This window comes from Pollicipes pollicipes, unplaced genomic scaffold (assembly GCF_011947565.3).
Source record: "Pollicipes pollicipes isolate AB1234 unplaced genomic scaffold, Ppol_2.1 Scaffold_5724;HRSCAF=6776_pilon_pilon_pilon, whole genome shotgun sequence".
NCBI classification, from domain to species: Eukaryota; Metazoa; Arthropoda; class Thecostraca; order Pollicipedomorpha; family Pollicipedidae; genus Pollicipes; species Pollicipes pollicipes.
Window position 1 is genome coordinate 15,989,338 of NW_023596746.1, and position 123,533 is coordinate 16,112,870.

The 123,533-nt window shown below is 50.0% G+C and overlaps 6 protein-coding genes across 16 annotated transcripts in view; 1 reads left to right on the forward strand and 5 right to left on the reverse strand.

The window, feature by feature from the left end:
* The window catches only part of LOC119103873 (5' exonuclease Apollo), a 12,897-nt gene extending 1,947 nt beyond the window's left edge, over positions 1-10,950 (reverse strand). Inside the window, exons 1-7 of one of the 5 annotated variants that reach the window (XM_037227550.1) lie at positions 10,659-10,950; positions 9,604-9,680; positions 9,161-9,277; positions 8,322-8,451; positions 5,570-5,759; positions 2,705-2,789; positions 2,166-2,393 (exon numbers count right to left, since the gene is read on the reverse strand). In XM_037227550.1, coding sequence (XP_037083445.1) covers positions 2,166-2,393; positions 2,705-2,789; positions 5,570-5,759; positions 8,322-8,451; positions 9,161-9,277; positions 9,604-9,680; positions 10,659-10,776 — 945 coding nt within the window. In that variant the 5' untranslated portion in view covers positions 10,777-10,950. Of the gene's footprint in view, positions 1-2,165; positions 2,394-2,704; positions 2,790-5,569; positions 5,760-8,321; positions 8,452-9,160; positions 9,278-9,596; positions 9,681-10,172 lie in introns of all 5 variants that reach the window. The other 4 variants (XM_037227553.1, XM_037227552.1, XM_037227551.1 and 1 more) reach the window with 4 other exon arrangements.
* Positions 10,951-21,113: 10,163 nt separating this feature from the next.
* Positions 21,114-29,094, reverse strand: LOC119102515 (uncharacterized). Of its 3 annotated transcripts, none has more exons than XM_037225897.1 (5): positions 28,986-29,094; positions 27,534-27,570; positions 26,165-27,306; positions 25,641-25,856; positions 21,114-25,378 (listed from the first exon to the last, which is right to left on the reverse strand). In XM_037225897.1, the coding sequence occupies exons 2-5, from the start codon at positions 27,562-27,564 to the stop codon at positions 25,139-25,141; spliced, it is 1,629 nt and encodes a 542-aa protein (XP_037081792.1). In that variant the 5' UTR covers positions 27,565-27,570; positions 28,986-29,094; the 3' UTR covers positions 21,114-25,138. The 3 variants fall into 3 exon arrangements, with proteins under 3 accessions (XP_037081792.1, XP_037081793.1, XP_037081794.1); XM_037225898.1 differs by lacking the exon at positions 28,986-29,094 and adding an exon at positions 27,968-28,387; XM_037225899.1 differs by having other exon boundaries at positions 25,235-25,856.
* A 30,185-nt stretch (positions 29,095-59,279) lies between these two features.
* LOC119102723 (usherin-like) lies at positions 59,280-60,842 on the reverse strand. The gene is made up of 2 exons (XM_037226180.1): positions 60,795-60,842; positions 59,280-59,684 (listed from the first exon to the last, which is right to left on the reverse strand). Exons 1-2 carry the CDS (start codon positions 60,840-60,842, stop codon positions 59,280-59,282), a joined length of 453 nt encoding a protein of 150 aa, XP_037082075.1.
* Positions 60,843-66,911: 6,069 nt separating this feature from the next.
* Positions 66,912-82,381, reverse strand: LOC119103311 (uncharacterized). The gene is made up of 9 exons (XM_037226782.1): positions 82,260-82,381; positions 76,486-76,680; positions 74,069-74,232; positions 72,880-73,079; positions 71,350-71,383; positions 69,639-69,917; positions 68,396-68,546; positions 67,362-67,569; positions 66,912-67,080 (listed from the first exon to the last, which is right to left on the reverse strand). Exons 2-9 carry the CDS (start codon positions 76,676-76,678, stop codon positions 67,032-67,034), a joined length of 1,278 nt encoding a protein of 425 aa, XP_037082677.1. The 5' UTR covers positions 76,679-76,680; positions 82,260-82,381; the 3' UTR covers positions 66,912-67,031.
* A 6,578-nt stretch (positions 82,382-88,959) lies between these two features.
* LOC119102724 (zinc finger protein 497) lies at positions 88,960-95,778 on the reverse strand. Its single transcript, XM_037226182.1, has 6 exons — positions 95,741-95,778; positions 93,624-94,195; positions 91,075-92,374; positions 89,892-90,075; positions 89,314-89,508; positions 88,960-89,110 (listed from the first exon to the last, which is right to left on the reverse strand). The coding sequence occupies exons 2-6, from the start codon at positions 94,188-94,190 to the stop codon at positions 88,960-88,962; spliced, it is 2,397 nt and encodes a 798-aa protein (XP_037082077.1). The 5' UTR covers positions 94,191-94,195; positions 95,741-95,778.
* A 3,055-nt stretch (positions 95,779-98,833) lies between these two features.
* On the forward strand, positions 98,834-105,108 carry DCTN3-p24 (Dynactin 3, p24 subunit). 5 transcript variants are annotated; one of them, XM_037227625.1, is made up of 5 exons: positions 98,834-98,855; positions 101,454-101,573; positions 102,573-102,657; positions 102,970-103,140; positions 104,536-105,108. In XM_037227625.1, exons 2-5 carry the CDS (start codon positions 101,487-101,489, stop codon positions 104,724-104,726), a joined length of 534 nt encoding a protein of 177 aa, XP_037083520.1. In that variant the 5' UTR covers positions 98,834-98,855; positions 101,454-101,486; the 3' UTR covers positions 104,727-105,108. The 5 variants fall into 5 exon arrangements, with proteins under 5 accessions (XP_037083520.1, XP_037083519.1, XP_037083518.1 ...); XM_037227624.1 differs by lacking the exon at positions 98,834-98,855 and adding an exon at positions 99,105-99,174; XM_037227623.1 differs by lacking the exon at positions 98,834-98,855 and adding an exon at positions 99,291-99,404.
* The last annotated feature ends 18,425 nt before the right edge of the window (positions 105,109-123,533 follow it).

A 123,533-nucleotide genomic window follows, 5' to 3' on the forward strand; every position in this document is an offset into this window, starting at 1 on the left:
TGCGATTTGATTGCTTGCGAGGTGTCAGATGCAGCTCGAGGTCACGCCACGTGAAGCCATATTTTCAAAACCACCCAAAATAGTATTCGTAGATTTCTCAGTGCGCCAGCATCATCATTATCGCACGTAACCGGACCACACTAGGTTGATACTGGCGCACTGAAAACCCCACAAACACTATTTTGGGTGGTTTTGAAAATATGGCTTGGCGTGGTGTGACCCCGGACTGCATCTGGCACCTCGCAATCAATCGGTTCATGGCATGTTCGGTAACCCATGCACTTTAAAATCGACCAGGCGTGACCTTGGTCTTGGTGAACACAGGGAAGGATACGAACGCTGTCGACGTAATCTGGTACGCAAAATTATATCGCCGTTTTCAATTTGTCATACAGCATTCTGAGAACGAGGCCATAGAGCACTCATATGCCCTGTTGTCAGCTTGAAACGTGCAGGTTAAGCGCAAAGGCGCATCCGCCTTGTCCAAATTTCCATAAAAAGGAGGGAACGTTGTAAAAGCGGACTGACCCCTAAAAAATAAACTGTCATAAGTCGTTTCATCCGGTGCTCATCAGTTTGACGCCTTTCTTCCTGCTGGTTTCTCCCAATGCTGTGGCCATTTCCATTACGCGGCGTTTTTCCCTTACCACGGGCCCAATGAAAGTCGACTGTCACTTTCACGCAGTGATAACTTCACTACGGCACATAGCTTTCCCGCGGTGTTCGCTCGGGCTTCGAAGATAAAAAACATTTGAAGTAAGAAATATTCACCCCTTTCATGCAAGAGTTTGGAAGTCCGCTTGAATAAGGCGGATTCAGCGTAGCTACAGGTAATGGTAACCAGCCTGTCGTGTGCTGGATGGGCGACGAAGTCCTGTCGCTCGGGGATGAGGGGCATGCGTCGGGATGAACACAACCGAGGCGCCTGCTGAATACTGACCTGACCACTGAAGCCATCCTGCTGAGGTGCCTACTGAATATGACCTGACCACTGAATATGTTCAGCTAAGGTACCTGCTGAACACTGACCTGACCACTGAATCTGTTCAGCTGAGGTGCCTGCTGAATATTGACCTGACCACTGAAGCTGTCCAGCTGAGGTGCCTACTGAATATGACCTGACCACTGAATCTGTTCAGCTGAGGTGCCTGCTGAACACTGACCTGACCACCGACTTTGTTCAGCTGAGGTGCCTGCTGAATACTAACCTGACCACTGAATCTGTTCAGCTGAGGCGCCTGCTGAATACTAACCTGACCACTGAATCTGTTCAGCTGAGGTGCCTACTGAATATGACCTGACCACTGAATCTGTTCAGCTGACGTGCCTGCTGAATACTGACCTGACCACTGAATCTGTTCAGCTAAGGCGCCTGCTGAATACTGACTCGACCACTGAATCTGTTCAGCTGAGGCGCCTGCTGAATACTGACCTGACCACTGAATCTGTTCAGCCGAGGCGCCTGCTGAATACTGACCTGACCACTGAATCTGTTCAGCTGAGGCGCCTGCTGAATACTGACCTAACCACTGAATCTGTTCAGCTGAGGTGCCTGCTGAATACTGACCTGACCACTGAATCTGTTCAGCTGAGGTGCCTGCTGAATACTGACCTGACCACTGAATCTGTTCAGCTAAGGCGCCTGCTGAATACTGACCTGACCACTGAATCCCTTCAGCTGAGGTGCCTACTGAATACTGACCTGACCACTGAGGCTATTCAGCTGAGGTGCCTGCTGAATACTGAGATGACCACTGAATCTGTTCAGCTAAGGCGCCTGCTGAATACTGACCTGACCACTGAATCCCTTCAGTTGAGGTGCCTACTGAATACTGACCTGACCACTGAGGCTATTCAGCTGAGGTGCCTGCTGAATACTGACATAACCACTGAATCTGTTCAGCTAAGGCACCTGCTGAACACTGACCTGACCACTGAAGCTGTCCAGCTGAGGTCCTTGATGAATATGGACCCAGTCACTAAAGCTGTTCAGTGATGACTTCAAGAAATTCGAAAACCGTCGGCCGTGTCGCCACTAATCGCGCTCCGTCGCACTGCCTGCAGAGACCACTTCCCACACCCGCAGCCTGACACCGCTGCCGAGGAAGAGCCGTGGTCTTACCTGCACCTTCCCGCCGCTGCAGGGGAGGGGCCGCGCGTCTTACCTGCACCTTCCCGCCGCTGTAAGGCGCTGGGCCGGGCCAGCCCACGAAGAGCGCTGTCAGCAGCAGCGCCACGGTCGGCCGCCCGTCGCTAGCGGGCTCAGCGTACCGCGTGATGTTCCTGAACGGCACGACGTGCAGTCGCGCTTCCGACGGCTGAGTGGTGAACACGTCCGAGTCGGTGAACAGACGCAGCAGCCGGAGCCGCGACGCGCTCACGTGCACCTTCACCTGGCGGCCAAGAGCACGGTTACAGTTGCCATCCCTCCCACAAGGTGGCAGCGGTGTCGTGCGGTAAAGGCAGCCGAGGGCAGATGCAGCAGCGACGCGAATAGCTACAATAGTACGCAAACCACTGCACACCCTGTGTGATGATCATGACCGAACTAAGCCCATATGCCAACAGAAACCCAGTCGGAAACGTCACAGGTGACTGGGGAGTAGCTTACGCACTCGGTCCACGGAGAAGCTACCTAAAGCAATCATTGCAACATCCACTGCCACGCCCCTAGACTTTCTAAAAGCACCAAAGGCGGACTTACATTCAGTGCGTCGGCAATGCTGATAAGGGCATCCTCCTTCCCAAGCTCTCGGATTCCTACATAGATGACGCGATCGTCGAAATGGCTGCAAAATATGACGCAGATATAGCGTGCACAGTATGGTGTCGCAGAATAACCCTTTTTGGAACAGCTTGGTTGCTCAAGGCTACCTGTGGTTCGAGGCGTTTCAGTAATGGCATTTCAATCAAAATGTAGGCATGTGCAGGGGTGCGCACAAATAAAAGTCCGGTACTTTTATGCAACTTCCGCTCATTTCTGGGCGGCTGGTGGCTGGTTAGTGGAAGGTGGCTCAATGGTTCATAATAAATGCGATGTGAGCACATTTGAACCCTCTTTAACCCAATCCGACCTTGCTTCCAACTTGCTATCGTCTGCTTGCCCTCGGCCAGGAGAAAAGAGTTAGGATATGTGGAATAACCTTATAGTTTCTAATCGATCTTCACTGTCCACCGTTACTCCATCAACGCATTGTTGTGAGCGCCAATTGTACGTCGTGACACATCGAAGTGCGTCCGTTGCACGCAAATTAAACACGCTGTTCTTCTACCGGAAGGCTCCCACCTCCCGCAGCCACTGCAGCTGATCCTTGTCGCAGTCTGCAGTGCTTGTGACGATCTTAATCACTGACGTACCCTCCTACGCAACATCATTAAAAACTTGTGCACGTCGCTCAAAATGACTACATAACGGAAAGCTACCACTGGTCGAACACCATTCAGCATCATTCGGTAGCGACTAAACAGCGTCGGAGCCATGGCTGCCTTCTCATTACCGCTGAAAACCAGACCCGAAACCGGGCAGAACAAGTCACGCGGCGACACATGACAGCCAACATATTACAGCTAACACATGACCACGGCCTCGTCAACCGTCCAACAGCCTCATGTCTCTCCTAGGGGCGTCAGCGAACAGTGTATCCGCTTGGCTGTCTACACCGATGTCCGCTGACGCCCCATGGATGACCTGAAACCATACCAGGATCTGCTGCGCTGCCGGACGGTTGACAGCCCCGTGGTCGGGGCGGCGCTGGTCATGATGCATCGCCATTCGAGGGGCGAGACGGTGTGTTCTGTCTGTTTTGGGTGACGTAAGCGGTTATGAAAAACAACATGACGAATGATTTTGAAAACGCTACACCATTCGTCAACTCGGAGTGGGAAGTGATGAATATGGTAGATCAATTCTCTTGGCTGGTTTTCCAGCTTTTTCATATTGATACTAGCAGCTGGCTAAGCAAGCCAACCACTGAATGGGAAACCAACAACGCTATATGTTTAATCGAGCCCTTGAGCGGTGCGCAAATAATACAATGATTTACCAGAGAGCGGTATGTAAGCGCTTGAGATCTTCGCTGGCATTGTAGTTAGTGACAGTTATCAGTTGGGACTTCTGCAACAGGTGGAAGCCCACAGGTAGAATATATGCGCAGTTAATAAGCATGCACCGAATACACTTAGATGTGTAAACAGGCATGCGTGTTTATAACAATCATTTGATGAAGCAGCTTTGCATCATGAAGGTCTGTTTCGCGAAACTAATTGTATTTAACATTACTTAACGCTTTCTGTTCTTTTGGTCGACGTCCAACCTAGGACGGAAAGGTCAGAGGAAGGCCAGGTGGAGTAAAAGAGGAATGCGCTGTGCTTACCTCACATATCTAGGCACAAACCATCCAACCACTTTTGTCGCAACGATGTTTGATGCCCATTTTAACGCAGTTTCCAATCTTTTCCATTTTCAGCACTGCTGGGCTACCTCTCCCTCCTTATTCGTATTCCTTGTCGCTTAAGTGACCCATCAGCTAGACATTGCAGTCGAAAATGTGTGCGAGAGCGCTAAACACTGTTTCAAGCGTTCAAGTCGATGCTCATGACCACTCTTATAACGTCATACTGGCCGGCCCGGGGCATTAAGAACTTACAACTATCGAGCTTTTAAGGGAATGCTCCACATTCAAGGATATTGAAGCAAGCATCGGATATGATAAAATAAGCTCACTTATAAACATTGGTGAGTTTATTTCTAACAGCCTTTTCACTTTAAAGTGGAAAACGCTGCTCTGGACAACACAGTTTATCCATCTACTAAACATACGTCTGAATACACAACTGTTTGAACGTCATCGTGCCTTGCACAACATGACTGAGAGCCAATTGACGCCGTTATATCTGAAAATCGTGCTCATAAACGCCAAAATGATCTACTAGACGACTGTATTTTCCGTGGCCTTGATCGCCGCGTGGCTAATGGAATGGCAGGATTTGAATGACGTTATTATGGTGACATGGATGCCTGGGTGACCCCGAAACAGTCTCCCCGAAAGTCTGCACATCTTTGCAAGCGTTTAGCTCAGGAACCAGAGGTTTAGGTCTTAAGAAGGGCAGGGCTGTAAACTGATGATCTTCAAGGTGGCTATTGCGGTCCAAAACCCCATTCAAATGAAAGCCACTACTCCCTTCAAGCTCTTCTTTGTGCATCCGTTAACAAGTGCAAAATTGAGAAAGCGACCTGACTAAACTCGCCTTGAACCGAAAAACCCGACTAGCCTCGAGCATCCCTGTTTTTCGAAAAAGGGTTACTCCAGGACACGCTAACGCACGGGGCAATCCATCACGCAAGGCATACAGTTCGACGGTTGGGAGGAGAAAGGGGGGGGGGGGGGGGCTAAAGAGAACGCATACTGGTCGCAGCGTAACCCAATCACTTTAAGTGTTTAACATTATTACGGTTGGAATACAAGAAGCTCGAAAAAGAGAGTAAATGCAGCCGGCCACTGTGGACCTCATGGCATGCTACATCACCTGCTCCCTTCTTTCCCTTCCAATCCAAAGTAGTCTTGCCTACCGCAGATACTTGATGACGTCTTGGATGACAGCTTGTCGTGGCGGGAAGACACACTCGGATGAGCAGTACGTGTTGTCCAGGTACAGCTGGTCTATGCCGCCGTTTGTGATGGCATAGCGCAGCGCCGGCTCATCCAGCAGACTCGGCCCGCGCCGGAAATCGCCCGTGTACAGAATGGTGCCGAAGCGACCTGCCGAAGAATGCCCTCGTTTACGACACTTTCAGCGACGCATGCTAAAATACTGAAGTGGTATCGCGAGAACGGCCACTGAGAAGACGAATGGCCATGCTAAAATTACGTTCATAACCCGACGGCCAGCTGGGAACAGGGACCCATTGACAACATAACAGTTAGCACTGTGGGTAAACGAATGTTGTTTTCCCATAATTTTTGTTCGCGTCTCGTGCACATAGGTGACCGGAGTGTCACAACATTACCTGCTGCGTATAAAACCAAGAGGACTAAACTTGATACTAACTACCTGAGTTGCAATCCTGCCAAAGGATGCTGAAAGACAATAAACTAAAACAAATACAAAGCAGCGTTGATGACCGAAGATGGAGCAGGGGTTGAGAATGTGAGCAGGGGCCTGGGTGAGCGGCCAACTGTCCCACTTCGATATCCCTCGAGCACTGGCGCGGCGGGCCCTTCGAAAAGGTCAGGCCGCCGCCACGAGGCATCTGGACAGCAGGCCGGCGTCGTCCGGGCGGGGCCGGCGTCGGTGACGGAGATGTATCGGACAGATCAAGGGAAATACAGCATACACGATTCCGGCAGGCGTGAGAGAAACAGATAGCCAAAGACATAAATACTAGTTAGGAAGCACTAAATAAGGAGAAAGGTCACCCTAAAACGACAGGCGAAACGATACACATATGGTCGAAGTGAGCCGCTGAAATAAAAAGATATGCGATGGGCTGTTATTTCGTCCGTAACACATCAACTATCCCAAGGGACGAGGATCGAGAACGCAATCCACCTCAAAGAAAAGTTACCAACAGCACATAACCGTGTCATTATGCAAATACACGGTGAGAGAGCACAGAGCTGTGGAGCATTAATGCGCAGCGTAAGGGAGGCAACACACTGGCGCTTTGTCATGCGGCGCAGCGTGACACCAATGTCGCACGGCTGTCGTACGGCTGCCGCACGGCCGTCGTACGGCTGTCGTGCGCGCGACTGTGGCGCGACAGCCGCGTGACTCGAAACGGCGACATGCGGCTCTGTCCGGCTCAATGCTGGAAAATGGTAACAGGTAAGAAAACAGTCTGCGCAGCCTCTGAGAGGTGTCTTCGTCACTTAAACTTCCCACATCTTTCTTTCCATTCAAACAAGAACAACTTGGCGCATGCAAATGCAAAAATTTTTCGGTATCCCGTGACAGATGCGGCCACTTTTGGCAAGTCACCAAAAGTGGCTTGAAGTCTGCTTTTCGCGTCGTGCCGCGCGACTCACCGTTTTGATATCAAAACTGATTCCAAGCCACTTTGTAAAAAGCAGTGAGACGGTCCGAAACCGATTTGGAAGGGGGATGATCTCCTTCAGCACCCCCTGGTCTGATTCACGTCAATGGTAAAGACCTTGACGTTAATCTGTTATTGAAGGAAGGGGGGGGGGGGGGCGGTGACTCAACAACGGGAGCAGATGGCATGGACCCTTCATGGAGATCTGATAGGGAAACATGCCTACATATTCGGTCCGTCCTCATCTGGGTTCATGTGGGTGACAGTTGAGTTCATCCTCATGCAAGTGAAAAACGTATCTGAGTAGCTCGCTTTCATCTCTAGCATTCATCTAAAAACGAATATTTTCCCGTGCGCCTGTCCTTGCTCATACAATGGACAAAGCATCGAGGCTTGCGCTCCTTCCTTTGAAGCAGGAACTGCAAGTTTGATGATGATCATTTGGGCCTAAGGACGCGTCCCCTTCCCCGGTCATATGCTGCCAATCAACTGTATGTTTAATACACGCCCGAGTGGCCGGTGGGATACCCTTCGCTCAGGTGGCGTTCAATTTACCCCCCCCCCCCCCCCCGCCAGATCTCAGAAACTAAGAGAGCTAGAGACACCAAACTCAAAGGGTGCATTGGCCTGTACGTGAACTTACTTCGGTCAAACACTGAGGTTCCCAGGTCAAACTGACCCCCACCCGAGCGCTTGTTAAGCGCCTGTGATCATTGAATGTTGAAAGTATTTATAAGTACTTGTAGGATGGAATTAACAATAAAGTGGTCAACAGAGGAAATGTTATTCGCCCTCCCAATCCTGAAAAAACCGAAAGACGAAAAGCGATGTTAGTTACATGGCGTCCATGGCAACCAACCGTATGAGTGACGCCGTTCAGTTATCACACGGCAGCCAGACAACAGTCGCATCGGGCCGCATCGGTCCACGTCGGTCCGCATAAATCACAGCGGTCCGCGTCGGTCTGTGTCCAGCCGCATCGGGACGCGTCGACCGGATGGGTTCGCGTTAAGCCGCATCGGTCCGTCGGTCCGCGTCCAGCCGCATGGAGTCGCATCCCGTCGTGTCGCGCCGCGCCGCGGCGCGTAACAAACGCACAGTGTGGGGCGGCACTAAGGTACTATAAAAGCGCGCTTCCGAGGACTACCATTTCACAGACGGACATTACACGCCGGCCCAGCAGGCACGGCGTAATGCAGTCCGACGGCTTGGCACACCAGTGGCGGTGACGGGGCGGCGGGAGTCACGGCGGTGACCGGCCGTACGGACCGGGTAGTCAGTCACTGACCTTGAAAGAGCAGCACCACGCTGCCAGGGCAGTGGTCGGCGTCCATAGCCGTGACCTGGAAGGCGTCGGCGCCGACCCCCAGGCCAACCGTCTCACCCAGCGGCAGCGTCACCAGCAGGTGTTCCGGCACCTGGACGGCGTGGCACGGACGTCACGGCAACCCGGTGCCTCATGACGGAGCGGCACAAACCACATTATGACAGAGCAGCACAGACCATGTCACGACAGAGTGGCACAGACTATTTCACGATAGAGTGGCACAGACTGCGTCTTAAGAGTGGCACAGATCATGTCACAGCACCAGATGCCTCACATAAGAGCGGTACAAACCACGTCACGACAGAGCAGCGCGGGCTACGTCATGACAGGGCAGCACAGACAATGTCACGACAGAGCGGCACAGAGGCAGCTAGAACTGGGTCTCTCATCCATTGATTGTTTGTACTACAGCATGACTCTAACGCACAGTGATACTTGCCATGGCAGATCATGAACTTCCAGGTAACATTCATGTTATCTCTCTGATGCTTTCTCTCTCCACACAGATCCCCTTATCATCAACCAATAAAAGATGTGCCAGCAATATCAAACAACTGCATCTCATCATGCTTAGGTGTTTCCAATACATACCTTGTTGAAATGCACATCAAACAACAATGATGTACGCATTCATTGGAACAGTAAATGGCAATTCAGAATGGCCTTCAGGTAAAAGGCATTTGACATCAAGCAAACATGAGGATTGCTTGAGAACACTGAAATGCCAAAAACATGACAATGTCAAAAATATAGGTGTGTTGCAGGAGCACACAATGCATTCATACTAGCTAGTTACTCACATGATATAGCATATGAATTATTTGACCATTCAGCTCTGATGTGTAGATTTTCTGTTGCCACCTTTGCAGTCTGGGACTGACATGATCTGAGTGGCAATGTGTCAGGAAGAAGTACTTCTGCAAAATACAAATACACATTATATAGCAGGTAAAAGGCAGGCAGTGAGTGTCTCTGCTCTCTGTGCAGCCATTGTGAAAGGCACATCAAGAAATCCCCAGTACAAGATTGAGTGAAAAACATCATCAATGTAGTTAGTTTTACATATAACAGGAGCAAGGCAATTACATTCTTACATATGCTGGAAAGCCATGAGCATGCAAAAAAGCCCTTATTTATCCATTTCTGAAAAAGGAAAGCATAGGGCAGAAATGTAAACTATTGTCAACTAAGGTATTCCACAAAAATTCAGACAGCAAAGCACTTATATATGATTACTTCTTACAGCAGCATCTTCCTTCCAAAAGTCCACAGCAATTTCACCTGGCACTACAATATGCCCATTCATCTCTCCAGCTTTGTCTGAAAAAGATATCTGTTAATTTCTACACAACACATGCACACAAATCTTTTTAACTTAAGCAGGTAATGTAAAATACAGAAGCTGGTATGGATTACATTCACTGCCTACACACAAAATTGCGCAAAGAGAACGTGCTCCATGCATGCCAAGCTGAATGCTTTAATATCAAATTAATTGAGTGAACCAACATGAAGTACCACTGATGACTCACTGGGAATGTTCCACTTCATGGCCCCAGAACAAAGTAAGCTTATGCATTTGGCAAAATACTGTTCAAGTTTTTTACCAGTTGAACATCTTTATGCTTCATGATGCCAGGCAAGCTCACATCCACAGTATATTGCGGGAGCAGGCCCTGCAAGTTCCTAAATGAGAACCAAACAAATCTAACAAGAAACACTTATTACCAATTGATGCACACAACAATTTTTCAATGCTTCTAGTTCACACATTCAGGTCAACATGCCATATGACAATAAATCACGTTTTACCTCACACGTGTCGTTAGGCATCTCACCGGAATTCACCGGCCGACAGAACCTATTGTTGACAGCCCCGATTCAAAGCCTATGGGACTGAATGGCTTGGAAGATTCTCCATTTGATGCAGCTTTGCAAATATCTACCCTTACCACGGCATGAGTGACCTTGAACACTTCATGGAGCACCAAAAACGTCAACAATCGAGAAACCAGCTTGCATGCAGCCCCACGCTGCGAACCACGGCTGCAAGCCACAAAACATCGCCACAAAACCTTCGCGGGTCGACGCGTCAGTCAGTACACTGCACTTCCCAGAACATGGCAATCTTGGGCGATATCAAAGGCCACCGAAATTGCCCACAATCCACACAAACTGGATGCAGACAACCTGATACAACCGCCCTGACCCCATCCAGTTCCCATCAACTGGCATTTGAAAATTGCGGTGCAGATGCTGGTTGATCGCATGCGCGCTGGAATGCATCTATTGCCCTACCCCACTCGTTCAAACCCCACTCGTTCGTCACTCTACAGCATTTGGAATAGCTCTCAAAGACGACATTAGAAAGAATGCTGACATGAGGAAGACTTGCTTGGTCAACCCTCTGTCCCATGGCCTTGGTTAACCCTTTCTTAATTGCCGCGTGATTTGCCGCGGCCGCGTTCTAGACTTGCTCCGAATCAATTAATTTTTTGTTGTGGGGCATGTGGCGGTGTTCTTGTAACTGGAATTCCATCACACGTTGCCCTGGTAGCATTCATTGTATTTTTTGCTTGTCCCAACTTTGTAATAGGTATCAACGCCCCCATCTCCCATCACGCGCGCCATTCATGATCTGGGATCCGCCTTCTCCCGTCGCCATGAAGTGCTGCCACCTTGTCATCTGCGTGGACTAACAGCAAAAAAAACGCAACAAAACGGGGTGTTTGAACCTCCAGGCGACCAAAAACAGTTATAAGCGAAAGTGAAAGGCCTATGAGAAGTCAAACAAATTATTCAATCATTGGAAAAGTTGTGAATTGAACATGTTAAGCCTCGTTGCACTGTCTGGAGGCCCCGTGTTGTTTCCGGGGGAACTATATGCCCACTTGCGGGATCATTACGATCGTTAAGGAGCATCGCCCGTTGCCCTTCATTTCTTTGCATTTGCTCGGAGGGTCCTGTGCTAATGTTGGGTTCATTCCTGTTAGCGTGCCGGACACTCTTGTCAATCATGGACCCTCCCACGGATTCCTTCCATCCACCAGAAAGGCTCTGTGAGCTGTAGCCGGGGTCCCATATCGTAACTTGCCGGGGTATTCTCGGTTTTTCGGGGGCCCTTTACGTGGGTGTCAGTTAACCTACCCACACACTTGTGATATGCTCATTGGCCTTATATATTGGTCTAGGGCGTTTCCAATTATCTGTCTCTTGCTTAGGGCCCTATGCTTTTGTGGGGCCTATCTGATAACCTACTTGGGCATATTTGATCGTTTGGGGCCCTGGGCCTTGGGTACTTCCTATTTTAATGGAGGGCCCTATGCACTTGTCAGGGGCTCCTTCTGTTCGCATCCTCGGCCGCACTAGATTGCTCGGGGGGGGGGGGAAGGGGCCCTGCATATTGGTTCTTAGTGTTTGAATTTAGGGCCCTCTGCTGCAATCGGAGTCATCTGATAACCTGTTCAGGTACACTCCATCTTTCGGGGGCCCTCCGCACCGGGTTTTGGGTACTTCTTGTTTGAATGCAGGGCATTACGCTCCTGTCGGGCCCCTTCTCATAAAATGCTCGGGCCCATTTGATCGTGGGGTACCTCTACATCTTATTTTTGGGTACTTTCTTTTTGAATGGAGGTCTCTCTGCTTTTTTCGGGGTTCCTATCTGCTAAGCTGTTTTGGCGCACTCGATTATTCGGGGACCTCTACATCGTGTCTTGGGTACTTCCTTTCTGAGTGGAGGGCCATACGCACTTGCCGGGGACCCCATCTTTTCGCCGTTTCGGCCACACTGGATTGGTCGGGGCCCTATATATTGGGTCTTGGTGTTTGAATTTAGGGCTCTGTCCGGGCCACCTGATCTGCTCGGGTATGAATCTGAATCCTGAATTTGAATCTGGAAGCTCAATCTTTTCAGAAGGGACCCCGACGGGAATGTAATGCCCTCGATTCAAACAAGAAGTACCCAAAACCCGGTGCGGAGGGCCCCCGAAAGATGGAGTGTACCCGAACAGGAATCTGCTCTGGTATGCCCCATCATTCGGGGGCCCTCCTCACTGGGTTTTGGCTACTTCCCATTTCAATGGAGGGCCCCGCGCTCTTGTCGGGCCGCTTCTAACAAGCTGCTCGGGCACATTTTATCATTTTACATGGGGTTTTCGGTGATTCCCATTCGAATGGAGGATCCTACGCTCTTGTTAGGAGCCCTATTGTTAACCAGCTCAGAAACATTTCATTATTCGAGGACTCTCTGCATTGGGTCTTGGGTGCTTCCTATTGCAATGGAAGGTCCTACGTTCTTGACGAGGGCCCTATTTGCTAACCTGCTCTGACGCACTGGATCATCCGGGGGGCCCTCTATATTGGGTCTTGGGTACTTCCTATTTGAATGGAGGGCCCCACACTCCTGACGGGGGCCCTATACGTTATCCTGCTTGGACGCGCTCGATCTTTCGGAGCGCTGCACCTTGCGTCGTGAATATTTCTTATTTAAATGGATGACCCTGTGTTCTTGGTGGGCCCATCTGCTCAGCTACTCGGGCCGGTGGCGGATGCAGAGAGGGAGGGGAGTTACAGGACCATGTCCCATGGACCATGCCGAGGGGACCTTAAGGCTCCGAAGGGGCCCATAACCGGCCGGACGGACGCAGTTTTCTTACAACAAAACCACAACAACATTGGATGCCTTTGGGCCTACAGACGACTTAGAGCCATTAAAAGCAAAAGTCAAGAGTTCACAAGTAAACGATGTTTATTCTTCGCTGACTGAGAAAGTGTTGCTTGGGAAAAATTTGCGAGCTCATTACGCCGTCTAGAGGCATTGCGCTGTTGCTTGCCTGTCCCCATATGCCCACTTGCCGGGTCAATCTGATCGCTAAGAAGCTTTCCACGCTGACCTTGATCTCTCTGCATTTTCTGGAAGGGCCCAATGTGCTGCTAGGACGCTATCTGCCTCTATGCCTGAGCACTGTTGATCGATCAGGTTTTCCTCCACGGATGCTTCTTATTCGCCCGAAAGGCTCTTCACATTTTTTCCAGGGTTCCATACGCCAGGGTACATTCAGTTGCTGAGGGGCCCTCCCAATAAGTCTCGGGTTCTTTCTACTTGCTTGGAGGGCCTTGTGCTGTTGTTAGGGCTCTTATAAGGAAAGGCACGGAGACGCTTGGTGCTCAGGGGCTTTCAACTTTGATCTAGGGCTCTCTCCCTTTGGTCTCATTTGCGGAGGGCTCTTCACTCCAATCGAAGCACGTGTTGTTAACCTGCCCGTGCACTCTTGATCGCACAGGTGTGCTCATTCATGGTCTTGGATGTTTCTACTTTGATCGGAAGGTCCTGTGCTACGGCGGGGGATTTTATATGTCAGCCTGCCGAGGCACTACCGATCGTTCAGGGGCCCACCATGTTAGTCTTGGGCTCGTTTTGCTTGCTCTGAGGGCCCTATTCTTGTTGACGGGAGCCACTTTTTGCCCTCCTGCGGCACCCATGATCGCTGAGGTTCCGTCGCTATTGGTCTCGGTGCTTTCGCCTTAGAGCAGCAGTCGAATATGTGCCAATGAATTTTTAAGCACGCCTGCCGAACGTAATTTTACATGCCGCTGTCGTCGTATGTGTCATTTCCATCGGCTATTGAGTGTGTGACACTTATTATGCTAGTGCATCATGTTCTTAACATATTTTGAATGCTTGGATATGTTGTGCTCCTTTAAAACAAAATAAAAATTATGCTTTAGTCATCAGTCATCAGCTGATTACACCACCCAGCCGGCTAGCCGTAAATATATAAGCTAGGAGTCAAGTCCATGCTTGGTTTTGATGTTCGTCAGCGGCTAACTCAAGCTTGTTTTGCCTGTTGTTCCGAAAAACTTGGCCTCAAAATCACAGCACTTAAGATGATCTGTGGAGAATGAGTGAGCCCGATGTGCATGCATGCGTAGCACGTCTATGCTTTAAAGGGCTGTGCACAGTAAGCTGGGTTTCCGCGTTTGTTAAATAAATGAAGAAGTAGAGAAAGAGAGAGAGAGAGAGAGAGAGAGAGAGAGAGAGAGAGAGAGAGAGAGAGAGAGAGAGATATGTGTGTGTGTGTGTATATATATGCATATATATATATATATATATATATATATATATATATATATATATATATATATATGTATGTGTATATATACGCATATATATATGTTTATATATATATATATATATATATATATATATATATATATATACCTACCTATACCTACGACTTGTCTTAAATGTAATGACCGAAATGCAAGGATATTTTTTGGAGGGGCCCCAAACTCCAGGGGCCCCACAATGTTGCGTGCCCCCCTCCCCCCGTCTTTAAGACATCCTTGCTTCGCCCCTATCGAGTCCAACCCATTACGCGCTCCCGCCGTCGCCACCCTGAGGAGTTGTCAGAGGGAAAAAGCGAGGGTATGCCTCCTGCGACGTGGGAATTCCTGAGATTGGAGCTCTCGTTGGTGCGAGGGCCGATGCCGCCGCCTGGCACTGGCCAAGCCAAGCCAAGCCAAGTCAAGCGGCACAGGCGCGGCGGTCTCAAGCTCCGTGCGGGGTCTTGGATGAGGTGCAGCGCGGGTTTTCCGCGTCACACTCCCGCGTGTGGTGGGGATTGACGCAGCGGCCGCAGGTCGAGCGCGTGACCTGGCAGGTCCGATCAGTGTGGCCGAACCGTTGGGACGCACGGCACTGCTGGGGAGGAGGGACCCAGGCCTGTACTGGGACCGTGAGGTATCCGCAGTGGATGGCACGTGGGAGCTTTAGCCCTCTAAATCGCAGGCGGACCAGGGGCTGGGACTCAGGCCGGGACGGCGAGAGAGTAGGCGCATGACCTCGCACACACCCCGGTCGGTCAGCTCCTCCAGCGGCTCCTCGTCCGACAGCTCGGTGAGGTCCGGGCTGTACATGACCGCCTGGATGGTGTTTGGGTGGCCCGATCGGACAATGGTAACCACCCGGCCCAGAAAACTGTTCAATTTGAGCAAGACTTCGACCTGATGTTACGAAAAAGCCCTCACTAGGGAGGCTCCTGGGCGGGGCGGTTTGGCAGCATCCACCTTGCCGACGTGGAGCTCAGGTTCTCGACGGATGGCAAAGGGGTTGATGGTGCGAAAATATTCGCTCTCGACTTGTCAAACGAGCACGAAGCTCCGCCCCGTCGTGGAGGAGGAGGCGAACAAGCTCCTCGCCGAGGGAAGATGTTGATGACATCCCTAGCTTTTAAAAACTTAACCCCATTTGAACCTAACTTAGCTTATGAACTAGCTATTACAACGACTTAAAACTGACCAACACAACTCCGACACACCTCAGGTTTTCGTGAGCGAAAATCCCGACCAGATAGTCAGTCAGTCGTGACAGCAGCTGACAGGTGGCGGCACTTCCTGCTGACGAGGAAAAGGTGGGCGGAACCTAAATTATTGCTGACGTGTGTGCTGGGCGCCGGAGGCGTTGATACTTTTTTGAAGTCAAGGCAAGGAAGAAAAAATACGACAAATGCTGCCAGGGCAATGTGTGATGGAATTCTAATAATAAAACCACCATTGCATTGCCCCAAAGCGACAAAAAAACTAACACGGAATCGGAGCAATGCTAGAACGCGGCCGCGACGAACCATGGCGCTATCCGGAAACGTTTTAGTCTGTCTTCGATGAATGACATCAATGTTGCGCTAGAACTGAGCAATTATCAATCATTTTTCATGTTAACATTCTTTCTAATGTCGTATTTGAAAGCTATTACAAATGCTTTATTGTGACGAACAAATGAGGGTTTAAGCGCCGGTTAATAGATACTGTTTAAGCGCACCTATAATCAACTGGCATCTGCATCGCAACTTTCAAATGGCAGTTGATGCGAACTGGAGAGGGCGTGGGCGGTTGTATCAGGTTGTCTGCATCGAATTTGTGTGGATTGTGGGCAATCTCGGTGCCCTTTGATATCACCCAAGCTTACCATGTTCTGGGAAGTGTAGTATGTTGATTGACTCGTCGACCCGCGAAGGTCTTGTGATGTTTTGTGGCTTGCAGCCGTGGTTTGCAGCGTGGGGCTGCATGCAGACTGGTTTCCCGCTTGTTGACATTTTTGGTGCTCTCGGAAGTGTTCTAAGGCCACTCATGCCGTGGTAAGGATATATATTTGCAAAGCTGCATCAAATGGAGAATCTCCCAAGCCAATCGGTCCCATGGGCTTGGAATCGGGGCTGTCAACGAGAGGTTCTGTCGCCCGGTGGATTCCGGCGAGATGGCCGATGACATGTGTGGGGTAAAATATGATTTATTGTCATATGGCATGTAAATCTGAATGGGTGTACTAGAAGCTTTCAAAGATTGTCATGTGCTTCAAGTGGTAATACTACAGTATGTTTTTCTTGCTAGATTTATTTGGTTCCCATTAGTTGGGAAGTTGCGGGCCTGCTCCCGCAATACTGTGAATACGCACTCGCCTGGCATCATGAGCTTAAAAGATGTTTAGCTGAAAAAAGCCTGGACTGGTCTCTTCTGATCTTGCCTGGCCCTATCTGGGTTCATCGCGCTCCATCCGGCGGCATACGGTCCCGACTGATCCTGTTCCGTCCCGCGCGGTTTCTATCGGCCGCGGTCGATGTCGTCCGCTTTCGTCTGATCCCGGTCTGGTGTTCAGTCCCCGAGCAAGAACAACGCGATCCGCAGTTTACATCGGTGGAGGTACCTAAAGCAGAGAGCGGCTCCTGTGTCGGTCGGGACCTCAAGTGTCTTACACGGGCCTCGTGTCGGGAAGTGACCAGAGTCGGCCAAAGACCGTGTTTGAGGAGGCCCAAATCGGGCTTAAAGAGAGACACCAAAGACCAAGTGTCCAACTGGAAACTAGGGTCCCAAAGGTCTCAAGGCCCTGACTCTATGTCACATTAAGGACCTCCGCCCGGAAGACCCGGACCTCAGATATCAATTAGAGTGTCTCTCAAGCCGATTGGGGACCTCTGGGACAATGTGGGTCTTTATTTCGGCCAGCTAGTGTCAGCCAGGGCCTCCCGGTACCGAACGGAGTGCCCTGCATCCCATCTCAATCAAGGACGCAGAGACCACCTTACTATAGTGTCTGCGGCAAGTATTGGATCACCTGCGACGATAAGGAATGTTGCTGTATCAACGAGGGCTCCAGTGTCGATTTGGGATCACCTGCCGAGGTGCTCTTGCGTCAGGAAAGGGAGCAGCGTGTGATATGTCTCTGTAGGGACCTCCGGATCGGCCAGGGGACTCCTATCGGTGGGCAAACGGTGCTTCGGTCATTGATATTAAACCATACTTAAGCCGGTCATACCACAAAATCCACTTTGGAAATGTTACAAGAATACCGCTTCTTTTTTAAAGCGCTATGCTAGCGATCGATGTGTAACGCTTCGAGCGAATTCATTTCATGTATCCATGGTATGACAAACGCGGAAGCAGAGGAGCTGGAAGGGCCTCCTACAGAACAAGAACTGTGTGCAACTCTGGCTTCCATGGAAAGCTCGACTAGTCCTAGCCCGGATGGTTACACGATGTATTAAAAAAAAACATTGGCAGGAACTGGGCAACATAGTCTGAGGCGCTGTTAGAGCATTGCACGAGTATGCCCACATTTCACAAGACCTGCAGAAGAGCGAACAATTGTCATCCCGAAGAAAGACAAAAATCAGGCGCTGGTGGAATCATTGCGATCATATAGGCCTCCATAATGTGGTCTTTAAAATTTTGACAAACACACTAGCCAGGCGCATTGGGAAAGTGATTCGTGGACTAATCAACGAATACCAGACAGGATTCATAAAAAGGAGATGCATCGGAAAAATATTCGAATTATGCTACAATTACTAGGAGCCATACAGGAAACCAAGATGCCGGAACTGCTTTCGGTTTGTGACTGGCAAAAAGCACATGAATCAGTGGATTGGGATACTCAGAAGCCGTTGTTGAATAATTTGGCATTTGGTTTCCTCTATGAATGGATTGATATAATTTATCAGGAAAATAGCTCCTTGAACTATGCGTAAATACAAATTAATGGTGAGATGTCAAAACCGTATCAAACTATGAGAGGCCTGAGACAGGGATGCCTATCAAGTTGCAGCCGTTTCCTGTTGTGCATAGAGCCTATGCTGCAGCAAATCCGCGGTAACGTTCGGACAAATGGTTTGACCTTCGGAGAAGCAGAAATTAAAGTATCTGCGTACGCGGATGACACATTGACTAATTAATGACCAAACAGAGCCGCTCAGAGTGTTCATTAGTCTGGTAATTCATTTTTACAGTGTGTCTGACCTAAAATCAAATGCGCAAAAAATGGGAGCCACGTGGATTGGAAGCAGTCGGCGTAACCGGTTTGGCCGGTTTGGCATATGTCCAGATATAGGTCTTGCGTGGGAATTCGGTTCAGTACGGAATCTGGGTCTTAAAATTGATCCAAAAAGTGAAAAATTGTCTGAAATAAACTAAGATGTCAAAATAGATTACTTGAGGGATAAACTTAACCCTGGCTCTCCGCGGGCTCACGCCGTACGGAAAGGCCCACGTCTTGAAGTCTGAGGCACTGTCGCAGCTTATCCACGTCATGTCAGCTTTCGAAAAGCATCGCAGCAAATAAAACAAATATAATCGTTGATGTTCCATTTTCTCTGGGCAAGGCAGATAAGGAATCACGATCTGCAGTTAAAAACGCATGGCGGCACGGAGAGCTTAAGCTTCCAGACATGAACGTTCAGGCCGACAGCCTTAAGATAGCGTGGACAAGAAAAGTGCTCGATAGGAGACATAGAAACAAACGGAAGGCTACAGTGCGGACAAACTAATTTCTCGATAACGATGTCGCAATCTTTCACCGCGATGGGGACCTCTATATGATGCGCGAGTTGCGCAAGGACAACTTTTGGTTCGAGGTGGTAGCTGCCAGGTACAAAATAAGCCACGTAGAGAAACCATCGGGTAGAGAAGGCATTGTCCGAACCGCTTTGGTTCAACAAACATATGCGCCTTGAGGGAAACAATGTTTCAAAAACAGACCCTGATCGGACACAGTATTGTTATGGTGGCTGACTCATCGACATTAAACGACGCAGGCTTAAGGTGCGAATTGAGCTACGGCGCTAACATCACTCAGGAAGCCTTCTTCTATGGCATACACTGCTATCAAAGCTGCCTGGAGAGGAAAGCAATGCTCTTACGAGACAGACCGCAAACATCAAAGCTGCCGGTTTGTTTTGAGCAGATTTTGAAGACACCCAGAAGCGCGAAGTGGTCTTACAGTATCTTGCAAAAACAGACTAAGTTGACTTATCCCAGAAAGGCGCAAAGAAAATGGGGAGGTGAGCTAAATCTCCCAGAGAAGTTTAACTGTAGCCAAACGTTTTCATGTGTATACAAAAAACACAAAGGACTTGAAGCTGAGGTGGCTTTATTTTCGCGTTCTGCACCACATACTGCCAACGAACAGACGCCTTGCATTCTACGGAATACGTGGTTCAGACGAATGTGGGAAATATCCAGAATGGTGCGAGACCATTTCGTTCATATTTTGACACTGTCCTGAGGTTAGAAGGCTTTGGGTCGACCTACAGCGCGCCTTGCAAATGCAACTTCCCATAGAGTCCGTGATCCTGGGTCACCACCAGGGTAATCACTTCCTGCGCTCGGGAGCGGTGTTTATGAGCATTATCTTAGGCAAATCATGCACATGGCTTTGTAAGATCACTGGTTCTCGCAGCTGTAGGGTTTTGTTAAGTCCGAACTACACTGCATCAGAATTGAAAATTATGTAACTACCGTCACAAACAAGATGAACATATTTTGCGATGAGTGGACCCGCTTGACTGAGCTGTTGAAGAACAGCGAGAGGCCGCCTTAAACTGTCCAGTGTCTCACAAGGCGCACAGCATGCAACGGACCGGCTGATGCTATCTCACTTATTTTGGCTGTGAATCGCCCCTGAACATCTTGTTGATGTAATTATCTGCCTCCTCTCGGTTCTTGGGGAGGCGGAGCAACTGAACGTCGTGGGGAAAGGGAGGGTAGGATGGTAGGATGGGGGTGAGTGGGAAGGGTTGGTGAGAGGAGAGAAGCTGAGAAGGGGTTGTCATAGTGAGATAACCAGCGTGCGTTAAGACCAGGTTGCCGCAGACCCTAGGGCAATTCGCGTCATTAACCACCTGTGCGATTGTATCGTGTACCTTTAAGAGGTACATCGAAGATGTCTGATATGGTCCCTGTTGTAAATGAATTCGAAATGAGCACTATAAACGATCCCACTCAGCAAGCTCTAAGGAGCAAAAAGGCAAATCGTTTTAGAATTTGGTATCGCCTCCACACTAGTCTCCATGTCAATAGATTGCGTTGCAGTTCTAAACTCTTGTGTGTTATTGCCTTAAAAAGATTTACCTCAGAAATGTATGACTTCATCTACCACTCCGTTTGCCGCAAAAGACTTAACAATTCCCTGGAAACTGCTTTTGCTGACAGCCATGGCCTGACTTTGACCTGCAACACGTCAGCGACCTTATACAATACACCACATTTTGTATACCAAAGGCTTCGCCATTCAATTGTCTACAGCTATGTAAAGTTTTGCACGGCTACACCGCACCGTCCGGATATCATTCCATCACAAACCTTGAGGGGAGTCAAATTGACCCCCCAGGGCGCGTGCCCCCGCCCCCTCCCCCCCCCACGCACCCTGATCAGAGGGAAGGGACAATTTGCATCAGTTGTGATAGCAGAAGTGAAAACACCATCTCACAACAACATTTTATTGCATCAACACAACTGGCACGTGTATCAGACACTCTGAGTATCTCGATCAACACAACAGGCGACACTCATAATATCAGTAATCATCAACAATTTTAACAAACAATTGACATACACACACACTGGGTTACAACGTTCTAGGATTACCATGCTGTGAGCTTGCACAGGCGGACTGGATAAGAGGCACGTTCTAGGATTGAGGAGACCGACATCGGCACGGTAGAGATTATTCAAACTTTAGTGCGTGCCGTACAAGGAAAGCTGAGGGTCCTCGCCGAGAGCATTATCAAAGAAAACTTGAATCTTGGTCTGGGTACGATGTAAGGCTGCTGGAATCAAGGCGCAGCCTCATATCGTTGTTTCTTTTATCTTTGTCGGCGGGGGCTTCGTCAAGAAGGCCATCTATTTCGGAATCAAGAGTGTCTTTCGGGCCGCCAAGAATTTGCATTAGGTTGGCCCGAGCGCTTTGGAACATTTTCTGAACTCTGGGCACGGCTAGTCCTCGTTTCGTGTCCTTTGGATTAGGGTGATGAACGTAGCTGACCTTGCGAACAGATCGCAATGGGTTATGAGGTATGTGTGGTCTCCTCTGAATTACGGACAGTTCTTCAGGTGCAGCTTGATCTGAATATGCCACGCTGGGAAGCGATTCCACGCTTCGCTTGGAGGCCCTTTGCATCCATGACGGAAGCTGAGCAAAATCATAGTCGTATCCATCGTTGGCTAGCTGCTCAGCTGCAACGTCCATAACGGAATCGACGCTTCTTAACGATGTTATTTTGCGACGTTTTTTGGCAGATAGAGGTGCTTGTTCATCTGCGTGTGATGTGACAGAGATTCCCTTCTCATGAGCCGACGTGTTCATTGGTGGCTGGTTGATAAATACCTTAAGGTTAATTCCCAGGGGTTTGTGAAGGGAATTTCCCGAATTTGTGTCATATTTCTTGTCAATGTGCGACATCGAAGAATCGAAATTTTGCGTCGGAAGTGTCAAGTCATGTTCAGAGGCCCTGGAAGTTTGCCCCAGGGTCTCATCGACAGCATGCATGGTCCCAGCCAGCTTTGAAGCAAAGTCGGATTTGGACAAAGGCTCTACGCTTCCAGTTATCCTAACTTCCGGGTAGCTCTGATCAGCCGAGTCCTCCCCCGCATCTAAGGAGCTTTGATCGTGAGAATCTGCATCATCAACTTCCTGCGATATTTGTACGTCACTTACAAGCGACGAACTCTTCTCTGACGCTCCTCGTGACGTGACTATTTTTTGCCTTCCTTCAGAAGCCTTCTGTGCGTGTTTGGACATTGCGTTCCTCCTCAAAGACGACCGATTATCCCCTAATTTTTTACCTTTGGCAGAAGACGGCTGTAGACCGGAGGGATCCCGAATGCCACTTCCCCGTCTGGAAGGTTTTGCGATAAATTTGCTGACAGACTCGGAAGTGATCTGGATTTGTTTCCCAGATTGCGTGACGTTCTCGCCGGCGGCGGAGTCCATTTTACGAAGAGTCCCATCGGGCGGGTCTTTTTCAGACGGCATGTCCTTGCGGAGTGCAGATGGGTCCCGCACGACTTCTGGATGATCGGTGCTTCGCCTAGCAGGATCACATGGAGAACTGTGCACATCATCAGTGCTGCCACTTCCAGTGTGCGAATTGAGGGACGATTGCGCGTGTGCGCATGCGTCTCTAATATTAGGAGAGGATATTGAAGAATTTGGATTATTGCTGCCTGCTTGAGGAGGGTTTGGCTCGGGAGGGAAATGTAATTTTTCTTCCTCTGGAGGGGAGGAGTCACCGTTTTCAACTTTGACATCTTCATCAATCACCACGTCTCCTGCGTTTGGTCCAAGGCTATTTGATGCTGTGTTTGCGGAGACTGACCCTGGGATGCTCCCATTATTGGTTCCTGGCCCCTGTGGAAAATGTAGATCTTCCTCCACTGGGCCAGAAGGACTGCCATCATCGACTTTCACATCTTCATCAATTATTATACCTTCTTTGTTATCTTGTGAGCTATTTGGCGCCAAGCTTCCAAAGTTCGCATTCTGTTTGCTTGCGGGAGTCGGTACAGGCCCGGGGGTGAAATGCGAATCGTCCTGTGTTGTGCCAGAACTATTGCTACTGTCAACTTTCCCATTTTCAGCGGTGATAACATCCCCACCAGCTTCTTGTGAAGTCGCAGGTTCCGGAGGCAAGGAGTCACCGCTTTCAACCTTGATATCCTCATCAATCACCACGCCCCCTGCGTTTGGTCCAAGGCTATTTGATGCCGCATTTGTGGAGACTGACCCTGGAATGCTCTCATTATTGGTCCCAGGCCCCGGTGGAAAATGTACATCTTCCTCCACTGGGCCAGAAGAGCTGCCCTCATCGACAATTACATCTTCATCAATTACTATGCCTTCTTTGCTATCTTGTGGGCTATTTGGCGCCAAACTTCCGAAGTTCGCACCCTGTTTGCTCGCGGGAGTCGGTGCAGACCCGGGGGGAAAATGCGAATCTTCCTGTATTGGGCCAGAATGATTGTCATTGTCAGCTTGCCCATTTTCAGCGGTGACTGCACCTCCACCAGGTTTTTGTGATTTTGCATATCCTGAATTTTGAACATTTTGTTGAGTACCTAGAGGGGAATGAACTGGTCCTGTGCTCTTATTTGCAGCAGCATTGCTGCCTGGTGGTAAGAAGTTTGAACTACTTGACTGAGAACCCACTGAGACATTGCCACCCACTGCGTGCGCATATGCTGGGGATAGGGATGTCACGAACTGTTTGTTAACGGAGCTTGCCCTATAATTTATCGAGGGACTTGGCGTGGAGGCATGAACGCTGGCATTGAGCCTAAATGCATCTTGCACGACTGAAGTTTGTATGGGTGCCTGACTTGGCCTCGACAGCTCCAGCGGGCTTTTGGATGCTTGGGACTGCAGCGGACTGGGTGGGGGCTGATCTTGAGGTGGGACCGGACGTTTCTCTGTTATCATTTCAGGAGACAGTGATCCTGAAGGCTGGCCCAGGTAGTGGGGTTGCTGTGTGCTAGCCATGGCCTGCTGTGTGGCAGCAGCGTTTCCCCCCGGATAAGCTTGGTGTTCTGCTGATGTTCCAGACGGCTTCCCCTGAGGCGGGGGCTGCTTTAATTCCACCTGGGGCTGGTGAAGAGCCTGACCTTGTGATTGAACTGTAGGGGACCATAGTGATGGCTTAGGGGGTGGATATGGCGTTGGAAACGTTGGAGCATGTCCTTGGGTCTGGGCTGGTTGGGCATGATCTTGAGGAGACACGCCTGGGGGCAGTCCTGCTGATGGCGGCTGTGAATTGTGCCGTTGCTGTCCTGGAGGTTGTCCCCGGGACGAAGAAAGCCCTGATGGTTGCCCGTTCAGGTATTGCTCTGGAGGCTGCCCCTGGGTTCGTGCAGGCAGTGTCCGTCCCTGATACATCTGTGGTGATGGGGACGCAGCAGGGAGACGTTCATTAAATTTTGCTGGTTCGGAATGTCCTTGGTGTGACAGTGGAGATGGCTGAGTTGTGGGCATAAGAGGCGGATTTCCGGATCTTGGTGAATTTCCCATCGGCATGGTTATCTGAATGGCAGACGGAATTTGGTTTGCAGATGGCAAGGCCGTCTGAAAGCCACCACGCAAGTTGGTCCGTGGTGGTGAGGTTTCGTTACCCGCCTTTTCAACAATGCGTATATCTTCCTCCAGCTTTTGGGTGTTCGATAAGTTAGATGCCGTGGGAAACCTAATTTTTTCTACGGTTTCGATAACTGTCTCGGGCTCAGACGACAGTGGGTTGGTTCGAGCGGGGGTTGAATTGACCGAATGTTGAATATCTTGTTGCATTGGACTCGGTCTATCCTGAGACTGTGGTGCACCGGGGGTTTCTGGCAACGACATTGCCAATGGATCCGCGAAATGTTTATCCTTGGTGAGGTGCCGTTGAGACCTCATACCACCAAGCCTCTCTCCCACGAGATAGCGTTCATCCAAAGCGAGCCTTTTTGATCCGGAGTAAAGGTTACGTTGCTTGCGATGTTGCACTGCCAGGGGACCATTGCATATCGGCATCTGCGTTCCTCGATTGCATAGAATTTGCACGCGCATTTGATATCGGACGTTCTTGCACCTTCTCCGTGATCTCAATGGAGGTTTGATGCTGTGGAGTGGCATTTGGTTTGCTTGATGGTTGGGTCTTATTGTGAGGAAGCACGGGAGGAACTCGAGGAAAGTGCAGTATCTCACTTAGCAAGGTGAATACCTAAAACGGAAACAAACACGTTAAGACTGCTCAGACAAGTGCATATAACAAGAACAAGGTCTGAAACATCTAACCGTACGTGAAAGACACATGCGCTTGCGGTGATGCCTACCGCGCTTCCCGCCGCATCACGCTTGACCGCTGAATACGTCAACTACTCGGGGACATCCGAGTGAAGCTGGGCATTGTCGGCGTGATCAGGTGCCGGCTCATAGACGTCAGGACTCCCATACTGGAAGTCGTCGTCCGGAAGCACACTTACTGGATGGACTCTGGACGCCGCTGCCACCACTCCGGCCGGAAGAGTATCGATGCGCGTTCCAACCACGCCGATGTTTCTGTTCAGCTCGTAGTAGTCAGGCGACTCCTCACAGCGCACGTTGAACCACCAGTCGCAGGTGAAATACCGTTGGTTGAACAGGGTCCCGTTTGGGCAGAGGAATCCGTCCTGCTGCTTGTTGTGGCAGACCCAAAACGCCTGGAAGGGGATTTGGTAAGATTCAGTAAGATGGGCCTGCTTTGCAACTTGCTGTGCTTATTTCACGGGTATAATCGATGAACAGCATGACTCTTGCCGGTTAATGTCACTGTATGATGGACGCCCCACCGGCCATGGCGGGCCAGCAAGAGAGTTGTTTGATCCAAGGCATAACTCAGAACTCGTTCATGTGAAAACACTGACAAAATCACCCGGTGCTTAAGTCACCATCACGTTAAAGAAGAGCCTGAATAGATGAGATTAATCGCGAATTCATATTCTATCACCCTACATGCAGCTTTGCATACCTGGCAGCGGGCCTCCTCAGACGTGTCCGCGTAGAAGCCATCAACGTCTTGGTTAGCGCAGTCGAAGCCCGACTCTGGAAGCCTCACGAGCACTGGGTAGTCGATAAGAGGCTGGCCGGGGATCGATTCAGGCAACCACTCAATTCCCCCCATGTGATGACCCTCTCCATCATTTGGCCTCTCAGGAGTCACAGGAGCAGCCGTTCTTGGACGTGCGGGCTGCTGGCTGATTGCTCTATCCGTGCTGACCTCATTGTTGCCAATCGGTCGCGGTCCTGGGGCAACGAATGCATTGCCTGCTCGTGGCTCGGTGGGCACCTCATCGTCATCCGGCAGGGCAGGCTGCGACAGGATGCCTTCCCTGGTCTGCGGCTGTTCAGGCTGGATGTTCAGGTCACCGCCTACCTCCGGAACTGGAGCTGATGTTGGCACTTCGATGCCCCGCCCAGCACCATAAGTGTTACCACCGCGGGCTACTAGCGGCTGCTGCTGAAGAGAGCTGCCGGAGCCTGGGGACAAGGGGATGCCGTCGGCCTCTCCACCCACTTGTGCACTATTCCGCTCAAAGCCCAGAACAACCTCCGGGTTTCCGCCGACAGCTCCGACCCCAATAACGCCTCCATCGTTGGACGTCGGCGGCGGCAGGCTAGTGAGGATGTTGTTAAGACCTGGCCCTCGCCCTTGGAGGGGTTGGCCGGCACTTCCGATCACTTGCGGCTGAGGCGGGCTGTTTGCAACAGAGGGGCCACTGCCAAGGCTGTTAGTGCCCAAGGGTGGCTCCTGTCCGCCAGTAGTGAAGTCGGTGATCCGCAAATCCACTTCGTCAAGGCCGATAGCCGGCCGTTGGCCGTCTGGTTGCCGATTGCCGAGGCTCGGCTGGTCACTGGGAGCCAGATCCGACAGAGGCCTGGGCCCGGACTGGGGAGCCAGCCCGGCCACTGGACTGGGGCGGGACTCCGCCTGACGCGCCCGAGGCAGTCCCTGCTGCTGCTGCCGCGCGTCGAAGATGGGCTGATTCAGCGGAACCAGGGAGTCGTCGTTGAAGCCAACTCCGGCGCCGTAAGCGTTGGATCCCCGGGCAATGATTGGTTGACCGTACTGGGGATTGCCGCTGACGAGTGTGCTAGGTGACAGGAACACGCCTGCAGCAAAACGCCAAGCACGAAAAATATAAACATCAATTTCTCAATGCCTACTTGGACGTCAACTGGTTGTCGTGCACAACATAGTAAAGTTGCGAATGCTTGTTTATTGTTATTACGGCCTGACACAGCTGGCAGCTGTCATTTCAACGGCAATAAACTACTTTTCATTCCAGACCATCTATTGTTTCCTTATCTACGACGATGTTTGGTAAGTGGTACCTTACCTGCTAAAACGATGATAGCGTGCAGTTTCATACCGTTCTGAAAATGAAATCGGTGATGTCATGTTTTGGTTGAAGAAGCACACAACACGCAGCTGTGGAATAATTCAACCTTTTCTATAATAGTCACATTTCTTTCAAGGAATGCTATAACTAATGTAACTAACAACCTACAGCTATAACTAACTATAACTAACAACCTCTGCTATCGGATCAAAGAATGCACATGCGTGCGGTGATGAATATACTTGTTGGTTTCGGATACGAAGGATATAAGTTACAGCACGAATTGTAGATAAAGTTTCCTGTGGTAAATATAGCAACGACGTGGGCTGTGCTTGGGGTAAAATGAAAAGAATGTTCTGCGCCTCGATTTACGGCCAAATTTGGATGCACATAACGACGGAGCCATGGACTGAATGAAACTCGCACTCTACCGAAACGGTTTCTAATTATCTTCATCTTGAAACAGATATGTCTTGAAGGCAGCCAATGGCATTACAGCTGCTGGCTTGCTGTTATGAACAAGACCGTGTGGAAGCTTGTTAAAATCTTGAACATCATCGTCATTGGATTAAACTAGTGCGAACCAACCAAAGGTTAAGGCAAATATAACGCAGACCGTAAAGCAACACTGTAAACCACAGAGAACTGCAATTGCTATAAACAAAGGGCTGTTGTATCCTGCTCTGTTTGATTTTGTCTCTGATCGGTCGTCGCCGCTTCCTGTTATAGCTTGCATTTGCGAAGTTAAAAACGTGTTCAATTCATCGTCATATAGGCTGCGTTCTTGCGCACAGTAACACTGCGAGGTCGTTCGTTGCAAATATGCGACAAAAGTAAGCTCCGACGCGACCATAGCCACGTTTTCACAGTGTCTGTCGCCGCGGATTTTTTTTTTAAACCGCGTCGGCTTAACTACACGTGCGCAGTTACTTTGGGCATCTGCGTAATGCTTGTCTTATCACAACAAGCAGTGATGGGCAACAAGAACATTACGCATAAAATCCATGACCAAAACTTTGATGAGCTGGGTTTTGGCATGTACTGCTTTATGACTCAAATGTGAACGGAGAATAGGTCGCATAATGGCAAAATTTACCACAATTACTTGATTTTAGGTCACGCATAATGACAATCTGCTGTACAAATTAATAAAGCAAACATTCATCTAAACCGCTAGCGTAGACAAACGTCACCAACATCTGACACAGGATATATTCTAGTCATACGTCCATCAGTATTATACGTAGAACTAACTACACGTATGGTATTTAATACAACCACAAATGTTCGACAGCACTGAACGCTATAGAGAAACCTTGGTGAGCGTTAAGAAATAACACTGTTGATGATTGGTTGACTTCATGCAACACACTTGATCATTGTGCTTTCCTAAACAAAAACAAAGACAGCATACCTTATACCAGCACGCAGCAAGGAACATTTTCTTACCGTCTGAAATATCCAATGGCTTCGCTTCAGAAACCCACGGTGTCAAAACCGTGCGGATACAGCAGACACGTATCACTCGCCTCCCTAGTCGTTCTCAGTCGCTACCCACAGACCAGAATGACGTCCATACTTCCGCGCAAACTTATATACTCATACTTTCTCTGCAGTTTTGGGTGTCGCGTGGCACGGGCGCATCCCTTTTACTTTCGGCGCGAATCGTGGGGCGGCGCGAGCGCCTGGCAGTTCAGCAGGGCCGGTCGGCCGTTCTCCCGCACCGGCCGCCGATGGCGCGAACCGGACTGGCGCGTCGCCCTGATGGCGTGGCCCCATCAGATTACGGCCGTTTGAACTATACTTGCGATAGGAGAATTAGACAGGGCAGTGCATATTGCGCACTCGCAGTTTGCCTTATTCATTGATTACAGCTCGGTTGCAAAAGTTTAAAACAGAGCTGTGGCTGTTCCAGCGGTGGTATGAATATGACGGTTTTAGCCTGTCCCGTGGCAGAAGATGTGGTGTTTTAGGCCGAGCTGGTGTCATGTGTAGATAAAAATATGTACCCTGAATTGCTGTCACAAAAAATCTCCTAGCTCCTAACCAAACTGAGATATAGGCGTTTCGGGTGTGAGACGCATCGATTTCACAGGATGTACATGATGCTCTTGGTCACATTCCTTCTACATTCAACGAGTTTATCTTGAGGCTTCAGAGCGTCCCGCGATGATTGCCTTAAAACCCTAAGTATGCAAATTTGCAACGCATGCGTGGGGTTAAACATTTCAAGGCTTAAAACATAACGCTTTGCGAAATATTTTCCAGCCATGTTTTGTGTAACAACGCGCCGAACAATCACGCTTTTGAATGGTGGAGGCAACCATCATATCATGCATAATCACAAGCAAAAATGGATACTAAACAATAGGGTAGTAGATAAATATACAACATAGAATACATTAAACGATATGAATATAACTACGACTTACATCAATTCTACAATGTACGTACACAGAATCAATTCTACAATGTACGTATACATAATCAATTACAATTATCATAGAAAACTTATTTGTTTTCACCGTGACTGCGCAATGTGCCGATTGGTTGATGGAGAGAGCACAGGTCGGAAACTTATATATTTTGCATTGGTAAACCTGGGCAGGGGCACCGCATTGCACGGCCGGGCTGCAGGCAGCATCGCATCGCAATGCGTCACTTCTTTTGGGAAAGGGAATATATCAAAGACGATGAACGTGTTCCGAAGTATCTAGGTCACGGCAAAATTACGTAAGTTCGTGTTGTAAAGATTTGCTCCTTGTTGGATATAGTTGCTAAAACCAACGCGAGCTGAAAGAACGAAAGCTTTATTTCGAATGAACCAAATCTGGCTAGCCTACCGGGCTCGCATCTCCGGTGGATAGGCTCATTGAAGAGAGCACCTGCAGCTTGGTGACGAGCTGTGCTGTGACGGTAGGGTGCACTGGCACAGCCCAATCCGATCACCGGTCCCAGCTGCGGACTTCCAGCCTGGGGTGCGGCTGCGAGGATGCGGTTTTGCTGTGAGGCGACTGACGGATGTCTCCCCGCACCGCGCTAGCAGCCGCGGTCAGCTGTCGGCTGCTGCCGTTCTTGTCGGTTTCATCGATTTTTGTTTGATTATTTTAAACCATTCTTTTGATTTAATCGGCTGTGGCTGGGAGATGGCGTGAGCCCTGAATCGGGTTAAGATCTGGCACGACTCTGCGCTCGGAAATTTTTGAAGCTCAGTCAGGCCAAGCGATTTGTATCACAGTTGAATGGTACTCGGATTTGGACCCACTGATAAGAAAGAAATACGATGTCATACGACTTGGAGACAGCACCCCCCTTAGGTCGGGTGCTTTTTATGCTAGCAGCACGATTCCTGACAAAAGAAAGGAAAATTAGTGCATGCCCTAGATTAAACAATGGAAAAGACATTTGTCACCATTAAGCGGACACACCCAAACAAAAGGAATTTGTGGTCTTCTTTCGCTTTTCGTATGGGTTCGCACCAAGTCATTTTTCTTAAGAAAATCGTGGTTGCATCGTGGTGGGTTTGGACATGCTGTTTGCGCTGGCTCCGCTAGATTTATCATCTTAACTCTTAAAAATCTTTAACTTTGCATGAAGACAGATTTGCCACCTTGCAGACATCGATTTAAATTCGCAAATCAACAGAGCATTACTAGGCTATCAGTCCACATTCTCGTAATATTTAAATGCTGCCTCAGCGAGACATCGTGTAAGGCACGTGCAGGCATTTTTCGCTTGTCAATAGGTCATGCCGTGCTGCGATTGTAAGCGGAAACTCATGGTTTCCGGACTGACGTTTCAGGACCATGCTCGTGATCAAACGATCAAGTATGAACAATCGATCGCTTGAAAACAAATCCATGAACTCCGGAAACCCTACACACAGGCTGCACGTATAGGGAGCGGCCTGTGTGTCAGGTAACAGCTCAATGTTTTACTGCACTTAACTAGCTGCCGGCCACTGGCCGAATTAAAACGCAGCACGTGCAACGCCTCGAATGAAAATCGCACTCGGAAGCCGCGTGAGAGCGAGGCCTTGGCTGGTCGCCGTGTCCGGACAGCGCAGAGCCGCTCTGAAGCAGGCGCGGCCAAGCGGCGCGTTCCTCCACGTGAAAGGGGACCGGGCAGATCAGAGGTCACCCGGCAGTGATCGATCGCGTTGCGAGGCGATCACTGTGTCGGCCGCCTCGGCAGAAATCCTCCGGCGCGGCGCGCGTAGCCACTGCACGGACCACTCAGTGTCAGAGCGGCGGCTGCACGTGACCCCGCTGTGACGCCGTGCACGGAGCTCGCCGCCGAGCCGTGCTGCAGGATTGCGCGCCAGCTCCGCGTGCCAGATTAGCGGCGCAGGCGGAATCGATCAGCCGCGTGCAGGCGCCGAGAGCGGCGACCACACGACGCCTGCCAGCTGGGCTCAAGGCCGAGACGCCGCCACTTTCATCCTTGGGCAATGTCGGCCGTTAGAACACGAGTGACCTAGCGGAGGACCTCGGGGACGGGCCGCGGACAGTCGGCAGCACACGAGTGACCTTAGGGGGGATCTCCGGGGACGGGTCGCGGACAGCCGGCAGCACACGAGTGACCTGAGGATCTCCGGGAACGGGTCCGCGGAAAGCCGGAGTGCATGAGTGACCAAAAGGCATATCTCTGTGGGTGGAATGCGGCGCTCGCAGGCACTGCTCAATAACCACGCCTGACGTGCATACCGTTCTTACTTAAGTGGATATAAAGATGATGCCTCTCGTTCGGAAGTAAATGAGCTGGCTTGGCACCCAGCCTTGGCAGGGCTGGCACCACGCCAGTGATTTCAGGCGAAGAGAGTGCTTCCTCTCGGAGTTGAGAAAGATACATAATGACTGACGTAAACGAATGGAACTGCATAGGTGAGCATGTCAATGTTTCTGACATCGGGGTTATTGGCTGCTGCTGGATGAATCCTTTAAGAGCACCATTACCGAATTATTAAATCCTCCGTCGGAGCCCGTCTGCTTTCGGGACGTGAGCCCTTTGGGCTCAAAATAGGTACTTCAAAAGCCTAATCTTGTCGTTGCAAAACCTCGACACCGAACCTGTTTTGGTGAGATGAGTGCCGGCAAAGAGATGAATCGGTTCGGTAGATACAAACAGTGACACAAACTTTCAATGTGGTAAACAGGCCGACTTTTTAGCTACCGCTCGTAACGATTTGCTCGGACTGCAGGCACTGTGGTGCCCAAATCATCCATCATCAATGCATGCTATGTATATCATCATTATGTAATTGTGATCATCAGCACTCAATGTGTGCATCACTAATGTATACACACACACACACACACACACACACACACACATATATATATAATATATATATATATATATATATATATATATATATATATAGCTTCTCTTCCATCTCTCTTTCTCTCCCGCCCTCTCTCTCTCTCTCTCTCTCTCTCTCTCTCTCTCTCTCTCTCTCTCTCTCTCTCTCTCTCTCTCTCTCCTCTCTCTCTCTCTCTCTCTCTCTCTCTCTCTCGCTTTCTTACAGCACATGGTTCTGCATTTTTCCTATGCCCGACACGCGCACCGTGTGATCGTCTGTCCCCGACACACGCACACGCACACGTATGCACACAGACACACAGGCACACACAGACATACACCACACACACACACACACACACACACACACACACACACACACACACACACACACACACACACACCACACACACACACACACACACACACACACACACACACATCCACGCACAAAAACACACACACACGCGCGCGCGCGCGCGCGTGTGTGTGTGTGATATCAATCAGTCAAAATCAATATCAATCGCGTGTGCGACCCGCATTTTTCCAAAGGTATGTCGTCTTTACGATGATTGCATGAGAAATCCGACATACAACGGTGTGGATAAACTATACATATTATGTATAGATATAATATATATATATATATATATATATATATATATATATATCCACATACATGGTTTGGGAACACACATGCTATCTAGTCACATCTCTGCCGGAACCTGCCAAAAGCGTGGGCTATGTGAGCAGTGTCCTCGTCGCTGACCCGTTCAGGGATGACGCCACTGGCACAGGCCACGTCAGTGGCCGCCTCTCGGGCGTCCCCGCCGGCATCCGATGATGACTTAGCTCTGGCATTGGTCAATGCCAGTACTGATATGCCATTGCAGCGTGCTCGTAGTCACCGGGAACCTGCTGTAATCGGATGCTTGCTGAATATAGCGACGGGCCGGGCCAAGATTTCAGAGACCTGCCGTTTTTAAAATAAGCTTTGAGCACACCTCCAGCTGGCACAAGTCAGATACTTACCGAGTGATGCAATGGAGCTCACGAAGCTGGTGCCCGTTGGGGTCACGTTGTTGAACATTTGGCAGGTGTACACGGGCTGACATCGAACCACCTGCCTCAGAATGGCACGCGCGTCATCTGTACCACGCCGATACGGATCCACGTGTCGAAGGCTGACACCGAACCAAGCGTGTAATCTTGCGAAATCGGTCGGGGATGAGGTTCAACCACAGGGTGGGTGCCGCACGAACCATGAGTCCCGAATCTGCAAAATGACTTAAGCACGAATCTTGCGAATCAGGTAAGCGCCTACAAAGTGACAAGTGTTGAAGGTCTCGCCAAAATGTGCACTCGCAAAGGCCAGATGATGCTATGGTTGCAACGTATGTGCAACATGAAAGACAAGAAAGAAAAATCATCGTAGAAATCAGTGATGGCTTACCCCGATGTAGATATGAGACTCATGTGATTAGGACGGCAGTAAGAAAAACTTGTGGGTAGGCTGGCATTGCGTATGAGGCAATGGAATAGTGGGATCTTCCGCGATCGGATCAAAAATGCTCGAAAGTTACCTGAAGTTGTATATAGGCAGGTGCCCGCCTTCCCCCAGGCTCCTACTGACTTAACAAAGGCGGGAAGCTGGGATGAGCTGTGCGTTCAACTTAGGCCGGTATTACGGCGCTGTTTATCTTCGCAGCATGCCTCCAAACAGCTCTCACAAGCATAATAGCACCGTTTCTTTTTTTGGAAATTGATTGGTGAAATAACATAGCATATTTACCTGTGTTTAAATAAAATCTCGTAAGTTGTTAAGTACATATGTGAGGAGCATTATGTATATACATAAGATAGTAGTGATAGGTTTATTCCTCCCAGAAAAACCAGGAGAACGGAGATTTAGATGCGTTGATATTTGGACGACATGCATTTATTAAAGCAAAGAGCAGAAGTAAATACTATTGCATTTTTGCTAACTTAAATATTTGCTGCTAGTTTTTCATTTCGATAAAAACATGCTGCCGAAATATCAAGCTGTCTGCATCTCCCTTCTCCTGGATGTTCTACCAGGAATAAAGCTATCACTACTTGCTTAATTAAAATCTTTCAAACTCCGCCTTACACCACGCCCTACACAGGACACAAATCCCAAGGTTCTTCCGAAATCATTTCCGAATGGTACTGAACACAGTATTTCAATTCTGGGAGCTACGTTTCAGTTAATGTTGCACATGTGTAAGTCTGAGGCTTCTGACCTCGCCGGCTCATGGCCTTTGGCCCCTTTGCCAAGGTCTTACAGGATGCGTTTTACTTAAAGGAAAAAACATCGAATATTTTTAATGAAATGAGCCCTAAAGGGGCACACCCGACCCTATTTATTAACTTCAAAATTCGAAATGTATTTTAGTAAGTTCCTTCCTTTCAGGAGCTATCACAAAGTTTGGTCATCTAGTACCAAGCAAGGACAACTCTGAAGTTTTGTAATCAGATTTGACCCGTTTATCCGCGCCCGTCCGGGGCTGAATCAACAGTGGCCGGGGGAGTTGACTTCCCTCACCTCTGGGATCTCCAACTTCCAGACGTGGTACGAGAAAACAACAATGGTAATGTTGTGAATGTCTGGTCAAATCTTAACAATGGAAAGCAAATTTTGGACCATATCTCAAATGTGAGGTCACCAGAGGCTGCGAAAGGTAAAAAACGGTTGTTATGGTAAGTGTAGTTAAAACATATGTTAGCACGTCAACACTTACAATGCGGCTTAGAAGCAAGCATTAAGACGACGTCGCCGCTTAAAATCCGGCTTCAAGAACGATTTTTTCTTTCACATGTGCTTTTGAATAAGTTTATATTATTGGATGCAGCTGTGGAACCAAGTTTTCCCAGACACAAAAAACGCCGTTGATGCTGTCCTAGAGGTCAGCTGAGGTCAGCTTCTAGAAAAAGTTAGGTAAATATTCATGAACCGTTCTATTATCGCTTTCAGTTGAACTGCTAACCGGATACAAGTGACCAGCATAATACTTTTTTAGTATGAAATAGCGTGATGTACATCTACAGGTGGTCAAGATCATGTAGCTGTTGAAAACATCATACATACACCCTTCGTCGCTTGATAATGTGTGTGTGAGAAACTGAGAACGGGCGCATTGGGTACATGAAATTATACGTCATCAGCTTCACAAGCAAGATGCACAGGCAGTTCCATGCGCCGCACTCATTCATCTAATCTCTCCTCTTCGGTTAACATAAGTCATTGACCCCAGCTGTTCTCATATAATCGTGAAATTTTTTGTATGACCTATTGTGACCCCTATGGTGCATTAGAATGATATCACAATATATATTTACTAGAGTATTCGAATTTTTCGCCCAAAACTGCTTAATGTAACTGCGTATTTTGAGTTCAACATACGTTTTGAAAAAGGCACCCACGGAGGTAGGTCATGACCTGGGCCAAGGTTATGTGCTCTGTGGTGTTATGATGGTTGTGCATGTAAGTTCGCACGTTTGTTTTTTTTTCGCACGGTTCTCACGGTTGTTTAATTCACTATAAAGGTGCATTGGCCATTAGAAAACGTTTTCATATCTTTCAGCTTGACGTGCTATGTCTTATATACTTGAAGCTCAAGTTGTTGATATCCACTAGCGCCCATCTGATAGAGTTTTCCAATACCTGTTCAACGCCTTCTTTGGCATTGGCGCACCATGCTTAATTCTTGAGATAATAGGCAGACTATAAAGCGCTAACTTGGCCGTTATGACCTATCAATGATGATATTCACTATAGTTCATTCACATCTTTCTGATGTTTTACGAGAGCTATTCATTGCCGTCTTCCAAGTGGTTACTCACAGCTTGTTTAGTTTTGAGATATGATGGGATGTCTACGGTCTCGGATCATAGGCGCGGACGTGAAAATAGGACAAGAGTCGATGAGCAATGAGCGCTGCTGGATGATTGTCACGTCTCGTCGCATTTATTGTTAAATAACCGAAAAGATCCAAGCGCCTTAAGTTCTAAAGCTTGGGGACTGCTTGTCAGGTTGACAGTCTCAGCTGTGTATTGGGGACTGACGCCCTGCCCCCACTGAGTACACGGTCCTAAATCACGGCGTGAAACCAACTTTGCCATCCTGACATATGGTCTCCTGTGGCATGCTGACACGGGTCTGCCTGTCGCAAGCTGACACGGAGTTTCCTGTGGTATGCTGACGTGGAGCCGCCTGCCGCAAGCTGACACAGAACTTCCGTTGTCATACTGACATGGAGCCGCCTGTCGCAAGCTGACACAGAGATTCCTGCGTCATACTGACATGGAGCCGCCTGTCGCAAGCTGACACGGAGCTTCCTGTGGTATGCTGACGTGGAGCCGCCTGTCGCAAGCTGACGCAGAGTTTCTTGTGTCATACCGGCACGGAACCGTCTCTCGTAAGCTGACGCGAGCGCGCCTGTTGTTGTATGCTGAAACAGCGCTGCCTACATCATGACATCCGGCTGTCGCCTGGCCTGGTCGGCAGACGCCACCGCCTGGCAGTAGCTGCGCGGGTCGGGCGCCACGCCCCCATGAGTGATGGCGGCTCGAGCGGCGGCGATGACGCCGCAGCGCTCGGCGGCGAGCTGGGGGCACGTCCGCGGGCCGCTGGGAGGCGCAGGAGAGACACTGGACGGTCAGGGAGGACGGAGAAGCGGCCGGCTGGACTGATGCGACTGCCAGATGACACCCTGCCTGTGTCAGACACCTCCGGAGACAGGCCCCGTCGGTCAGTGCTGAAGTCGGCGACAGAGCCCGGCAGACGGCCCAATAGGCACCAGAGACGGCAGAGACAGGTTGACGGCCCTGGGGACGGGGAGGGTGACAGGATACGGGGGATGGGGCCTGATAGGGCGTGGGGCACACGTGCCGCCGACAATCAGGGAGGGGAGTAGTTAGTTGGCATTACTTGGGCAGCGTCCTCGCACCCATAGCACGGGAAATGCCCAACATACGTCCTGCCTAGCAGTTGGGGCGAAACCGTGAGGACATCACACGCAGCTGCTCATATCTGAAGCAGGTGGCACAAAAATGCGTCAAGTGTTTGAGAGGACTAGCGTCTCTGAGCATCGGACGGCTGTGGTGCGGCTGGTGTCGCACAGGACTGGTGAAGCCGTGAGGCTGCCACCGAAGCGTAGAATCTACCGCCACAGGTGAGCCCGCACCAGCCCATTGCATCGATTTGCAGTTTACACCTTCCGAACCCCATTGCCTTGAGAGGAGCTCTTTTGATGAACGTCGTTAAATTAATGGTGCCTGCAACAGTACCCGCAAATGAGCATTGCAAAAGGAAACGGCAGATGAATGTCCACTCATTAAGCACAGCGGACTCCGTGTAAGTGCTCGGGGCCTCTGCAGAGCGATGACACACCTGAACGGCCACTCTGCCTTTTCATCCCTTTTCTGCCAGTCACTAGGCCGATGCCTTCTTGGCACGAACGGCACAGTGTAGCGAGCGAACATGCATGTCCTGGTCTACCACGTGTGGCTCGGTGCAAATACGGTCCGACGTGTTCGAAGCACTCAGCTAGATTTCATCGTTCTAACAATAAACCGTATATCAGAGCCTTGCCGCGCAGGAGGCGTTTGTGAGCGCAGCAGTGGCTACAAAACAGTGACTCTGTTTTCATGTGAGGTTAGTTAATAACGCGATGCACTCATACGTTCCGCAAACACACACGACATTGTTCTCTAAGTATATGTACCAGCACTCGGAAGAAGTCATAAGCATTACATGTTCGGTGCCTTCCACACCCACGCCTTTGCCAGCTTGGAGCATTTCCGCGTCAGCTGCTGGCCTTCGCCTCAGCCGCCCCTGATATAATGTGTTGTAATGAGCGGCAGTGAATGGATGCAACAGCTCGTAAACAGCGCCGGCTGTGGGGCAGGGAGGCCGCGCCGGCGCCTGCGCGGCGCTCTCGCGGAAGACGCGGCTGGAATGCGCCGGGACCGGTCTGGTGCCGGGCTGCCGACGAACGGCACGTGCCTCCCCCCCCCCCCCCGTCATCCCGGGGACAGGTCACCAGTCTCCGCCCATGCCGAAACACCGACTGGCATAATCAGCATATGCATCACGTCCGGCAGCACCCGGCGGCACGTGGCGCGGGCCGGCCGTGCCGTACGGCTGGGCAGCAGCGGCCGAGATCTGCTGCGAGCTCTCGGGCTGGCGGACTGACTGGCATCTCGCGCGGCCGCGCTGCGCCGCCCGGTGTCAGCGGGGTAATGTGGAGCCATAGGGGGCCAAACGGCCAGTACAGTAGCTTTGCCTGCAGCTTGAATTTTTCCGTCTACTCTTTACAGGTTTCCGACTTTTCTTTTGTCTTTCTTCGCCTTTTTGTGAAACTATCGTTCGTCTTTTCGACAGTTTTATCAAAATTTTCTTTCACTTAACGGATGTGATACATGTCATAGGGTTGCATGCTCAGGAAATGAACAAGTGCGACGTCAGTGATAAGCTCTCCACGTTTGTTGTGTGGAATCAGCGGCATTTGCGGATGACATTGTATGTGCGCCAGACGAATTCTCTTTTGACAAAAGTCGTGCAACTGATTGATCATTCAAATTGGACTGTCATGCAACGACACGTCATGATTCTCCACTAACGGACTCGCACGACTGGCCTGCGCAAGCACACAGCCACATGTCACCTGACACCCCGCTGCCTGGAAGGCAGAGAGGTGTCAGGTGGGAGAGGCGCTGGGAGCAGGCTGGTATTTCCGCTCGCTTCTAACCAGCTGCATTCATTTTTGCGCGACCTGAAGTTGTCGCATTATCGATGCAGGCTCCTTTCGCCTGCACCCACGCGGGGGGCGCCGAACTCACACAAACGCGTGGAAGGCAGGAGGCGCAGGACGGGCTGGCGCCAGCCCTGCGCCGTGGGTCGCGCCAAGTGATAAGTTTTGCGAGCATTACCAATAAGTAGGGGCTTCTCTGCACGGTGTCATTACCACATTGCTTTGTTACCTAAAAATAAAAACAGCAGCTAAATTTTGGATGGTCGTAGGGCATATTTGCTATTTCTTTTGTGTGTGTTCGTTATCACCTGAAATTTCAATATGAAGGAATTCCAACTTTTTGCTAGAGTATTATTTTTCAGACACTCCATATGTTGTTGGATTATCAAAGAGATCTACAACATTTCATTCACATCGCGTTGCGGTGAGTCAATGCGCAGAATGTCTTGCACGAGCCTGAAACACCCTATGTCAGTAGAAACACCGTCAATGTTTCTGAACGTTACAGCATAGATTTTCGGTTAAGTGCATGCGGTGCATGACATGCTATGTGGTTGCATGACCTTCCAGTCATTATCTACCTGTTAGCGCTGCCTGGATGGTTATCTCTCCCGGCTTCGACATAATTTACTGCATCGCAATTCCCCACTGCAAATTCGGATTCCCTTCCCCTCCCCAGGTGGGAACGTTTGCATTGGTCTTTTAAGAAGTAAGTTGGATTCACCGGTACTCTTGCACAACGTGCAGCTTGAGCAAGCTGGCTTGGTAATCATGGTGTGCACGCTTCACCTCCAGATGACCCTTTTCGTAAGACGGCAGTCATCGTCCACTCGCTGTCCTTACCCAACGCCTCATCCTGAAGTCCCCTTCGAAGCGCATTGTAGCATTCAACTTTGAGCTGACGAAAATGGCTGGAGCCCTGGCACGAGCCCCGCTCGAGCGCCCACACAAGTTACGAAGAATGATTCCAGTGTGGGGTAAGGCTCGTTAGTGAGGGTCTTCCGAGATGACCTCAGTGATGTCCCATCAATCCCGATGTCTGTTTTCCCATAGCCATAAAAACAGGCAGTACTGGGCAAAAGAGCTCTTAGCCCAATCAAGACCAGAAAGATGACAGCATTGAAAACGAAAAAGTTGTATGAGAACCAGTAAGAAATCTAAACGGCCTCCCGCGCATGTGTCACAGGTGACAACCATGTGATTCTAACAAGGCAACATATGCAACGTCGGTAACGATTAAATGTTATAGCTGGCGTCTCCCTAGACGGATGCTCATCAATCGCAGAGCAAACCCGCTTTGTCTATAACGTGGGAATGCTTCGCTTGAGCCGCATCTTTGGACATATGCGCCCATGTCTTTCTTGCCTTCCCACCACCGCAGACGCCGCCCGCGCGACGAGCTGCACTCCGGACTCCACGACCTGTGTGCCCAATGGGTGCGGGTTATTGTTTGACCCGCGGTCAGCAGCTCTGTCATACTCAGTGTCACGCGGTGAGTGGCAACTCGATAATAATATCTTTTGGTTAGTTGATAACATCGATATATTTAGTGGCATGATAGGTTATATCGGGTAACTGCCCTGGTACCTCGCCACGTTTCTCATCTCGGCATCAAACATTCCTATCCACGACTTCTCGAAGGATCATGTCGAGGAGATTACCGAGCATGGCCTGTGGAATGTCTGCCGGATGTGTCCGGGATCCATTGCACTGAGTGACTGGTCCGACTATGCATTGGGTCGACGGAGTATCTGGTCTCCGAGTAGCTGGATGCTGCCGAGTACATTTCTGGAGTCGTTCTTGCAATGCGGGTGACCCTTAATATCGAGCCATGCAGGTAAATAGAGACTCACGAAATATTTCACAAGAAACCTAGTTTGAACCCATCTAGAAACCTTTCACCTAGTTTGTGACTCAGTGCCACCCGAATTGCAAGAGCGGCTGACAAGGTCTGTCCCGCTGCGTCCAGCCACGCGCACGATCTGGCTTTGTCAGCCCAGGCAGCCAACGCTCGGTCAGACCAAGAATCCAGCGAAATGGGTACTGGCCTCACCCGGAAGCCATTCTTCTGCGCATGCTCGCTGATCCTGACAGGGAAATCCGCAAGGAAGCGGTGGCTGGGGTGGCTCGATAGCGAGATCAGGAATGTGACGAGGTGCGGTCTCGCCAGTTACACAGCACCGACTCTGACGCCACCAACCACACCGATCTAATCGATCGATCGAAAGAGTTGTCAATCGAGCCACCACTCTCTGTGACAGTGAGCGGCACAGGGCTGCTGGATGGGGGTCACACAATATGCATACAATGTACCCGCAGCATCCCTCACCCAGTGGGCACGCAGGCCGTGGAGCGCGGAGTGCAGCTCGTCACGCAGACGGTGCCTGCAGTGGTGGGACGGGACGCGCGGCAAGGGTGCATTTGAGCAAGAATGCCGCACCGACGGAGTGTGCCTGTGTGTGTTTCGGAGAATTTGGTTTCCTTTTGATGTGTACTGTTTTGTGGAAAACACAACCATCATCGTCTGTTAATATCGACATTACCGATGCTTTAGTGTGGGATTCATATACGTGTCACTTTAAATTGGCTGTCACAGGCCTTTAAGGCCGTTATACATGCATAGGCTTTCTTTCGTTGACAATATTTTTACCTTTAGTAAAGGATGCCGGTTGGAGGTGGGACCAACACACTGTAGTCATAGGCCGGTTTGCTGAGACTATCCATTTTTTAAAAAATTAACAAGACTTATGTCAAGCTACTAACTTAATCTGCTATGTGTTTGCGAGAACAAAACCAGATCAAATTCTGCTCAGCTTGTCCATCCACTTCCTTAGGTGAAACATATTTCAGTGTACATCCAACTTCACTCTAAGATACAATAAAACGTCTGCCGGGCAGCGCCTTTTCGAAACAAACTCAGCAGTTGTTGGAAGGACTGATCAAGCCGATGCTGTAAATTTGTGGGGCAAGGACCTTTTCTCAACTACAGGGTGTTTCGTTTGAAGTATAAACTTAAAAATGGTTGTGCCGTGCATAACGAATGTTTAAGTACAAATGAATTTATATTAGAGATATTTGAAAATTTTACGCTTTTTTGTTTTCAAAGTCCTTGTTTATCTAGGTGGCAAAAGATCTCCGGGACAGTCCCTGGACTCGAGCGCATTTCTCCCAATGCCAGGACGACCCACACCTGCGTATTGTCTCGCAAATTTCGTTTTCAGTCGCTGAGGGTGGGGACGGAGGCGCTCCTAAGTACAAGGCCTACATTTCTGGTACCCAAATGGCACTGATGGCACGAAAGACAGCAATGCCAATTTCCAGCAATTTTCATCAATACCTGCCGGAGCGCTTGCCTGACCTCCCTCAGTATGCCTGCCTACACTTTGAAAATTACAACTCCGAATCAAACCGTGTAGTTATTATAAACTATTCATGAATTTAGCGCGCTCAAATTCCGTATAAGCATTTAAGAATAATCTGCAGGCCTCAGAAGCCAAGCAAATGCTTGCACATTACAAAAACATCCACATGCACGATGAATGCATTCTATTTTAGATATCAGTGCACTTCAAAAGCTCGCATGAAATTATTTAGGGTCAGGGTTATAAGCAAAGGGTAAGCTATGAAAATGGGTCTATAGGTTAATCACTGGATATAATGGATCTACTTGGGCTCAGGGCTATCAGCATATAGTAAGCCATAATCGTGGGTTCACAGGTTAATCACGGAATATCATGGGTCTATTTGGGTTCAGGGTTTACGTATAAGCAAGTAAGCATAGTTATACCTTGACCCTATCATCAAAGTGGTGTCATTCAGTTCAAATGGATAAGTTTGCCTCTGCCCTTGCGCCAAACCGGACTATGGAGGGGTTTACTAACCCGAACATGGTGCGGCAGGGTCGCCTGGGCATTGATTGACCCTCGTTGGCCAGCTGTAAGCTGACATTTCGATTTCAGTCGGGCCAAATAATGCACCTGCTTTGTGCCTCGTTCCCAGTGCCGCTGGATTCTAAGTACAGCAGGCCAAGGATACGGCTGGTAGGATTTGATGGATCCGTTTCCTTGTTTGCTGCTCTTCTGCTTAATATATGACATTGGAAGAGACCGTCTGAAATTCGTACGATTGATTTAGAGAAGCAGCATTGTCATGTACGATATAGTACAAAAATAACTAATGTGCCCAAACAGCACACGAAGATCATGAGCACAGCACAGCAATCAAAGATTGTCACACTCAAATCAAGTTAAGCTAAAGCTAAGTTAACTTAAGGTACAGTTAAGCAAATTTCTAACGAAAAAACGCAGATGTGTCCACAAACTAGATGAATTTCGTCGCAAACTTTGATTAAATGTTCTCGAAAAACGCATGCGAGGCTATAGTGATATGGCGTCGTTTAACGACTTCTCGTCACAAATCTGTTGGCCTGTTGCGCAGATCGCCCTGCGCAGACCGCGGTCCGCTCCAGGACGAGTGGTCTGTTGGTTCCACGAGGGGACCCGCTCGGCGAGCACCCCGACACTCGCCGCAGTCCGGTGACCAACAGCCGGCGTTGGTATGAGGAAGATGCGGCCGTTTCGCAAACGGGCGGAGGCGCAGCGCGTGTCGAAACAGCCGGCCGGGCGGCGTCACACTCGGGCTGGACGGCGCGGCCGAGCGGGGCGATCGGATCAGCAGAGGGGTGCGCCGGCACGAGAACGAGCCGGCCGTCAGTGGCGCCAGGGAACCGTCGGAGCACGGGGTGCTCTCGGCGGAGACGCCGCTCCCACCGGGCGGCACCGGCAAAACGTCACAGAGCAGGACAGGTGGCGCAGCAGGGAGCAGACAGACAGCGAGTCGGCGGACTCCACTGAAACCACAGACAGCGAGTCGGCAACCTCTACTGAAACCACAGACAGCGGGCCGGCGGCCTCTACTGACACCACAGACAGCGGGCCGGCGGCCTTTACTGACACCACATACAGTTTCGGCGGTGTCTGCTGACACCACAGACAGCGGGCTGGTGGCCTCTCATGACACCACAGACAGCGGGCTGGTGACCTCTACTGACACCACAGACAGCGACCCCGTGACCTCTACTGACACCACAGACAGTTGCGGCAGTCTCTACTGACACCATAGACAGCGGGCCGGCGGCCTCTACTGACCACCCAGACAGCGGGCCGGTGGCCTCTACTGACACCGCGCTGTCAGCGGAGGAGCGATTCGCTGCCACCCCGGCGGCGTCCACAAACAGCTCAAGATGGCTGCCATTCCCACTCTGATGAGGACAGAGAAGCGGATTTTTGACGCTGAAGCAATGAACGTGTCTACTGCATCCGAGCTGCTGCCAGCGCAGCACGGTGGTCTGCCTGGCGCAGACAGCGCTCTCCGAGCGCTGTCGTGCTGCGGGTGTACAAACGGCACCGGCTACACGGTCGAGGGGCTGGAGCAGCCTATGGCTGGATCGCGCTGACCTCTGGGACGAATGTCGAAACCGTGCTGACCCTCGGGGCGCAGTGCCTGAACCGTGCGGAAGTGCTAACTCCTTTGGGTTCCGGTCAGCGCACATCTCCACATGAGCAGGCGGCGCCGTTTATTTTGGTGGACACTACAAAATTCATCTGCGAGGCAGCTTGACTCAATGGAGTTCATACATGCATGCCAGCAGCCAGAGGCACACTTGGCAGGCCACGTGTGTAACGTAACTCAGCGCAGGCGCCCAAGCTTACACGAACGCGCCGTCTTCTTGCATCCCACCAGCCACGAGCTATGTGCCAAGTTGTGACGCAGTGTTGTAGCTGCGGAGCGTCAGCGCCCCCGCTTCGACGGCCAGGCTGGCGAACCGCCGCTCAGTGTCCGGCCGGCGGCAGCGGAGCTGGCCAGCGCGCCCGACTCCTGCAGCCGCCCGTGTCGTAACCCGGACGCGATTTATTGCCGGCTTACGGCGCTGGCCTCCGAAGACTGTGTGGGCAAGGCGCTGCAGGTGGTGAGCTGTCCAGAGGGCGATGACGAGCGCAACAAGTCTCCTTGCCGCAGAACGGATGAGCGCCCGGGGAACGCTGGACAGTGTCCGAGTGAGCTATTCCCTTGCGTCACGACTCTCCGCGCTGACGTTTATGGTGTCCCCAGTCGGCTGGGGCGTCTGCTCTCGATGCCGTTGCAAAGTGCTCGGACACCTGCAAAATACAGCGCAAACGTAGTGCTTGGTGTACCTCGCGCAGGTTGGCTAATAATTTTTGTTAACAATTACGCTCCCACGGAAGTGAAGAAAGCTGACAATAAATATCGCAATGGTGAAGGCCCGCCAAATCATATGTCGCGTGCTTCTCAGTTAAACGTATGCACTTTTGGCTTCAGCTCGACATGCTTCAGATGTCCGCCAACGCGATTCAGGATGAACAATACAAATCCTTCCGCAGCTGCAATCTGGTCGTGTATCAGATTCAGGGCATGGTCATTGTTTTGTAATTGTTACAGCTATTACTGCCTGCGAACATCAAACCTCTCAAAACATTAGACGAGGAGTTTTTCCAGTCCGTGAAATGAAGACTGTTGTTCATTGCTTTAGCCGCTTACAGAAAAATTTGCTCTAACGGTGTTTTTCAACATCGTTCAAAGCTCCAATTATTCTGACCAAGACATGCTCGTAATTTTAAGGTGATATTGCTGTCAGCAAACATGTTTTACTAGTTAGAAAAAATATGTAAGGCACCAACTACAAAACGCGTATTGATATAAATCTATGTTACTTCTTAACACACAACTGCGGTCTTGATATAGGGGAGATCAGGCTGGATATCACTGTTTTTACTCAGTAGTCTTTACACACTTGGCATATCTCCGCTGTTCATAGACTTTTTGGAGGTTTGGTTTGGTTTGGTTTGGTTTGGCACGGTTTGGCTGAAAGAAGGAGGATTTGAGGTCGACCTTCTTGCCAAACCCCCAGATTGACAACATGTGTGCACTTCAGTTCAGACCACTCCCAGCACACAAAAAGAGCAATGCTGTTTGGATAAGCAGTGCAGATAAGGAGAGATTGCTCTAGGGACGAGGACTAGATGAGGCATAGGAGCAAGCTACAGGCCGGTTGAAAAAGAGAAGCAGTCGGATAATGTAGTAGACAGGGAACTGAGGATAGTGGACTCGCAGGGCAAAGAAAAGGGTAAAGTCCGAGAAAAAAGGTCGGCAGGGCAGGGTCAGAGCAGGGTGACAGGGTTCCACTGCTTTTGACCTACTTTAGGTACTTGTCGAACGTACGGAAGGTGCTACATGACGAACACTACAGTTTTCAAAGTTCGGAAACATTAAGGAAAAATTTCCTCATGGAGCCTCTTGTGACCTTCCGCCGTGGCAATAATTCTAGAGATGATTTAATGCACAGAAGAACACAGCGGATGACCTAGGGAACCGACGGGGCCAGGAGGGCTGTGGGAAGGGATGTGTGCTATGCCGGCACATGTGTATGGGAAATACCATGGCGAAAGATTTTCAGATATGGTATACGTAGCCATATGGGTTTTTTCTCCAAAGGTTTTTGGCCAAACGATATTTCCGTGTTCGGGTCGGCAACGCCCTCTCTGATAGATACCAACAAATAAACGGCGTGCCCCAGGGCGGAGTGTTAAGTGTAGCGCTGTTCGCAATTACAATAAACGTCATTTGTGATATGCTCCCCCAGTCGGTCGGACGTGCTCTTGTTAGCGATTTTACTATTTGGACCAGCGCAGCGAGGACACCAGCGATGGAGCGACATCTCCAGCTGGCTGTGGGCGCGTGGAAAGATGGAGTGACATGAATGGGTTTCGTTTTTTCAGGTGACATGACCGTTGCAATGTATTTTTGTCGTCGCCAGCGACGTGATGACCTGAGCATCCGTCTATATGGTCGCTCTATTCCAACTAAGGCTGTGGCCAGGTACCCTGGGATACGCTTTGACCGCCGCCTTATATATAGTGCACATCTTAAAATGTAACGCGATCGCTGCTTTAAATCTCTTAACATACTGAAGTGTGTGTCTCGCACATCATATGGGGTAGACAGAGAGCCGCTTATGCCTTGATATCATTCACTCGTCCTCTCCAAACTGGATTATGCATGCTTCGTGTATGATAGCGCGTCTTAATCCAGTATGCGTGCTCTTGATACCGTCCACTTTACTACCATTTGTATTGTTACTGGGACGTCCCGAACATCACCTTCTGTCAGCCTTTTAATGGAGGCACACGAGCCACCATTGTCGACGAGGAGGAAAATGCTCGGCATACGTTATGCCTAAAAGCTGAGGGAGTTTCCGTCACATCCGACATATTCTGCAGCATTTTCTAGGTTTGCTCTGAGTTCCCTTCGTCATGGGCTGCAGCAGTATGCCTCAACTTTTGGTTTCCGAGTGAGAACCTTATTGCAAGGGGGAGAAATTCTTCTTCGAGGTGTAAAGCAAGTAAGCCACCGGGCTTCTCCTTCTTGACAAGTGACCACACCCTTCCACAGACACCTCTCTTACGGAAATTAGGAAAAAAGACGTCGCGCTATACCTAATGAGATCCAGGGCACTTGAGCTTCTGGCGTTTTATGACGGATACACTCTGACGTACACAGGCGGATCCCAAACCTCGGATGGCGTGGGTTGTGCTTTCGTCAGCGGTTCCGTCACTCGATCGTTCTCGTTACCGGCCCACGCGTCAGTTTTCACAGCGGAATTAATCGCGATTACCAAGGCCGTATGTTTCATAGAAGTTGGTGAAGAATCTTCGCACGCCATTTTTGCAGATCCACTGAGCAGTCTCCCTACACTGAAGTCTTTTTATTTATCATGTTCCCTTATGCAGGACATTTTATCACGCCTGACGCAGTTGAATCGGGTTGGAAAGAGAGTTGAGTTGGGAGCCAACAAAAAGTCCAGGATCGCAGTGTCCAGTGTTCATATCGTCCAGGGCCGCAGCATACGGTGTTCATAACGTCCAGAAAACGTCCAATTTCGTGCCCATTGGGAGCGTTCATAAGGTACAAAGACGCAAAATCCAGAGTCGCAAAGTCCAGAGTCATAAAGTCCGGTGTTCAAAATATCCAGTATCCTTGGCAACCAGGCTAGTTTGGATTCCTGTCGCTAGATAATACTACGGAAGCATCTTTGAGTCCTGCCGCTATTTCCCTCTTTTGTCAACAGATGGCACAGTCGACCTGGCATTCCACTGATGATCACGTGATGCGTACAATCAAGCATGGTTAATATAAATTACCTAGACTCCTGGCGGCCGTGTCCAGACTGGGTGCAGCCACGCCCCGCGGCTTCCCGGCGGACTGGGCGCGGATGTGCCGCGCGGCGGCGCTGCCGGAGACATGACGGGCGGCGTGGGCTCGGCAGGAACCACTGCGCCCGCGCGGCAAGCGGGCACTCCCGCCCCGCCGCTACTGTCTGGGCCCCAAATGCCAGGGTACACTCGGTTGCTCAGGGTCCCTTCATATTGGTACGGGGTTCTTTCCACTTGCTTGGAGGGCCCCGTGCTGTTGCTGGGGACCCATATAAGGTAACGCTCCGAGGCACTCGATGTTCTGCCGCCCTCTTCATTGACCTATGGCTCTTTCCCTTCTTTTAGCTTATTTGCTGAGGACCCTTCACTTGTCAGAGCTCTCTCTGTTAACCTGCCCGGGCACTCTTGATCACACAGGGGCGTTGATTCATGTACACTGATCTTCGGCTAGCGCCCTTTATTCAGGGGATCCTGTACTCCATCCGGACCCTATATGTTGGCCTGCCGGGGTGCTCCCGATCGTTCAAGGGTTCCACCATATTGGTGTGAGGTTCTTCTCGCTTGCTATGAGGACCCTTTGCTGTTCATTGGAGCCTCTTTGTTGACCTGTCACGATAGTTTCGATTGCTCAGGTGCCGTCCTGAGTGGTCAAGGGTTTTTCCATATCATAGGAGGACCTACACCATTGACGGGACCTAAATCTTAATAATTTGTATTCAGGCTTTACTTCTTTCCAACTGATGACTGACTTTGTGGCTACGGCGATTACGCCGATGAATCCGTTATTGTCATTGTCGAACATAATTATACACGCCGCCGACGTCGTGCATCTTATTTCCATTGTTTACTGAATTTGGGATGATTATTACACCTGTACGTTGCGTTTTTTATCAACTACCCGGCTAACCGTGTATAAGCTAGGAATCAAGCTCATACTTGATTTTGATGGTATTTCAGTGTCTGCTACCATGTTTTCTTAGAAATAGTTAGCCTTAAAGTTACAGAATCCACCATGATCCGACGAAGATGAACAAGTTCCATGTACTTGCATACAAAGCACGTCTAGTTTTCTATGGCTGTGCGCAGTGAGCTAGGTTCCCGTATACTAACTGCATATATATGAATATTAAAACTTAATGGCCGGAATGCGAGGATTTTTGGTGGATACAGCCCTGAAGTCTAAGGAGCTCACAAAGTAAGAGGACTTCTCTAGTTGTCTAGCATTTTTGAAGTGTACATGTGTGGAGAATTAGTTACCGTGAAGTTTACTGCTTCCGATCGCTCCGGTATGGTGTTGTGTTAGTTCTGGCCGGTGCTTTGGACCGAATCGCACATAACGTTTATGAATGATGTATATATATATATATGTATATATATATATATATATATTGGTTTCAGGTGTCCCGACGAATGTATATATATATATATATATATATATATATATATGTATATATATATATATATATATATATATATATATATATATATATATATATATGCCTTTATGACAACAGGCACACGAAGGTCGCAGAACTTGCACGGTATATGACTGGTGACTGACTTCTATATATCTGGCTCTTCATTTCATTTCGGCATCGTAAACACTTAAAATCAGAGCATCAAACACGGGCATGCAAACCAATAATAAACTTTTCACTAAACAGCACTCTCTGCTGTTTTGACTTGGCAACAACAAACGATTATTTAGCCATGCAGAAGATATAATTAGCACCACACACTGTGAATAACACAATCAGCACAGCAAATCACAACACTGCAGGCCAACTACCCAATACCCACGCCATTCATTAGTGTCTAGTTCCTTGTCTAAGTGATTTACTTGTGATGCTGCTCCAAAGAGATAACTCAGTAGTTTGATTCATTTCTTTGTTTGGTTTGTGGTCATGTACGAGTAATGCACCCAAAATGTCGAGTTTCATTGTTTTGTGTATAGATGATAAAATTGCAGCATTTTACGTAAGCGCTCGGCGCCCGAGGGGAGTATTGTGGTTGAGCTGTATATGATTCCTTGGTGCCCGCCCCCCCCCCTCCCCCGTGAGGTGCTCTGTGAGACACCAGAACGAAAATGTTGTGGTTACACCATTGTAGCATACGGAACCTGGCAGCAACACCTGGCAGCGGTCAACAGACGGGTGGAAATCATCACGCATCGAAATCGGTACTTTCCAACGCTTTATGAAGTCAGTGGGTATGCGTGCAAAAGGTGTCCCCTTGCTGGATGTTTCACTAGTGCAGCCTTTAGATTGGTAGTCGGGACGGATTACGGGAAGACTCAATGGGAAGGTGCAATGGCGTAATCTCTCTTGCTCGTAATGATGCAACTGCCGAACCCGTTCGAAGAATTAACTGGTCAGCCAGCTAAATTGCATTGGTAAAACGTTCTGGTCAGCAGCTGGAGGGCACTACGTCCCATCCTGGGGTTCCCAGCGACTTTTAGTCTCGTGATAGCCCACAGGACCGTAGGGAGACACTCAGAGGGATGCATCACGACCGGTCCCCTCCTCGATGCGGCTGGCCCTCTAACTGAGACATCCAGAAACGGATCGGCGCAAGGGCCTTCGCTGATGCAAACAGACTACTGGCGCAGGAAGTCCAATAATGGGCATCGAGACACTAAGTCGCCTTATCGGTCCCTGGTTGAAATCGTGCAGAGGTCCCCTCACCCTGTTCTGGTGTCCCTGGCTGGCGCAGACCTTTCCACTGTCTCATTGTACATGAAAATCCCCTTTTGCCATTTTTCATGAGTCCTTTCATTATCAGGAGGGTCTAGGCCAGCACGATAGGCCCTTAGACATACAGGGGCCCATCATCGTCCCTATTCAGCAAATTTGCTGCTGGTTGGGGCCCATTGCTGACACATGGTCTCTTGCTAGGGACTGTGGTCACTGACCAGCAATGTGGGTCCTTCATTGTTTCAGGTGTCCCGACGAATGTAAGATGCCTTCTAATTGGCATATAGAGATCTTGGCCTTGTCTCTGCTCGGGAAATAACCGCTACGCCCCCGAATAGCACGGAACGGACTATTCGATATGGCTGCTCTCAGTCAATTGCTTCAAATAGAGACACAGTCGCACGGGTCTCCGATCAGTGCTAGAGCTACTCTTACATTTTAGGGTCCGGTCTTCGGGCTGTAATCCCTCCATACGATCTCTGGCCTGCCCTTCGGACCCTTTAATCGTGTTCTTGGTCTTCGGCTCCAAGGGAACTTTCCAAAACTTTCTTTCCAAAAACAAAAACAAAAAGGACTTTCGAAACCCATGGGACCCCTGGGGCCTGAGGGGAAGGTGGGGGAGTCGTGCTTAATTCGGCTCCGCGCAAAAATAAAGCTTTAGGGGTCATTTTAAACGCCCCTTGAATCTAACATCGCCTTAAAATGAATGTTTGGGCCGAATGTGGTGTTCCAATTTAAATTGGGGGCTCCTAAAAATTTGATGCCCCGTAATCAAGGCTCTTGCTGCCTTTTCACCGAAGGAGCCGAACTAGGATTTCAACAGTGTAAGCCAGGGCAATTATGGTGCCCTTGTATTTCGGTGCCCCTTGAAAGAGAAGTTTTGGACTACCTTCAAATGTTCTGTCAATCGCCCACTTGCATTTGGTGTCTCAAGAAAATAAATACATTTGTGGTCCGAAAGAAAGGTGTCGCTTGGCCGAATGGGCCGATGCACGATTTCGTTAATTGAGAGGCACGGGCATTGTCATGACGCGTCGTAAAGCCCCAATGACAGCGGAGGCTGTTGGTGCCTGTTCTCATGACAAGGGTGTCCCTTCCCTGAATGGTGCGGTTCAGAATTTTTCCAAAGTGAATGGCACACCGATTGTAATGCTGCTAGATTTTGGTGCCATTTTAAATTATGTTTTTGGGCTTTGCAAATGGCCCACTTTGATTTAGTACCTTTTGACAATCAAGATGATGTCTCCCCGCAAGCACGGTTTTTGTGCCTCCTTGTCCATGGGTCCGATCCAGAATTTTGTCAGGGCGGAAAGGTCAACATAGTTATGCCCCTGGAATTAATGGCTTTTTCAGAATAAAGGGTTGGCGCCCTTTCTGATACTCTCTGGAATTGGGTGCTTCTTGAAAATAAAGGTTATGTTGCCTGCGATTCTGGACTTTTTTGACCACTGGACTTTATTAATCCTGGACGTTTCAATACGCATCCAGAGAGTTGCCCTATGCTGGATCCCCAGTCACGTCGGTATTGCGGGCAATGAGTTGGATGATACCGCTGTTAAGCGGCAGCAGTCGCGCCACGTACCCGGTTTTTGCCGATGCCTGCCAAATATTTCTACCCGGCAGTCAAGACCTTTCTCAAAAGCAAATTGCATCGCTGTTGGGACTAGGTGGGCGGCAATAAGCTCAGGGCGATAAAAACCGAGTTGGGCATGTGGTCGTCATGTTCTCGCATTGTGCGGCGAGAAGAACTAGTTTTATGCAGGTTGCGCATTGGGCACACGTATGCCATCCATGGTTATCTGTAGCATGGAGCCGACAAACACCTATGCCATTGGTGTGATGCCGTTTTCACTGTCCACCATGTCATTGTATCATGTCCGCGCCTCATCGAAGAACGACGACGCCACTTTGGTCCGCAGGCTTCGTCGCTGACGATTCGTGATGTGCTCGGTGACAGCCCCTCCTTTCTTGATTCCAGACAGCTTTTTTCGTTCTTAAAAGATGTTGACTCTCAAGTCATTTTTACATTATACTAGTTAAGTAAAAACATCGTTATGGGCGCAAAATGACCATTGCAATCGACGCGTCCGGAAACACCAATAAACAACAACAACAAAGTGCATAGTTATGTTGCACCTGTATTTAACTTGAAAATGGCCTTGACCTGAATCCGTAAAAGCCACCGTGTGGACGGTTTTTAATAACTGATACTGATACTGAAGAAGATCTGTGGAGGACCTCCGACCCATCGACCAGCTCGGCCGGCTTCTTCTGCCCAGACTGCATTGCACCGCTACCCGCCTCGGGTGCCTGTTGCGCCAGTTGTCAGATGATGCCGCCTGCTTCACCGGCTTTACAGGAGCGCAGGCGTGCCAGGACGCATCAAGCTGCGCAGGCCTACAAGATGCTGAAATGCTCAAAAAGTGGCATGGTTGAAATAGAATTGGGCCAAAACTTCCGCATCGGGGCACCTCATGTGGACCGCTCTAGGACAGAAAACTGCAGCCTGACTGGCGCGGTCCTTGAGGCGGGTGAAGGCTACCACTGATTGTGCGTGGCAGCAGCCTGATATAAATTGTTTGCCACGCGGTGCGCACTGCACAATATCCTTTTCTCTTTCTTGACACTTATTGTCATGTTTGGTAAAATCCTTAGACACAAACACGGTCATGCTTCTTCATCCTCCCGCCACCTTCCCCACGGCCAACGCCACCCGCAACCCGGCACCGGCGGCATAAGTCACAAGGATGTTTTACTAGGATGACTTACCAATATTAATTGTTCCAGGTCGTCGACGACTGCTGTGCACTCGGGAAAAATATGAATGATTGGTGGGAGGCTGGAGCCTGCCCCAAGTAGTTCCGTGCCGTGGAAACCTTTTACGAAGCAATCAGGTTCCAGATGAGGAAGGAATGAGAGAAGCCGCGCATACCGGGTCGGGAGGCGCGGATGAAGGGTTCGTGAAATGTGTGCGCCAGAACAGATGTGTGGGCCGGTGCGAATGTGTCATATAGAGGCTAATGTGTACCAGTCGGTGTCATAGCGGTGCTTCGTCAAATGATAAATAAGCATGAATGGCATATCGTCGTTTGACGGCTCTAAAAAGACCAGGGAAATGTGAACTCCAGTGACTTCAGTTTGAGGTGACAGTCGAGCAAATGAAAGAAATGCAAAATCAAGGGGTGATGCGAAACTAACAGCAGCAGTGGTTTTATTTTTCAAGCGTCTCACTTCAAACACTCAATTGCACGGATATTTTTACCTTTGAACAAAAGAAATTCATGCGCACAGAAAGGGAGCAATGTAGGCAGTGGCGTATGTAGAACTTCGTCACGAGGGTAGACAGTGGCGTTTAACTTAACATATTCAGAAGTTATTGCGCACGAAGCGCAAGCAATTCCGTACCCTTCATTGCGCCGAGGCATGTTTTCAGCGCACCTAATATTCACTACCTCCTTGGTCCGTATTTATTCACATGTTTGGGCTTTAACGCAGGTGAAAACTATGAGCTGACCATATGCTCTACCCTCCTTTGCATGTCCAAGGGTTTACAGCCACTCACAAAGCATGTGAAATATGAATCTCTTTTGAAAATGCCCTCGAAATTTTGCAATTTAACTCGAGAGTTTCCAAACTGCCTAAGATGTTTGCCAATTCTCTAGCCACCCAAGGAGTTTGCAAACTTTCTGGCTTATAAGGTAGCTTACAAATTGCTTTAGCCACGCACGCGCGCGCACACTCTGAAAGCTATGCTCTACTAGGTAATTATTTTCCTCTTACAGGCCTAATGTAACGGGCCTAATGAGCTAAGGCCCGTGCGTGGTGGAATTTCAACCGAAACGGTGCCACTTTTCCTCTCAAAGTTCTGGGACATCAAAGCATGCAATAAATCAGATCGGCTTCAAGGCCACTACACGTAGAACGGCAAACTAAAGAGTATATAGGTCAACTAATGAGCTTTACACCGTCAGATTCTGATGTCCATGCATATTCAACGACACATTTGTTCTCTCAAGCACTCCGTGAGGACTCGCGCATCTCGCATTCCAATGCTTCGAGGACAGATATTTAATGGGTTATCTACGCGACGTTCCATAATTGACCCAAGTTCAATGGAAAGTGTTCATTCAATTATTGTGTTGCCTACGAAAGCATTTCAGAGATGCACAGCTTCGTCTAACACTGTGCTGTTGTATCAGATTGCACGATTCCCTGGAAATTAACTTCCCTGAACCCATAACCTGACTTTGACCTGCCGTAGGTCAGCGACCTTAAAAGATATTTCTAAATTTTTTATACTTAACGATCTGCTATCTAATTGTCTATAGCTATGCAAAATTTGGCGCGGCTACGCCCCATCGTTCGGAAATCGTTCCGAAAGCCCTTCGGGGGGGGGGGGGTCAAACCGACCCCCACCCGAGCGCCGCATAGAAAACTGAGCACTTTCGTTGCAGGATGCTGTGGCCAGCCACGATCCTCACTACTAGTAATAAGCCTATATATTTAGTCTATTGTGCTGTTTAGTATGTGAACTGAATCTTGGCTGCAAAATCTGTAAAGAGCGCTGATCTGAGATGCATTGGAAAAACACCGTGTCATCACAATCTATGACCGCAGCACTGATGTAGTACGATTTGTCGCATATTTCTGTCAACTGCTAAAAACAACCCTGATTAAAGCTACTATGTTTGGCAATATCTTGTAGCTTAACTTCCTCATACAGCGAAACGTCAACGCTTCGAATAATGCTCCATACAAGCTCACGCTGCAAGCGTTGGCGAGTACGGACCAATACCAAGCTTTGAGCTTCACCTAGCTGGGATGGTCTGCCGTAGGATGGTTTAGACTGTTGTAATTTCAGTCCATTTTCGCGATTTTGTCACCATCTGGCTTGGAAAAGTGTTCGTTTTTGTCGCCGATCATATCCGGTAAATTAGAAGATTTTTCACCTCTGGGGCGCGGGTTAAGGCTTGTGTCGCTATAAGACATGGTCTGAGACATAGCAGCGTGCAAATGTGAAAAAAAATAGTTTGCGGGAAAATTTGATCGTTGACCTGGCATAATGGGGTCACTTATTGGCCTAACAACATAAAACTTATCCCTATGCGCGGGATCTCGTTAAGACGAATCCACTGACGTCAAGGGCGTAGGTCAAAACTTTTGGTTCTTTCAGAACACTCATGCAACACTCCAGTCTTCCGGTTATCGAGTCAACGAAATTCACGTGGCGATCAGCGCCGACCAGCTGCACCAAGTGGGACGGGCACTCCAGCACCCCATCTCCCTTCCGGGGCGAGCAGTGGTGATGAATCGCCTGCCGTTCTGGAGCAGGGGGCGCGCCGGAGGGGAAGGAGGGGGGGGGGGGGAAGGTTGTCTCAACGGTGACCGGCTGCCAGCGGACGTTGCGGCAGCGACAGCACCCAGCCGGCTTGGCCGCCGCACCTCTGTTGGCCAACACGGACGCTGCGTTGCTCCACTCGGTCCCCACATTCGGGGTCTTCTTCTGATGCACCTTGAAGGTGGAACACGGCGTTTACATTAGGCGACAAAGACTACATGTGATGCAAGTTGCACATCGACACAGTCCTTGCGTTTGCGGATTGATCGCTGTGCTTCGACACGATTCGTATGTTTTTTGATGCACCGATCGTGCCGAGTTTATGGAAAGTTGATACAACCGATGTCGTTGTCAAGAGCATCTGACTGAAATGGACTATTTACGAAACTACCTCCCCGATATTCATAGATGCACAAACTTTTAACCCTCCCTCTGATAGGGGGATGAGGCAACCCCTCCCCTCCAAGGTCTTCTAAGAACACCTCTCCGGCACCTTGTGCAATTGCGCCCAATCTTTTTGATAGCCTATGGGAAATGCATCACGTGTGTTTTGACACCAAAAACGTGTAACTAGCTTATCTGGTTTCGGAGCAGCGGCAGTTTTTGGTGAACAACCCACGGCGATCTACGGCCGGCGCGGGCGGCGGGCTGCCCCCCCCCCCCCCCCCTCCCGACAGCGCCGCGGGACGCGCGCGGCGGCCGACATTGTTAGGCCAACAAAGCCATATATTATTAAGATACGATCAAAACACATTAGAGCATTCACCCTTGCACCGATAATTGAACAAAAAACACGCCTTTATAGGTTGTGTGTCGCTACAATACATCCGCTGTTATGTGCAAGGCTGTGTAGATGAAATCGGGCTTTTCGCGAAAATTTGACTTCTGACTTGGCATAACGGGGCCAACTTCTTATCTCGTCACATACAAATTATTACATGTCGCGATCTTGCTCCACGAGCGGCACTAAAAGCAGAATTGTTCCTAAACACTAAGCAAGGTTGTCGTATGACGAAATTTTTTCAGTGCCCGAAATCCGAAATAATCAACCGATCAGCTAAGCACGATTTGTTATGAGGACATATACCCCATCAATGTGAACTAGGCCATGACATATATTATCCATTATTTGATTTTTGGTCGGTGGTTCTGGATAAGGGAGTTAAAACTTTCACATAGGTGAAGTGTAAAGGCGGAGAAATCTTAATTTCGTCTCTATGAAAAACCATAAATCGTTTTAGACACAGCAACTGTAGACACTGCAGTAATATGTTGCATTGCATTTCACTCATCTTTGTGTCGTGTGGTTTATCGCATTTATCATAATATTGCAACGGTTTCTGACAGATTTGGCTCCAGGTGACAATTAAGACTCTTCCAAGTTTGGTCGGCTATAGTAAAGATACATTTTGCATTAATGATTTGGCTATTTCTTTTGCCCTCGACGTACTAGGGCATCACCATCGCTGTTTTTATGCTTGGTTTGTTTTAGATGCACCTCTTGCATGCACCTTATGAGATGCAAAAGCGAAAACCAAGCAAAAAGATTTCATGTTGGAACCTCAGTAAGAGTCAATTGGCAACAGAGTAGTAAAGCCTTATTCCTCGTAGAAAACAAGGAGAATGGAGATATAAATGCGTTGATATTTCGGAAACATGGCTTTATGGAAACAAATAACAGTAGCCAACTTAACAACTTACGTAAGAATCGATTGGCATTAAGAGCCACAATTACAATCATCAAACTGTGATTGTCCAAGTCGAAACGATCCGACTGACTTCCCATCAGCTGCCTTTGATACGCATCACGGTTGATTTCACGTGTGAAATCGATCACAATCGATTCGACTCCCGCGCCCGGTCAGTCCAGCACAAGTCTGCCGACTTCCATCATTGTTCATCGGTTGAGCCTCGCCGTGGCATGCTCGCTCGCAAACATCCATCCTGCTGGCAAATACGAGTCACTGCTTGACGAAACAAGTGGCAAGGAGCATGGACCGAACTGTCTTCGGGGGCCGCTTTGGCCACAGCAACACTTGGCAAGCAACACGGAAGCTGTGGTCGTGTCTCTCAGTGGTCGCTGCTGAGCCGACACTCGGCTGGACGGCTTTTGCACCGTCCGGTTTTACCACACGCCGGCAACGTATCAACATTCCGCGGCCGGTACTGGGCAACACTTCGGGAGTCCCAGGCTGGCGTTCAGTGCCAGCGCAAGACTGTGGACAGGAGAATCGCCAGAAGCACCGCTAGCGTGAAACGACTACCAGTGCGCGAATGTGCCAGCCCCATTGCTCACGCTGTGTGCACAGGCGGCCCATCTCATGCTGCAAGTACAGGCGGCCTTTCCTACGCTGCAAACACATACGGTCCCTCTTACCCTGCAAGCGTAGGTGGCCCTTCTCATGCTACAAGCACAGGCGGTCCTTCTCACACTGCAAGCACAGGCGGCCCTTCTCATACTGCAAGCACAGGCGGCCCTTCTCACACTGCAAGCACATGCAGCCTTTCTTACCCTGGAAGTACATGCGGCCCTTCTCACACTGCAAGCACATGCAGCCTTTCTTACCCCGCAAGCACAGGCGGCCCTTCTCACACTGCAAGCACAGGCGGTCCTTCTCACACTGCAAGCACAGGCGGTCCTTCTCACACTGCAAGCACAGGCGGTCCTTCTCACACTGCAAGCACAGGCGGTCCTTCTCACACTGCAAGCACAGGCGGCCCTTCTCACACTGCAAGCACAGGCGGCCCTTCTCACACTGCAAGCACAGGCGGCCCTTCTCATACTGCAAGCACGGGCGGCCCTTCTCACACTGCAAGCACAGGCGGCCCTTCTCACACTGCAAGCACATGCAGCCTTTCTTACCCTGAAAGTACATGCGGCCCTTCTCATGCCGCAACCACAGGCGGCCTTTCTCATACTACAAGCACAGGCGGCCTTTCTCGCGCCGCAGGCACAGGTAGCCCCTTCCACGCTGCAGTCACGGGCGGCCGTTCTCACGCTGTAAGCGCAGCCGACACTGCAAGTTTTTCGATGATTTTTCCTATCCATCATGTGCACAGGTAAAAATTAGCTCGTGTTGCAAATCTGGTAAGGTCTGCTTGCTGTCACATTTTCTTTATGGTAGTTTTAACAGTTTAAAGCCACCGTTGGGTGTAGCTTTGGCACGAATTACCCATAAATGTATTTTGAGCCCTCGAGGGGCCCGCTGGATGGTAGCGTACATTTTGGAGACTATGTTTAATGATTGTTGGCATGCACGTCATATAGAGAAGAAGAGAGCTCCTATAACAGTAGGGCGATCAGGAGACATTCCGGCCGTAGGCCCTCTTTAGTGCTCTTTACAGCACTTGAGGGTGTACAGTTGAAACGATCATCTTTTCTTATGAGCTGGCTTGTGCTCTTTGCAGCATACAGACCATCACCCATCAATCAAGACCTTGTGTTGTTATTGGGGCTTTACGTCACAACGACTGCCAGGGTCAGTTCGAGGATGCTTAATTAGGCACCATGTGAGAGCGGAGGTGATGTGGCAAGGACCGGAACCCAGGACCGACAGGTCCAGGGCCGAGCTCCCAACCACTCAACCACCACCGCCACAAATATATTGTCTTACAAGCCCGCTTGCAGATAAAGTCACTGAAAAGAAATGAATTTCTCAGTTCACTGTCGCGTGTTCAGTACGAAGCGTTCAGTATGGGCCGATACAGCTGCCAGTGCAGCCACGTCGCTATGGTGGACAGCGGCAGTCTTCACCTGGACACACGACACCGCAGACAGTGAACCGATGCAGCTGCCAGTGCAGCCACGTCGCTACGGCGGACAGCGGCAGTCTTCCCCTGGACACACGACACCGCAGACAGTGAACCGATACAGCGGCCAGTGCAGCCGCATCGCTATGGTGGACAGCGGCAGTCTTCACCTGGACACCGCGGACAGTGAACCGATGCAGCGGCCAGTGCAGCCGCATCGCTACGATGGACAGCGGCAGTCTTCACCTGGACACACGACATTGCAGACAGTGAACCGGTGCGGGACGGGCGGACAGCGGCAGCCTTCACCTGGACACACGACACCGCAGACAGTGAACCGATGCAGCGACCAGTGCAGCCGCATCGCTACGGCGGACAGCGGCAGCCTTCACCTGGACACACGACACCGCAGACAGTGAACCGATGCAGCTGCCAGTGCAGCCGCATCGCTACGGCGGACAGCGGCAGCCTTCACCTGGACACACGACACCGCGGACAGTAAACCGATGCAGCTGCCAGTGCAGCCACACCGCTATGGTGGACAGCGGCAGTCTTCACCTGGACACACGACACCGCAGACAGTGAACCGATGCAGCGGCCAGTGCAGCCGCATCGCTACGGCGGACAGCGGCAGCCTTCACCTGGACACACGACACCGCGGACAGCAAACCGATGCAGCGGCCAGCGCAGCCGCAACGCTGTCGTGGACAGCCGCAGCCTTCACTGACCACCAACCCTCAACTCTCGTGATAATCCCCATAAAATATCCCAAACAGGCTAGAGGTATGCCCAGAGCTCACTATGACGCGCGTGGCCTACGTGCGACAATGTTAACAATGTGGCAGCTGCCATTGGCGGACGTTACTGTCATTCGTAAAGGCCAGAAGTCAATAAGATCCTGGCCGGCCGTTGGGCGGAGCGTAAGTGATGCTCTGAAGAGCCGGATGAGCGGGTGTAGTCGAACTTGGTCATGCCGTTAAGGATCGTTGTTGTTGATTGGAGTTTAAGGGCGCGCCGACTCCTGTGGTCATTTTGCGCCCGTAACAGCTAAATGACTACCTACGACGGTAAATGGCTAAGAATATATATTAGTCATAAATGAAAACCGCTGAGTTGTGACGGGAACGCGTCACCAACGATACCCGGATACGTGAACCCACAATAACATATTGGTAGGAAGTTTTCGGCACCCTACAAACTTCCTACACGCGGTGTGAACTATTCAGGCAGGTGTATATAAAGAGCAGAACTTAACATAGAGCGTCAGGGACGGCGCTGCCGGGCCAAAGTACCTCAGACGCTCGAAGCGTAGTATGGGACAGCATACAAGCACATGTTTCACTGTGAGCGTGGTGCTACAGTGGCGACACCGTGGTAGTTCGTCGCAACATAGTAGGCATAGAATCGAAGTGTAGCATGCACATGGTCAATCCGCAAGCGGCACAGGATAACTTCCTCCCGTCTAGACTTTCGAAAGGATGACTGCCATTCCCGAACCATCGGCGTAATGTTTTTCAGTTTACTGGTGCCCATCGCATCCCATGTGCTCGGCCGTTGCCCACGCAAAAAGGCAGGGATGGCCAAGTATAGGTCTGTAGCGGGTACCGAAAACGCTCTGCGGCAGGGACGAAGAGTAGCACACTGCGGCAGCGGCAGCCAGCTCATTTGCCGCAATGCCAACGTGGCTCGGAATCCAGCAAAGTACTATGGTCTTGCCAGCCCGGTACAGAGAGTCGGGACGCAGTAAAATATCCTGTATAAAGGGATTTATCGGATTAAAGCGCTTTAATGCTGAAAGGGTACTTGGGGAGTCCAACAAAGTCACTTGCAGACTGTCTTCACCCACCTCCATAAAGCAAGGCACCTTAATGATAGCCATAAGCTCTGCAGTATGATCGGAATCATGGGCTGGCAGTGTGAATGATCGGGTATCGGGGCCAGACACAATGGCGGAACCAACACCCATATCCGTTTTGGAGCCGTCTGTATACGTAATTGTGAACCTCCGATATGCTTCGATTTGCTTCAGAGCTGTTGATCTGGCAACATACGGAATCATATTTTGCTTCCGAACCTCCGACAATGGGACGTCGACAGTTGCCGGTACCATCACCCACGGAGCGGTCAGCAGGCTACGTGGGCGTGCCACACCCCGAAAACTTAAGCCACTCTCATGAAGATCATTACGAACGCGCACACAGAACGGCGCCAAACGTGTAGCTTGTTCGCACTGAAAAACACTAGATGTGTGGCGTGAGAACACAGCGTCATGTGTTGGGTGGTTCGGGAATTGCGCGAGCTTACAAGCGTACCGCATCCCCAACAACTGCCTTCGGGTAGTCAGCAAAGGTTCGTTGGCTTCCACAAGCAAGCTGGCTGTCGGAGACGTACGAAATGCACCAATGATTCTCAACGCAGCATGATGGACCGCATTCAATGTGCGCATTACGGACTCCGAGACGCCATCATAAACAAAACACGCATAGTCCAGCTTGGAGAGTATCAGTGAACGGTATAACAATAGAAGTGTTTTCCGATCTGCTCCGTAGGATATGCGTGCCACGCATTTCAATGTGTTCAGTGTCTTAAAACACTTATCACGCAGAATGATAAGATGCTCCTTGTAGGTCAAACGCTTATCAAAATGTAATCCCAAAAACCGTGCCGCCGCATTGCAGAGGTTCGACTGTCCTATAAGCTTGCTGTCTATATAGCTATGTCATGTTATGGCTGTCTATGCTGTCTATGCTATGGCTGTCTATAAGCTATGTCACAAAGCTTAAGCACCATGTCGGGACACTGACGCCGGCGTCGACGCAAGTGGCCGTTACGGATCACGTTCGGTCCATGACCAGAGCGGCGGCGAAACTGAGACGGTCCTGACGCGACCAGCTAGATATGTTCTAGCCAACGCGAACCGCTGACCGCATGCTTGAAATAAAACAGCGTATGACGACATAGTTTCTAGGAAAACCCACATTCAAGAAGGGTGGTGACTGTAACAAATACGCATGTCATTCATCCCAAATGAGGTTGTCGACGGAACCATGTGGGTCCGTTCCAGTGAACGCCGTTTGCAAAATGCATGCCAAGTGTAGATACATGCATGACACAGTGCATGCAGCCTGTATATCAAACTCACGAGACCAGTTCCAAGAACCACGCGGTGTTTTCAGCCTCGAGACTGGACCTATGCTCAGGCTGGCAGCCATGTTTCCTACGCCCGCCGGCATTCCTCCTGCATATTCGGGTGAACCGTATACTTCTCGGGGCCAGGAAGTCAGTCACACCAAAAGGATATAAGCAAAAACACCGATGAGCGAGAGATTCGTGGCGCTATCCTGTATCTCGGGCACGAAAGGAAGGAAATATTCCCACATATTTGGACAGTTTCCACGCATACCAGAATGACTAAAACAAAATGAGCCAATGAGCAAGCACATCTGGTGGGACGGCAGGACAATGTTGTCAAGGACGGGACATGGGCCGCATCACTCAAGGCGTCGATACTAGACCTTCCTGTATGCTCGTGTTGTAGAGCGCGTGCCCTTGCAAGACTTGTGCTAAATGGTTTAATCAAAGCCTTTTGAACGCATGGATTTCTGGGATCAGAGCTCACGCCAAGCAGCGCTGGTTGTATGCTGGCGTTATAGGACCCGGCAGCTTAGCTTTTGTGACAATTAACAATGTTCCAAACTACCAGGTCCACGCAGCGTTCGCATTATGTGGCAAACAGCTGAGCAAGGAACAAACTCGCCCCGTATTCACCGCGCCTCAGTCACTTAGCAACACACCAAAGTACTTTCCTCATTTATTTACAGAAAATGCCGAGTCCCTTAAACTAAAAACAGAGCCCAAGGGGAACAAAAACGTCCTTGTTTCACGAATGCTTATGCGAAGCACACAATTCAGCGGTCCTATGCCCCCTCCACATATGAGGACAGCGCACCCAAAAATATACCGATAACCACACCTCCTGACGTTCCTCCCGCCAGGGGTGCAACCCCCGCCCACCACGGATGTCCGTCAAGCCCTCCCCGTCTCGAACACTTTCGAGTGTAGCGACACAACAGCTGGGATTCAATGTCAGCACTGCGCGTCCGCAGTCGACCCTCGTCCCCCCGCCCTCCCTCCTCCCCCGAGCTGTCCGGAGCTACAGCACCATCCACACACCCATCCGGCTCCTCTTCGGCACCCCACCGACAGCTCCGCCGAACGTCTGACGACCATCTGACGACCACTCGCCGGCTCCCACGGCTCCAACGACAGGCCGTACTGCCGAGCGATCTTCCCGGACTTACTCGCCGTCCAACACCGCGCACTTGCAATGCCCTCATCTCGCGCGCATCGCTGCCGGAGCTCACGCAGCCCCCTCACGCGTCACCAGCGCGCCCCGACCGCCATGCAACACTTCGCACCCGCCGGTCGCCCGCATCGTCACCAAAACCAGTTACACGGCCAGCACCCACACCCAACAGTACCCTTCGTCCTCGCACACCGCGATCAGCAGCTCACCCATCCTATTCCCGGTTCCAGCCTGCTCTGAGCCCACTGCCCGTCGGCGCCCAACATGCCCTCTGCCCTCGGCGGCGCCGGGGCCGCCTATTCGGCCGCCTCGGTAGAACGCTTGTCCGGCTCCTCCTCCTGGTCGTCGCCCAGGATGAAGTTGTCGTCCATCTGCTCCCAGGCGGCGTCGTCCGCGCGACTGGGCAGCGGCTCTTCACGCGTCGGCTCGGCCTCCGTCGGCTCGGCGCCGCGCGCCGCCGCCGGCCTGCCCGCCTCCTCCAATCCGTTTGGCTTCGGCGTGTTGGGCAGCTCGCCCTCCTCCTGGTGGAGCACAGCGGAGACGTCGGTACGTGGGCCGGCCACCAGGGGCTGCTAGTGAGCGTAGAGCAGAATAGAGCCGAGGCGATTTACGACAAAGCGGCTGTGGGTTCATTGCATTTTTTTCCTAGAACGTAATAGCCACATGGACAGCGTCTGAACAAATTTCGGCCCTCTCGCCACGCTACCGAAGACGGTAGGTCTAAAAAAAGTCAGCGAAGTGACGTGTAAATGAACCCACGCCAGAGCTGCATGAGGAAGCGTGCCATGTGGCAAACCTTTGCATTTCTGAAGAAGAGAAGCCCATGTTTAGATACAACTGAACCCTTCCATGAAGTCCCACATCGTGGGCTCCTTCAAATTAATTTCGTACTCAAGGTTTACCCGAACACTACCACGCTACAATCCCTTACCCTACCGATCAGCCTACCCCAAGGACACAAAACATCCACACATACCCACACGCACACGCACATGCACACGCACACGCACAGGCACGCGCGCACGCACGCACGCAAACAATACACAGGCAATCATATGAAAGCAAGGACGAAGCAAAGGACCTATGTTCACTGTAAGGCGCACATTATGACAAGAGATCTTCACCAATTCGTTCTAGTGGCACCTGGTTAAACTGTCACAAAGCCGAACTTGTGTCAGGGCACCAGAGCGGGTTGTTTTGGGACGCAACAATTGCGGGTCACACCGCGACGCTAATGTAAAAGTCCGTCGCCAAAAACTCTGCACGGCTTGAAAAGTAAATATGACGGCGCGTAGAAGGGTCCATTTATCCATTACTTATTGTTTTGATTTGGGTTTGCGTAGTAACCTGCTGGGGCGCACATCCACCACTCCACACCACTTCCCGACACCAGCGACGGTCTGGAGCGACCGCTAGTAACCAGACGCAACGGCCACCTTAGCGACACGCCCCGCCGCAAGACGGCCTGCGCGCCCCCAAGGCTGGCACTGACCTTCCCCTCGTCCTCCGCGCCGGCGCTGGCCTCTACTGACCCTTCCCTCGTCCTCCGCTCCGGCGCTGGCCTCTACTGACCCTTCCCTCGTCCTCCGCACCGGCGCTGGCCTCTACTGACCCTTCCCTCGTCCTCCGCTCCGGCGCTGACCTCTACTGACCCTTCCCTCGTCCTCCGCTCCGACGCCAGCCTCTACTGACCCTTCCCTCGTCCTCCGCTCCGGCGCTGGCCTCTACTGACCCTTCCCTCGTCCTCCGCTCCGGCGCCAGCCTCTACTGACCTTTCCCTCGTCCTCCGCTCCGGCGCCAGCCTCTACTGACCTTTACCTCGTCCTCCGCTCCGGCGCCAGCCTCTACTGACCTTTCCCTCGTCCTCCGCTCCGGCGCTAGCCCCTACTGACCTTTCCCTCGTCCTCCGCTCCGGCGCTAGCCTCTACTGACCTTTCTCTCGTCCTCCGCTCCGGCGCTGGCCTCCGCGGCCGCCTTCTTCTCCTCCTCCTCCTTCTCCGACAGTTTGGCCAGCTTCTTGCGATAGTTTTCGAAGTGTTTCTTGCCCATGCAGTGTTTGATGAGCACGGCATTGACCTTGGCGGTGATCTTGATGTAGATGTCACACAGGCCGCAGTGGTAGACCTCGGTCTTGCGCATGTAGTTCGATCCTGCGGTTCAAATGAAAGCAGTCATGCGGAACATGCCACTGAGCTACCGTCTTCCTGGCTCCAGCGTAAATAAGGCACATCAGCTCACCAGCGTGAGAGAACTGCACATACTACTGGGGAAGAGAGCTGACACACGCCCAGCAGGCCATATGGCGGCCCCTCTACACGGAACGACGCAGGGCCTCATCATCGGACGGGTATGGCTATTCACCTAGGTACCGCGACCCGCACGGCCCATGCACAAGTCAACACCCGTCTAAGCCCGGCTGCATCGGACGCACCGACAGCGTGCTTGCCGTCGTAGTCGGCCAGCTCGGCCAGCTTCTGCGTGGCGGTGCGCTGCGGCCGCTCGCGGGCGCCGTCGTCGCGCGCCGCCGCCTCCTCGCGCTCGCCTTCCTCGTCCACGTCGCCGACCGAGTCGAGCGTCATGAAGTCGCCCTTCTGGAAGTCGGCCTCGTCGCGGCGCTCCGCCCGACGCTCCGACATGTTCTGCCGCCACACACGTCACAGTTCAGTCCATATCGCCGAGGGTATGACGGTCGTCAAAAGCCTAACCAAGCAGGCTCGGGTGGCCGCTGCCCGTCCCTGGAGACCAACAAGGACTCCCGGGACTGAAGATCCGTCCTTTTTTGGCAGTATACGGCTGAACAACGTCCTGTCCGGCCCATTCTGATAACAAGTCCTTTTTGTAGGATTTAGGCTTATTGGACCAAAGCCTGGGGAACACCACTGGTTGCTATGGCCATTAGCATGAATCTGCCAAGTTAATGGTACGTTGGAATCCGGATTCGATTGGTTCACCAAAAACTATTGTCTAAGTCCTAACAAAATACACAAACTCAACGCTTAATTGGTGCATGAAAGCATGAACCATACACCATTTGGCTTCAACGGCTCGTGCAACTTGTGAATTATATACAGATCCAAATTTGCGCAAGGTCTACTTCTTTGGGACGTAACCCTACATTTAAAAGCTCATCATGCGGTTTTGTTTATGAAAACCAGCCAATAGCAAGCCACAAAGACGACCCGGTAGGTTGGTAATTGTCCCGACTATCCCATATACGTGCCCTGCCGAGCCCACGACTGAGATCAAGCGGTGAATGGCAGCGCGCGGCCACGCACGGTCACGGCGTCGGCGGGCGGCGCCGGCACCTATATAGAACAATACGAGCAAAAGACTTCAGCGATACATACAAACGAACATCGGGGTGGCACTAACACGATATGGCCGACTGAGAGGAGTCAGTGACCGTTTACCAGCTCGAGGCAAGACGCTGAACGGTGCGAGCGGTGCCAGATGAGAGACGGCTACCTGTTTCTGGAATGTGCGTGAATGTGCCGGAGTGCTTCTCGTAGGCGATCCGAGCCGGGAACGTCATGTTGCAGATCTTGCATGACGGGTTCTGGTAGGCACGCTGCTTGCGATGCCACTCGGTCTCGTTGTGGTTTGTCCCCTCCGTGCACTGCGTTCCGAGGAAGACGGTGTCAGCAGTCGTCACGCCGGGCCACCCGTCCACTGTCGGGCCCCCACTGCCAGTGTTTGGCCATCAACAGCGGCTACCGGGGTGGCGCGCTCATCAGCTGACCGCAACACCGAGCCCCTACCGCCACAAGCTCGCACTGGTCAACGCAACACGCAGCCCCTACCTCCACAACCTCGCTCTGGTAAGCATAACGCCCAGTCCCTATCACCACAACCTCGCACTGGTCAACCTAACATGCAGCACCTACCTTCAGAATCTCGCACTGGTCAACTCAACACGCAGCCCTAGCCCCTCGCTCTGGTGAACATAACGCCCAGCCCATGGCTCCAGAACCTCACACAGACCGTTTCCTAATCAGAGGAGTCATAGTTCATCACTTGTCTATACCTGAACAGATCGTCAAGAATACTTAATATGCATAGACAGTTCTGAACCTCGCTTCCCGGATGGCTTTCAGTCTCACAAAAGAGCGACCCGTGTTTGGTCAGATGTGAAGGTATTTGGCTCAGGAGTGCGTCGACAACAGCGGCCATCTTGCACTGTGCGCCGCCCATCCTTCTCATGATACACCAGCTGGCTGGAGGCACCGCTGTGCCATACCTATTGCCCTAACCCTGCTTGACCGAACGATTTCAGGTTTAGCATTACAGATGGCGGGCGTTGAACCGCATAAAGCCGACGACTAAACGATCATCCGCCTCAAACCTGCACGGCGTTCTTTTGCGTTTCGAGTGCAGTAACAAGCTGAATGTCGGAAAATTTCTGTTTCTCGCCACAACTTGTGCTGGTCAGTCATTTTATGCAAAGCAATGGCTTGGCTCCATTCTTACGTTGAGCGTCTGTTGGAAGAACCGCGAAGGTTGGTCCATTTAACAAATTTAAGCGATCGCAGCAACCGTACAAAGCTGTCCATACTTAACTGATTGAATCGTTTCACCTTTTTTGCCAGGAATCTTCTCTTCTGCCCCAGCTGAACGCAGCCCAATGCACCGGCATGACGTAACAGCGCGTGTGCATCTGCCGCTCCGAGGGAACACACCACGTGTCCTCGCAGCGTTCGGAGCCACTAACCTTGAACTGCAGCCGGCAGAGTGTGCAGAACTGGGTGGGCAGCTTGTCGAATGCTTCCGGGTCCTTGGCCGCCTCCTTGGCCTCCAGCTCCTTCTGTTCCTCGCGCTGCGCCAGCCGCATCTTGCCCAGCTCGCCGCGGATGCGCATCAGCACGCGGCGCATGGCGTCCATGTGCTCGCGGCCCAACTGGTGCTTCCGGAAGTCGGCGAACGTGGCGCAGCGGGCGTGGCAGTGCGGGCACTTGGTCACCAGCTGCTTGGATGGCGGGTACACGCGCGGCTGCGGGCAGCCAGGCGGCAGTCAGGGGAGCCGCGTCGGACCGGGCAGTGAGACGTGGCGCGGGCCAGGTGGTCGGCAGCGCACCGCCGCTCCCCGCCGGTGACCGGGGTGAGGCCACCCGGGTCACACCGGTGGGCCGGGATGTTCGACTTCATTCAATTGATGCCGGGACCGCCGCTCCCCGCCGATGACCGGGGTGAGGCCATCCGGGTCACACCGGTGGGCCGGGACCGCCGCTCCCCGCCGATGACCGGGGTGAGGCCGCCCGGGCCACACCGGTGGGCCGGGACCGCCGCTCCCCGCCGATGACCGGGGTGAGGCCGCCCGGGCCACACCGGTGGGCCGGGACCGCCGCTCCCCGCCGGTGACCGGGGTGAGGCCGCCCGGGTCACACCGGTGGGCCGGGATGTTCGACTTCATTCAATTGATGCCGGGACCGCCGCTCCCCACCGGTGACCGGGGTGAGGCCGCCCGGGTCACACCGGTGGGCCGGGACCGCCGCTCCCCGCCGATGACCGGGGTGAGGCCGTCCGGGTCACACCGGTGGGCCGGCACCGCCGCTCCCCGCCGGTGACCGGGGTGAGGCCGCCCGGGCCACACCGGTGGGCCGGGACCGCCGCTCCCCGCCGGTGACCGGGGTGAGGCCGCCCGGGCCACATCGGTGGGCCGCGGGGACTCGATGGTCAGACACCGGGATGGCGTGGCCGAAAGCGGAGGGGTCGCGGAGAGCCTCGGCCGCAACGACAGTCTAGCCATTCTGATACCCAGACTCCGACCTTGTCTTCCAACTCGCAGCATTCTGTCTCGGAAAACGTTTAGCGTTAATCTGGTACATGACATTGGAATTAACGCGTCGAGTTTGAGCGCTGAAACGGCACCCACGTGGTCACTGGCCTGTGGCCGTCTGACCAGACGCCGATTACTGGCGCCTACACGGTCTGACGACAGCAGCGCAATACGCCGATTGTACAGGGAGACTAGCAAAAAGCACCACTTACAACGCACACCCTTCATACTTTGACGTCCGCTTCCACCCAAATGTTAAGACAAACAAGGATCGCCAGGCAAGAAGTAGGCACCCTGGTGCAACCAGTTTATTGAACCGAACAGGACGGGAGCCAGAGAGGACTAGTTATGTCCGCCGGACAAGATTCCTGTCCATGCCAAGGTACATAAATATAAGCGTTAATCTTGACGATGAGCCACATACAGGGTCGAAACAGCGTTATTGAACATAATAAACGGACGAACAGACCGAAAGAAAACAAGACGATTGACACATACATTCTCGGCCCGACACCACACATATTCTCCCTGTGCTCGTGAGGGGTAAAAACAAAATAGTTTCCCCTTCGTCATCTTCCGGCACAAAGCATCAGGCAGCCCACAAATAAAATCAAACACCCGGCGTAAAGCGCCTCCGTTTACTCACCGCGTCATCACGGCGACCGTCGAAGGACCGGTCCCTGAAACCATACAGCCCGAGTTACACGCCAGCGTGCCTGGATACCACACGGGTGCCGTTGTGAGCTCATCTTAACGGCTGTAGTAGTTTACCTGACTTGTAAGTACACACACACGTATGATGCGTGGTGCATACGGGGAACTGCAGTTTTACTGCAAATGCAACTGCAGTTTCATGATACAGTACCATGAAAACTATGCGGCGTGTGTGAGTGTGAGTGGTGTGGTCAGGTGGTATGAACCACTTGGCCATAATAGGGCAAACATCATTCGCCAGCAGTTCAGCAAAATAGTAAGTACCAACAGTTATGAGGCTGACTGGCTATCGTACTTGACAGGACCCAAGTTAGTGTAAAACACCAAGATTGAATGAAGCCGACAATGGTCGAGGCGGCAGGAAGCATTGAGCAGTCCGACTTGTGATGCACCAGTACGGCCTTGGATAAAAACATAATGTACACAGCTTCATTCCGGCGCGCAGTCGCAATGCACCCAGCGCAAATCCAGCGCCAACTTGCTTTCAAGGTCTCGATCCTCACGCTGCATGTTTCGATTGTCAGGGTCCATTGGTCTCTTCACACTGTAACAATCAGCTTAGTACCTGCCGCGTTCGGCGTCTTATTCGGCAATGACAGCTTCAATTATTTGAAATTTACCACGCCTCCTGCGTTCACCCTATCATAGCTTGCAGGCGATGAGCACCTTTTGACGACGCCTTTCACAACCCGCCCTAACGCGCACATGCAAGATCACAAAGCGAGCTACAGGTACATCGCAAGCCGGACGGATTATTATTATTTTTTTGCTTAATATGACATTCATACACACAAAAAGGAAGAAGCTAGAAAAGCCGAAATCAAAGACGAAAGTGGCGACGTACGTATTGCACTATGGAACACCGGTCTGGACTGGACAACATCACATGCCTCGGCCACAGCGGCAACGCACGTGATGTTGTCCAGCCCGGACCGCCGCCACGAACCAGAGCAGTTTTCCGTCCTTTTTTACGACACTGCCCTCCTAGTACTTTGCATTACAAGGGAACGCCTCGCTCATCGCTGCGAACCCTTTTGCGCAACTCCAACGATTATGGCGGGCATGTAAGCACCCCCCGCCATGGCGTAACCGGGTCTCTAACCGGGACTTTCACGTGGGAGCCGACGGTCCCATCCACTAGACGACAACGCTCCTGCTCTTCGTTAGTGAAAGACGTCATAGAAGCGACATTTGCAAGAAGTGCGACGATCCGAAATACCCGGAATGAGACTAAGGACACACAGCGACGGACTGCTGCAGAGTCGTCAGCCGCCACCACTGTGAGCTGTGCCGCTGCCACGCTGGGACTACACCAGGGGGCGGCAGCGTGTCTGGGCCGCTTCGTCAGTCGCCAGCAGCAACTCTGTGCGTCCGCCTTACCTAACGCGGACCCCGCCTGCCGCCCGGCCGTCGCCAAATCTTGCGCTCCGGCGCGCGGTCTGCGCACCTCAGTGCGCCGTACCTGGACTGGTCCTCGTCGTAGTCGCCAAACGGGCGCCGCGGCGGTCCGCCGCGTATGTAGCCCGTACCGCGGCGCGGCGCGTAGCCGCGCGCGCGGAACGGCCGCCGCATGGGGGCGTGGAACTCGTCGTGGCGCCGGCGCTCCTGGTAATCGTCGCGCCGGTAGTGGTAGTCCGAATGACGGCTGCGCATCGAACTGGACTGCGAGCGGACAGGGCGGGCGGCGCGCCGGCGAAGAGACAGCGTGTTAGCAAGGCAGCGGCCGCCGCGCTAACCAGCGCTCTCGCCCGTCGCCGGCCGCTCGAGGCGCGCGCCGGCGACCCGGACGGCGCGGTGTCCGCCCTGCGACCGTCCGCCGCCGGCCAGTGCTTGGGGCTCGCTCAGTAGTTGTCAGGGGCCGCTCATTCAATCAAGGTAGGCACGTACAACAGCTATAAACCAGCTGTAAACCCGTGTGCATCACCATCCGCTGCCACCGCCCCTTTGACAAAAACTGAGGCTATCCAGGCCGTCCGCAGAGTTCACAAAAGCTCTGGCTCAATGACGGTCAGATCAATGGAGCGCTTAATGTGCAAGGCTTCTGGTGCACACCTTGAACCCCACTCAACCTGCTTGTGCTCTCCATCAGCTTTCGACATTCATCAGATTCACCATACTACAGCGCGAGCAACTCGAAGGTCAACCAACCAAACAAGTTGCACAACTCCAGGCAACCACCTGAATCTGTGAGCTGTCACATTCAATAGCTGCAATCCGACGGCAAACATGGTCAGATATTCACGCTGCAAAGACGTCAAAGGTCAAACATGTCAACAAATATTCATGTTCATGACTGTTCCCGTGCGCCTCTAGTTCATTGCCGCCGCTCTCTTCCAAAATGGACACGCCTGCAATGCATTGTCTTCAGTACATCCAAACGGCTTCCGTGTGTCTCAAGGTAGCAAGCCATGGCAAAACAATGCCTGGATTATCTGACCAGGAGTGCCCCGGCCCCTCGCCGACTGCAACCCAGCTGACCGTCCGTCTTGCTCGCATCCAGCGCCGCCGGTCCGCCCTCCAGCGCTGCCGCCGCCCGGCCCTTCTGGCCGGCGCCTCTGTCCACTCGGTTCACGCGCGCGCGCACACACACGCACACGCACACACGCATACACACACATACACACACAAAAACACACACACGCAGTACTCACCCGATCACGGTCATACGAATCGTCGCGCGGCCGTTTGTAGGGCGGTTCGCTACCGCTGCTGCCGGCGTAGTGGTCGGCCGGGCGCCGACCGCCTGACGTCTGCATCAGCGTGTCCACCAGCTTCTTGGCGATCTCCAGCTGGGTGCGGTGGCTGGACGGCAGCCCTGCACGGAGCGTACGGTCAGCGCGGTAAGCCGTGCTGACTGTCGGGGCGGAGCCGCTCCCCACCACTCTGACAGCGCACCGGCTCTCTGCCCAAGCGTGCCGAGTTTGAGGACGTGTAAGCCACATTTCCTGGGATTTCAAGGCAAGTCGAGAAGTGGAACCTGTCCCCGGCATGTCTGTTTTAAACATACTACTAAGGTCACCATTTTACTGCGCGGAGTAAGATCCACTGTGGGTCCTTGGCTGAGAAGGCGCTAAAGTAAAATTGTATGCAATAGAGTTTCCACGACCTGACTATGGTACACAGATGCAAATAGCGCTGGAGAGCAACTTATCAAACTGGATGAAATAGGTGTTCATGCGCCCCTAGACTTTCAACGTCTTTTGATATGACAAATTTTACCTCCAACAACCTTAAATGACCTGACATAGTGACTGCCATTATTTAAGAGTGACATCATCAGCAAAAGAGTAGGAAATCAATACCGGACATAACTTAAGAATGTATCTTCTATATTAACAGAAAAATATGTTAGTGTATGCCTGAAAGAGAAACTTGACAAACATATCAACATCAAAGTAAACTCTCAAGACAAGCCAGTCAGTCAGTCATGACTCGGCAGTCAGCCAGCAAGCCATTCGTAACATGCCAGTGAGCGCCCTGACTGTCTTAGCATATGTTAGTGTGCTCTCCCTCTCTCTAAATCCCTCTAAGAACTGGATGATGTTTGGCTTTCAGCCATCAATGCATCAGCACATGAATTCTCTCCTTAGAATGGCTGGCACATAAACATCTGCAGGCACGCTCGCCCTGGCTGATTTCGACAAAAAGTGAATAGTTCTACATGTTGCGTACTTGTACTCACATTTCCGTCGATTGTCAAACTTGAATGCTCCTACCAAATGGTACCCTTCTTATTTATAAGGAATCAAGATGTGTCCATGTCTACACATGAGCCTGGTTCTCAACATTTCTCCCGGGAACTGGTTCCTGGCTCCGGAACCAGCAAGACTAAGGAACTAGCCTGGTTTTGAATTAAGGGATCCACCAGGAACCGGGATCTAGCCTCATGTGAAGTCAAAAAATCTAGGAAGAACCAAGGTCCACATGACAATAAGCTGAAAGATCCAGCAAGAACCAAGCTCCAGTCTGACAGCAAACTGAGAAACCAGCAAGAACCAAGATCCAGCGCGGCATGATGTCAAACGATCCTGCCAGAATTATCTCAAGACATCTGACAAGAACCAAGATCATGCTCAAACATGTGGAAATCCAGCAGGAACCCAGATACAGCTTAGGATTAAGCTGAGATCCAGCAAGAACTACTCCATTATCTGTATTGATGCCAATGTAAGCATTGGGAACCACGACCTTCCATGAGTTTCCTGTCAGCCTTCATTTTCGAGGTTCAGTAAGGTATTGCTCAGGGGTGCAATCTTTCAAACCAGCTTGAGAGGCTGAGCAGGGAAAATGGCTTAACTTATTCCTGCCTTTGTTGTCTTGAGTTGGAAGGGCTGAGGTAATTCAATAATATGAAACTATGCTCCTGGTATTACTTAGAGTTCATACAAATGAATGGAAACAACACATATCACCCATTTGGACAGTTTTCAAAATTTTAGTTCTTTGGCACAACCTTCCCACAATGAGATCATACAAACATCTGCCACACTTTGCAGAATGCAACATGGAGCTTGTGCTTATATGAATTTGTTCATCTCATTTCTATGCATGCATGAAGCCTTGAATGTAAGGCTCAAACATCCCCCTTTTAACACTTGCAGTTTAAGCTTTCCTTGAAAGCTGGTTCATGAAATGTCTGCAGACGTGGCAAATTGCTGCTTCACAATAACCTGATTCCCTGAAATAATTACCACTTTGCCCCACACTGTGTCTGTCAACAAATCTTTTCTTCCTGGTTGTCATGGATGCTCCTTTCCATCCCAATAAGCCCTCAGCAGCTGCAGACACCTGTGGCCACAAGCTCCCATGACTGCATCTCAGACCCTTTTGTCTGGGGAGGACTAGCTCAACCATGTAACCACTCATGACATCACAAACTTGACGTCATGCCTGATTCTGTCTTGATGATGGGGCAGCCACAACTCACAACTGTGGCATACAATAGCAAATGCTTGCATCCCCTTCCCCACCATGCAGTTGCTTGCAGTGCAGTCACCTTCATTCCCATTCACTACAGGGTGTCATGACAGAATGGGGCGGCGTGGTTCGGAATAGGTGGGGCGCTGACCTGCACCCGACTCGCGTCGGTCCCGATCCGGATAGTAGCGCCCTGGTCCGCTGCTGAAGCCGCCGCTGCTGCCACCCCGGCCTTCGTAGTAGCCGCTGCCACTGCCACCGCTCCCACCGCGGCCGTACGAGCTCTGGTAATAGCCGCCGCGGCCACCGCGACTCATACCCCGGCTCGGGTAGTAGCGCGACATACCTGCCACAGTCCAGCAGGCAAGTCAAGACATGCCTACTTGCCACAGGTCCAGTAGGCAAGTTGCACGTTCACCAGCCACAGCTGGACAGGACAAGTCACATGTTCACCAGTCACAGCTGGGCAGGCAAGTCACATTTTCACTGAGCTGCAGCTGGACAGATGAGTCACATGCTCACCAGCCGCAGCTGGACAGGTGTTACATGTTCACCAGCCGTAGCTGGGCAGGCGAGTCACATGTTCACCATAAGTCAGGATAGTGGATAACGCATCTGCTGCCCACTAAAACCAAATTATAATGCACCTAGCATGCTCCTCTTACATGACTTCCAGATTATAAAACAAGCAACTGTCGGACTTAGTGAGCAAAAGACTACCAACAGCAATGTCAGTAATTTTGTATTTGAATCATTAATCTTCTTGCAAGTTTACAGGCAAAATGTTGTACTGGTGTGAGATCTCCATGATGTGAGGATGCTCTCCAACTTCCCAAAAAGTTATGTGCTGCATGGAAATAGTTATTGATGATATGTCTTGGAGGTCATGTGTGACATATATGTACAGATGAGGCAAGACAGCCATGCTGTTTATTTCATACAGCTTCAGCAAAAGTATGCTTACAGCAGCATAAGTAGTGGGGTTAAATGAGGGTTCAGGCATAAATCATTTGACATGGACAATTGGCACCTAAAATGGCTGTCATTTTGAATTTGTATGTAGCACACAATTTTTCACTGATTCTAGGGTAGGCTACAGAAATCTAGGATGTCTGTACCACATGATATCCTCTGGCTCCTGGCTAGGATTAAGCAGGGTTTAGTTTAGGACCAACAGCAATGTTTGCTGTTTAAAAGTTACCACAGCAAAATTTATGCTGATTTTGCAAAAGGCTTCACAACTAACACTGCTGTTAAATGGCAACTAATATAACTAATGCTGTTCTTTTCAGCATTCTGAAGTGGTCTGTTAATTTGTCTGGGGTGTGCTGTGCTTCCCCATGTTACCATTTTCACTTGAGCCACAGCCCACATGACTCGATGACATATTGTTAGTAATGGTCCACTAACAATTCAGCCTGTGAAATTTATGAAGAACTGGTAATGACCAATTCATAATTCTGCTATGAAATATACAAAGAATGTGAAACAGCTTATGACTCAAAGCCATATTTTTCTAATGAATAAATTCAGCTCACATCTTATTCTGATTGATTGACTCAAGTTCATTCATGATTCAGCTCAAACCAAACAAGCCTGCTCCACAAGAGCCAAAACTGTATTTGAGATACGCTGCTTGAGATATGATGATATGAGACATGCTGCTTATGCTACTTGATATATGCTGCATCAAAAGGTATTTGAAATGATTATTTTGGTCCTAAGTCCCCATACCAATGTGGAAAATTCGCTTTAACATCAGCAAAATCCCATGCTAAGTACATAGTCTGGGGACATTGGAAAGCTTTTACTAATCTCTCGAAGGTACCGGAACAAGACTGAGCGGTTTTCTTCAAGTACTTCACCTTTTTTAGAAGAAGAAATATCTCCACCGCGAGCGTTTTACGCGCAGTGCGGCACGGGCTCAACCAGCTCGCGTTAGCAGGATTGCCCGACTTTGAAATCATACAATCCAAACGACATCTTTAGCACCAAAAGTAATGGGCAGGCAATTAACATTATTCACTACGGCGTTTCGACCACTGCTACTCACAATGCTCGCATGATTGCCTATCATCTTCAAGAAATAACCATCTGATAATATAATAATTTCGGCTACAAACAGGTCATATGATTTTTAACACGCGGACAACCGACGATTTATAGCATGTACTAAAAGGGCAACATAAGCACCAAATTACGTACATTCGAGCAATCAAGAAAAGTATCCCAGTTCTTCACATTCGTGTCTCGAATTGATGTTTCCAAACAGACAGCACAGAGAAAAACCCAACAATGTCGGCGGAACTGAAGCATTTCCAGCAGTCTTAAAAAACGGACCAAGCCACGGGAACCAAACACCGAAGCCAAGCCAACGTTTTCGGTGCGGTACATTGACGTCTATTAGCGCAGTGCATCTCATACACGAGTCCGGATAATGTGATTCACACTGATTAGGACCAAACACATCGTGACGACATTGTCGCTTAAACTACAACACTTGGGTTCAATTAATATGACTACTCTGTTGCCGTGGCATGCTGCAATCATGTGCAGAGGGACTGTCGTAGTACCCTCTTAAAGTAGTGCACCTCCTGTACAATTCCAACGAGCAAGGCTTGAAATCGCTCTGACATCTAGAGACATACTCTGCCGAGAAAATATGCCAACAGCCACCCTAAGGAAACGGATCAAGCCTCGGGAAACGAAGACTGAAGCAAGGCCAGCGTTTTCGGTACGGTACATATACGTCTGTTAGCGTAGTGCACCTCACACACGAGTCCGGATAATGCAATTCACACCTTTAGAACTGAACACGTCGTGCTGACAATGTCGATGGAACTGCAAGACTTCGGTCCGATGAATAAGACTCATGCATTGCCGTGAGATGCTGCAATCATGTCGTGCAGAGGGACTGTCGTAGCACCCTCTTAAAGTAGTGCACCTCTTGTACAATTCCAACGAGCAAGGCTTGAAATCGCTCTGACATCAAGAGACATACTCTGCCGAGATATTATGCCAACAGCCACCCTAAGGAAACGGATCACGCCCCGGGAAACGAAGACTGAAGCAAGGCCAGCGTTTCGGTACGGTACATATACGTCTATTAGCGTAGTGCACCTTACACACGAGTCCGGACCATGCGGTTCACACTTATTAGGACTAAACACATCTTGCTGACGATGTCGGTGGATATGCCAGACCACGGTCCGATGAATAAGACTCATGCATTGCCGTCAGATGTTGCCATCATTGGCGGGCGGACTGCAGTAGCACCCTCTTCAAGTAGTACACCTCTTGTATAATTCCAATTGGCGAGGCCTAGGAACCACTCTGACATCCAAAGACGTTCTCCGCCGAGATAATATGCCAACAGCCACGCTAAGCAAACGGACCAAACCCCGGAAAACGAAGACTGAAGCAAGGCCAGCGTTTTCGGTACGGTACATATACGTCTATTAGCGTAGTGCACCTCACACACGAGTCCGGATCATGCGATTCACACTTATTAGGACTAAACACATCTTGCTGACGATGGTATAATTTACGCTGCGCTTATAAATACATATGTACCGTACCGAAAACGTTGGCCTCGCTTCGGTCTTCGGTTTCCGGGGCTTGGTCCGTTCCCTTAGAATTGCTGTTGAGACGTTTTTTCGATACAGTGTGTCTTTGGATGACAAAGCGGTTTTTAGGTCTCGCCAACGAATTATGCAAGAGGCGCACTACTTTAAGAAGATGCTACTACAGTCTGTCCGCACATGATGGTGACATCCCACGACAGTGCATGAGTCTTATTCATTGAGTCAAACCATTGCAGCTCAACCGACATTGTCGGCACAATGTGTTTATTTCTACTTAGTGTGAATCGCGTTGTAAGGGCTCTTGTTTCAGGTGCACCGCACGACTAAACGTATATGTACCGTACCTAAACCGTTGCCTTTGTTTCGGTCCTCGGTTCCCGGGGCTTGGCTTCGTTCCTCAGGGTTCGTGTCGGGATGTTATCTCAGCGGGGTGTGTCTTGCCTTTCAGAGTGGTTTTTAGGTCTCGCCAGTTGGAATTATACAAGAGGTGTACTACTTTAAGAGGGTGCTACTACAGCCTGTCCGCACATGATGGCAGCATCTCACGGCAATGCATCAGCCTTATTCATCGGACCGAAGTCTCGCAGTTCCACCGTTATTGTCAGCACGATGTGTTTAATTTTCATAAGTGTGAATCGCCTGATCCGGACTCGTGCATGAGGTGCACTGCGCTAATAGACGCATATGTGCCGTACCGAAAACGCTGGCCTAGCTTCAGTCTTCGGTTCCAAGGCTTGGTCCGTATCCTTAGGATTTTATTGGCATATTATCTCGGTAGAGTATGTCTTTGGATGTCAGAGCGGTTTTTAGGTCCCGCCAATTGGAATTATACCAGAGGTGTACTACTTGAAGAGGGTGCTACTGCAGTCCGCCCGCCAATGATGGCAACATCTGACGGCAATGCATGGGTCTTATTCATCGGACCGTGGTCTGGCATATCCACCGACATCGTCAGCAAGATGTGTTTGGTCCTAATAAGTGTGAACCGCATGATCCGGACTCGTGTGTAAGGTGCACTACGCTAATAGACGTATATGTACCGTACCGAAACGCTGGCCTTGCTTCAGTCTTCTTTCCCGGGGCGTGATCCGTTTCCTTAGGGTGGCTGTTGGCATAATATCTCGGCAGAGTATGTCTCTGGATGTCAGAGCGATTTCAAGCCTTGCTCGTTGGAATTGTACAAGAGGTGCACTACTTTAAGAGGGTGCTACGACAGTCTCTCTGCACGACATGATTGTAGCATCTCACGGCAATGCATGAGTCTTATTCATCGGACCGAAGTCTTGCAGTTCCATCGACATTGTCAGCACGACGTGTCCAGTTCTAAAGGCGTGAATTGCATTATCCGGACTCGTGTGTGAGGTGCACTACGCTAACAGACGTATATGTACCGTACCGAAAACGCTGGCCTTGCTTCAGTCTTCGTTTTCCGAGGCTTGATCCGTTTCCTTAGGGTGGCTGTTGGCATATTATCTCGGCAGAGTATGTCTCTAGATGTCAGAGCGATTTCAAGCCTTGCTCGTTGGAATTGTACAAGAGGTGCACTACTTTAAGAGGGTACTACGGCAGTCCCTCTGCACGACATGATAGCAGCATGTCACGGCAAACGGAGTAGTCATATTAATTGAATCCAAGTGTTGTAGTTTAAGCGACAATGTCGTCACGATGTGTTTGGTCCTAATCAGTGTGAATCACATTATCCGGACTCGTGTATGAGATGCACTGCGCTAATAGACGTCAATGTACCGCACCGAAAACGTTGGCTTGGCTTCGGTGTTTGGTTCCCGTGGCTTGGTCCGTTTTTTAAGACTGCTGGAAATGCTTCAGTTCCGCCGACATTGTTGGGTTTTTCTCTGTGCTGCCTGTTTGGAAATATCAATTCGAGACACGAATGTGAAGAACTGGGATACTTTTCTTAATTGCTCGAATGTACGTAATTTGGTGCTTATGTTGCCCTTTTAGTACATGCTATAAATCGTCGGTTGTCCGCGTGTTAAAAATCATATGACCTGTTTGTAGCCGAAATTATTATATTATCAGATGGTTATTTCTTGAAGATGATAGGCAATCATGCGAGCATTGTGAGTAGCAGTGGTCGAAACGCCGTAGTGAATAATGTTAATTGCCTGCTCATTACTTTTGGTGCTAAAGATGTCGTTTGGATTGTATGATTTCAAAGTCGGGCAATCCTGCTAACGCGAGCTGGTTGAGCCCGTGCCGCACTGCGCGTAAAACGCTCGCGGTGGAGATACTTCTTCTTCTAAAAAAAGGTGAAGTACTTGAAGAATACCGACTGAGCTACATCGCACAACACACGATGAGCAAGCAACGAGGTATTTACCGCGCAGAAATTATGCACGAAATTTGTGACCAGTTTCACGCTAACGCTAACGCTCAGCTGCTTTTTGACCTGAGCCTCAAATCCACAACCCAAAAACCCATCGACCGCAATGGCGGCCGAGCGTCTCCACAAAATTGCTTCCATACCAAGCCAGGCGATATGTGGCAGGCAGCTCTGTCCGACTGCGTACCTCTCAGCGAAGATTCCTATATGACGTCTTCGGTATGCACATTTAACGCAGGGACGGCCGTGCACGTGGTGAGGAAATGTAGCGCAGGCAGGGGGGGGGGAAGGGGGGAGGGGGCACAGCCGCACGTGCCTCTCCTTATTTTCTGAGGGCTCTTTGGGCTCCTCGGGGCCTACCATTAAGCGCCCAATATGAAATTTCGAAGGGCCCGAAAGACCGATGGAGGGTCGCATTCGGGAGCGCCGCCAGCAAGAACGGGTTCTTCATTGCCATCCAGAATGCTCTGCGCGCTGATCAGGGGCCCCTGGATCGATAATGGCCTCTTTGTCGGTTAGACACTACTAAAAAACGCACAGCCGGCTCCGTGTCAGCATGGGCCTGCGGGCTCATTCCCCAAGCAGAGGCAAAGCAGAAGCTAGCGATTTACATTGGTCGGGCCCCCAGAGTATGTTAGGACCCCACAGCATCTAGTAGGAGGCCCCGTGTTTGCAAGGGGCCCGAGTCGGCCAGAAGAAGCGTTCAAGGAGGCCCGCAGAGCGTGGAGCGCTCACCGGGTCCGACGATCGAAGGCCCGAATGGAAGGCTTAAGGGCACGAAGCGCTGGTTGAGTCTTTTCGGGGGCATCAGTCTGCGGGGTGGGCCCTCATATGACAGTCAGAGGCCTCTTTGCGCCGAACGAGGATCCCATGAATTGATATTGGCCTATATGTCGGTCAGGTACCCCCAGTACCGCACAGTCAGTTGCGTTTTGGTATTGGGCTGTGGGATCACTTCCCATTCAACCATAAGGCCGGGACCGGTGATTTACACTGGTTGGGCCCCACGTATCTGTCACGACCCGCAGTGCTTAACAGAGAGACCTGTGATTCGCCAGGGACTCCGAGCCGGCCAAGGGCAGTCTGGGAGTATATTTTGCAACTTTGAGGTTATCTTCTGTGCAGATGAAACCATTACAGCGGCACAAAAAAAGACGTGCTACCTTTAGCTACTAGTCCCGCCGCCACATTCCAGCCAGCACCACTTCGCAGTGAGGAAATGCCGATCCGTTCTTAACATCGATCTAAAAATGAGACCGGTGAAATATCCGCCCGGGATACCTTCTAAATGTACGATTTGATGTTTTCATGCGTTCAAGGGGTCCTCTTTGAGATGTGTCATCATTTTCGTCCACAGCATAATGTTAGCCACAGAGTCGACTCCGCGCGGCCTACGGAGACTGCAACGCCTGGAGTCGAGTTCGTTGATCCTAAGATTTTGCGAACGCGCATATTTAAAACTACGTGCATGATTTTTTCCACTGACCTATTCTGAATGAATACGAAATACTTCCAAATAAGCACGCCTTAATCAAGTTAATACAAATTGCTGGCCTATTTCGATCTACACTCTACCCTTGCGGGTTATCTTACATCTTTGTAGCACCCAGATAAATAAAATGTACAAATACGAATACAAACCACGAATGTGCAAGTGTTACGTTTCCGATTAAATCACTAAACGAACCAGTAACAATGCACTGCCCAGATATGATTCCAGTGATCATTCAACTCGTCCCCGGATAGGCCCCAGACAGCTCCTGACGAAGGGAAATCTGCTGTAAAAAAGATGGCTATGCTCGGTTAGTCAGGACAGTATTTTGTTTCCATTGTTTTATGCTTCTACTCAACGCAGTATTTCAGACCACAACAGCTGGGCATTTGTTGAAAACTATCATTTCCAGATTTGATGCCAGTGATCATTTAACAGGTCCCCGGTCGGGCCTCAGACGGTCCCTCGCCGGGCCGAGGAAAGGGTGGAATTCCGCCCCCTCCCCCATGGTATCGGCCCGATCGATTCAATGGGGAAAAACAGAGGCGCCGGCGGAAAGGTCTTGACGATATAAGGCGAAAGCATGTTTTTACCTCAGGTCAATTTTGAGGTTACCAGAAGTCACGAAAAAGTCAAGATTCGTCTTTGAAATTACATGAACAAAGATCCTATTCTGGCCGGGAAAAATTGAACTTGCGCGATACAGGCAAAATCTTGAGGCTATGCGAGTCAAATGAAACCATTTTAACTCTTCACATGGGTAAGGTTAAGTTGGTTAATCGTGCCAAAATGGCCCATATGGACAAGGATAGCGTCTTTTTTACTTGTGACCAAGCGTTTATGGCTCGAAGATGCGGCGAAGAGGTAGCAAAGCACCTAGCACAGCTTTAGGTTGCGCAAAGATCAATCTAAAGATCAACTGGGGTCAAATTTTCAACTGGTCAGAATAATAATAAAAATGCTGGTGGAATATTGATCCTAACCAATATTATTAGCTCCAAACTAGACCCGCCAAGCTGGCGGCATATCGCATCAAACCGTCGACCAAAATTCCCGACTGCCACAATTTAGCTAAAAATTGGTGGGCTAATGAAAACTTGGCCCATGCATCTCGACCTACGAAAACGTAATTTGGGCATCCAGAACTTTGCGAGATATAGTGCGTCTAAACTCAACCTTTTAAAAAACCCCGAGCGCTGATCTAACGAGCACACATTTTGAACTCCATCACAAAGGTCCGCTCTGATTAACCTTGAATTTCTACCTGAAATGCTTCGGGTTGTTGTGTATGCCCACCTCACCTTGTCAGGTTTTGAAAGGCGTAGGCTTAGCATTATGAACCTACGAATTTTTGGCAAGATTGTGAGAGTCCTGAATATCAATGCTGAATGCCTGAATATCTTGATATAAAACTGCTGCTGGTTTGACAGGCATCTCAAAGCTTGGCTTAGCCTGAGTCAGGCATGCCGTGGCGCCCAAGTTCTCGGCGCACTGCCAGGCCAAGCTTCTAATGGGATAAATAAAGGTAAAATGCTTACCAAACTATTATTATGAATATGCATGCTGTGAGGAAAAAACTAGCACAAATTTCGGCGGTTGCGTGGTTGGGTGTAGAACTAGACGAGTGTAGACTATTACATCCGTTAAAAATGCGTCATAAGAAACGACGTGCGATAACCATCCAGAACAACCAAAAATTGAAAAGATTTTGCCGTCGTTCTAAAATTTGATTAGGTGGCACCCAAAGTCTGCTAACACGCGCTCGGGTGGGCTCGGGGTTCCAATTGACCCCCCCCCCCCCCCGAAGGTTTTTCCAGAATGGTGTCCGAACGGCGCGGTGCAGCCATAGCTGTAGATAATTGAATAGGGGATCGTTTGGCGTCCAAAAAATTAGACGTACCTTGTGAGGTCGCTGACCTATGGCACGTCAAAGTCAGACCATGGTTCCAGCGAAGTCGCTTTCTAGGGAATCGTTCAATCTGATGCAACAACGGAGCGTTCGACGAAGCCATGCATGTCTAAGATGCTTTCTTAGGTAACACAAATACTGAATAAGCAAATTGCTTTGACCCAAGGTCAGGTATAAAGGTCGGACCAAGGTCAAAACCAACCTGCTTTATTACTCTAGGGCTTGCTGTATGTGATAGTTCCTGGTGCTCACTTCGAATTCATTGATAGCAGGAACCGCATTATACATTTTTCATAGACTTATCAGAAGTCAGAATAGTTCATGGACCTGAAACGACCCAGGTCAGCATTTTTTTAGAAACACGCTGCCTGGCATAATCTTTGCAGCTTATTCAAATACAAAACCCAGAGCAGTTTTGTATGATTTTGGTCACCATGACCTTCAAAGGGTCAAAGTCACTGACCTTAGTTGAGCATGTGACCTTTTGCTTAGAAACAGGTATCAAGGTCCTGGGGGACTTTGAAGACCAACCTGGAATTTGACCTTGCTGGATCTTATTTGACCCAAAGGTCGTGACCTAGGAACCTCAAACTTTGACCTGATTTTGGCCTAAGTGAGTTCACGTACAGGTCAACACGCCCTGAAAATTTGGTGTCTCTAGCTCCCTAGTTCCCGAGATCTCGGACGGGTCAAATTACCCCCCCCCCCCCCCTCCACCCCACCCGAGCGAAGGGTATCTAGCCGGCCACCCGGGCGCGTGTTAAAAGACGTACAGCCACTGGGTAGTTAAGGTGTACCTATTTGACCACCAGTGGCAGTTTCGGGCAGACCGAACTAGTTCCTCACTGTTCCGCACGTTGCATAGATAGGGGAGGCTGTTGACGCTCCACGTACCGGCATGCTTCTTGGAGCTGGTGACCACGTTTCTGAGACGCGTGGTTCTGGTGTGTGGAGGACAGGTGACGCCTTCCCGACTACATCGTGCCACTATCGAAAGGCTCCGGCGCATCTCTGTGTGGCTCGATGCCAACAGCGTGACGCCTTGCCTGGCCACAGCCACGGCCATTTGCATTTGTTCATATGATACTTCATTCACCTCCGGCATCTCATAAATATATCATTATCACGCATCGTATTGCCCACTTGTATCGCATTTCTATTTCACATATGCGCTACATCCGGTATATCAAACAGATGCACTGAAATTATTACTTTGCTCGGGATGTAATGTTCTTGCGTATAGTCTGCATCTTATAACCATGGGCAAAATTGCCGTTTTTCAGGATGAAGTTACTCTTCCACCCACCTGATCACGTAATGTTGATGGTGAGTTCGAAGTGTCGTACGTCGAAGTTACGCGTTCAATCCTCAACCAATGTAAGAGAGCTAAAAGCGCCAGTCATGCCAAGAAGCTGTTCAATTTTAAATTCAACATCGAACTTAGCAGGTTCACATATGCCGGTGACTAATACAGGAACAGAAAGTCATGCGACATTTCCGCTGGAATGGCAGGCAATTGGGCCGAGAATATACCTTGGTGACTGAACAAAACATGGGAAAGGCATTTGCATGCAAAATGTCATAATATTTCAAACCCAACAAGCAAAGTTCACGTTCCAACACACAGAGCGCGTCTAGAATCAGGATGTAAGTACCTAGGAAAACTGAAAGAGGATCATAAGCCCACGAACACTAGACATATAACAACCAGGTGTTAATACCGGAGGCGTCACGCAGGCTGGAGTTGCAACACCTGTGCAAAATGAACTTCATTTTAAAACCAAGGCACTGAGCTTCAAAAGCACACTTGGTGTAGAAGACCCCACACGTTTTACCTGATGCTGAAAGCGTTTCAGCTGTCCGTCCCCTCCCAAGCTGCCGAAACGCCGCCTATGAAAGAGGCCTTTTCTATGAGTTTGCAACGTTGTGGCTCGCCCACGCGCCCAGCGGCGACGTCAAGGCGGGGTGGCCAGATAACCTTCGGGGGGGGGGGGGGGGGGGGGGGGGGTTACGTCAGTGCAGTGTTTGAAACGAAATCTGCGTATTCGAGATTGCGTTTGAATTGATACACTGCATTGATGCATTTCAGTTTGCCGGGTCTGTTTCTCTTGCTGGCAAGTTGGAGCTGGAGTTGTTGAAAGTTGGAGATTTTCCTAGTGGATGTCAGGGACACTGATCAACTAGGGCGTCACAAAAACACACCTGAAGAGCGATCTAGCATTAACTTTACAACAGAACTGAAGGGACTGTGAGCAAAAAGTGATACCCTGTACTGACGCGACCGCTGATGGCCAAGGGCGGCGATTTAGAATCACTGCATACGGAAAGGAGGCAAACAGCAGATGGTGCTCAATTGCTGATGGTGAATGTCCTTGACGCTACAAAATTAGCGCCACAAGATCATTCCTCAGGCGCGCACTTGGGAATTGTTCTAATTGAACGGGATCACAGTCGAGTTTAGTATTTTTTGGTCGGACGGATCTTGGTGAATAAGCTGTTTTCTCAAATTATGACATTAGACACGAAGCACATTTGACAAGACATGACACTGAACGAAGACAGGACAAACAACTAAACGCCCAACTGTATTATCAATACTGAAGAACATCTGCCCAGAAACAAGATTAAAAAGCTGTATGGGAAGTGATCTCTGGACATGTAAAATGCAAGAACGGCCGCGGAGTAGATATTGTCCCTTATTTTCGCAACAGGAAAACCGCCAACTTTCTTATGATAGATAGCCCAGACAAACCCCACAATCTTAAATGCACTATTGAAGTGTATCAATCCAGGTATAACCTTGCAGGCTGTAAACTTCCTTCTAAACTTCCTTCCAAACATGCACAAACAAAAAGATTGTGCCGACCATCCAACAGGCCCGCCCACGCTGTATTGCCAGCAGCATTCACCGTTGCCGGCGAACAGCGAAATATACCGTGCAACCGTCGACCGGCAGGCACCAAGGCGCTTGAGCACCCATGAGCAATATGACGGCTGTCATTGTGTACAGAAGCAGCAGCACCCCGAGCATTCCTAACGCGCGTCCGCGCTCCAAGGCCGGCCCACGCTGGCACGATGCTCCCTAACTAGACACAGGACGCATGCACACAACAGTCCGACGAATGGGATGACAAAGGGTCGCGGATTGTCTGCTGCCGCCCCACGCAGCAGACATAAATGGGGATATCCCCTGCTCGCGGGAAGACGGGCCGCGCCGTCGTCAAGCACAGAGGCGCGACGACAGACCGCCACATTCAGCATTTGATACACACCACCGTACCGGCAGACAGCAGCGGTCATCCCCGGAACCCAGTGTCACCACCTCGGGGACAGCTGCCGCCGTCCCGGAAGGAAGCTACCCCTCCATCGGGAGGTACCTGTCTCCCGGCGAAAGACATGCCGGCCGCGGCGCCCACGTCAGCTCCAGCGGCGCAGACGGTCCGGTCACTGTCCGACGGCCCCAGACAGCGGATCACACAGCGCATGAGACAGAGGGCGGTCACGGCCCGGCGAGGATGAGCAGCGGCGAGCACCGGCCGCCGACGTGCTCGGTGCGCACGGGTCGATTGTCGGGCGGCCCGGTGACCGGCGGTGGCGGCGGCGCCGAGTAGCCGTGGTCGAGCGGCGGCTGCCAAGCGGCCATCGCCGGCGCCATCGCCGCCGGCAGCTGTATGTGCGCTGTGGTCGTCTGGCCGCCGGGCGTGCTGATCTGTACGGTGACCGGCGGAGCGGTGCCCGGCGCCGAGCCGGGAGCCACGGCTGCGGCGGCGGCGGCGGCGGGCGGCGCGCAGGCGTGTCGCTTCAGACGGCTCAGCAGCCGGAACGAGCCCGAGCAGGTCGTGCACCTGATGACAGGCGCGGCTAGCTGTCAGTCGAGGCGCGCCAGGCCGGCTAACGGCGCAGTCCGAGCACCCCTCCCCCTCCCTCCTCCTGCACGTGGGTCGGGAAGGTGCCGATTCAATCCGAGCTCAAATTGAAATCAAGTTAGCTTTAAGGAAGTACGGGCGGTTCCACGAGATCCATATCACCATGGCTACAAGATTGTACACATAAAATCAGGTCATTTCCCTTCACTACAGCTTAAATTGAAATTAATTTAGCTGTAAGGAAGTACGGGCGGTTCCACGAGATCCGCGTCACCATGGCTACAAGATTGTACAAAATCAGGTCATTTCCTTGACCACAGCCTCTCAGAACCAGCTGAAATACACTGCTGGACGCCGCTTACTTGTACGGCTTCTCGCCGGTGTGGATCCGGAGGTGGACGGTGTAAGCCGACTTGTTGGAGAACACCTTGGGACAGTGGCCGCACGGAAAGCGGCGCGGGTTGGTATGCTGGTTCCGGTGCGCCCACAGGCAGGACCGGCGGCCGAACGACTTGCCGCACACCTCACAGGTGAACGGCCGCTGACCTGCAACGCCGGCCAAACGCTCAGAGCCGACATGGACACCGAGGCACATCTGGGGACACCTGGGACCGAGGGGGCACCGAGGCACACTCAGGAACACCTGGAACCGAGGCGACACAGAGGCACACATGGGGGACACCTGGGGCCGAGGGGACACCGAGGCACACCTGGGAACACTTGGGACCAGGGGGATACTGAGGCATACCTGGGAACACCTGGGACCAAGGAGACACCGAGGCATTCCTGGGAATACCTGGGACCGAGGGGACACCGAGGTACACCTGGGAACACCTGGGGCCGAGGGGACACCGAGACATTCCTGGGAATACCTGGGAGCAAGGGAACACTGAGGCACACCTGGGAACACCTGGGACCGAGGGGACACCGAGACACACCTAGGACCGAGGGGACACCGAGACACACCTAGGACCGAGGGGACACCGAGACACACCTAGGACCGAGGGGACACCGAGACACACCTAGGAACATCTGGGACCGAGGGACACTGGGATAGACTATCTCACTGAAACAGCCTTTCAGTACTATCAGAGAGCCGAGTGCTAGGTGAGCGATAGCTGAAGATGCGATTACGAAATATCGCACAAGACCCCAAGCACGGCGCCCCAGAGATCGACAAATTCCATCGCTTAAGAATGGCAAGCACGTGGCGCAAGATGACGGCGTTAAACAATGCTTCGTTTTGGACCACCTTCGCAGTGGAGAAGAACTTGTTTCTGGTTCGCCGAGTGCCAGACAACCCATCCTCCATCATGATATACCGTTGGAACGTTACAGAACTAAATTTCTGAGGCCACCTTCATCGCAACCGCAACAGGGAGACACTGCCTCTGGTATGATAGTCAAGTGACGCAAGCGCGGCTTCAGCGGATCCCGTGTCCAGCCTGGTTACACTAGAGCAGACAGCAATCGGAGGATCGCCGGCAACCTGCGCACCCATCCGCCCGCCCCCCGCGTGCGGGCCAGCCTATGCACGCCACTCACCGCTGTGCACGTTCAGGTGCTCCTTGTAAGAGTCCTCGTAGGTGAAGCCCTTCTGGCAGACGGGACAGACGAACGGCACGGTGCCGAGGTGCTGGGTCCGGTGCTGGCGCAGAGAGCGCGCCGTCATGAAGCCCTGGCCGCAGAACTCGCAGGTGTGCGGCTGCCAGCGGCGCCTGTCGTGCGTCTTGGCGTGCGCCGCCAGCCGACGTGACGACGGGAAAACGCGTGAGCACTGTTCGCATCGCAGCTCGGCACCCTGGTGGCGCTCCAAGTGCTCGGCCAGGCTCGCCTTCACGTGGAACATCTCAGCACACAGGTGACACTTGTGCGGCTTGTCGCCGGTGTGCGTGCGCCGATGCGCGCGCAGCGACGAAAACGCCACGAACTTCTTGCTACACACGGCGCACGTGTACCGCGTTTCGCCCGTGTGGCGCCGCATGTGTTCGCGCAAGCTGTCCTTGCGCAACTGCTTGTAGCAGACGGTGCAGGTGACGTCATGCTTGCCGGCGTGCACAGCGAGCGCCGGTGCCGAACGGAAGCCCAGGCCGCACACGTTGCAGATCAGGATGTCGGGCGCGTCCGCTGCGTGAGAGGCGTTGTGTTCCACAAGCTCGGCCGCCGCGCCGAACACCGCGCCGCACTTGAGGCAGATGGCCAGCTGCCTGGTGGGCAGCTTGTGCTGGCGTGTGTGCCGCTTCAGCTGCGGCAGCTGGCGGAAGGAGCGCTCGCACCGCTGGCAGCTCCAGAGCACCGCGTCCGCCTCGGCATCTGTCGGCGGACCGCAGTGGCGCCGGTGCCGCTCCAGCTCAGACGCGTCGGCGCACTCTGCCCCGCACATTTCGCACTGCAGTCCGTCACCCCGCGTGTCGTCCCAGACGGCCCCGTCACTGTCGGCGCTGTGGCCGTCGGTATCGACATCCAAGACAGGCTCAGCCTTGACGAGCGTCGGGCGGCGCCGCAGCGCTCTGCGCGGCGCCGGGGCCGCCAGCGGGTCGGGCGACGCGGCCGACGCCGAGCCCGCTGCGGCGTCCGGCGGACCGTCGTCTGGGGCATGGTTCCGCCCGGCTCCGTCGCCGTCAGCGACGTCGTTCGAGCCAGGCTCGGTCTTGACGAGTGTAGGGCGGCGCCGCAGCGTTCTGGGCGGCGCCGGGGTCGTCTGCAGGCCTGGCGAGACGACCAACGCCGAGTTCGTGCTACCGCCAGGGTCACCGGGACACTCGGCGGCATTCGGCCACACGCCGCCGTCCCCGGCGACGGCCTCCGACGTCGAGACCCTGCTGCACCGTCCTCTCCGTCGCCACTGCGAGAGCAAGAGCGAGAGAAGAGTGAGAGCGAGAGCAAGAATGAGGGCAAGAGAATGAGAGAGAGAGAGAGAGCGGGCGAGGACGAGGGCGAGAGCCAGAGAGCGAGCGAGCGAGCGAGCGAGAGCGAGAGCGAGAGCGAGAGCGAGAGCGAGAGCGAGAGCGAGAGCGAGAGCGAGAGCGAGAGCGAGAGCGAGAGCGAGAGCGAGAGCGAGAGCGAGAGCGAGAGCGAGAGCGAGAGCGAGAGCGAGAGCGAGAGCGAGAGCGAGAGCGAGAGCGAGAGCGAGAGCGAGAGCGAGAGCGAGAGCGAGAGAGAGAGAGAGAGAGAGAGAGAGAGAGAGAGAGAGAGAGAGAGAGAGAGAGAGAGAGAGAGAGAGAGAGAGAGAGAGAGAGAGAGAGAGAGAGAGAGAGAGAGAGAGAGAGAGAGCGAGAGAGAGAGAGAGAGGAGAGAGAGAGAGAGAGAGAGAGAGAGAGAGAGAGAGAGAGAGAGAGAGAGAGAGAGAGAGAGAGAGAGAGAGAGAGAGAGCGAAAGATCGAGGGGACATTAGACCGGACGGAGAGGAACGACAGCAGTAGCGGCGCGGCAGTAGTTGCTTTCTCACATTAAATGAAATTTTTAAATACTGCAGTGGAAAAGGCTGCTCTAGGCAGCACAATTTGTTTGAAGAAAATATGTTTCTCATTACCTCATTGATTACGTCCTTGTACATTGCGGAACACTGATCCATAGTCAATTGACGGCCGTTATGTCTGGAAATCGTGCCCACAAACACCACACGTAGATGACTCAAAAACCACATTTTTTAACCTTGTTCACCGCATGGCCAATGTAATGACCGGATATGCGTGACGTTATTGTGGCGTAATGATACCTGGGCGACACTGAAATAGTCTCCGAAATAGTTTGCACGTCTTTGCGGGCACACAGCTCAGAAACAAGTAGAGCTTAAATCTCCTAGGGCAAGGTTGTGAATTGCACTGAATGTTTCAGTTCAAAGCCCCATGCAAGTGTGGAACACCCCTTTAACAAATGGTGGTGTGCATAAGTTCCATTTTTCTTATATATATATATATATATATATATATATATATATATATATATATATACATAAGGCTGAGGAAAAACATCCAGTCAGTCACATCCACATCCCTGCCTATTCAAAGCAAGTTCCTCCAAGGCTGGGCAGAGTAGGCAACAGTTTCTGACACTGCATAAAACTGGCCAATGTTATGCACAAGACTACTTACAGTAGGCAAAGGCGCAAGTCGAACATCTGGTTTCTGAGCACATTTAGCTCCTGTAGAATCCTGCTGTTGTGCGTTTTCGTCTTCTTCACGGCGTAAGACGAGGTTTACATCCGTCTGTGTAGATCTTTCACATGTTGTGCAGCTGCCATTAGTCTGATCACCAATCACGTCTTCCACAAACGTGCCTTTGGTCCCCCGCTCCTCTGCTGGGCCTTTACTGGCCACCTCCACATCCCACTGCCGACCACGCTCTCGGCAGGCCTGGGCAAAGCTGAGCCTTACAGACCCCTTGAGTGCTGTGACACGGTGTTCCAAGTTATCGATTTCCTTCAGCAGACAGAAGCACACCACGCACACGACTGGGACCTGGTCTCCCAAACGAGGCAGCGAACTCTCCAAGATGGCAACCATGACGGAGCTCAACAAGTGGCCACTTGCCAGGGAGCTTTCAATCGAAATACGCTCTAAGTTGGCTGTCTGCTCTCTGTTGCAAACAAGACAGTGGTTTTCTACCGTTGCATCATCACTGCTTGTGTTCTGATTTATTGGAGGTGTCATTGCAGACATAATACCTGAAACCATATGCACAAACACATCAAAACAATGTTTGAAATACATAACCATTTTCAGCAGTTTGAAATGAAGATTCATCACATTCCTGCCCATGGAGAGTGAGTCCACCCACCCCCTCCCCTGATGTGTTTCACAGCATCCACACGCCAGGATTTGCCAGGATATTCTGAAAACTTGGCAATGTCTCCCAGCCTTACACTGTGTGTTTTATAATAAAGTTGGTACTTTTATCACACACATGCATCACATATGCTCCTGAAATGTGTTTTTTATGGAACATATCTGGGATTGGGGAACAAATCAGGATACCATGGGTCAATCTGGAATCTAGGGGGAAAGTCAAACCAAATTAGACATCTTTGAATGGGAAAAGATGCAACCATGCAAAGTTGGTATTGCAACAAGAAAATTGGTATTTATGTCATACACATGCACTATGCATAGCTTCAGAAATATCTTTCTGTAGGGAACATATCTGGGATTGGGGAACAAATCGGGATATTGTGAGCCAATCTGGAATCTATATGGACATTCTAACCAAATTAGGCATCCTTGAATGGGAAAAGATGACAAACATGCATTTCAGGGCAAATTGGGGATGAAATCTCATCCAGGGAAAATTGGGAGGAGGGAGTCACTTCCTCATCCCCTCCCAAGTGGTTACAAATACACTGTTAATTTATGGAAATTATAGTCCTTTGGTATTGTCATGGTAGGAATACCCAATCTTTCCTTGAGTTTCACCAATATCTATATTCACCTAGATTATTCAAAATAACTACACTTGAACATTGTAATGATGTAATTACATCCATAAGACATTTTGATCTGTTTTAAGTGGACTAAAATGTCACTTGCAAGTGTATGGTAGTGTAAATACCTCTGCACAGACCATACAAACACTATCAAGACCTTGTCTATCAGAGGCCTTTGCCCAGGAAGCCTTTGCATATGTTTTCTTTCCAAACCTTTCCAGTGCAAAGCCTTCCCAGTGTGGTTTTCTTCTTCTGAAAGGTAAAGTGAATTATATGAACACCAACCCTCATGCATGAGTATTGTGCAATCAGAGCAGCCAGGTGATTTTCTGGGCATGCCATGTCATGCACTTTGTCCCTAAAAGCCCTACTGAAGAATTCTGCCCTGAAAGATGGTTCAGGTATCACAAGAAGCCTTAACATAAATGAGGTATGCACACAACCAGCACCCTGGCATCCCAGCTTCAGCCTGTATCACCTCTGAAAAATTGTATGAGAATCACTGTGAAAATGTCACATCATTCTTGGTCAACATAGGTACTGGTAGGTATCTGAAGACATTGCTTGCACCAGCAGCCAGCAAGTCATTACCTCACACCTGCATGTAGAAATAATTGGTTAAAAAACATTTAGTGCATAGTGAGCATTAATATTCGAATAAGAAATGCTCGATAAGTTCTGGGGCCATCATATCTACATGATTCCCACCTGACGAATGGCTTGCTTGAGGATAACAGGGTTGTGGGGGCGTATTTGTTGTGTCCCCATATACGCAAATCTATCACGTACGGCATGCCACGCCAGCCGTCGCCGTGAGCACTACGCGGCGTCCGAGGCTACTAGAGTAAGTTTTGGTGGCCCGTGGTACGGTTTTTGGTCGATGCTACAAAGGGTTGGTAGATGCTAGGAAAATGATCTATAACGAAGATTTCGCCAATCGTGGGCGGATCCAGAGGGGGAGGGACACAATGCCATGCCCCCGTTGGTTCCCGAAGGGGCCCTTTGGCTCTCCTGTTCTAGGGCCTTGACTGGTTCCGAGGGGGCCAGAGCTTGCCGAACAGGTGAAGTTTTTTAATACAACACGCAAAAACTGGGTATCTGTGGACTTCCAGGCAGCCAAGAACACTTATAAACGAAAGTAAAGGGCCTATCAAAAGTTAAAAAAGACTCGATGATTGCAAAGTTGTGAACTGGAAATCTTAAATCTCATAACACCGTCAAAGGCCCCAGCTGTTTCCGGAGGACCTACATGCCCACTTGCGGGAGCATTACGATCGTTAAAGAGCATTCCACGGTGCCCCACATTTATTTGCATTTGTTCGGAGGGCACTGCGCTGTTGTTGGGGACCTTCTTGTTAAGCGTGCCGAGGCGCTGTTGTCAATCATGGGCCCTTCCACGGATTCTTTCCATTCGCCAGCAAGACTCTGTGAGCTATAGCCGGAGTTTCATATCTTAACCTGCCGGGGTATTCTCGATTGCTTAAGGGCCCTTTACGTGGTCTCGGTTAACTTAGCGACACACTTGCGGTATGCTCATTAGGCCCTCTACATTGGTCTAGGCTGTTTCCAATTATCTGTATCTTGCTTAGTGCCCTACACTTTCGTCGGAGGCCCATCTGATGGTCTGATTGAGCACACTCAGTCGTTCGGGGACCCTCCACACTGGGTCTTGGGTACTTTTTCCTGAATGGGGGGCCCTACGTTCTTGTGGCGGGGCCAATCTGTTAACCTGCTCGGGGACATTTGATCGTTCGGGGGCCCTCTACATTGGGCCTCAGGCACGTGCTATTTGAATGGGCCCTACGCACTTGCCGGGGGCGCCCTCTGTTCGCCCCCTCGGCCTCACTGGATTGCTCGGAGGACCTACACATTGGTTCTTGGTGCTTGAATTTAGGGCCTTCTGCTCCCATCGGAGTCGTCTGATGGCCTGTTTGGGCACGCTCTATCTTTCTGGGGCCCTCCACGCCGGGTTGTGGGTGCTTCTTATTTGCATGGAGGGCATTACGCTCCCGTCGGGGCCCCCTCTCATAAAGTGCTCGAACCCATTTGATCCATGGGGTACCTCTACATCTGATTTTTGGGTATTTCCTTCTTGAATGAAGGGCTCTCTGCTTTTCTCGAGCGTCCTATCTGCTAAGTTGCTCTGGCGCGCTCGATTTTTTGGGGCCCTCTACATAGTGTCTTGGGTACTTCCTTTCTGAATTGAGGGCCCTACGCACATGTCGGGGACCCTATCTGTTCTCCGCTTTGGCCACACTGGATTGTTTGGACCGTTTATATTGGGTCTTGGTGCTTGAATTTAGGGCCCTGCACTCCTGTCTGGGCCACCTGATAATCTGCTCGGGTACACGCAATCCTTCGGGGGCCCCGCCGCACTAGGTTCTAGCTAATTCTTATTTCAATGGAGGGCCTTCCACTCTTGTCGGGCCCGTTCTGATAAGCTGCTCGGGCACATTCCATCATTCTGAGGCATTTACATGGGTCTTCGGTGCTTTCCAGTTAAATGGAGGGCCCTACGCTCTTGTTGGGAGCCCTTTCTGTTAGTCTGTTTGGAGCACACTCGATCATTCGGGGCCCCTTCATTGGGTCTTGAGTACTTCCTATTTCAATAGAGGGTCCTACGCTCTTGACGAGGTCCATGTTGTTAACCTGCTCTAACGCACTGGATCATTTGGGGTCCTCTGCATTGGGTCTTGAATACTTTCTATTTGAATGAACGGCCCTACGCCCTTTTTGGGAACTTTATCTGTTAACCTGCTCAGGCACACTCGATCATTCGGGGGCCCTCTACATTGGGTCTTGGGCACTTCCTATTTGAATGGAGGGCCCCACGCTCTTGATGGGCGCCTATATGTTAACCCGCACGGGCGCGCTCGATCGTTCGGAGCCCTGCGCCTTGCGTCGTGAGGATTTCTTAGTTGAATGGATGGCCCTGTGTGCTTTCCGGGCCCCATCTATTAAGCTGCTCGGGCCGGCCGCGGACGCAGAGGTGGGGGGGGGGGGGGGGGGGGAGGCGCCGGACCATGCCCCGTGGACCATGCCGAGGAGGCCTTAAGACTCCGAAGAGGCCCATAAGCGGCCGAACGGACGCAGTTATCTTACAACAAAAACACAATAAAATTGCATGCCTTTGAGCCTACAGACCAGGAAGCTGTCTGAAAAAGTGTTGCTTGGGGGAAATCTTGGGGCTCATTGCGCCGTCTAAAGTCATTGCGCTGTTGGTTGCCTGGCCCTGTATGTCCATTTTCCGGGTCAATATGATCGCTAAGGACCTTTCCACGTTGCCTTGATGCCTTTGCATTTTATCGTAGGACCCAATGTGCTGTTAGGACGCTATCTGCCTCCATACCTGAACACTGTTGATCGATCAGATTTTCCTGCACGGATTCTTCCCATTTTCCCAAAAGGCTCTTCACACTTTTCCGGGGTCCCATACGCCGGGGCACACTCAGCTGCTTAGGGGCCCTTCATATAAGTCTCGGGTTCTTTCCACTTGCTTGGAGGGCTTTGTGCGGTCTCTAGGGCCCTTATAAGGTAAGACACGGGGCACTCGATGCTCAGGGGCCCTCTGCTTTGATCGAGAGCTCTCTCCCTTTGATCTCACTTGCAGAGGAATCTTTACTCTTATCGAGGCTCGTGTTGTTATCCTGCCCGTGCACTCTTGATCGCACGGGGGTATTAATTCATGGTCTTGGATAATTCTCCTTTGCTCGAGGGTCCTGTGCTATGGCCGGGGCCTTACATGTCAGCCTGCCGGGGCACTACCGATCGTTTAGGGGCTCGCCACGTCCGTCTTGGGTGCTTTTTGCTTGCCCTGAGGGCTTTATTGTTGTTGACGGAAACACTTGTTCCTTGTTCCTCGCTAATGCACTGCACAACACACGTATTCTACACATGAAAACAGGTACTGTCTTGATCGACCTTAAGTAATCAAGCAACGACATATCGAGAAGGACATTGATTTAACAGAGAAAAGGCATTGTCTACAGCGGTCTTTGCTACATTAAACTCTAACAATAGCCACGAGTGAGCTTTTTTTCATCCTATCTGATGCTCGCCGCAATACCTTCAAATGTGAAATATTCCCACTAAAGTTGTACCCTCCATGACGTCACAGAGGGACTTTACTGAGGTGTGCACTGGTCGGCACGGCACCACCTGTTATACATCGCCTTGTATATATCCCTATACTCACCACGGCCTTGCAGTTGCGGAGATTGATGGTGAGGGGTGTGGGGGAGGCGCCATTTGTGGGCATTATGCGGGATATGAAGCTATATGGAGGTGTTAGAGGAATAAACAAGTGTCTGGCGCATGTACTGAGAGCAATATCATACGGTTTGCCTGCTAGGTTTAGCTTATACAGATCGTATTACTGGGTGGAGGGACCACGCCCGCGGTACCTACGAACTGCAAGGAAAACATTGTTTTGAGCCGGTTTTACCAGATGCAGGCACGTTGAAAACAACTGGATAATTTTAAGTTAGGTTCATTTTCACTTTTATATAATGTTGTCTGTGGTGTTGTATGCTCCTTGAGTATTGCCTGAATGAAGTATTAATAGATCATGGCAGCATTAATAATATAGGGTAAGGCCATGCATTGCATGATAAATGGTGTATGTGTGCATTGTCAGCATTCAGGCTGGCCTTCAAAAAGTAGCTGCTGCACAGTACACTACAATATCAGTGGCTGAGTCACACACTCACACACAATTCATTGTAGGTCAAAGTGGGATGAATTTCATATTATTTTTAGATAAGGCAGTAGTAAGGACATTTTGCCTTCTAGGGAAACCAGGAGAATGGTGATATAGATACATCAAGATTTTGGTAACTTGCCTATTGAAATGAATAGCAGATGTAAATGCAAAATCTCCTCTTGGTGATCCTGCTTTTCAGGTTTGTTTTTGCAACAGTGAGCCATGGTTTTCCCAGCTCAGAAGCATTTATGGGAGATGATCCAGGAACAATTGTCAGTCACTACTATGGTATGGTGGATATCTAGATAAGAATAAGAATGGGCTAAAAGAAACATGTACATGCAAACATTTTCTAGTAAACAAGCATCAAACATTATGCTTCATTCAAACAGGTGAAGAGTCCAAGTAAACAGGCATCAAACATCACACATCGATCCTACATGAAAGCGATTTCAACTAATGAGGCGTCAGGCATTGCACAACACATTGGATGTCAGTTACTGAATGAGGCTTCAAGTGGATGCCTGCTTGCTTGAATTTATTTACATATACACATTTTTGCATGCTTATATCTGTAGTCAGATATGCAGGGTGTCTTAGTAACTGCTGGCAACTGCTCCTTGTTTAGCCCCCTAAATGTGGGTCACCTGTAAAAATGATGGCTGAAAGGTCTTTTTAAGTTTTTGCCTGCAATTGGTTTTGATAAGAGCATGTCATAAAGATCTCCACACATATATCTTCATGTTGTGTTTTTTTCTATGAGGAGCAAGGCTATTGCTGCTGTCTTGTCCATGTGTGTTATGTTTCTTGCAAAAGCAATGACAATTTAAGTAGTTTCAAAGTATTGTATAGAAAATATGTTCAGTTTGTTTGTGTGCAAGTATCTTCACAGCATAACTGGTGCCCCAAACCATGAGTACTGTGCTTTGTGCCCTTGAGCACTGTGAGGTACAAAATATTTGTGCACTGAAAATGTCACTGTGATGTTTTCTCCTGCAACACATGTTTAGCATAACATGTCTTTGTGCCCCCATGTTCAGGCTTTTCTATCCTTCATGAGACAGCTTATGAATGAACATAATCTTTTTGTCTGCAAATTGTTGTAATCTGATAGGTGTCATGACCCTGCACAAGACCCCTCAGCTTATGTTTAGTGAGCTAAAATGCTTTGGAAGCTGTACAGTAAGTGGGGTTAGGCTGGGTGTCAGAAATTGTTGGCTGACATGGTCTGGAAATTTTAGATTGGGTTAAGTCAGGTTGGGTACCAGTAATAAATTGTGAATGCTCTCAAAATTGAGCATGCACAGAGAAGGGGAAGGGCAACATCAGGTAAACTTAACTTTTTCCATGCATCACTACATGATTAAAGCTTGCTTTGTTGCATGCGTGCGTGCGTGCATGCATGCGTGCGTGTGAGAAACATGTTTTGCTGTGCTGTACATGGTTTTTGGTTCCTTGTTTTGGACAACTTCTGCATAAATGAAACCTGTTGCCTGCAATGCCCCATGCTAGCCCAGCCACCTAGAGAGCACACCATTGCTGTATGCTACCAATTTTTTATGATGCCTCATTGCAGTCATTTTGGTTTGTTCTCTTGTTCTTTCAGGGCTTTGAGAGGCATGTTAACAATCTTTATCATAGAACATATTGCCATTTTCTTTTCTTTAGGAAGTAATATGTGCATTGTGTTTTTCAATCACTCATTTGTCCTCAGAAATGGTAGCATGAATTTGAGCTTAACCTTGGACTGTAAGTACTATAACAGTTCAACATGCAAATGTATTTGATCTTTGTTTTCAGACATATAGAAAAAGCACTTCGGAGCAGCTGGAAATGTCTGGGAAGTTTTTGGAAGAACGTGTATTTGGCCTGGAGGATAAAGTCTTTGGTGATTTAGACAAGAATGACCAGTACACAAAGGTAAGATGATTTGCACAATGCCTTGGGGCAGAGGATTTTTTCAGTATTTGATCAACATATCAATGAGGTGAAAGTAGTATGAAACTTTTTCAGGCTGTTCAGGCTGATGGCAATGAGAGGACGAGGCATTCTCTTGGGTGGTGGTAGATATAAGTAATGATCAAGGGAGTTCATATGAAGTAACATATTTTACTGTCATGCTGCTCATGCAATCTGGTGTCCATCCTGCCACAGAATGAAGTATGTTTTAAGGTGTGTTTAGGCATGCAGAGTTCAGCCATTGAGACTCCAACAGTTAAAACGTCCAGTGTCGCTGCATCACACGTTCAGAACGTAAGAAAAGCATCCAATGAGCGTGGAACTCAAGGAGGAACTCACAAGGTAGGAGGAACTCACAATGTCCAAGCTCTCAGCATGGAAGAAAATGTAGCATAAAAAGTTAAAAATATATGGTATTTGCTTCCTGCTTAGATTTACATCAAATCAAAGGCATGTATACATTTATGAGGCCATTGGTTTGCAGAATGGAATGATTATATGCAGAGTGGCAATTGATGTCAATAGCTGATTTCAGCAAATGATTCCGTCCTTGAATCAAAGTTAGGAGGTGGCATCGACTGGTTTTAATGCAACAATTTCCTTGCATGGAGCATCTTAGGCATGATGTTGCATCATGAATAAATTGATGTTGGCGGGTCACAGGCTTTCTCATGGTGCAGAACCTATCATGGGACATAATGCATCAGGTGCTTTAAGTGGTTCGTGCTGACCATGTTCGACGGTACTTATCACATGATAAAGGGTCGAACGCTGGGTTGACTAAGCCATCTGTTGGTAAAAGAGGGATGTGGTAATGTGCCATCTAGCGGTACGATTTGAAAAAAATGCGCATTGCTGTGCCATCGAGCGGCAGGTACCAAAACTCATGTTCGACATGGCCGTTCGATGTTCTAAACATTAAACGCTGTGGATTTGGACATGTCCGTTTCTAAACCACAGGCGACGGACGTGATCCTCGGATTCAACAACCGCCTAGGCAACGTGCTCGGAGACTACGAGCGTGCCGTAATGATCATGAAGAGGCGTAAGTTTCTGGGATGGGCTGATTTACACACTGGTCAGTTCATTTAGGCGAAATGTCTGTCTCCCCTGGTTGTCGTGAAATATTGTGCGCAGTGTCGTGCCTTCCGCATTGTTTTTTTTCTTTCCAAAGGACTGTTACACAATTAGTCAATCTGCTGCGTTGTGAGGCTAAATCATGATCTTACATGTGCGTCTGGCCTGGTGTCACTGATGTCCGTGGCGGTGATGCGCGTGCAGCGGCTCCGCGCGACTGTGTGGTGTTGGCTGGGTACGGGGCCTGACCGGCGCGCGCCCTCTGTCTTCGCCGGCGCAGTGGACGAGCTCGAGTCGTACCTGGACCCTCTGTACGGCGAGCAGCTGACCACCACGCCTGCCAGCCGCGCTGCTGAGCTGCTCGGTACCCAGGCGCAGATCCGTCAGCTGGCCCAGCAGCTAGAGGCTGTGCAGCAGCTGCTGCCGCTTCTCGACAGCGAGCACATCAAAGGTGCGGCAGCGGCTGACACTTTGACGTGCCTCGGTGGGGTACCAGCGGTGGCGACGACTGACCCTCGGACACGCCTCGGTGGGGTACCGGCGGTGGCAGCGGCTGACCCTCGTGCCCGCCTCGGTCGGGTACCGGCGGTGGCAGCGGCCGACCCTCGGACACGCCTCGGTGGGGTACCGGCGGTGGCAGCGGCCGACCCTCGTGCCCGCATCGGTCGGGTACCGGCGGTGGCAGCGGCCGACCCTCGGACACGCCTCGGTGGGGTACCGGCGGTGGCAGCGGCCGACCCTCGTGCCCGCATCGGTCGGGTACCGGCGGTGGCAGCGGCCGACCCTCGGACACGCCTCGGTGGGGTACCGGCGGTGGCAGCGGCCGACCCTCGTGCCCGCATCGGTCGGGTACCGGCGGTGGCAGCGGCCGACCCTCGGACACGCCTCGGTGGGGTACCGGCGGTGGCAGCGGCCGACCCTCGTGCCCGCATCGGTCGGGTACCGGCGGTGGCAGCGGCCGACCCTCGGACACGCCTCGGTGGAGTACCAGGGGTGGCAGCGGCTGCCCCTGGGGCCCGCCTCGGTCGGGTACCAGCGGTGGCAGTGTCTTTGTTTGGTCTTAAATCAAAATTTGGTGATAGTTTGATGGCTGGTTGCTTTTTCTTGTCTGTTCGCCGTTCGTAAATCTAGGAGAAGAATGTCGCACTCTCGTCGACTTGACCGTGAAACAAGGCAATGTGCGTGACCTGCGGTGGCTGCAGAACATTGGTGGCTAGCTGTGCAGAATGCTAGGCTTAGCTTTCTGCAAACTACTTGTGGAGTGTGCTGGTCATCCTCCGCTGGGGCTTAAAGAGACTGGGTCGAATAAAATTAGATTTGTGCTTTGAGAGCGAGCAAAAACCTGTGGCTCATGCAATAAGGTTTTTGTTTTCGGTGGTAACCTTTGTAATCGCATAATGGAATCGTAGAATAAAAGCACATCCTATAACGGGGGCAACACGACCACGTACTCACCATTCGCAGTGCCCTTGCTATGGTAAAAATTTTACAGCATTAGTAAAGAGTAAAAAATCATGAAAAAGGACACAGTATCCGAATGTATTCGAAGATTATGTATCCAATGGACATGTGTAACACACAAACTAATTTTCTAGCGCATCTCGTCTGATAAACCGCATGACTTGGTGTTTGTGCTTGGAGTAGTGGCGGAAGCATCATGACCAGTACGTGTGTGTGTGTGTGTGTGTTCTCCGTTGTTTTTTTAGTAAGATCAAAGAGCAAAAATCCGGCCTCGGTCACCACAGGTCCATCGTGTCCGTGTCCGTGTCCGTGTCCGTGTCCGTCCGTCAGGGGCGGTCCGTTTCGCCCCGGTGCCGACCCGTGACGCGGCTCGCGCTGTGCACAGGCGCCGGGGACCTGCGCCAGCGTCTGCAGGCGGTCAGCGAGTGCCACCTGGCGCAGACGGAGCGGCTGGCGCGGCTTCAGGCACGCTCGCAGCAGCTGGCGTGCGCCTACAGTCAAGTGGTGTCCACGCTGGCCGGCACGCTCGTGCAGCTGGAGCACCAGGTGTCGCGTGCGGAGCTGGCGGCCAAGTGATGCGCTGTGAAGGATGCCGGGCTGGGCCGAGCCGAGCCGAGCCGCTCGGCGCCGGCGAGGCAGAGTGTTGGGCGTCATCGGATCGGCGCCGGCACCCGGCAGTGGCGGCCACGGCCGGCGGCAACGCCACACCCTGGGATGGGGGCCAGGCGGGGAGTGACGTGAGACTGAGACAGTCCTCTGAGTGCTGAGTGGTACGGGCGGTCTTAATGGGATCTGAACTGCCCACCCATCGCGGGCATCTATTTATTGTTATGTTGGACCGCTCCACGTGATTGTGTTGTGAGTCTAGCAGATGCTTGACCAGCCGGTGAAAGCTCCTGCGTCCGGCTGCCCGGTCGACAAGTGATGCTACCAAAGTAATACACCAGAACGCGCTTCTCCTTGAGTTTGAACCACTTTCCTCGCAGGGTTGGGGAACTGTGACTCCTCACCATCACCAAAAAGGGAACTACGCTCTTGTGTTGCGCTCTTGCGCCGGGTGTATAGTTACAGAGCATCTTTTGATGAATTGGACGTGTTTGGATGTGCGGCTGAAAGGGCACGCACCCCCCGTGCATAGTAGTGCAGTTTTCCAGTGAATGGGGACATTTGTTTTGTTTTTCTAACATTTTCTCTGCATGATGTTCGGTCTACCGTTTTATTTACCTATATCCCCAAAATGGCTCATAACTTTTGATCTGACACAGGATTTATCTCGTGTGGTGCCCTGTATACCCATTAGCCCTGCATCTTCATAGGATCTGGGGAGTGGAATTTGATCTGCCGGACCGTGTGCGTTTAGTGCAGTGGTTGACGCGTCCGCGTCAACCGCTGCACGACCTGAAAACTAGAGGTACATGGTTGGATTCCCCGCGGTGCCCGCACGTTCTACCAGGGTGAGAGGCAGGCGACGCAACATGGCCTCAGCAGCTGAGTGACACACACACGCACACACAAACACACGTACACGCACACAACGCACGCACACGCACGCACACACGCACACGCGCGTGCATGTGCACAACAAGCATGCACAAGCACGCACGCGACACATTTGCGTGTGTGGACAAGAAATGATGATTTCAGTGAATCTGGGGTTATTGTGGTGAAGCAGCGATTCTCCACGTCTGCAGACATTTTGCGAACCAGCCTTGGGCGAAACCTGATGTTGCAAATGCCAAAGGTGGATGTTTGAGCCATATATACAATATTGCATGCATGCAGAAAAATGAAATGGTGAAATTCATATCACTACATATCCCATGTTCCATTCTGCAAAGTGTGGCAAATGTTTGTAAGATCTAATTGTGACAGGGCTGCACCCAACGACTAAAATTTGGACATCTTTTTGGAATAGTTAATGTACAATCGTTTTATGAACGCCAGGGGCATAGTTTCAGTGTTTGTTTCATGCCGTCATACTGCTAGTTTCGTACTGTTTGCGTACTGCTTAATACTATGTTTGATTTCATGTTACCATGCTATTTCTACTGTTCTGTCAACACATGTCCCTGGCCTGAAAAAGCACCGAACCTACCGGGGAAAGCTCCGAAGTTAGCCATCCGATAGGGTAATAGTGCGAAAATCGTTCACCATGCCCACTTTGGAATACGCTGATGGCACATCCAGTAAGATGAAGGAAAGCAGCCCGATCTTTGGTCATCCCCAGCCATTACAACGCCCAATTCACCACTGAACGTTACAGCACTACCGATGGCTCAGCACTGAGGGCGGTCTCCACTCAAGCTCTACAACCACAAATTCCATCCTCGCCGGCTCCATCTAGCTCAAGTGTCGCACTGATGGAGCCCCACGCCAACCCCGCGGGCACTCCGGAAATGCCAACATTTCCCGTGCTGGTGCGGTTACCGAGGATAAGCTAAGAACGCTGAGACGTGATGTACTTCTGTCCGCATTCAAGAGGGAGCCGCTGGCGGAGTCAAATATCTCAGCAGGATAGAATCAGTCTTTGCATGCGCTGAAGCAGTCGCACATAACGATATTATAAGGAGAGTCACACGAAGGCATGTAAGAATTGTTGGGATATCAGGCCAGAAAAAGAGTGCATCGGTGCACGTCCGATCTAGTTGTTGGTCGATCAGGGAATGTGCAGCTTACATTACCCAGTCTCCATGTGCGCACCCAGGATTTTCTTAGGATACCTTAAATGTTTTAGAAAGTCTCATGTGTCGTTAGGACAACTCAAATATGTTTTACGCTGTTGATGGGGGGGGGGGGGGGGGGATGAGTTGCATAGCGCACTAGATGACAACCATCCGTTAGAATTCGGCGTTGCTGCAGAACTCTTGTTTTGCCCTCGAAATACTCTCCTGACCTGACATAAGAGCCATTGCGGGATAATATTAACCGAAAGGCGATTACGTTTATTGTTTTACATTCACTAATTACATATTTTAAACACACGATTCATTATCATTGAATGCACGAATAACAATCAAGATGGGGAGGTCTGCTGGGCTATCTAGGCGTTCGGTGTGGTCCTGGGGTACTAGCACGTCCTGAATTACGATTCATCGCGCTTCCCCCTGTTTCACGAATCTTCAGTCCCAGCCTGAATCCAGGGCGGTAAACATTTTTCCATAACGGCCCGTATAATCCGTCGCCAAATACATTAAAATGGTACGGGACGCGCGCATGAACGGAATGTCATACTACATCGACGTGCTTTGGGAGCCTGGTCGACTTCAGTTGGTTTGAGGTGACGTTCTAGTGCATTACACTTTTAAAAGGGATGCTCCACATTTTATGGCTTTTCGGACTGAGTTGGACGGTGCAAGATCATTAAGAGCAGATCTCAGCCACACGGTTATTAAGGACTTAACACCGCCCTGTTTGTGAACCTGACGCCCGCGAACATGTGCAGGCTATTACGTGCACAATATTTTGAGGTTAGCCAGTGAGGCATGGCGCCATGGAATGCCACGTGAATACCGCCACCTCATTGACCACGTAGTGCTTGAGGTCAAAATGAAACATGACCAGAGAAGCATTCATGTCTGGCGTGTGTGAGCACGATTTGCGGTATGACCACGCGCCCGGGTGGCCGGTTAACTACCCTTGATTGGGATGGGGTAGGGTCAATTTGACAGTTTGCCGCCGAGATCTCAGAAAGTAAGGAGGCTAGAGAGATCAAATCCACAGGGTGTGTTGATTTGTACATGACATCACTTCTCCCCAAATTTGAGATTCTAGGTCATGACCTTTGCGCCACATAACGTTAAACAAGGTCAAATTCAGGATTGGTATCCGAAGTGCCCCTGGCCTCATGCAACCGCTGTGAACCTAAATACCTGCTCTCAGCAAAATGGTACGGGTGTTCGCTTAAGGTCAGTGACCTTGTTTGACCTTTAGGAGGTCATGGTGACCAAAATCATACACGACTGATTTGATGTTTTGCATTTGATTAAGTGTCGAGGAATAAGCTAGGTGGTATGTTTCCAACAAAACAAAACAAAAAATGTTGACCTGGGTCGTTGAGGCCAGTGACCTGTTCTGACCTTTGAAAACATCATGGAATATGTGTATCACGTGGCTCCTGTCATAACAAGATTCAAAACAAGCGCCAGAAACTATCTCATACAGAAATCTTTCGACTAAGAAAATACGGGCTGCTTCTGACCTTCATTTCTGACCCTGGGTTAATGAAATTTGTTAATTGGAAGTGTTTGAAGGAAACTATTTCAGGGGCGTATGGATTCGTCTAACATTCCGCTGTTGCATCAGGTTGAACGATTCCCCAGAAATTGCGTTCGCTGAAACCAGGGCCTGACTTTGACCTGCCACAGGTCAGTGCTCTTCCGAGTACATCTAAATTTTTGACGCCAAAAGATCCGCTATGTAGCTGTCTACAGCTGTACAAAATTTGGCGCGGCTTTGCTGCGCTGTCCGAAAATCATTCTGGAAAAGCCTTGAGCGGGGTCAAAGTGATCCCCACACGAGCGCGTGTTTTAACGGATGTCATTTGGCGTTCACCCACTTGAATGCGTCGGTGGCAAGTTTTAAATACGACTTTGTTTTTGGTTATTTGGAATACAACTGCTTCTGTCGGAGATGCCCACTTTCGGGACCATGGTGTGAAGGAGAATGGATGATGGTGAGCCAGGACTGTGTGCACCTGGGGACCCGATCACCGAGACTTTGCCCACACAGGTTCCCCTTTCCGGGTGTGTGCAAGGGGCTCAGACGGGGGCCCCAAACAGTGGACAATTTGGCCCATTCGTGGCCGGCACATCTAGCTTTCCCCAGGCAAGCGGTGAGTCGCGAGGATGCAAGATGACGCTAGACAGAGGATCACAGGAACGGATGTTCGAACATGAATCACGTTTTGTGCTACATAATGCAGGAGTCTAGCCATTGTAGTGGTGCGAGTTACGACAGAAATAAGATTGGAAATTAAATAACTATATCAGGGCGCCATAAGCCAGCATGTGAATGCAAGTATAAACGATGAAATAACTGACAAATGTGCAGCAACACCACGAGAAAGGCCAAAACACGATCGCATAACTATATTCAGGTTCAGCAAACACGACCCAGCAAAAACCGCTACTTCTCGGAGCGTGCAAGCACTGCAGCCTAGTCGGCCAGACGGCTACAACGACAATTCTGACAAGCCAGTCTGGCAGCAACTCTGACTTCTTAAAGACATTCCATGACGAGTCAAACGAAGACACATTGAGGAACATGTTGTATTATGTTATATATATATATATATATATATATATATATATATATATATATATATATATATGTGTGTATTCCTCAATACGGACATCGTGTACGCCATCAATACGTCAGTAAACAATGAAATTATGTTGTTTAGAGCAGTCTAACATGTCAAAGCAAACCAATAGCTAAAACAAAGCTTTTTCTCAAACCCTGACGCCTACCTCATCATCTTCAAATGTGGAGCATTCCCGTTAAAACGCGCCCGGGCCGCCGTTTGAATGCAATGTGCTCGGGTGGTTGGGGGGGGGGGGGGGGGGAGTTTGTGGAGGGGTGGGTGGAAGACCTCTGAGACGTCAAAAAGCAAGAGACAAAATACATCAAATTCACAGGATAGCATAGGTGGTGGAATGGCAGAATAGAAAGCACTGTACTCGCTTCTAAAATTTACACACAAAAAATGTTTGAGTCATAACGTTTTGGTCAGCTTTAACCAAACACGGTCAAGCAAGAAATCAGTAACAGAAAGTCCCCCACATCTCTTCAAGCAACCATCGTGGGCCGAGGCGCTTTTTCTAAGCACGAGGTTGCCCAAGTTCATTTCAGGTCAACGAATTTACTGATCTTTGCAAGGGTCAAAATTGACAAACAAAATCGAGATGATTTTGGGATGTAAATTTAAAATCAGCATCAAGAACTGGACCATGCATAAAATCCTTTCCAACAAATGATGATAAGTAATCTCAGGCTAGTGACCCCTGACCTTCGCAGCCAACAGTCAACTTAAGAGACTGTTATCGTCCTTGTGATCAGGAATTCAATGTGACATCAAAATACTCCATGAAGCAAACTTCACAACCAAAAATCTATTTAGTTTTCACCTTGACCTGGCATCCGTAGCTGACCCAATCCCAATGGAATTAGCTGAAATACTAATATCATTTGCGTTGTCTGACAAATCTCTGGGCTGGAAAACATCGCCTGAAATATGTTGTTGCATCACCTTGAAAGCTGCGGCATGAATTGCCTTTGTTGTCAACCGTGGTCTGACTTTGACACGCTAAAGGGCAGTGTCCCCAATAGACATATTGCTTCATTTTACGGTAATTCTTTTGTCGACAGGTATGGCTTTGGAAGAAAAAATAACCATAAATCGCATGGTCTTGTCTGTAATGGGTTAAGGAAACAGGATAATCGTGTACAATTACGGATTCCCCGCTGGATTTGAATTTTTTTTAGATGTTTGCCATGGGGAGAACTGGATCGTGGACGCAAATAACGAAAAATGAACTTAGTTTCGTACTATCGCTTTTCGCTGTTTATATGCCGAAAAATAGCGGGCATTTTGGTGTCCCAGTCTCTTTGAGCAAGGTTGATGAGTTTCGCTAACATGTTGTTTTGGACACGATTAAATTTCTCACATTTGCCTTTTGCTTGAGGATGATAGACTGAAGCGCAAATGCGTCTAATGTTGAAGAATGTGGAAATTTGTTCGACATTTGCGTTACAGAATTCCGTCCCATTGTCATTTCCAATAGCATGGGGGCAAGCATGACGTGGGGTAATATACTCAATAAGAATCTGTGCCACAGTTTCAGCACTTTTTGATTCTGTGGTAAATGGACTGAGGTCAACCAGAAAACACGTCAATTGCGTTAATGATGTACTGATCACCATTATCACTTTGTGGAAGTGGTCCAGAAGTGTCTATTACAATAATTTGGAAAAGGTGTTTCGAAATCTGTGTGTTTTGCAGAAGACGTGTTTTTTCTCAATTTTCGCATGCTACACGTTACGCAAGGTTCCAAATATTGAACTACGTCTCGGTACACGCCAAACCAATAATAACGCTAACAGAGTTTATCATGTGTTTTATCGATGCCTAGATGACCAGCAAAGTATCCTGAATGGGTTTCTTCAATGAGGGGGTTTTGGGGGATGCAAGGGAAGACTAACTTAAGGCAGGAAATGAAGTATACTTATGAGTGTTCGTAACACGGAATATCAAATCGTCCAAGATCGTATAAAGAATGGAGATTTTAGCAGATTTAGGATGTTCTTGACCCGCGAGAATATTACGAATCATCTTGATACCCGCATCATTTTCCTACACTCTTGAAGTCGGCATTGTTTGTCAGAAATTCTCTAAAGTTTTCCAGATGATGCACCTCTCCTCCTGGACATGTCTCTACTTCGGAGTCGAACATAATTTTTGCAATTTTCGCAGAATTTTGAATTAAACTGGGATAATACGAGCACATACCAATGAATGAAGGAACGTCTTTTATATCAGAGGGATATTTCGGGTCTCTAATGTCTTCTGCTTTACCAGAAGCTGGTTTGGTTCCACTTACTGAAACTAGATGACCTAAGTATTTAACTTCCTGCTTCACAAGTTGACGTTTTGACATTTTGAGCTGACATTTTTTATAGCCTGCACTTCGTAGACGTTCAAACAATGTTTCAATGTGGCTTAGATGTTCTTCGGATGTCTTTGGGAAAATCATGATATCGCTGCATTTTTTAAAAATTCCCAGGGAGTTCAACAATTTGCGTTTTATGTAAAACTTTCAGATGGCAAGGGATAGTCCACCGCCGTACGCAGCAGCAAATGTTACCATTCAATAATGCGCAGTCGTACGCATATCAGTGAAACTGATTCTGAAGGCTGATATGTTATTGCTCTGGAATGCTAAGGGAGAGAAACTAATCCTCATGACAATCCTCATGACATCTATGCAATCCTCATGACATTGAGATATCTTGCAACATTTTGCACACATTCATCCCATGGACATTTACTCGCGGCTCAGATGCGCGTCAGCAATTTAACAGGCGCAAGAGTAGCCAGTTGATTCCGATGCGCTCGTCAGGGAAGGGCGTCAATTCAACCTCTAAAATGGAAAAAAGAGGACCGGAAACATGCGCTAATTCTGTCAAATTTTGAGGTAGTCTAGGTCAAATTGCCTGTTGACTTTGGGGCCAAATCAAGGTCAAACTCCGGTGCCGGTAGTGCAGTGGTTAACGCGTCTGCGTTAACCACTGCGCGTCTCGAAAACCAGAGGTGCGAGGTTCCATTTACTGCGGTGCCCGCCCTCCCTGCCAGGGTGAGAAGCAGGCTACGTCATACAGCCTCAGCAGCTGAGTGCGTCCTAAAGCTCCAGTGACGCAAGGTCAAACTCCAGATCGGTATCCAAAGCATCTCTAGATCCCATGCAACCACCTTAACCCTTAATGCCTGTCCTAAGCAACATTTCACTGGTGTTCATTTCAGGTCACACCGGTCGGAACAGCTGCATCGCGCCGATGGAGGAAAGGTTCATATGGGCCCCCTTAGGTTAATGACCTCCTCTAACGTGCAAGAGGTTCAGATAAGATGTCTTTTGACGTCCCTTTGATAACAAATTGGAAAGGAACATCGGAAACTACCCATTACAACATGCTCTTAAGTAAAAAAGCAGCTTGGCTTTGAGCTCGGTTCGACCTTCATACTGGCCCAAGCTCAGTGGAATTGGTCCTAACCCCAACCTCAATTGGCTAATTGCTTCAAAAACTATCTCGAACATTCCTGGCTTGGTTTATAGGGAGTGACATCTTTGGGGCATATTTCAAAAACATACTTTAGTTCAACCTCAGGTTTAGCCACTTCTTATAATAGCACTGGGCAGTGCCACTGCAGCACCATCAAGACATGATAAGGATGTCAATTTTAATTATTTTGATGCCCACATTGTGCTGTCGACACGTTGTAGCAGTACCACAGCTTTTCCCTGCAGTAGCGAACACCGTCGTCATGACAACGACCTTGCGCACGTCCATTGGTGGGAATAAAAGAATGTTTGCGATTGACTCAGTGGGCAATGGCCAGTAACCCAGAAATTGATTGGCCGCAGCCTGAACCAGTGCGTCACATAGATCAGGTGATACTCCCATCCCCAAAGCCACAGCAGCCACGGAAAGAGCCACAGTGGTAGACGTAAAAGGGTAGATATGAAAGCCTTAGTAAAACGCTTCGTTGAATTCGCGGGCTAATAGCGTCATATTCACGTATCTTTTTGACAAAGCGGCATTCCAGGCTTTCGTAGAATTTGTTACAAAAACATTTTGAAACGCTATTGTGTTATAAAACAAACATTACAGACCACACACGCTGCAAAAATCACAGCAAATGAAGTGTAATACTTTCTAAGTAGTGAGCGTTGAGTCACATGAGATTTTCCCGCAGGATGTGCTACTTCAAAAAGAAATTCTGAGCTATTTAGAGGGATTTCAAGAGAACCGCGCGGACCGCGCAGCGTTGCTCCCGCGGTCGAAACTAAGCCGTGGCCAACGGGGGAACGAAAACTACAACACATTTGAAAGAATACTTTTGAAAGCTTATCAACATCGAACCCTACATTTAGAAGGTAGTCTGGGCGTGTATTTCACCTGTACGATTTTTATATTAATGAGAATAACGGCAATGATAACCTTTAAAGTATTGCGAAATTGTACTGAAATCTGCTGGTGGAACTGAAAGAGCAGAGGTAGAATCTCTATTTCGCGTGTTGCTGTAACTGTTGATCTTTTACGGAGGACATGCTCAAAGCTGCAAAGCAGATGTGCCGAAACTCATCTCGGAAAGGTGCAGCTGAATCTTTAACGACATTCGGAACTATCAGCTTATGGCGGCTGCTCGCACGCGCACTCCGCCCGTCGTCTGGTTGTACTATCACTGGCCAACGCCGTTCGGTTTTACGGAAACTGTAACCCAGGCCACCACCGTTCTTACTTCAGAGATTGCGGGCGCACAGGCTCAAACCTTCTGGTATAGTTAAGGGGCACATTATTGATTCTGGTCAATGGCTGAAGGGCCATTCCGTCCCTCCACGGGGTGTCTTCCTGCTACCATTCTGGCGACACTGGACAAGACCTCCTGACCGATCCGGAGGTCCTTAAAGGGATGCATCGTATCACATTGGTCCTTTCCCTGACGCGGGAGGTCTTCCGACCCACACAACTGACTCCGGACCGACGCAGGAACCCTCATTGACGCAACAGCATCCCTGACCGGCGCAAATGGTCCAATAATTGACCCATGGAATCCAGTTCGGCCTAAGGAGCCAATGCTGGAGTTGGGATGGAGGGTCCACCGTTCGATACTGACAGCCCTGACTGGCACAGAGCACATAACCTCAATATGAACAATCATCATAAGTTTTTATGCTTCCTTTAGTTGCCATACCAATGCAAGAGGACTCTGTCATTCGGGATCCCGCCCCCGTTCCTGTTGAGCAAATCTTCTCCTGAGCGACTCGAGACCCCTTATCGACACATAATACCCTGAAAGACACCGTGGCCCCTGCGCGATACAGGTACTCCGCATTGTTGCAGGGGCCCCGACTAATATAAATCGCGGACCCGGCCCTGCATCTGTTTGGAAAATGGGCCCCAGAGCTCAGACCGACACGGAGCTGACTGTTCGCCGTTAGTGATCTCCGGTCGAAAAATAGGAACCCTCTGTCTCAAGGGTCCCTATCGGTGCAAAAGGTCATCTTACTGACATTCGAGATCACAGCCCTACGGGTGAGGGTCCTTTATGTGACCCGCAATCAGCTCTTTGGCCCTGCCAGCCTTCTTAACGAGCCCTTAACCTTTGGTCTCAAGAGACTCTTTGGTCCCTATTCGAGTCCCCTCAAACACCACTTTTGACCGACTCGGGGCCACTTGCCACCACAGGATCCCAGTTCTGCACTGTGGCCCCTGATCGACACAGGAGGCTCTAATTGCGTCAGGGACCCCGAACACTTGCAAATCGCGGGCCCGTTCCTCGTTTATTTTTGAGAAATGGGTCCCAAGTGCGCAGACGGACGTGGTGCCGACGGTCCGGCTCCGCTGTTGAGGCCCTATAGTAGGGATAGAAAACTCTTATAAGAGGATTGTAATAGGAGCCCTCTGAATGGCATTGCATATCACGGAAATAGGGCGGGGGTGGGGGGGGGGGGGGGAATGGGGAGGCGTGCCAGGAATACAATCGGGCCCTTGATCTTTTGGTCTCATGGAACACTCCGGTCGCCCCTTGGACCTTCTCAAATAAAGTCTGTGACCGATTGGTGAAGGACTAGCTGGCACATGACCCCCTGTTATACACTAATGGATACCTGACCGACACAAGGTCTCCACTCACTGCTTCAGGGACACATACCAATGCAAATCGTGGCCCCCAGCCTCGCTCATACGTGGGACATGGGCCCCATGTGTTCAGATTGACATGGAGACAGCTGTTTGGTGTCCGTGGTCTCTGGCTGATTGAGACATCCGCATTATCTCAGCGGGCTCTTAAACGGTGCAAGAGAAACCTCTGACTGATATTTCGGATGACGAAATTTGATGACGATGATGATGATGACGATGACGATTGATTTGATGATGATGATGACGAGATTTCGGGATGACGAGGTTACACGCCCGCAGAAGTGCAAAAAGGTTTATTGGGAGCCTATTTCAAGGTCACCCTGGCATTAATGACGTCATACAAATGTCATGCGATCACGGTCATACTACAGGCTGTTTTATGCTTATGGTCAAAACAGCATTGCCGCTGATACATTCGCAGAAGCGAGGATGCGGCATGTATGATGCAACGCGCGGAAGATGATTGACTGTCAGCAAGATTTCGCTGCTGCATGCGTGTCGCGAACGTGAGCGTGAACACTTTCAGGTTGTGCGGCACTCGTGAACGGAGCCTTTTGCTCTATTTCTGGGCCATGGGTCAATGTTATAAAAAAGAACGCCTCTGTCTGCAAACCAGTACGGCATAAAAAAACAGGCACTCTCCCGAAAGTTATAACAGTGGAGACGTGACGTCAAATCTGCCTTTTTCCCCTGCTGTCGATTTTTTTATTCTTCTACTGGCGCATTTCTTCCAGATAGCTCGGTTGGCGCCTTGTGTACTGGAGCGAATAGCCCTGCACGGGTTTATAGGTTAGCAAGGCATTACAAAATTAGGGGAACATTGCAATAATTTTATATATATATATATATATATATATAATAAATAAGACAAATATACAGCTGAATATATACAGCTGTATTACTATTGATGCATTTTCTACTTTCCGAACAAATTGCTTGTGAGTCATTAATGTCATAGTCACTGCAACTTGCATGGGATGCTGGGTGCTGAGAAAGGTGGAAAAGTATTGTTGTTGGTGTCTTGGATAGCACTGAGTAATGTTTTTATCATGAGCCTTGCGTGCACTGGCAGCTTCATCATTTCCTTGCATTTTGCCCATCCAACCATAACTACATGCCTTTGTCATGTCTCCAGCCTCGTGAAAGGTCAGCATGTTTGCAATGTCATTTCACCACATGCAAAATTTTCTGGTAATTTTTTGTAAAGCAGCCTTGATGGCTGCAGCATGTTGCATGACTGACTGTGGGAGTGGAATATGTGTTTGCATCTTTCCCACTTATGTTTTGAGGATTCCCAAGGACAGGCTGGGCGAGTGATGTCGTTTATTGGTTGTCTGTTTTGCTGAAAGTGATTTGTATATTGTATCATGTGTTTTTGGTCAGTCATATGCCATATGGGGAGTCAATACAAGAGTGCACGCTTGACCCATCTTTTCATGATGGAATTTATTACGACAGGAGCATGCATTGCAGTACAAAAACCAGATCATTGTTTATTATGTCATGTCACAGGACAGCACTGAGGTAGTGCCGCAATGACACCGTTAACTCGTGTCCATTACAACATGCACCACATTGGGTGACTACTCTACGTCAAGCCTATGAGACGGCAGGTTATAATTTATGAATGACTGGTAGCAACTGATTTAACAATACCAAAGGCATTATCAACAGCAAGAATGTCATTCCACCACAATGATTATATCAGGGTTAACTATGAATTGCATAAATAATCCCAAGCAAGAAAAAAGTTCTTGGTAGCCCAATCCTATCATCTTTACCATAGTAATAGCAATGCTTTGGCAATCAGTTCATAGCAACGTCACAAATTTATTAATTTTCAGCATGACACCACGTTTCCAGTTACAAACAATAAAGAAGGTAATTACTTGTGCTTATCACATGATATCAATATCAGGACCACAGCACTGCAGGCAGGGATGGGTCGGAGATACAGCACTTGACAAAATTATTATCAACGGCGCAGAAGCAACAGCAACAGCACAACATATCGTGCTTTGATATTTATAATTTGCCACAAAAGCTGACGACCGATACGTTGCGTATGTCAAGCAGTCCACCAAAACTTTTGTTATGGCCACCACCAAGACAAAAAATCTACAAGCAAACCACCCACTAATCCGCCGCCCGACACTGCCCCCGCGACGAGAATGGTTGAATGGCGTCAGCTTTCGTGCGTTTCGAGGATATTCTTTAGGTCTGGCTGCCAGATGCTGCCAGGTATTGATGTCGTCACAAGATCATTCCAGTGACGCCATTCATTAAACAATGACGTAATGGGGCGCATTTTTACAAAGTTTGAAATTTTGCCACTTAGTGTCGTTTTTGAACCTTGAGAGCTTACCAATAGTTACAAGTAAGCTTTTCCCATCATATTTGATGCCTGCCTCAATATCTTCAAATGTAGAACATTCCCTTTAACGACGATTTTTCCCTGAAACGGAGCAAAATAGCAGGGATTTTTTTCTCAAAATGAGGACGCTTTTGAGTGAGGACGCGTTTCTGGACTTTGCCCATCTCACATGGCGTCTTTCTGTATCCGGCCTTTCCTCTAAGGGACTGGTTCTGCACAACCTAGCTGTGAGCTACTCACTGCAGCGCCGCGCAGGCGGCAGCGTGGTGGGTACCACATGTGGTACGCTGGCCGTGTTTATGAAAGTGTCAGTCTGCCTGTAGCGGTGACAAAGAAATGACAGGTGGCATTTGGCAGCCAGCTGCTTGACTGCAGCTGACCTTCTGCTCTGCGTTCTCTGCCTTACTGCGTCCCAGTCTTAAAACAACGGGAGCTTACACCGATCAATTACGTCGTAGTTGTCGTCTTGCAGCGGCCGTGAATGCTGCTGTCTCATTATGGACCCGACGTGCACGAAAACAGAGCTGTGACAACTAATTTTGTTGATTTTTCTGCTTGCCTGACGCTTCACAAATTGCGCATGCGGAGCTGAAACCAACGTGTTACGAAATAACAAAAGTGCGTGTGTGTGTTTTTTTTTTGTTGCCGACCGAATATCTGTGGATAAAATTGTCGCCAGCAGCGTAACACAAGACCATTCGACAAAAAAATGACAAAGACGTCCATGCCCAGCAGCGTTATAAAAAATGGGCGCATCGCCGAAAGCCTTATATCACCGCAGGGTTACAATATCACGCTCACAACCAAGGCGTTCATTTACGCAACGTCATTCATCTAATGGCAGGATAACTGTTGCCTCGAAGAAAGCAGGCACACCAGCCCTTCACAATGGGATAGTTCAATCGCAAGTGTACTTTTCTCGCGCCCAAGGGACTTGCCATGATCTCACGTTTAAGCTTGATCTGTTGTTGGATTCGCTATCCTCGACTGCGGCAAAAAACGGCGAAGGGTCTCGACAGCCAGGGCAGCTGAGTACATGACAAAGTTCCAACCGGTGGCAGGCAGCACTTGGGGATGACGTCTAACATGCTGGCCTCCTGGAGACCATGTACCATTATGAAAACCACTCGTGCGTTTTGAGCCCCACCCCAACCATCATTATACTCCCCACCATAACTCAAGCACGGTCCAAGTCTGTTGCGACATGTGTTGCCAGGTGGGCACCTTTCAAAACGCTGCAACCTTTGGTATATGCAGATTTAAACTGTGTTTCTAGGCTGTCTGGAGAGGAAGAAGCAATGTATTGAGTTCCAGGTAGGGCTCAGATTGGTGTGAAGGCGGCTGCGCAAATGCTTGGCAGGAGGTAGTGGGGCGTGCTGGAAGAAGGATGCATCGGGGTCACCAAAAGATGGGATCACAGAACTATTGAGGAAAACAAATACTGGTTGTTTCATACTTGTCACTCTGAGCAGCACCCCCTCCCCCCCCCCCCCGAAAAAAACATTGATGTCTGCAGCCCAACTCTTAGAAGACTGTTCCATGCTTTGACGAGCCGATGGTACCAGAAACTACGGGCTCAAGCTTAGCGATTTCCCGCCTTTTGAACAACGAATTGACGTATTTCCACCATCACGACACAAACCAGCTATCGCCGATCCTAGCCGTCTCTTTTACCCTTTGCATACAGAAGGTCAACAGTTTCTTTGTTGATTTGGACGCACGGAACGCGCGAGACTGTTCGTTTTGTTAAACTCATGTGTTGCTCCCTATTTTAGCTATAGCCTGAAGATATTCTTTTTTATTTAATGAAGCTGTGCACAAGTCGTAACTGAGCATCGGCACGCACTGTCTTTTTGAGCCGCGCTCTGTTCTGTTCAAAGAGAACTTAATTGTGAATGTTCATTCTTAATATTTTCTAAGTCCCATAGCCCATATGCCCAAAGGTCCAATTTTACAGGACTTCCCAGGACCTCAGCCCTTCGGCACACTTCCACGCAGGCAGGGACTCCTTGGTCCTATACGTAACAGGATCGCGTATAAGACTGAACCGCTTTTGAAAGCAACTGAGGTGCTTCTTAGTAAAAAGGAGGTCATTGAGAGAGAAAATATGTCCTGTGCAGCTAAAATGATCATGAATAAACAAAGGGTCATGCGGATGTAAAATGCTTTGAGCTCCTAACAACGTCCTGAGCGGACCGTAGTCCTGAGAACTCAGAGGCCATCGCAGTAGTCAGAGGGCTCTTTAGTGGTCCGAGGGCGTTCCCTTAATAGCCTGAAAAGCCCCTAAGTACTTATTGTCTCCCCCTAAAGCAGGTGTCTAAAATAATTGTTTAATGATAGATATATGGTCTGGCGACCGAATGGGTCGTTGAGCGGCCATTGGGCCATCAGCAACCAAATGAATACTTCGATAGCCAGAAGAGACCGCAAACGTTTAAAAGTTCCCCTTTGTGGCTAGCGTTATGGGCGACTAGTTAAGTCCCTAATCCGTCAAAGAGGACCACGCCCATAAGGGACTAGTCAGTAGCCAGAGGGGCCCTTCAGCGTCCAGAAGGATACCGATCAGCTAAAACGGCTCGTGAGCGACCAGAGGGGCCCTGCATGCACAAAAGGTCAATGCACCCCGTGCACGGATGTTGCCATCGGGGCCTTACGTCGCACGGAGTTTCTGACACTTTATGCTAAATGGCGTCAGCTGCTTCTCACCCTTGCAGAAGAGTGCGTACAGAGGAAAATCAAGCCCTGTGTCTCTGGTTTGATCCGGTTGACTGGAAACCTCCACACTGAAACGGTTCAAGAATGCTTGAATAGCTCCGAGGTCATTTTGTGCGCTGAAGTGACTTTGAAATGGCAAACGGCCCTAAGTAGCTTTTAAGACCCTGAAGCGGCTCGAGTGCACGCGGTGGTCAGCTGAGGCCCACTTATCCGTAACGGGGGGCCTCTGGGTGGACGAATTGGTCTTAGTGACTAAGCAGAGCATGGGCACTACTCGTTCAGTACGGACATTTTTTCTTCTCGCTGCGCGCAGCAAAAACGGCCCTGCGTACAGCCGCACAAAACCTCACATTTTATCTCCGACGGGACCAGCGAAAAATGGACGTCCAACCCCCACAACCACCCACATACCCTAACACATCTCTATCCATGACTTCAGCCGTAGCAAGGTGGTTTTCACGGCCATTCCATTGCGGACCCTGAGCAGCCAAAAAAAATCAGCGTCTAGAGAATTGCTTGGGGGTTAAAATGATCCCTGATGGATAGACAGATCCAATAAGAACGATGCACCTTAATGGTAAGAGGGGCACGAGGCTAGCAGGAAGCCTTAGTCATTTACTGAACTCCTGAGAGCCCAGAGTTCCTTCGACCGGTCATGGAGCCCATCGAGCAGCCAGAACAGCTCTTGGACGATGGGAGGATCCTCCCAGTGGCGAAAAAGGCCCTGAGCAGTTAAGAAGATCCATAGTGTCCAGAGGACTTTGAAGATGATTACATCACCCCTGCAACGGAGCCCTCAATAGCCAGAGGTGCGCTTAGGTGACCAAAACGACCCATTGCGATCAGCTCAGGTCAGGCCAGGTTACGCCAGTCAGTTGTCAATAAAACAGGCCTTTAAGTTCTTCATCCAAAACGTTTTTACACAACATCTGTCACAAACAGCGAAATTGCATTGAAATCTGTTAATAGCTTCACAACAGCGTGCTAGGTCTTTCTGAACATATTAACCCTCCGCCTCATATTGAGAGCCGATGCGACGCCCCCCTCCCCGCATGTTTCTGAGGATACAAGTCCAGCATAATGCGCAGTCGCGGCCAATTTTTTGATGGCCACTTAGACATTCATTACGCGTGTTTTGATACCAAAAATGTGTCTCTAGCACCTGTGGTTTATGACAAGCGACTATGTTCAGCACTGCACGACGATCCACAGCCGGCGCGAGCAACCGCCGATTCTGCGGACCGTGCGCTAAGGTTTGGCTCTTATATCAACAGAGCCCAAAATTTTACACGCAGGCTTAAACAAGATAGGACCATATACTATTGCACTCAAGATTGAACAAGGAATACATCACTTTATATTCCATGTTGGTGCGCAGGTATAGTTTTGTATATATAAACATGCAAAAGCTGACAAAGCCCGAGTTTAAGGAATATTTTATTACTGACTTGGTCTGGTGGGTTCAAGTACCAACATAAAAGTTGTTACAACAGGCGAGATCTCGTCGGGAGCAAGCCACTTTTTTAACGTACGGTTCTACCTTCCTTAGTTTGAATATGGCAGGGGGTATCATCTGTTCTTTCAATCCACGTTATGAAAAACGGCGAATCAGGGTAAGGCTAACACTTTGGTCCCCATCCTCGGTCTCAGCAGGATCTATTTGACTGATGACCATCGTCAATCAGGAAGAAAGCAACAATTGCGTAAATTCGTACTTCAAAACCATTCTTACTTAAGTACGGAGTGAGGTACATACATGCAATGGAGAAATGCGAAATCTTAAAATATGTTGCTCAGGTTGATATGTATCTACGAATTGCTTGCAGATGATTTTATTAACAGCGGCTTTTGGTCCAGAAATATCCGTTCTTCTTGGACAACATGGAATCATAATATTGTGCCAGTGCTTAGGACCGAGGCAAGATGTTGTAAATGACCTATCATTTCGAAAAGAAAATGGGTGATCCAAGTGCTTTACTCGCCTCATATGCATTTCCCTTATTCGTAGAGCTTGTATATTGAATCGAATGATGCAGAAAGCTGTGAAGTTATAAATTCGTGCATCACAATTAGCATTTGTGATTTAGCGACATCCGATGATTCCAAAATTTTGTACCTTTTAAAGCTTGGCTTGGAGCCTATTGGAAGTTATCATTTTTATCAGACGCACAGCCGTTTTTGAAAAATTACTAGCCTATCTAGTCGAGAAGCAAGTTGAACACCCCAAATAAAGTAACTGTAATTCAAATAAGAAAGAAATAGATTGTTATAGAGTGGATATGATGTTGTTTTATGAATGCAGTACCTACTTCTACTATTCATTTTAATATTCTTACTTTAGACGCCTTCTATAAAATTGATGTGAGGCGTAATTTGATAGGTCTGGAGGCAACCACACCAAGGTATTTAATTTATTTTCAAGGTCGCTCAGACAGCCATGACTACATAATAACGTCAGTCAAATCCTGCCATCCCATTAGTTCCAGATTTCTAAACATAATGACCGTTAATTGGCTCTCAATCAATGTTGTGTAAGGTGCGATGACGCAATGAAACAAAAACGCATTGAGGAGCTAGAACGAGAAATTGATTTGTTTAGAGCATTCTTTTCTAATCAAAGGTACACCAATAGCTATAAGTCAGTTTAGTTCATCATATCTGATGTTTGCTCCAATATCTTGAAATGTGGAACATTCCCTTTAATAGAGTTCTTCAAGCTTTCATATAATTTATCAAACAATGATTTTGGTGAATTCGATAAGACAGTAGTAATAGCCTTATTCCTGGGCGAAAAACCAGGAGAATGGAGATATAGTTCGGCTAATGTTTCGGCAACATGCCTTAATCGAAACAATAACAGGAGTGACTTCAAAATT

Excerpts from the sequence above, each read along its gene's own strand:
- DCTN3-p24 (XM_037227621.1), top strand. The coding sequence starts at position 99,876 with ATGGTTTTCCCAGCTCAGAAGCATTTATGGGAGATGATCCAGGAACAA. Across the intron at positions 101,574-102,572 it reads AGAATGACCAGTACACAAAG|GCGACGGACGTGATCCTCGG; the intron begins GTAAGATGATTT and ends TCTAAACCACAG. Across the intron at positions 102,658-102,969 it reads CGTAATGATCATGAAGAGGC|TGGACGAGCTCGAGTCGTAC; the intron begins GTAAGTTTCTGG and ends TCGCCGGCGCAG.
- LOC119102724 (XM_037226182.1), bottom strand. The coding sequence starts at position 94,190 with ATGTCTGCAATGACACCTCCAATAAATCAGAACACAAGCAGTGATGAT. Across the intron at positions 92,375-93,623 it reads GACTTGCGCCTTTGCCTACT|TGGCGACGGAGAGGACGGTG; the intron begins GTAAGTAGTCTT and ends TTGCTCTCGCAG. Across the intron at positions 89,111-89,313 it reads CAGCTGCCGGCGGCGATGGC|TGACCGGACCGTCTGCGCCG; the intron begins GCCGGCGATGGC and ends GCCGTCGGACAG.
- LOC119102515 (XM_037225897.1), bottom strand. The coding sequence starts at position 27,564 with ATGAAACTGCACGCTATCATCGTTTTAGCAG. Across the intron at positions 25,857-26,164 it reads CTGAGGAGGCCCGCTGCCAG|GCGTTTTGGGTCTGCCACAA; the intron begins GTATGCAAAGCT and ends ATCCCCTTCCAG. Across the intron at positions 25,379-25,640 it reads CGGCGTCCAGAGTCCATCCA|GTATTCACCTTGCTAAGTGA; the intron begins GTAAGTGTGCTT and ends TTTCCGTTTTAG.
- LOC119102723 (XM_037226180.1), bottom strand. The coding sequence starts at position 60,842 with ATGCGGCTGCACTGGCCGCTGCATCGGTTCACTGTCCGCGGTGTCCAG. Across the intron at positions 59,685-60,794 it reads TCACTGTCCGCGGTGTCCAG|TGTGAGAAGGGCCGCCCGTG; the intron begins GTGAAGACTGCC and ends CTGTGCTTGCAG.
- LOC119103311 (XM_037226782.1), bottom strand. The coding sequence starts at position 76,678 with ATGTCGCGCTACTACCCGAGCCGGGGTATGAGTCGCGGTGGCCGCGGC. Across the intron at positions 74,233-76,485 it reads CCGACGCGAGTCGGGTGCAG|GGCTGCCGTCCAGCCACCGC; the intron begins GTCAGCGCCCCA and ends CGCTCCGTGCAG. Across the intron at positions 71,384-72,879 it reads TACGACGAGGACCAGTCCAG|GGACCGGTCCTTCGACGGTC; the intron begins GTACGGCGCACT and ends GTATGGTTTCAG.